This window comes from Chroicocephalus ridibundus, chromosome 1 (genome assembly GCF_963924245.1).
Source record: "Chroicocephalus ridibundus chromosome 1, bChrRid1.1, whole genome shotgun sequence".
Taxonomy (NCBI): Eukaryota; Metazoa; Chordata; class Aves; order Charadriiformes; family Laridae; genus Chroicocephalus; species Chroicocephalus ridibundus.
The window spans coordinates 212,961,020-213,083,579 of NC_086284.1; the positions used below are offsets into that span (position 1 = coordinate 212,961,020).

The 122,560-nt window shown below is 45.3% G+C and overlaps 4 protein-coding genes and 3 long non-coding RNA genes across 15 annotated transcripts; 4 read left to right on the forward strand and 3 right to left on the reverse strand.

Annotated features, from left to right (window-relative positions):
• Positions 1-1,574: 1,574 nt before the first annotated feature.
• Positions 1,575-7,010, reverse strand: LOC134510371 (uncharacterized). Of its 3 annotated transcripts, none has more exons than XR_010069583.1 (4): positions 6,864-7,010; positions 3,947-4,243; positions 2,557-2,796; positions 1,575-2,169 (listed from the first exon to the last, which is right to left on the reverse strand). It is a non-coding gene; the product is annotated as an uncharacterized LOC134510371 (long non-coding RNA). The 3 variants fall into 3 exon arrangements; XR_010069582.1 differs by having other exon boundaries at positions 2,670-2,796; positions 6,864-7,009; XR_010069581.1 differs by lacking the exon at positions 1,575-2,169 and having other exon boundaries at positions 2,176-2,796.
• Positions 6,166-32,869, forward strand: SEPHS1 (selenophosphate synthetase 1). Of its 3 annotated transcripts, none has more exons than XM_063323602.1 (9): positions 6,166-6,300; positions 9,347-9,608; positions 12,803-12,906; positions 18,165-18,272; positions 19,155-19,309; positions 20,115-20,205; positions 23,585-23,684; positions 25,210-25,422; positions 30,391-32,868. In XM_063323602.1, the coding sequence occupies exons 2-9, from the start codon at positions 9,416-9,418 to the stop codon at positions 30,603-30,605; spliced, it is 1,179 nt and encodes a 392-aa protein (XP_063179672.1). In that variant the 5' UTR covers positions 6,166-6,300; positions 9,347-9,415; the 3' UTR covers positions 30,606-32,868. The 3 variants fall into 3 exon arrangements, with proteins under 3 accessions (XP_063179672.1, XP_063179671.1, XP_063179673.1); XM_063323601.1 differs by lacking the exon at positions 6,166-6,300 and adding an exon at positions 6,687-6,801 and having other exon boundaries at positions 30,391-32,869; XM_063323603.1 differs by lacking the exon at positions 6,166-6,300 and adding an exon at positions 7,049-7,149 and having other exon boundaries at positions 30,391-32,869.
• A 7,688-nt stretch (positions 32,870-40,557) lies between these two features.
• PHYH (phytanoyl-CoA 2-hydroxylase) lies at positions 40,558-53,432 on the forward strand. Its single transcript, XM_063323604.1, has 9 exons — positions 40,558-40,806; positions 45,017-45,072; positions 45,637-45,747; positions 45,865-46,030; positions 46,784-46,865; positions 48,662-48,843; positions 49,569-49,718; positions 51,150-51,281; positions 52,389-53,432. The coding sequence occupies exons 1-9, from the start codon at positions 40,714-40,716 to the stop codon at positions 52,440-52,442; spliced, it is 1,026 nt and encodes a 341-aa protein (XP_063179674.1). The 5' UTR covers positions 40,558-40,713; the 3' UTR covers positions 52,443-53,432.
• Positions 53,433-54,557: 1,125 nt separating this feature from the next.
• On the forward strand, positions 54,558-60,672 carry LOC134510373 (uncharacterized). 2 transcript variants are annotated; one of them, XR_010069585.1, is made up of 4 exons: positions 54,558-54,748; positions 55,241-56,480; positions 56,593-56,710; positions 57,654-60,672. It is a non-coding gene; the product is annotated as an uncharacterized LOC134510373 (long non-coding RNA). The 2 variants fall into 2 exon arrangements; XR_010069584.1 differs by having other exon boundaries at positions 56,593-60,672.
• Positions 60,673-62,770: 2,098 nt separating this feature from the next.
• On the reverse strand, positions 62,771-83,179 carry MCM10 (minichromosome maintenance 10 replication initiation factor). Its single transcript, XM_063324430.1, has 20 exons — positions 83,151-83,179; positions 81,251-81,301; positions 80,143-80,463; positions 78,523-78,627; positions 77,762-77,896; positions 77,067-77,241; positions 76,088-76,253; positions 75,158-75,325; positions 73,671-73,787; positions 72,802-73,001; positions 71,660-71,760; positions 70,548-70,649; positions 70,318-70,435; positions 69,154-69,382; positions 67,470-67,595; positions 66,780-66,935; positions 65,788-65,901; positions 64,858-65,003; positions 64,604-64,646; positions 62,771-64,219 (listed from the first exon to the last, which is right to left on the reverse strand). Exons 2-20 carry the CDS (start codon positions 81,255-81,257, stop codon positions 64,136-64,138), a joined length of 2,613 nt encoding a protein of 870 aa, XP_063180500.1. The 5' UTR covers positions 81,258-81,301; positions 83,151-83,179; the 3' UTR covers positions 62,771-64,135.
• Positions 83,180-88,735: 5,556 nt separating this feature from the next.
• OPTN (optineurin) lies at positions 88,736-107,624 on the reverse strand. 4 transcript variants are annotated; one of them, XM_063323608.1, is made up of 14 exons: positions 107,472-107,624; positions 106,464-106,643; positions 104,438-104,640; positions 101,687-101,845; positions 100,211-100,287; positions 97,961-98,092; positions 96,754-96,838; positions 94,571-94,686; positions 93,761-93,910; positions 92,623-92,716; positions 91,792-91,950; positions 90,971-91,101; positions 89,928-90,007; positions 88,736-89,695 (listed from the first exon to the last, which is right to left on the reverse strand). In XM_063323608.1, exons 2-14 carry the CDS (start codon positions 106,627-106,629, stop codon positions 89,574-89,576), a joined length of 1,674 nt encoding a protein of 557 aa, XP_063179678.1. In that variant the 5' UTR covers positions 106,630-106,643; positions 107,472-107,624; the 3' UTR covers positions 88,736-89,573. The 4 variants fall into 4 exon arrangements, with proteins under 4 accessions (XP_063179678.1, XP_063179675.1, XP_063179676.1 ...); XM_063323605.1 differs by having other exon boundaries at positions 97,961-98,095; XM_063323606.1 differs by having other exon boundaries at positions 97,961-98,095; positions 106,464-106,640; positions 107,472-107,609.
• An 11-nt stretch (positions 107,625-107,635) lies between these two features.
• Positions 107,636-110,239, forward strand: LOC134510376 (uncharacterized). The gene is made up of 3 exons (XR_010069586.1): positions 107,636-107,774; positions 108,914-109,026; positions 110,135-110,239. It is a non-coding gene; the product is annotated as an uncharacterized LOC134510376 (long non-coding RNA).
• Positions 110,240-122,560: the final 12,321 nt, after the last annotated feature.

Consider the following 122,560-nt stretch of genomic DNA (forward strand, 5'->3'; position numbering starts at 1 on the left):
AACTCCTTGCCAAAGAAATTATCTGAAGCAGGTGGTTCCAGCTCAGAGGAACTCAATTTATATTCCCAAACGACGTGCCGGGAACTGCTCACAGCTCCATCAACAAGCACGACGCAGGCGAGGCAGATGTTTTGGCGAGTGCCAGCAGCTGGAATAGGATTGCTGGCTCAGCTCGGCTGCACCCGTCGCTCCAGAGGGTAATTCTGGAAGTCTGTGTTGGAGGCTCATCCCAAGGGAGCCTGTATCGGGTGGCTGCAGGTCTGGCTGGCAGGATGGCACAGCCCTTTCTGAAACAAAGCAGGGCAGCAGCATGCAAAGCTGGGCGAGAGGTGAAGCTCCTGGATTATTTATAGGCTCAAGCCTTGGAAAGGATCTTGGCTCAGAAAAGCATGGGGTGTGTGGGCTGTGCGTGGGGCCGCAACAGCCCTGTAATGGTGATAACAGGGTTGTGCCAGTGCCATCCACATTGCAGGAGTGGCACTGCCCAGGGAATGTCCCTGCCAAAGCTTTTTTGGCAAGGGGGAATGGCAAATTTTGGGAGATGCCCAGGCTCAGCGTGGTGGGATGTGGCTTGGGGAAACGAAGCCCTACGAAGAGTGAAGGACACAAGGACTGTGCAGGCGGGCAATGCAAGCACAAGGCTTGCCCACCGAAGCAGATGCTGTCGGCACAGGTGAACTTTCGGAGGGCAGGGGAAGGAGGTGGCTTGCACATAGGCTGGGCAGCAGCACTGCAGGGAGGGCAGAGGCAGCAGCACCCCCCAGCCCCGTGCGCTTGTTTAATTTTCCATGTGGTGACCAAACGGCCACTAATGAGGTGCAGCTCTGCAGTGTCAGCTCCCCCAGGCTGGCAGAAGCAGGGGGGGTGTGATGAAATATTCCCCAGGTGTGACAAGGTGAGGATGTCAAACAGATCGAGACAGCAAAGGCAGGGGTGGGAACACCAAGTCTAATGCAATTTTGGAGACGTGGGTAAAGCCAAGGGGGATTCAGCAGAAGCCACCCCTAACACTGCAAGCAGCTCTTGAATGAGGCCATGGGAGAGCAGACAGGCACATCTCAGCCACAAAGTGCCACCTTCCCAAGTTGCCCACAAGGCTTACCAGAGCCAGGCACGCTTCCACCTGAATTGCAACTCAGCCTGCTCGCCCTGGGGAGAGCCCTCACCACCCCAGCCCAGGGCTGACGGCTGTTACTACAAGCCATGTAGACACCCATGCAAATAAATAGGTAGAAATGGGGAGACGGACTTTCCCTCAAGGCTTTTGTTAGAAAATGGGGTCCAGGTGAGACCAGTCAGACCCCATTGACCGTTCGTAGGCAGCATCACCCTGTTTGACCAGTACACGGTGCTGGGGTAGCACCCAGGTCTCCAGAGCCCCATTCGGGACCCCTGCCCATGGGTGCTCCCTCCACGGCAGATGCTCACCTGGGTACAGGGGGGCTCAGCGCAGCCTGAGCCCACCGGGGCTGGGGAGAGGGCAGACAGGCAAAGGGAGCACTGGATAAACACAGCCTGCAAAAACACAGAGGAAACTGCACTTCCTTAAACTGCTGTAAAATACAATGGAAACATTTAATAAAAGCTGCTAGGCAGGTACTATTTATTTGGCTTTTGATAAAATCTCACGTCAGAGACTATTAAAGCACCTTATCAAAGGTTAAAGGGGCAAAGTCCCCATTTGGCAACAGAAAACAAAGACGGGGAACATCTGCTCCTCGAAGCAAAAAGGAGCAAACACCGAGGCACAGCAGAGGCCACTACTGGCATCATTATTATTTAATACTGCTTATGTATTAATGAGACGCAGGAAGAAGACAAAAATGAGGCAAGGAAAGCTAATGATAGCACAAACTTACTTTGCTTTGTCAAAACAGAGAGGCGGGGGAAAAGCTATGCTCTGAGATTGTTTTACAACACGAGAAATTAAATTATCACACCAAAGTTCAAGTTTTCATATCAAAAACCCCACCGCAATTGCATTTCAGACTAGGAGATTGTTTAACACATAAGGCCCTAAGTCTGTAGATGTTAAGTAAATGCATATGTTTAAGCATATGACCAGCGCCACATGCCAGTGGAAGTAGTTTCAGTGCGTTAAACCTAGTAACCATCACAAGTGGGGCTGAACTGGCTGGTCCCATTTTACCAGCCACTTCACTGGGAATTCTGCAATAAGAAAAAAATAAAATAAATAAATCACTTTTGCTGTCATTTCTTACCCTGGTTTTAATCAACAATATTTTCTCATGCTCTTGTGATGCCACAGTTTCTTGGTTACAAACATTGCAGGGGGAGGCTGCATTGTTTTATTTAAAAAAAGTTTCTGCTGACATTTAAGAAACAGAACAGGGAGAGTTCAAACGCTGATCATTTTGTAAACGAACGCCAAAGATGCAGAACCAAGTCAGAAGCCTACATGGACCAGAAATATTTCTTAAATTTAACCTGGATGTATACACAACAAAGCACTTTGGCCAAAGTAATCTGAGGCGCTAATAAACAATGCCCTGAGTCATCCAAGGAAAAAAGACTGAGGAAACTCAGGATCTGCACCTGTAAAGGTTAAGGACATCTGTCATGTCCTCGTGTCAGCACAGGAGGGAGCCGGCTTTAATGTGACTGAGTGATCGGGCAGCAGCCAGAGGCCGCAGCACGGCAGGCTCTACCTTCTTTTCTTTTTCCTTTTTGCACTTCCTAAGGTGTGCAGAGCAGACCATTCTCGTGGCATCAGACCAAATCGCTCCGGATCATGGAACTTCTGCTGGAGATTTTGCACGCAGATGGCAAAAAAGCCTTTGGGGAAAAAAAAAAAAACAACACACAAACCCATTTGATCATTTTTAACTCTAGAAAACCATTATTTAACTCCAGGAAAACGTTACATGAAGCAGGCAGTTCCAGCAGTGTGGGCTCTCCCCAGGGCTGCTGGATCCATCACTTGTCTTTTAGGGTATTGCTTGCGATCCTGCACCAAAAGCACGTTCCCCTGGATGCACAGGATTCCCTTTCTGATCCCACACATCCTCCAGCAGCTCTTTCAACCGTGGGGTCCCAGCAGAAGCATGAGGTACTTGTGTGCTGGGTGACCTGAAGCTGCAGTGGAGCTGTGGCTTGCTGCTTCCTCTTGGCTTGTTCTGCTGGCAAAGCCGCTTTCCTGCCCGCTGCTTGCCCACGCAAAGACTCACCCCAGCACAGGCAGGAGGGACTGGCACACATGTCCACTGGGACACGTGCATATCCACCTGAGGATGCTCTGCCATCCCCCATGCCAAGAGGCATGCTTTTAATTAACAAATACAGGCAATTATGCACAGTGCCCACCTCCATATCCTGGTCCTGTTTAGTTTCAGCTCTAGATGGTCACATATGTACTGGTACTAATGGGCTGCATGGATACCCCTGCATATGTTTTCCTTCCTGTAGACCCTTTCCCAAATCTCTGTCTTCAGATGGAATCATCCCACCCCCAGAAACCATGGGAAGGAACAGGGGCAGCCCTGGCACAGCACCCGTGAGGCAGGTACCTCCATCCCACTCCTCCACATAACGCAGGGCATGGGTCAGCGTCACAAGACTTCGCTACCTTGGCACGAATGTCCATCTGTTCATGTTTTCTTCTGATCATGCAACCACTTGGAAATCTCAGTTTGATTTTTTTCCCCCTGTATTAAAGAAGTAACAGTCTAGCCCTCACGGGTATGAGGAAAAAAGATGAAAATGTGATTAAATTCCCCCACTCATCCAAAGAAATGGGAAAGGTAAAAAAACTAAGTCAGGACTTAAAAATCAGCAGCGTTCATTTTTTCTTTTATCTTATGGTTCTCCTTATGTTTCATGATTCTAATTTTTTTTTTTTAATGAGGTGCTGGTAATAGAGGAGACGGCTAAAAGCTGGAGAAATGTTAGATCTGAGCATCTGATTACCACTTCTCAAGATACTTACGGATTTTTTTCCAGATTGAAATCATCTATCAAGGAGCACGCAGACGTGATATGAACCCAATGCTCAGCAAATCAGCTCGGATCAATGGCAATCAGAAGATCCTGAGATCTTCCACCCCCTCTCCCTCCTAGAGGAGAGAGGAAAACTAGTTCAAACTCCAGGTCAGGACTGTGGGTGCCGTGTCCTCAATTCATCTCTACTGTCAAAACCATCAATCAAAGGCGCCACGGCTGCTGACAGAGAAACAACTTCTGTGTGCTGAGCTTGTAATGCGTTAGGAGAGCAACATGGAGGAGCCTGAAAATCAATTAATTATACAAATAATATTAGCAACTTCCTAAAGATGCTTGGTGCAGAGAGCTCCCATGCACCTCTGGTCCTCTGCACCAGGGTCCAAAGGCGCTACATTTGCTTGGAAATAAAGAGTAATTAAAATCCAGCAAGAAAAGCAACATTTTAATTTCTTCTCTTTCTGCTTGTTTTTAGGCAGGACTTTTTCAAAGACAGTTGCACAAAAGGCTGTCTTCAAATTAACAGGCAATCACTTAGGTACTTAATTGCAAATTACAAGAAGCGAAGTGCCTTTTTTATCTATTTGTCAAAGTGAAACTGGGCCCTATGCTATCCGTAACACCTAAATCCCCTCCTTTCTGGGGAAAACCTGTCTCACGTATAAACCAAGACAACTTTTAAGTCAGAATCATTTGACTTTTATCAGTTGGGAAAAGGGGATTTAGAAGCACGCAAACCACTTCAAGGTAAAAAAGCAAACTGAGAAGATGCTGGAAATCAGACTTGTTAAAGATATGTCATATTCCAGTGATTTATATATTAAATGCATAAGAAAAAAAAGGGATGCTTTGCAAATCAGTGATGGAAAAGGGCTGACTTGGGCAAATACTTTCAGACAAGAGTATCTGTCTGGGCGCTTGCAGCTCAGAAAGCTAACTGCATCCTGGGCTGCATCCCCAGCAGCGTGGCCAGCACGGCAAGGGAGGCAATTCTGCCTCTCTATTCCACTCTGGAAGCCTCCAGCTCTGGGGCCATCAACGTAAAAAGGACAAGGACCTGTTGGAGCAAGTCCAGAGGAGTCCACAAAGGTGATCAGAGTGCTGGAGCCCCTCTGCTGTGAGGACAGGCTGAGAGAGTTGGGGTTGTTCAGCCTGGAGAAGAGAAGGCTCCAGGGACACCTTATAGCAGCTTTCCAGTATTTAAAGGGGGCCTGCAGGAAAGCTGGAGGGACTTTTTACAAGGGCATGTAGTGATAGGACAAGGGGCAACGGCTTCAGACTGGAAGAGGGGAGATTTAGATTAGAGATCAGCAAGAAATCCTTTACTGTGAGGGTGGTGAGGCACTGGCAACAGGTTGCCTGGAGAAGCTGTGGCTGCCCCACTCCTGGAGGTCAAGGCCAGGCTGGATGGGGCTTTGAGCAGCCTGGTCTAGTGGGAGGTGTCCCTGCCCATGGCAGGGGGCTGGAACTAGGTGAACTTTAAGGTCCCTTCCAACCCAAACCATTCTACAATTCTATGGTTCTAAGGAGCAATGTCCTGGCTGTACAGGTCCTTAAACACAGCACAGCTTTCCAGGGCAGCACTGAACTCATCACCACCTGCTTCAAAACAAGATTACATTTTTTTCTGAAGGGTGCTCTAACCCATATTTTTGGGTAACAAAGCCACCAGCTGACGCACCCAGCCAGGTTGCGGCACTCCTGCTGTGGTAACTGCAGCCCTCCATGAGCCACACACCGACGGAGACCCTTAGAGATGACACCCGAGGGCTCCTCCGGCCCCACGGGGCCACGGTCTTGGCTCTGCATCCAGAAAAATACTCACGTTGGCCGAACTTCGTCCACTGTCAAGTCCAATTTTGGACCTCGTTAAGCACACCTGACCTCCTCAGTGTTCTTTCTTGCCCTGCTTTTGGGTGCAACACGGACAAAACGTGACTGTTTGGGTTTTTTTGGTTTGGTTTGGGTTTTTTTTGTGTGTCCACCTTCTGGGCAAAAATTCAGCCCAGCGGGAGGACCCGACTGTGAGGAGCGTAAGGGTCTCCTCCGCACCGGCGACGTTTACCTCAGGAAATGCTCCCAAACCCAATATTTTTGGTTATTCAAGGACGATTACCTCAGAAAAAAAAAAACACCCGAATTTCAGAGCTGCCCGCCGAGGGGGAGGGGAGGGAAGAAGGGAAAGGCGGGCGGGGGGGGGGGGGGGAAGTTTAACCCCCCCGTGCCCGGCGGCGGCATTTCTATTCAGGCGGCGCTGAGGGAGCCCGTCGCGCCCGGTGCATTGTGGGACTGGGCTGGGAGTCCCGTTCGCGGGAGGAGGCGGAGGGCGAGGAGGCGAAGCCGGTAAGAGGGAGACCTGAGGAGGGAGGGAGGGAAGGGAGAGGGAGGGAGGGGGGGGTGCAAGGCGGGGAGATTTAAAGGGGAATTCGCCTCCGCCGTTTACGCCGGGCCGGGCGCGGGGGGCGGCGCGGTACCGCCGGGACGCGGGCTGCCCGCCTGGCCCCCGGGCCCCGCCGCCCTCCCTCAGCCCGGCCCCAGGGGAAGGGCGGGGGAAGAAGGGAAGCGGGGCGTGGGGGGGGTGTTTGATGGTGGTGTGTGCGCCTCACCGCGCCGCCGCCGCTTTAAAATGATCCGCCGCCGGCAACCGGCGGGTTAAATTTTTCGCCCGCCGACATTTTTTTTTTCCACCCCCCCCCTTTCCCCGCCGCCGCTGCTCCGTGAGGGAGAGGCGGCGCGGGGGGGGGGGGGGGGGGGGGGCGACGGCGGCGGCGGCCCAGTAAGGGGTTAACCCCGCCCCGGCTGACATCTTACCTGCGCCCACGTGCGCCACGGACCCGCGTGGGGGTGTGTGTTGTGTGGTTGTGGGTGTTTGTGTGTGAGAACGGGAGGGGGGGAGGTTCGCTTACCCGTGTCCAGGCCGCCACCCTGACCCGCGGGGTGTGAGGACAAGGGGGCTGCGGCTCCTCTGCCAGCCGGGCTGTGCTGCTTCTTCGTCTTAGTCCTCCCCCCGCCGCCGCTGCCGCCTCCTCTCCGGCCGCACAAAGAGCGGCAGCGAAGGCCCTGGCTCGCCTTTAAAGGCAGCGGCTGGAAATTTAAGGTGTCCCGGAGCCATGTCTCCCCGCCGCGCTCCCCGGAGAAATGGTCGCCGCGGTCCCTCACCCCCTGTGTCCTGGGCGGTTGGGTTGGTTTTGGGTAGGTGCCTGGCTGTGGTTCTTACCCCCCCCCTCCTTTTGCTCCTGTGCTCCCCCTCTCTCTGCTTTTGAGGCAGGCAAGGGTTAAACTTGTGTTTTTTAATATTTATTATGCCGTTCGTTTTAAAGTAAGAAGGTGCTTTCTGCTGCTGGGGAGGGATGCTCCAGGCTCAAACTTCATGCCTGCACAGGCTGCCAGCAGTCACACGAAACTTGGTTCTGCAAAGAAGGTTGTTCCCCTGGTAGTCTGCAAAATGCACGGCTGAGTGTAGACTTGTTGAGATCTTCATTAAAAAGTTACTGTGTTCTTGCACTGCGGATGTTTTCCGTTAAATAAAGTTTTCTTGTTGGTTCCAATATTTGTTTTCAAGCCGTGGACTGTAATTTACTGTGTCTTTGCAGTCCTCAAGGCTGCAAAAAGTTCCTGGTAGGCTGCGGCCTCTGAATCCTTTCCTATATAAGTAGGTAGGGGGTGCTAAGCATATTGCAATTACTAGTTTGATGAAGGAAAACGTTTCCCTTGTGGGACAAGCTGCTTTTTATAAATTTCTGGAATTAATTAGAATGAAGTGTTAAAAAAGAATGAAGAAAAAAAAAATAATTCCCTTCCTCGAAAAGCTTTTGTCTCCCATTTCTGTTGACAGGTTGTTTTCCAGACACTATCATTTTTTTTGGTTTGGGCTTTTTTTTTTGATTGCAAGTGCTTAGTGTCGTGCATTAGAAGACAACAGCTACGAACTGAATTCATTGCTCATCCAAGACACGTTCTTGTAACTAGAGTTTGGATTACTGCCCGAGCCTGGGCTTTGGAAGATTTGTTTTAAATAAGTGCCACGCCTCCCAGAGAAGGAGGGAAAACACCGTAAAGGGGAGTTGGGATCTACATCAGGAGTTCTCAGGGAGCTTAAAACTTAAATTCCTACAAAGTATAGTCAATAAATTAGTAGACTTAACAGTTTATGGAATGGATGTACTTGTTAATAAGTCCTGTATAAGGGAAATCGGTTGCATAGTCTGTAAATTTCTTTCTTACATTTAGTACTGTCGAACTGAGCGAATACCAGTCACTTCCATTCGTTTTTTTGCTTTTCAGCTTAACCTCCTAACGATGTGACCATCAGAATCAGACTTTGTCAGCGATGCTGGTGAACTCCATTCTTGTTGTTAGGCAGGATCGTTGATTTCTAAGAAACTACCACAGACAGGTTGTTTTTAGTAATTCCTGAAAACTTCTTCTCTGAGACAGATGAATTGCGTTTCATCACAGCCGTTCCTGTTTAGAAGTCAGTGTCTCAGTTAGGCCTCTTATTAGTTTTGGAGTGTGGTGTATGTGAGTCAGAGTGGAAAAACGTTCTAAAATTAGATGTGCATTGTTAAGAATTTTATTAAATGAGTTGCATCAGTGTCTTTTTACATTACCATTTTAATGGGCAATTCTCTGTATTCTCAGTATCGTTAGTTGACTAAAAAAGGGCTTGAGAGGCAAGAAACTTCCACACTTTTATGTCTGCAAATGTACTAAAAGGTAAAGTGGCATGTTTGTAGGTAAACCAGTCTGATTCAATAGGGCCTCTTTGTTCTTCTGTTACCTGTACTAACAGAACACCCGGCTTGCATTTTCCCCCAAGGAGAACAGGTGTATTGTGGAGTTTCAGCTTCTTACATCAGAACTGAAGCAGAGCCATTATTTGAAAAGCATCTTATTTTTGAGATTAATATGTTAATGGCTAAAATCACGACTCCGCGCTGAGCTGAGTACAAACAGATGTCTCTGCTGAACATGTTGCAGGATCAGGGCCCAGGTTGCTTTTTGGAAATCGGCCTCAGTGCTCTGGGAACTATTATTTCTTTCATTACCTCTCTGTTAAATGGGGTCGGTAAGTGTGTTAGATTCTTTTTTAAATGAAAAACTTATGCAGCATATCTGGAAAAGAAAATCATTCTCTGTTTTGGCGGGCATAGTTATAGTTTTGAATGTCGGAAGATAGGAAGAGAAGTCATTCCTTTGTATTAGAGAAATGAGTTGTGTGACATATGCCCAACTGTCTTAACAAGTGAACGATGTTGAGTGCTTTTCTCTTTTTCACTTGCTCTGTGTGGAACACTTGTTGTCTTGTAGGTCCTAGGTATTTCTAATGTTTGCAATTATTTTATTGGGTTTGTTTTGGTTTTTTGTTTGTTTGTTTGTTTTTAATTAGACTGATAAGCAGAGATTGTGATACCGTTGCTCTGGGGTGGGAAAGGCCAGCAGTCTGTGCGAGAGAACCATGTCTGTTCGGGAGTCGTTTAACCCAGAAAGTTACGAACTGGACGAGAGCTTCCGTCTGACCCGATTCACTGAACTGAAAGGTACAGGCTGCAAAGTGCCACAGGATGTCTTACAGAAACTGCTCGAATCTCTACAAGAAAACCATTTTCAGGAAGATGAACAATTCCTGGGGGCAGTTATGCCCAGGTTGGGTAAGTGGTTGCTCCTCTAGACCTAAACCTGTGATCCTTCTGTTTGGTCTGCTTAGTGACGTGATCTCATTTGTGGTTTGTTTAATCAGTCTGAAAATGGTATGTTGTGTAATGCATACACAGCATCCAGAAGTCTGAAGTATGAATCTCGTGTTGTCATTTGTTGGCATCTGGAATAGAAGAATATTATTTTAATTATTTAACATCCTGCAGTGCCAACAACTACAAAGTAAAAACAGTCAGGAATGCCAATCATGATAGGCACATGCTTAGGTGTTAGTCTCCTCCTCCCTTTCCCCAGTGGATGCTTTGCAAACTGAAGTTGTATCAATTACTTTCTGGAGTTTTATACTAATACGTTGCCTTTTGCAATGAATGCAATGAATTTTATGCCATTAGATGACTCACAGGTGACTCCCCATGACTTTCCCTCCTCTCCCCCCTGTTAACTGTGTCAGGGATAGTGAGCAAAATAAAACTTTCTCGATTCAGCTGATGCTGGGAGCAGATTTCTTCACAGTTGTAATTTTTCCTTTAAGTCCTTTCATTGTTCCCCACTCTAACTTTTTTGCTCACCTGTAGAAGCTGCCTGGGAAAGGCTGGCTTTCCAAGACCTCTGTGGTTTTGCCAGCTTCACTTTCTCTTTGGTATTTGTACAATGATGCAAGCAGTACTACCTGCACAAGCCACCTACATGGGGAACAGGGCAAACATAGGTATTTTGATACCAGCTACTGTACCTAATGTTGATATAGATAAATTAATGTAGATAATGTGTTTAATGACACTTTTAATTCTCTTTGTCTGTTTACTCAGCCCTTCATATTCAATCTCTACTTTGTAGCACAGAGTGAATTTTTTTCCTTAATTTAGGAATATCAGTGTAGCATTTATTCTGAAGTTATTTAATTATCAATTTAGTGTCCAATAACCTTATTTAGAATTATTTTAACATTGCCAATTGTCTGTTAGCAGGCAAACAGGTTGCAGCCCATTATTCTGGTAGAGATTGAATTCAGTGAGAGATTAAGGAGCCCATGTTCTTGCTTAAACAATGGCGATCTTTGTATGAAATGTCTAAGCAGCAATTGTGTGTGGAGCTGGGGTGGCACTATAATTTAATATTCCCTAATGAAGGACGCTTCCACCTTTTTTTATCCCCAAATTGCTATTTATGTGGGTTTTTTTCTGAATTAAAGAAGTTATTCACAACAGCATTTCAATGGGGCAAATTTCTAAAATCAGTAATAGTTTGTTTTAGATTTAATTATCTAGCTGTTTTTTTTTTTTTCTCTTACAAACTTACAGGCTCTAAACAGTAATGGAACTGCTAATAGATTTTTCTTCTCCAGCTATATCAAAAGGTAAAAAAGTAGACTAATGCCATCAATATGTAGGTGTGATGTTATGTAGCAGGAAATCTGTTAGTAATAGAAGGTGGAGAGTTCAGGTCTCTTAATATGCTTTTGTGGTGAGTATCCTTTTAACAAATATGTCTTTGGATAAGTTTAGGATATTTGCCTCTGATACCTTGTGCCCCAGAGGGATAGACAGGTAACTTTACAGCTGGTGCATATGCACCATACTTTTGGGATGCAGTCAAGAGGGAAATTGCCAATAGCAGACCCAGCCTCACTCCTTTTTAGTTCTGCAAATGGTGTCACCCAGAGCAATCTTAAATATGAGTATATAAATGTGAGTATACCTGTGAGTAAGAAACTGCAAGTTTGTTATTAATTCTCAAAGCTGTTCTGGACCTTGAAATCACTGTTTTCAGTCACTTCACTAAATGGATTCGCTTATTTAGTCAGTCGTTTTTTGGTGGAACCAAACCTCAGAAGGTCCATGGTGGCCCCTTGGCCTGTCTGTCAAGCAGGAGTTCCACTGAAGTTGTGGAAAACTGCATAAGTGAAATCAGTCTTGCAGGATTATGGCATGAATAGGTGAACTGAGGGCAAAACAGCTCCTATACGTGAGTCACTTCTCTGTAACTCCTTATATGCACATCCCTGGAGACACTGGACTTCGTGCACAGTAGCTTCTGCGGAGGATAAGTGACCCTAAATTACTGCTTATGATCTTTTGTCAGTATCCTTTCTCTTCTGAGACAAGATCTGCCTTTGTAGGTAGGAGAGACAAGATCCTCTCCACCTATATACCTACTGCCTGGCAGACGTGCTCTGTGTCCTCAATAGGACCTCAGATGAGAGCAGCTCGCTTTGTCCCTGTACAGGGCACTGCCAAATACTGGCTTGTAGCTCTTGCTAGGTAGTGTATTTCATTAATACATGGGGAAGAGTTACTGTGTGGCATCTCCTCCCTGAAAACTGGTTGTTTGAAGACTTGCCCTGTGAGTTATGCAGAGTAATTATCGGCGGCTTGTTGCCAGCCCAGGAAGGAGGCAAGCTACCTGCCGCTGCCACAAGGCACGAGGTTATCGACAGGGAGCACAGCTCAGCTAGAACATTGTGATTTGTCACCTGCTGCTTTTGTGCAGGCATCACAGCAAAAGCACGGAGGTTTTAATGTCACATATTCTTGTTTGAAATACCCACCGTCAGGGAACAGGCTGTACTGGGCGTTGTGGTTTTCTCAAAGGAGTTTCCCTGTCTAGCAGATCATCTTGCCACCTTTCAGCCTCACAGAAGTAAGGTCAGGTTAACACAGTTGTAGAAGCTCCAAGTGGGTGAATCATCTTTCATCAAGGGCCTAGACTGTGACTTGTGTTCTTTTTGTTTCTCCTAAGGGGAGGAAATGCCCTTTATGAGAGGCTATGTCCTTTTAAAACTGTCACTATGTTTTTACTGAGTTGGGAGTGGCAGGAAAGCCTATTTGCTTTCAACAGTATTAATTCACATAGTTCCTCTTAACTTTAAATGTATATACACACAAGCCCAGATGTTCTTAAAAGCAATGCACTATTATTATGCTGCAACAAACTGTAGAACATCGTAGTTTAGTTTTTGCTTTCAGCCATTTACGCTTCTCTGCTGTTTGTCAGGAGTTCTCATTCTTTGTTTGGTTTTCTTCTTATTTGTGCTACATGCTTTCTCTAAGGAAGGAATTTGCTATGTCTGTTTAGGCAGTATTGTGAGTTGTATTTCACAAACATGTTTTATAAATTCTCTTGTTAAGAGCAACAGGTAATTAAGGGCAAAGTTACTTATGTCACTGATGGATTCCTTTCTTTGCAGGAATTGGGATGGACACTTGTGTTATTCCATTAAGACATGGAGGTTTGTCGTTGGTCCAGACGACAGATTATATTTATCCTATTGTGGATGATCCTTATATGATGGTAAGTTGGCTAAATCTAGTTGTTAGCTGTATTGCTGATTTGATTTGTGCTTCTCACTTACCAATGTGATGGCAGTTTTGACCATTTCTTCTAGATGTGCAGTGCTAATTGTTTGATTAACTGCATTGAGAGTCTTTCCTAAATACATGTGAAGAGGGAAAGGCAGTCTGATCCTGTAGTCTTTTCCGTGTTGGCCAAGAATGCTGCAGTGCTGCTTTCTGTAGGTGAAAGTTGGGAGAACTGCCACCTTTAATTCAAATTTCCCTCCATCTGTTTTTCTGTGGGATTTGTCTTGAAAAGCCCAGAAGAGGGGTAAAAGAGCTATGTAAAGCAGCAGACAGTAAACTCCACTTACAAGCAGAACTGTGTTGTAATTGGCCTTTTTTGAGGTTCTGAAATAACCAGGTAACATGTTAGAACTGGAAATGCCTAAATGACAGTAGTTGGCAATAGCACCTGGCAACTTCAGAGTGCTTTGTGAACACCAATTTTCCCGTCATACTACCTCCACTTGCAGATGGATAAGTTAGAAATGACTTATTGGAAGTTGCGTGTGCTTGGACTTCAGTTGCTTCTTTGTCCTTATTTCATTTAGTCCGTCTCGCTAGAGATTCCTCTGGTGTTACATGTGGCGGTGATCAGTATTGACTTGAACAGAAGGTCATGGGGAAACAAATGAACTTCAAAAAAGGACTTAGTAAGCTTTAAGGACTTCTACAGGAGGTGTTAATTAGATGAAAGTTAAGAAATACTAAAATTCATGTTTCCTGTGATTTGAATATGACTCCTTTGCTTTAAGGCATGCTTTTACTGGTGTTTATATGATTGCACGCTGCTGTCGTGGTTTAACCCCAGCTGGCAGCAAGAATCAGCTTGCTCACTCCCCCCAGTTTGGATGGGGGAGAGAATCAGAAGAGTAAAAGTGAGAAAACTCATGGGTTGAGATAAAGACAGTTTAATAGATAAAGAAAAAGCCAAGTGCACAAGCAAAGCAAACCAAGGATTTCATTCACTGCTTCCCATCTGTAGTCAGGTGTTCATCTGTCTTCAGGAAAGCAGGGCTCCACCATGCGTAACAGTTACTTGGGAAGACAAGTGCCATCACTCCAGGTGTCCTCCCCTTCCTCCTTCTTCCCCCAGCTTTACATGCTGAGCAGGACATGACATGGTATGGAATATCCCTTTAGTCAGTTGAGGTCAGCTGTCCTGGCTGTGTCTCCTCCCAACTTCTTGTGCATCCCCAGCCTACTCGCTGGTGGGGCGATATGAGGAGCAGAAAAGGCCTTGACTGCCTAGCAACAACCGAAAACACCAGTGCCCTGTCAAAAGTATTTCTCATCCCAAATCCAAAACATAGCACTGTACCAGCTGCTAGTAAGAAAGTAAACTCTATCCCAACTGAAACCACAACAGTTGTTTGTTCTGTGAGTCCTGTCAAGTAGGTTTTGGACACGCAGTTTGAGATCGGGACCGACTCATTCTTTTTTAGCATGCTTGACGAGGTGTTGTGCACGTATGCAAGCATAGCTCCTTTGATTTCTGTTCCAGAAGAGCTCTCTTTCCGCAAACTGAGCAGCCAAGATCTGGGCTGGCCTCTGGAGTATAGAGTTGTTCAGCTCTCCTGAGAAATTTGGTTTGAGTGGCTTGCTTTAACATTGTGCGGGAGCTCGTCAGGGACTGGGATATAAAAAAAAAAAAAAAAAAAAAAAAAAATGTGTGTTCAACTTCGGCCAAGAAACTCTTTTCTCACCTTGTAACAAAAACTTGTGAGAGTCAGCGTGAGAAGGCTGTGGTGAAGGAGGAGGCTTGTTTTGTTTGGAGATAGAAAGAGTTTGAGATGCTGCAGGAGTGGATACATGAGTCTGTGCCCAGATGAGGTTTGGGCCAGTGTGGTAGGACTGGAATGTAAATTTGGACTTAGTCTAACTTTAGCGGTTGCATCATAGTTGCAGTCTATACTGTGATCCACCTGCACCAGCAACTGTAACCTTGGCATTTTCCAACTCTGAAGTCCTTCACTTTTCATTCCTAGTGAATGCCACTTCCTAATTTGTTTGCAGGTGTGTATGTCTTCTTAAAAGCTAACTGAGAGCAGGGCTTCTGTCACAAGCCTTTTTGCTGGTACTTGCAGCGATGATGCAGCAGGGCTAGAGCTGCTGGATCTTCTACTGGGAGCCCTATCTCTTAAGGACTAGAGTACCTGGGGGCAACAGAGGTTGTCGTTTTCTTGTGTGGATCAACATCAGCTGGAGGACAGCCAAATGCAATTTGCCTGGGGGTTTATGGAGGGTTGGTAAGAGCAGAGGAATGGTGACACTCAGGAATTTTGAGTTGGTGTCCAGGCTGCCCAAAGGAGTGTGCTCTGGACACTGTTCAAGGCAGACTGCCGCTGCCTTGCTTCTCCAACTGCTTCTTTCCTTATTTTTAGTCTAGATGCCCCCTGACCCATGCCTGTTTGTTACCACTCCCTGTTCTTGTTATCACTCACATGCAGTCCACACTGCACCTTGATCTTCTGCTCTTGTCTTCTTACCTAGTCAATTCTAGTCTGGTTTTGGGCAGATGTTCCCTAATTTAGAGTCTGTTCCTTTCTCTGTACGCAGTGTCTATCTGCAGCTCCTTATGTGATCTTTCTTCTTAGTTGGGGGGAATGGAAGCAAGGAGTGAAAGCCAGAAGTGCAAAGGGACTCCAAGCTGAGTGTGGTGACAGAAGGGATTAGAAAATGGCTGAGGAAGGCAAAACTGCATGTGGACTCAGCTGAACTTTGGATTTCTGCTTTCTCTCACTTTGTCACTGCCTATTTTAAAATGAAGTTCTAGAGTTACATGCAAAAGAACTCTTCCATCTTTTCCCCTTTCCCCTCCTCTTTGGCTTTGTTCTTGAAAACACTCAATCCATGTTGTCTGAAGTACGCCTAGGATGTACATCTGTGAAATCTGTATCCAGCATAGGACTTTTCCAATATCAAACCATTTAAGTGGAAAAGTTACAAGCAATTGAAAATAAGTTTCATAATCAGCATCAAGGGACTGGTACTGGCCTTCCTTGTCGCAGTTTGGAGATGCCTTTTTGAGTACAGGAGCTGGAAACTGGCTGGTCTGTGAATGGACTTCCTTCCCCCTCTGTTCCAGGAAGCTCTTTGGTGCTCTTTTAAGAACCTTCACTAAAGACTGGAGATGGGGGTCTGATACTTCATCCGTTACCCTTATAAATAGTTAGTAGGATTGTACATGCATTCTTGTGTTTCAGTGAGACTAAGTATACAGTCATGTAGCATGTGGGACCCAGCTAGGCTGGCCTCTGTGAATCCTGTCGTGTTTATCAGTCTTTGCAAGCCATGTATTCTTCCCTCTGCTGCTTCAGACTTGCACTCCCTGAATTTGTTTCTGTAGTGGTTTTGCCAGTTGGCAAAAGCAGTGTTAGGCCGACCTCTGACTATTTGAGTAGAGAGCTGTTGTCAGTGTGGTTTTAAAAACCTATCTGTCATGCCTAAGAGGGCATAAACCATCAGTTTGCTGGGTAAATAGTGAAGATAGTAGACAATGGTTTGATAGTCCCCTTCGAGAAAAGGAAAATGGCAGGCTTTAGTGTTCTTAAACATCTGGAAATCGAACAGCCAATATTCACCAAAACATAGAGTACACAGCTCACTCTTAATAGTTTTTTTTAAGATTATTTATAATTAAAACATGTTGCAGTTTCAAATATAAGGGATTCCCCTGATGCCATTGGAGGCTCTTGAATTTCTGAAAAACTGGATTATATTTAATTGTGATTTGGAGGTGTTATTTCATGTCATCAGTAGGTAAAGTAACTGCCTGATGATATAATTGTTGCAAAAATCCTGGATGTGTGATTAGGCTAAAGTTTTGGAGATGGTGGTTTAAATTCCTTTTCTCCCCCCGCAACTTGTGGGGGGGGTGTCTTTCTGTGGTCCAACTGTGTCAAATAAGCACGTTGTTGTTTTTACCATGGTGGTGTTGCCTCTGAACTTTATGAAAAGCACAGTTTTAAAATCATAAAACCAGATGTTGGTTACAGTTCTGCAGCTGCAAACCTAAAACAATTTTAATAAAACGCGTGGAGTTTTCCAGACTAACACAACAGCATTTGTCCTGTATTTTAAAGTTATCTTGCCATCCGTTAGGGCACATCCTGAATCTTCTGGGATCAGGGAACTTGATGCCTCACCTGTGCTGGGTCTACACCTCAACAAACCCTGACTCTGATCCATTAGTTTAGTAAAATTAGGGTAGCTAAGCTCATGTGATGGAAATGGTCCCTTCTCAGTCCTGTCAGCTTTATGACTTCTTAGAGGAATCTTCAGCAGACAACCAGGTCTCTTGGACAATTTTTTGTTAAAGGTGCTCAGACACACAAAAGTCAATTAAAATGTATGCGCTGTAGCCTTGCCTTGTCACTTGAACGAGTGTCAGAGTAGACACATCTCCCACAATGTTCAAGTGGTGGGGGACAGACATCTCTCCTCAGTAGCTGTGCGTGCTCCTAAGCGGTGACAAGACCAGCTTCTGGGAACCCTAAGCTCCTTAATCCCCTGCACATGCTGTCTTCTGCAGACAGCTTCTTATTGACATCCTGACAGAAGCAGCACCCCAATGTGGCTTTGTGCTGGCACAACTGTATCTTCTGGGTACAAGAGGACTCTTTGAAAAACTTGGGAGTGTAGACATGGTCTCCAGGGTAGTGCAGAGGAACAAACAGGTTTCTCAAGGTCCCTTTCTCCTACATATTCTGATGCAGAAGAGGTACAGCAATATATGCTTTTTGATTAGCTTCATTGCAGTTGTGAATTACATACCACCAATGGTCGTCTTTGTCAGCGTGTACAGTTTTGTGCTGGAATAAAGTTAATAGGAACGTATTGGATTAAGTAATCTGAGTTTGTTACCAAAGCTAGACTTTGTCGAGCTTAACTTCAACCTCTACGTTTAGGTATCCAGTCTAAATTCAGTGTGGGATTCCTATGTAGACAGTGAGAGAGTGGGTTGACCAAGACAGCTGGGATGAATTCTCACCTTACCTGTGGTGGAATTCTTACCTTCCCTCTTCTAGATGGGCAGGTTGCATGAAGTGGATCGTACCACGTATTTGGATGGGCTTCTTAATGCAGGAGACTGTGGAATAAACAGCTGTCCCGGAGTGTAAACTCATACTGGAAGTTTTGTTCATGGCAGGTGTTCGTCTGAGTGTTCATGAACAGTCCTGCAGATTTTATTTGTCTGTCTTTCTTTTTCAGGGACGGATAGCGTGTGCCAATGTCCTAAGTGACCTTTATGCCATGGGGGTCACAGAATGCGACAACATGTTGATGCTTCTTGGAATCAGCAATAAAATGACAGATAGGGTAAGATTTTTGGTACTTGCTTTTGAAGGAAGACCCAAACAGCAAAACATGCTTCGAATGTGTTTACCTTCAGTCTATTCTCCCTCAAAGTTTGAACCCTTTTTAAAGAAGAGATGGTTTTATTGAATGTCGCAGTTCATAGTATGGTTCTTGCCTCATAAACATTCTGAGGTCACTTCTTAAAAGCTCAGTTTTCTGTGGCATTGTAATCTTCTGCAGCTAATGCCTTCATCCCCACCAAAATGAGGTCTGCTTCTGTCAGTTCAGGACAGTATTGCTCCAACGCAACATTTGATTACCAACTGATGTATCAATCTGTATAGATACTTCTGATTTGCTTATGCCAGCTTTGTAACATCTCTCTGAAGCAGAAAAAACTGAAATAGATTACGTTTCTTTTTATCTTTTTTTTTCTTTTTTGTGGAAGTGACCAGCATGTATGTTTGTTTTGCTCTAGAGAAAAAGGGATGTTTATTCTTAGAAGGAAGTAAGTTGAAACTTTGCAGGGTAGTGGAGGCCAAATGCAGCTTGATTTAACTTTGCCTTACTGCACTGCGCTGCTGTGGCTGTACCTGATTACAACAGCAGGGTAGTTGTTCTGAATTTCCAGAACTTTGATTTCTTTAATTTTTGTATGACATTTTGAAGACTGTTTCTTCAGCATAAGTGTGTCTCCTCCCCTCTTTTACATAGAACTGTAAAACCATAGCTCTCTGGGCTAATACACAATTTTCAGGAGGCAAACCTCTTCCTAAGGCTGGCTCTTGTGTCATGAGCTATTTGCCATGAGAGCATTTGGTTTGAGTGATTAAAGCCCTGGACTAGTCTTGAAATGACTAGCACTGCTGTGTATGAAACTCTGACTTCTGTTTTGATCTCTAGGAAAGAGACAAAGTGATGCCTCTAATTATCCAGGGTTTCAAAGATGCAGCAGAAGAGGCAGGAACATCTGTTACTGGTGGCCAAACAGTGTTAAATCCCTGGATTGTTTTGGGAGGAGTGGCCACGACAGTCTGTCAGCCTAATGAATTTATAATGTAAGTTAAATCGCTAAACAATCAAAGGTACTGGTTTGAAGGGATACGGTAAAAATCCTTTAAATACCATATTGTGATCTTGTGATGAATAAAGCAGTACCTTCTCCTGCTTGCATTTGTCCTTAGCACTCAACAGATGCCACATCCCTTTTGTACATATTTGCTTTTTTTAAACAGGATGTCCTTTTACTTCTCCCCATCCCCTAGTATCTTTTGATCCTATTCTCCTTTTGACAGGAGAGATAAGCTTCTAACCTTTAAAGGTATTGAAGACTGTTTTGGGACACAAATGTATGTCATATTTATAAATACATTTTAAACCATCTCCCAATTATCCTATGAATGGCTGTAGAGAACTACAGAATTGCAGTGTTTACAGCATTCTGTCCATTTAACTGTAACTGATTTTGAATGTCCCGCTGTGGCGTGTTACACTATACAAATGAATTTGTTCGTGATCCTGGTGATGGTTATCTTATGCCCTGAAGTAACAAAGGTCAGTTTTTTTTCCCTGTCCTACCTTATGTCTCCAGTAAATTGAAAGAAAAGATGTCATTTTGTGTGTATCTGACTGCAAGCATTGTTACATTTCAAGAAAGAAGGATTAGCATTTTTAATAAGTTTGTAGCTTTTCGCTCAATAATGTCCCATGGCAATGAATCCCAAAGGGTAATTCTGCAATTAGTCAGTTTTTTAACTGTGCAGCAAGATACAGGGGTCTGTGAAAATGTAATTATCAGCACTTATTCCTAATAACGTGTGTGAATCTCACTATGTAATTAATATATGAATTGTTTGTTTTCAGGCCAGACAATGCAGTGCCAGGAGACGTGCTTGTATTAACTAAACCCTTGGGAACACAAGTGGCTGTAGCTGTCCACCAGTGGCTAGATATTGTGAGTACACTGCATAAAAAAAAAAAAAGAAATAGGGAAGAGGGGTGATTTACAGGTGACCTTCCTTATTCCCTCAAAACCTCGAAATGACAAACTCTGTGTTCTTGGGCTTTCTGCGTAAGTACACTGAGGGCTCAGTTGGGAATGATCTACCACCTCTCTCTCTCCTCTTTCCTCCTTGGTGTGTCAGCCTTACCTGCGTACGTGGAAAACTCTTTTGGAATCGAGACAGTTTACTGTTTTCTGCTTAGTGAGCCCATCTTAACTGTATCTAGTTCTTAGTTCTCAGGCATTGCTGTAATAAACAAAATTGTTTACTAACAGAACAACACCCTGGGTAAAATTATGCCCTACTCCACGTGCCAAAGTAATTGGCAAAAGCTTATCGATGGCAATTAGGCCAAGATTGCTGTCTGTGTTCTTGGGCTTTCTGCTTTTGTACATGGAAATATATCTCTGCTTCACATGTATTACCCTGTGCATTCAATAAGAATATTTCTAGCAGCATTATGTATGTAGGCATACTTCCATCTGTTACTTCAGGCAAAAATGTAACTACTGAACTGAAAAGTGACTGCAAAATTGGCATCTGCTTATGTTGTCTGGCTCCGAGAACGTGTCTTCAGAATTATAACTGCTCAGTTTACACTTTAAAAAGATGCATCTTTTCTACTTTTGGGACTACTGAGCCAATAGACTGGCAGAGGAGTGAGCTGGAGTCTACTTCGTCTTGGCTGTTGGCCACTACATTGTCGGATGAATTCTAATTACAAAGCCTGTGTTTGCAAAAGTGGGAGAGAACCAGCTTAAACCTTCATTGGAGTCTGAATCTGAATAATGAGCAACAAGAAAAAAATATTTATCTCCTTCTTCATAGGGCCTGGCCTAGCAATTTTGACCTGTGTTTTCCAAGCAGATATAAGGATCAGGGCCTCAGATAATCTTGATATGAAAATTAAGTGAAACAACAAGACACCAATTTTATAGTACGGTTTTTGGCCATAATCGTACTTCTTAATATATCTATTATTGTACTGACAAACAGACTTGCAAATTAAGGATATTTCCACATATTTCAAGTCCTTCTAATTTCCTTGACTGTCAGCCAGAAACACTTCCTGGTCTGAAAAATGAGGACAGCAAGGAAATCAATCCTCCTATTATGTGTAAACAGAATATATCTTTGCTATGGTAGGAAAATTTCTGAGTAGCTGTGCTGCCTTTTCTCTAGCTTTGTTTTGTGAAAGAGTAGGGAAAGTGAAACTGGAATTACCCAGCACAAATCCACCTGTAAATCAAGTTTTTGTAGGGAATTTGTATTAAAAAGTATGTGAGAGAAGGTACATAGCATGGCAAGTTTATGCATAGGTGGAAAAAAAAGGAAAATGAGTGTAGAGATATGAGGCTGCAAAACAAACGTAAAGAGGAAAAAAAAAACAAACAAACAAAAAGCCACCAACCTAAGAGCTCAGGTATTTAAACAGAGCAGTAGTGAATGAGTTCCTGGTGACAAGTGAAAGGAAGATCCAAATAGAGGCAAAATTTGTGCTCCTTGCTTGTTTGCTGCCAGCGTTGTTGCAGCCAAGCCCCAGCTGTGTTGTTGGCAGCAGCTGCCATGGAGTGCAAGGGAGGAGGCTGCAAAGAGTCTGGGGGGAGCTGGGGCCCCAGGGGAGCAGGTCAGGGATGTGCTAGGGGTGATGAAGCTGTTTGCTGTGGCTTTGGCTGCCAGGCTGATGATGTGGACTGAGTAGGCTGGTCCACGGCTGGGAACTGGCATCCCTTTGCCTTTTCCTCTTTCAGCTGAAAAGCACGAAAGGGGTTGCTGTGCTGTCCCCCTTCAGAAGGGGTCGTCTAGCTCTTGTTGTTGTCTACTTGACCCTTCACATTTGGAAATCTAAGCTTGTTTTTAAAAGTTGTTTGGGGATTTTTGTGAGCTTTTCTGCCTCTGTTTCCTCTCCACTAATCTAATTGCTATAGTGGAGAGGAATTTGCATCTAATTTATATCCTACCTGTGTTTGTGGCTCTTCTGTCCTCAGCCTTGAGTTCTGCTTCCACCTCATCTTTGATTTCCATTCCCATCATCTGACTGATTTCCATCCCATGATCAGCCTCAGAACTGTGTTTTTGAAAACTAAGGCAGAATGACTGCTCAGGTTTTTCAGTCATACCCACAGTAAGAAGAATCACTATTGTGTCCCCTCTCTAATAGCCTCATTTTTTTTTTAATTTGCTCTCTCTCTTACTTAATTGCTCAGACTCAGTTCAAACTAATTGCAGAAGCTCTGGTCTTACTGATATACTTCCTTGCTCTTTAACAAATTATTTGTTTTGGCTGACCAGTCTCTTCTCCTTGCCACTTCTGGGTTCCCTCTTACACCCCTCTAAGTCAGCACTCGTTTGTGAAGGATAAGAGCCTCTTTGACAAGATCCTTCCACAGTGCAGCATCATATACCAATTCTTAGTACTTTTTGCACCTTTGATTTAGTAATAAATTTGTGCTGCGCGTTTATTCCGTGGAATGGCAGTGTTAGGCACTGTGGCTTAAAAAAATCCCATTTTTTGTTTACTTTCAGTTCTCTAATTATATTTCCATTGCAAAAAAAGAAGAAAATTAAACCAGTTTGTAGTGTTGCTACTAACCGCTAAATAGTTGCTTTGTTTCGTTCTGGATCTGGAATTACTTCAGCTTTGAATGAAACAATTGCCCTTTATAAAGGTACCATTTCCTAAATTGTTCTGAGACCATTTTGGGATGAAAAGCCTTGTTTAGCATGTGATGGAGGCATGAGTCCATACAAGACACTGGAGAAGGGGTGGAAGGAGATGCTGATATTAAACTGTAAAGGAAGTTTATGAAACTGTCTTAATCCTAACTCACTAGAGTGACTACATCCTGCCGTAGCATACGTTCCTCAGACCCGGACTTGTGGATATCAGTGGCCTTTCTTGATCAAAGTGCCCAGATGTGAACTTAAGAATTGTCTCTTAAAAAAAAGAAAGCTAAGCAGCCAGAGATTACCAGTCTCAACGTCCAGCAACAAATTTAATTTGGCTGTGGAGTTAGAGCCAGAGAGTTGCCTTGAAAGAGTTCTTTGCCCAAGGATAGGTTATTCCACTCCACTCTGCTGCTGAAGCCAAGATTTGAGGTGCTTAGTGCCAAATAGATCTTTAAATGAACTTCAGTTAGGTACAGCAGAGTAAGGCACACACCTCTGACTGTTGAACTTTTTGCCCCTCTTTAACTGAGTTTAAAAAAAAAAAAAAAAAGAAAAAATACAAGTGCATTTTGAATGAAGGATTTTTTTGAAGTGGTGTGAGTGTGCTTTAAAAATATATAGCTGAAAATCTAAAAGAATCATCTTTATTTCATCCATTAGCCAGAAAAGTGGAATAAAATCAAACTAGTGGTAACGCAAGAAGATGTAGAACTAGCATACCAGGAAGCAATGATGAATATGGCACGACTGAACAGAACAGGTAAGAAGAGGTGTGTGTGTTGGGGGGGAGGCGGTAGGTTTTTCTAATTCCCTACTTAATTTCATTTCACTGCTGTGGGGAAATGTGACACAGCCGCTTTATCCCTTCCTTCTGCCCCATCTTTCTGCTGTTCAGTGCTTGTGAAGCAAGCAAATTAAAATCAAACGCCCTCTTTTAATTATACAGCAAAAACACAAATGCCGCTGGAGATGATTATGACTCATGTGAGTGCTGCGAGTAACATCCCAGTGAGTTAGAGGATGTTTTAAAGGGAAATATGTTGGATATGTTCCTTATCTTCTGTGCCTAGAGAACTCATGAGGGCCTGACTGTAAAAAGGTTAAAAAATTAGAAATAGAATAAAAAAGGAAAAGCTCCTCGTTTTTGTATGCTTCAATTTAAAATTTTATGTTTTAATTTTTTTATGTTATGTGCTTCCCAAAGTATGGAAGATGTAGCACATGTTTTCTTTTCTGTTTTTTTTTTTCCCCTGTTTTGGTGATGTTGGTTTTTTTATTTTTTTTTTCTTTTAATTTTGACAGGGGAAAGGTTCTGCTTTTACCCTAGAAATTTTAATCCAGGATTTCCATTATTTGTTCAGATTATTTTTGGAGGAGCAGAGAATTGAATTAGGTGTTTCCTTACTTCTCAGCTGAAGGAAGAGGAATAGTTAATTATCTTGTCTCCCATTTATTCAGTTTTCATTTGGTATTTGTTATGTCATCCCACTGTTTTTTCATTCTGAATTTCGCAAAGTCTTCCAGGAAAAATAAATGACCAGGATTGTTTTATGGAAAAGACATGGGTCCTGCTCTTCCACTGGGAAGCACCGAAGAAGGGCAAAGCATTCTTGGTTTTGTTTTTCTCCATTCACTCTTGTCAGGCACCTTTATATACACTTAAATATTCTTAATTGGAGCTATTGTCCTGCATGCAGAGGTGCCCTTCTCCCACCCAGGGCTCTGTAGTTGCAAGTGCCCAAGAATTTCATGAATGCATAGGTGGGGAGGCTGGGGCCCTTCCCCCGCAACCTGCAGGCTTTGTTCTTAAGCTCTTAAAGTGTCCAGAACTTAAGTTCTGATGTGATCGTTTTATCGAGGGGCAGGGAAGGAGATGTGAGAAACCTAATGCAGGATGAGTCTGGTCCTTGTCCTTATTGAAGCAAATTTGAGCTCAGAACCTTTGGCCCTCAACTTTGGGAAGTTTGAATCTGGAGCAAGCCCCTGTTTCTTAGAGCGCTAATATAAATTAGTAGCACATGTCTAATAGAGCATGCTCATAAATATAAATTCGGTGCTGGTTTTTCAGCATGATTTAATACCTTAAATACAAGTTGAAGTTTTTAAGGGTTACATACAGTGTTGGTGAATTCCCGTTCCCTTCAAGCATGATTTTTTTTATTATTAATTTAAGCAGTAAAACAACCTGATTCCAATTAAAGGTATGCAACTTAATTCAAACTGTGCACAATATTGTTGAATAATTTTTTTCCTGATTTTTCCCCTCCCCACCCCCTCTCTTGTAGCTGCTGGACTCATGCACACTTTCAATGCACATGCAGCTACAGACATCACAGGATTTGGAATCCTGGGGCATGCACAAAACCTTGCCAAGCAGCAGCGAAATGAGGTGTCCTTTGTTATTCATAACCTCCCTGTTCTTGCTAAGATGGCAGCTGTCAGTAAGGCTTGTGGCAATATGTTTGGCCTCATGCACGGGACTTGTCCGGAGACTTCAGGTAGGTGACAGTTGTGCCACCCTCTTCCTTCCCTACACCTCCGCGTTAGAATTTAATAACATTTCAAATGTACGAATCATGTGCATTCAAAATCACAGTTGGTTTGGTGTGTAGCCAAGCTAATGAGCATTAGCCACAGAACTGTTCACAATTAACACTTTCAGCCTAACTTCCAAACTACCATCCCATCCTGAATGCCTTCTACTCCCTTATGAAACACTATCATAGAAACCCTTGCTGTATCTAGAACGTTTTGCAGTTAGAAGTTAGTGATGACTCTAAATTCTTGTGAAACCTATTTTTCTCTTAGCTGTTAACTCCAGAACAGTGACTATCTGAAAATCCCAGCACAGCTGACACAGTTTTCTCAAAGGTAAAGCCACCTGCAGTAGGTTTGCCAGTCAAATGAGTGGTGTTTTGTTTCTGATTATGAATATGTGTGAAGTTTAGCACTGAATGGGCCAGTCTTGGCAACTGAGGCCTTCTCTATCCACAGCACACAGACATCCAAGAACGTAGATTTTTTTTCCCTTATATTTATGAAAACTGACTTTAAGGGACTGTGACAAGCAGCAAAATAAAAAGTTTCCAACCCATTCATTACTTGAGTTCTGTATTCAATAAAGCTGCCAGTTGCAGTGGCAATGAATACAACAGACATCTACTGAGAATCGGGCTACAGACACCAAGTTCCATTTCAGATAAGCATTTAAACAATCATCAGGTGATAAGAACTTCTGAGGTTTGAAAGTTGCCTTATTGTTAAGTGTAGACCACTTTGACTAACATGATCACTGTCTTCTGCTGGAAGTCTCTCTACTTCACATTCCCCTTGAATCTTCTGTACTGTTCCATTTTGTTTTCTTCAATCTGACTTTTCTTTCTCTTTGGGAAGTGGAGAAGATGTAGCTACAAATCTGCCTTTTCTCTTATCTCATTTCCCCACCCTCTTCCTGCTCTCCAAAAGTATTATCCAAGTTCTCTGCAGTTCACAACAGAGGGGGCCCCTTGAAGCAAAACAGTCCAAAGATCTGGAAAGAAGCATCACAGTGAGAGCCATAAACTTTTCCCCTTGCGAATATACAGCTTACCGTGATCTGCTGAATTGTTCCTTAGCCATCTGTGTTTAAGCAGACGCTCTGTCCTACAGAGGCTGTATAAGATGATGTGTAATAGGATACGGGACGTGAACCCTTTCAAGAGTTCAAATCCAGCATCGGTTAGCAGAGACCAGAAATATCTGGTGGCAGTTTGGCAAACTCTGTCAATAAGATTGGTAGCACCAGACAGATTCTTATTACCCAGGAGTCCACATAACCAGAGTGCTAGTAGCATTTGTTACCGATTGGAAAGAGTCCAAAAAATAGCATGGACGCAGAGCTGGAGTTGCAGGATGCTCTTTCAGGTGGGTGGCTGTGGCAGAGGTTTGTAGAGCAGTTGGCACGGGAATGGTTTAGCCGCAAACAGAGCGCTTGAGTCTTCAGTTCCGAGCTGCCCGTCCTGCACCCTGGGGATATCCAATTCTGCCTTTTCACTGAAGGAATGTAAAACTGTGCGGATGTGTGTGCTGTTGTGAGAGTACTTGGAAGCAGAAAACAGTTGACTTCAGAATCTCTTTTGGGACTGAGCAAGAGGTGTCCGAAATGCTGAACGGCTTATGTTTCAACATAGATAGATGATGATGGAAAAAACAGCAAGACGTAAGTGGTTATTTGTGAACTTTGGGTGCCTCAAAACACATATATTTGATTTCATCGCAGCGTTGCATTTCTCGCGTTAGAGGTGGCTACAGGGATTTGTTACAGGGCGGTGTCTGCCAAATATTGGAAAGATCCGTAGCCATGTGGCTTTAGCTCTGAGCTGAAAGCTGTATAACTGCGGTCCCATAGGCTTTAGGCTTACGCTGGATAGCCTGACACATCGCAGCAGTGTGGATTAGCGTGGGCATGGTGTGTGTGCTGGGATGGCTCCGTAGCATTCAGACCCAGGCTGTTTGCCCACTTTCATGTCCTGGTGTTGATTTATATGAAGGCGAGTGTCGGCCTTGCCGCACCTCTGTATCCAGTTGTGAGGATGCCTTTGGTAGGGCTGCTCAGGGCTGTTCATACCGTAATGCAGAGATGCTCTTTCTCTGTTGTCTTAAACTTCCAGAAATGCTCTGTCTGTAGCTTCTTCCTTTGTGAACAGATGTTTACAGCAGAGTGGGCAGGCAATGAGAAATTTACTGGGAAACGATTTTAATGGATTTTAAGACTGTTGGTTTTTTTCCAGTGCGCATTTGTTGGGCACCTGTTGACAGAAGTCAGTGTTGGAAAGATTTATTATGTCATCTGTTCCATCCTACACAGGCACCCTTGCTTAGGGTGTATTTTCTTAAAATTGCAGTTTTACGTTATTTTGGGCTCTCTTTTACGTAATTCTTTGGTTAAGGATTAAAGGTGCAGTCGGGCAGTTAGTTTCAAAAAACTTAATTCTGTTTATTAGGCTGGCTGTTTGCAGAAATGAGTTACAAAGTTACTCCTTGTGGGCTATTCATGCATGGGTGTATTTTTGCCAGTCCTCTTGTAATAAACTGTTGTCTGGTGTCAGCCAACTTTTTTAGTGTAGTAGAGGTATGTCAACAACAGGGTGCTGGCGCAAATTTTGTAGAAATAGGCAGATGGGTAGAAAACTAGGGCTGCGTTAGTGCCTGGCAAGAGGCATGGCTAATGATCTCATCCTTTTGTTAGTCATTGTGGTACAAAACCATTAGCAGGAGCAGGGACACTGGGTTTCAATTCACAAACTGTATCTCTGCTCTTAATTGCAAAGCTTTGTCTAGTTTGCTTTTGAAGTTTTCTGTCCAGTTCCCTGCTTGCACTAGAACAGTTAAAAGCAACAGTGTTCAAAACCTCTTACCAAAAAAAACCCTTACATTTTTTAAAAGGTAAGCCAGGACAGACACCAAGTGTCTACATCTTCGGTGGTGGCTGACACAGACCTCAGACTCGGTACACCATGAAATGCTGCCTGTTTCGGTGCAAATAGCACTGCTGCTTCCTTTTCCACAGGCATGTTGCAACAACTTAAACTTGTGGTGGCCGTGACCTTGCACAGATGAAGACATCTTGTCCATGGGACAAAAAACAGCAGCTGGGGAGGGGAAGACCAATAACATAAAATAGAATAGAATTCATAGTGGAAGACCTTAAGGACTTACCCAAAGCATTAAAGACACTGGTCAATCTACTATAGAAATAATTATAATCCCTGCAGATGGGAATCCTACTACTGATCAAGATATAGCCTCTATTAAGGCTTATCGATCAAACTGTGGGATGCAGCCAGCAGGTGGGAGGTTATTTTTTGATTGGAAACTGGGATTTCATCCACTTTTTCTGATCTTGCCAAAGAACATTAACAGGATATGCATACAAGTGATACAAAATTGCAGAAAGAGAGTGTGTAGGGAAAAGATAATTGAGTGAAGGTTATTCTTGTGCTCTTTCTTATTTCCTTTTTCACCATACTTCTCCCTTCTGGCTAGTTAGCATGTTCTCTGCACTTAAAACCCTCTTCCCTGACTCGCATCATGACGTAAGTTTCTCTTCAATTTGATCTAGAGCCTTCCATGGGAATGACACATAATCCCTGTGCCATTGATGTGTCTCGTTACACCTAGAGTAGTTTAAACACTGTCTTTCAAGCGTTTTGAGTGTGGTTTTTTTTGTTGTTTTGAAATGTTTGAGGGAGGTAGGTGTTTTTCTGGATGGCACGCTCATTTGCTTCATATAGAACCTAAAAAATAACTTTCACAAATCCACATATCCTTATAAATAATTCCTCCTGTTCAGTAGCTGCTTATTCCTCATGGCCTAAACTAAGTGTCTTTAGTTACTACTGAGAGAACTGTTTGCTTGGAAAAGCAAACATAAAGGTTCCCAAGGTGCTAAAAAGCTGCTCAAGGGCCATGGAGGAGGAGGTGGGCCAGGGTGGCTGGCTCAGCAGGAGGCCCTTCACCCCCAGGGTTGGCTCAGAGCTGGTGGCACGACTTGTGCTGCTGGTTTATGCCCTTCGCCCAGATGAGAAGACTTTGGGTCAAATAACTCTTTAGGAGTAAGCAAGCCTAAGCAGGTGCCCAAAATCTTGTTTGCATGAATATATTCTCTTGCCTGTCTTCTCCAGATATTTTCCAGTGGAGCTGATATTTTAACATCCCTTAGAAGAGGCTGCTGTGTCAGAACGCGACACGGCGTACAGACAGGAGCTGCGCAAACGGCATGTAGCGTGCAGTGCTTTGAGGTTTAATTAGGCATCTGCAGATGAGTTTGCTGCTCTGTGTTGCAGCACGGCAAGCTTGCTAGTTTGTTACTGTGCTGCTTCTGAAAAGCATTAATTAGTACATATTTTTCAGCTTTCTCTGAGAAAAATATCTTACGGGAAAGGCTAAAAGAGGTTAGAAAATTCCCTAACAAAGGGGTCAGAAGGATTGTCGCAGGAAGCACTGGATGAAGCCTAAGCTTAATTTTCTGCCTGTTGCATTCTCTGGTAACAGTCCCTACTTTGATGACTGATGTCATTGCAGGAAATGGGATTACTTGCAGAATCAGCTGCTACCAATATGCGGTTGTAGGTACCTGAATATGACCTTTATCCAAAACGTTTCTGTGTAGAGGCACTTTGCAGTACTTTGTGGGAAGTTTACAATGCTGGTGTTGTTTCAGTATGTCATTTGTTGGCAGCAGTAGGATGTCCTTTTGCCAACATCTTTTGTGTGTATTTGGCTTGATTTACATACCCTCTAAACACTGAATTTAGGCACAAATTTCTTTCTGTAAAGCCAGAGCTCAGACTTCCACCTTGTCTTCTCTTGGAGTTCGACAGAATCCGCTGAAGTCACCAAGTGCCTGTCTAAATAAGGATTTGGCAGATCAAGGTTGGAATGCTTTGCAATCAGCTGTTTTAATGCTCTGCTTTTTTTCTTTGCAGGAGGCCTCCTCATCTGTTTACCACGAGAACAGGCAGCACGTTTTTGTGCCGAGATCAAGTCTCCAAAATACGGCGAAGGTCACCAAGCATGGATTATCGGCATCGTAGAGAAGGGCAACCGCACAGCCAGAATTATAGACAAACCACGAATCATTGAAGTCGCACCACAGGTGGCCACTCAGAACGTGAACCCGACGCCCGGTGCCACCTCTTAATATAGATGAAATAGCTGTTTGTTTTTAAATAGATCTATTCCTTTATCATCCTACAATTTAAAAGAACTGTAAAAAGAAAAGAAAACTTGTTGTGTCTGCACATCTGGTGGCCTTAGGTCAGTTTATGAGTGGATACAATTAATAAAATAAAATCCATTGCCTTTTTTTCCTGTTACATTAACTGAAGATGCACCTAATCTTGAGGCAGCTTCTGAGTTGAGAATTATATTGTTATCCAATACTGTTGATTCATTTTGAATCTTTAGACACTTATCTCTTGCCGCATAGGCTCTTTTTAAAGGTGCTTTCACGTAGCACAGACATTACCAGTAGTAGTGTCGAATAGCAGTTTGTGTCCTTTCATTATATGTATATTTATCATAAGTCTAATTTTGATGCCTTGAGTGATATTCCAGAAAGGCAATAAATCGATAAGCGACACAGTGGGTATACCCAGTAGTAAGAGGGTTGCATGATTACATTCAATCTTTGATTATTTTTTTTTATTATTTTAATTTTACGGTAAGGTTTAGTCTTGCCAAGAGCATCTACGACCCTGGACATTGCTTGGTAGTGCACTCTGTTTAAACGAGCAAGTGCTGACTTTGCATGGAAAGCGCTTCAGAGTCGAAGGAGTCATTTTTAATTTCATTATTTGTAGACCTGACAATATTTACTGTATTATCAATGATTGTTTTCTTTATTGATAGTAAGGAAAAATAATTCTTTTTTTGCAATGTGATTGGATGTGCTATAGTGCAACAAAGGTTTTGCAGACCAAAAGGAGGTTACTGTATAATATTCATTTACAATTCACTATATAAATAACTACACAAATAATTTTTAAATATAATCAAACTAAAATAAACCTCTGTTCTGTGGATGGTAGTGTTTAATACATTTTATATTTTGTATAGTGATTACAGGCCTTTTTTTGTTTCTTTAAAATCAGCAGCTGTTTAGTATAATTCTTAGTATTATTTTGTTCTTTGCTCAAATACATTTTTGTGCACGCTTTTGTGATCTGTGTTTAAAATCTACATTGCCAACATTGCAGCTTGAACTGAAGCTTGTTATTCAAAATAAATATTTAATTTTTTTTATTGCTCTTGTATAAGTGCATGAACTTTTGATTCCTAGCTGAATGAATTACAAACTGCAAAGAGAAGAGACCTTCGGTTTTTTAATTTTATTACAAGTGTAATTATATCGATAGTTGTTATTACTCCTTTGCTCGATTCTGCAAACTGTGATGTCCAGTGGTAATCTAGAATATCTCCGCCTGCATGCCCAAGTTGGGGGCAAGTAGGTTATCTCCAAGTATATTATCCACTCTATTTTGTTTATTTTACTTATCAGCACAAAGTATGCAACAGTTTTGAATTGTTTCCTCTGCAAGTCCTCCTGGCTGTGCCTGCTGTAAGCTAGAGGAGGATTCCTGAGCAGCCCTGTCAGTGGAACGGATGCTGAAACCCATCTTCTCCCTGCCGGCAGGGTAAGCCGGCTCACTGCTAACTCTGCCTCGCTCTCTTCTGCCGAGACACACCGTGCGGTTCTTCTGCTGAACGGGACCGAGTGTGCTTCGCTCTTGTTAAACTCTTCCCAGATTGTGGAATTTGCTCCTTGATATTCGGACCAGGAAGAAGAAAATCTCGGATAATTGTTACTGCTGGCAGCACGAATTACAAGGGCTTCGGTCTATGAAAAATGAGTTGCTAGAGATGAACCCGTCTTCTGCATCATGCAAGGTTTAAATTTCCAGTCTTGCTCCTAGTGAAGACTGTGGCAAAGCTTGTCTCTTCTTTTTTCCACTTGGTAGTGTTCTCAACAGACAGTTTTTGCAAAGCTAGAATTTTTTTTCCTTTTTTTCTCCCTTGTGAGTAGACTAAACGACACGGAACCTCCTGCTTCTTTTCCTGGAGAAGAAGTCTGCGAGTTGCATGTTCACCACAAAACCTCCAAGCGCAGTAACTGCATTTTTGACTTTGCTTTGGAAAAAAAAAAATAGTCAATTGTTAGGTTTTTCACAGCAGTTCTGAAAATAAAGCATCAAAAAACAGTTGTCTGGCCAAAAAATGCTGATTCCAATCCTTTTTTTTCCTGGCCATTTAGTGAAGTTTCTTCTGTATCCTGAAACAAAACTGTGGAGCTGGCTTCTGTTCATTTTCTTTATGGTCATGGACAAGACTGTCACTATTAGACTAAAAAATCCCTAACCGCATCAAATGCGTGCGAAGCAGTTGAATGTTTCCATGTGAAAATACTTGTTATCTGTTGTGTTTTTAACTGGTGCTAGATGTGTGTAAGCTCACCCTGAGCAGAAAAATTACTAGTTGGTAGATACTGAGGTGTGTTGGGGGGATTTTTTAATCACTTGTTATGTTGATTAGTCCATCAGACAGGTGTGAAACCAACACTTTTCCGACCCTAGACCTAGACATGCCTTGAATGGTAGAAGGTTCATCTTCAAGGGGAAGGGTGTGCGGAGGAAGGTTTCCTGGCCTGCCGGGTGAGTGAAAATTCGCAACCATCGAGCCAACTATTCGTGGCAAGTCTGGACTTTCAGAGGAAAACTTCCCTTTGCAGCTGCTGAAGGCAGCTACAAGCAAAAGCCCTCTCCCGTGAAGGATGGTCGAGGCCTCCCCTGATGTTTCCTGATGGCTGGAATTTACATCCCAAAGTGCTTCCTGGCTTGGCCGGCTGAAATGTGCCGCTGAGTGGGTGATTATTGAGTTGGGAAGTCCTCTGTTAGCAGCACCTAATCAGTTAAGGAGTGCGGGGATTTGTTAAAGATGTTTTATGACTTGTTTTGCTAAATAAGAGGTTGCAGCTCAAGCATAAGCTGTAGGAGGGTATATTGTACTGGGCTAGCACGTCCAAAGACGAGTAGCTTTAAGTAAGGCACTCGAAGATCTTTAAATGAAGTTTTTTGAGATGCTGGCATCAAAAAAGCTCTGAGAAAGCAATAGCAGTTGTTTTTATTGGCTGTTTCCAGTCGTTTCCACAAATGTAATGTACTTCTCGTTTGCATACACAGGTACCTCTGCATGCACCAACTCCCACCCCTCAGTCGCTCTGAGAAGGCTGCTGGTAACGCTCCCTCGAAGTTGCGAGAAGAGCGGAGATGGAGAAGGAAGAATCTAATAATTGGAATATTTGCTAGCCTGAGCAATGCATTTGATAAGTAACGTGCTCTTGGAAAGCTAGGATCTGTTCTCTCTCTTTAATGTGTTGATTTCCTCAGCCTTTTGCTTTTCCTCCTGCATCAGGGAAAAATAACACTCTTAAAACTGTGGCAGTATATAAAGTCAGAATAGTTTTGGCCCTTTTTTTTTTTTTTTTAGGTATTATTTTGATTTCACGTTTTGCTAGAAATTCAGGACTGACCCTTTTCTAATTTAGGAGACAGGAAAACTGGTGTGAATGCTGCAGTGAGAGGGCAGCACACCTGAGGGACTGTGGGAGGGAACGGATGGGCACGATGGCCAATGCTTACTCTTTTACTGATTTTTCTTCACTGAACACCTGGCAGACAGTTAGGAAATCACCTTCTGGGTGTACATCTGCATTCTGACCCCAAGATGTGGTGGTAACCTCTGTGGCTGGTGCTTGAAGAGGGAGAAGGTAATTAAATCTCCCCTTGTTTAGCCTATTGGTAGGCATTTTTCCCCGGCTGGGTGGTCATGAGGGAGAAGGGGATCCCCTTGTGGAGCTGTAGGACCTCAATAGGAGCAACATCTCTGTGAAGGAGACTTCTGCTTATCAGCTCGCTAGCTGCTGAGGTCAGCTGGCATGGCAAGAGCCAACCACGAAGGAAGAGCGTTGGGTTTTTTAAGTTCTTTCTGCTCAGAGCTGGCTGTGATGGATCCAGCTGTCTCTGTTACGTCTGAAGGCATCTGTGTCTTGAGTGGGTGGGCACCCACAGCTCACAAGCTCCTTAGTCCCTGTTTCTCACACTGGAGAGAGAAGCCCGCCTGCGGTGCCTCGGTAGGTGGCTAGGGGTTGCCCAAAGCTTGAAATTCAGCAGAGGCCAGGAGCTAGAGACAGGACTTTGCTTTTGTGCAAGGCAACACCGTTCAACCTGGTGGCAGCCTGTCTCTCAACAAACTCGAATTGCAGCACAACCATCTGTCCTCCACATGGAGGATTTCCTGCACGTGTGTCTAAACCAGCTTTAGTCTGACTTGCTCTGCTTCCAGCAGCACCAGTTTAGACTTCAGCACGGGTGTTGCTGCTCCAGACTCTGATTCTGGGTACCTACCTCATCGCTTGCCCATCTCCAGACCACGACGCTATGTCTTTCCTTCTGTCACCCAAGACGTATTTAAGCTAATGCTGATATTCCAACTGGTGCTGTTTTGTGCTTTTGCCCACAATGTTAACGTATTTTCTGATGTAATTTTTCAAGGCATGAAAAAACTGTTGCCCCACATCTCCAGCCTTCAGAGATGGGGAAATAGTGACAACAGAAAAACGGTCCTGATATTTCTAAGGTCAAAAGAGATTTGTGTATAGATGTATATTCATTATTGTAGTAGGCCAGTTAGGTGATGCTTCTGCCTCCATACCTGAACTGAGAATAATGTGGTTTGGAACAGCTGTCTTGCAGTCTCCTGGTCCAAAGCAGTGACAACCTCAAGGTCACATTAGGTTGCTCAGGCCTGTGTGCAGTCCGGCTTTGAATATCTCCAAGGATGGAAATTTCACAGTCTCTCTGTTTTGGCCATCCCCGTTCTGCAGAATTTTCTCTTTACATCTAGCAGAATTTTTTTCTTGCTGTGGTTTGTGCCTGTTGTCTCTTAATTTTGCCGTAAACTTTCAAGAAGAATTTGGCTGTCTTCTCTATCTCCCCCCATTAGGTACTCGCAGACAACTGTAGGATCTCCCTGGAGCCCTCTCTTCTTCAAGCTGAGCTGTTTTCTCAGCCTTTCCTCGTGCATCCTGTGCTTCAGCCCCCTCATTTTGGTGGCTCTCCACTGAACTCGCTCCAGGATGTCAGTGTCTTGTGCTGGGGAGCCCAAAACTAGACGCGGTGTCCAGATGTAATCTCAAAAACTGTCTCATAGAGGGGAAGAACCAATTCCCTTCGCTCTCTGGCCGCACTCTTGCCCCTGCAGCCCTGCCACGCAGTCATCCCTTTTCATTGCAGGCGCACGCTGCTCGCGCATATTCAACTCATCCGTAAAGTCCTTTCCTGCAAAGCTGCTTTTCAGGCAGGCAGGACCCAGCTCGTCCTGCAGCATGGGGTTACTCCATGCTGGGTATGGCACTCTGCCTTTGCCGAACTTCCAGGGGGTTCCTGCCAACCTGCTGAGGTCCCGCTGCTTCCCCAGCTCGGTGTCATCAGCCAGCGTCCTGGGGATTCATTCTTGCCCGGGTCAGTAACGCAGAGATAAACCAGCATTGATTCCGCTATTGAATGTTGAGGGATGCCACTAGTAACCAACCGCCCTTCGTACTGCTCATCGCAGCCCTTTGAGCCCGTCGGTTTAGCCCACTTTCCACCCACATCACAATCTGCCTGGCCCAAGAAGGCAAGGTCAGGATGCCCGTTGCCCTACCCTAGTCCGCAGAGCTCTTCCGTTGCAGAAGATGAAGAGGTTGGCCAGGCCCATTTTGCTTTTGGGAAATCTGTGCTGACTGTTCCAAATCATCTTGTCCTTGGCGTATGTGGGCGCAGCAAATCCAGGAGAGTTTACTCCATCATCTTTTTGGAGACTGAGGTCCCCAGATCCTTTTTCTTGCCCTTTGTGAAAACAGGTACGACATTTACATCTCTCCTGGCGCAGAAGAGCAGCTTTGCAGTCACATTGGCTCCCACAGATCAATCCCACGTGGTCCCATGGAGTTGAAAATGCCCAGTTTGCTTCAATGGTCTCCAGTTCAGACTTCTGCAGTGTGGGTGATGCTCTGCGGCCCCAGACCCTGCTGCTCCGCACAGGGAAGTCGAGAACAGACCATGCCAGCAAAGCCCAAGGCAGAGAAGACATCATGTCCTTTCTCACTAGGTCCCCCTACTTTGTTCTCCATTGCATCCACGTTTTCCTTTGCTTCCCTTTTGCTGCTGATGTATCTGTAGAAGCCCTTCTTGAATCTTCTGGTGATGAGAAATGAGCCTGGTTGTTGGTGGTGGATTTTGTTGTTGTTCTTGTTATCGTGTCATCTACATCTGTTTTCCCTGGCATCTAAGTTAGAAAAGCTAATTTTGCTGAGTTGGAGCAGCTGCCACTTCCCACCACAGTAAATTAAGCGTTTGGAAGACCTCATCTTTGGAATTACAGTTCTGCTCATGATGTGGATTTTAATAGTCAATTGAGGTGCTTATTAAATTATAACACTGTGCATTAGGACTGTTTCTGTACTGCTGGAGAAATCTCAATCATTTAGTTTTTATTAGTTTTGTGATTTAATGAACAGAAAACATTAAAACTAAAAGCCAAATGCAAAACAGCTGTATAAAAATGTTCTATAATGTTTGGGAAACTGACAGACGTAGCTGTAAAAATACTTCGCAAAGACATAGCCCCTCTTAAATGCCATTCATTTTAATAAAAAGATGAACGCCACCATCAGTTTTCTTAATGAAAAAAAATCTCTCCTTCATTTCTTTCCCTAGGTTCATGAGATTCAGTCTGATTTTTATTTTTATTTTTATTTTTTTTTGGATAAAAATCAGAATAAGGCGCAAAGGGCAGGGTTTTTCATGTGTGCCCACATGCTTCTCCTGTTTCTGGAGAGCATGGCTACACCACAACCAGCAGTCACACCGTCAATGTCACCACGTGGTTCTCAGCGCTGCAGCCCGGAGAGGTGCCAGCAACGCCCGAGATCAATCTTTTGTTGAACTGAAGATCAATCATGGACTGTGTCAGTGTGTGTTAGTCATCTTATCAACGCTTATAAATTCTGAAAGGGGGGGTGTCAGGAGGATGGGGCCAGGCTCTTTTCAGTGGTGCCCAGGGACAGGACAAGAGGTGATGGGCACAAACTTGAGCATAGGAAGTTCCATCTAAACATGAGGAGGAACTTCTTTACCCTGAGGGTGGCAGAGCCCTGGCACAGGCTGCCCAGAGAGGTGGTGGAGTCTCCGTCGCTGGAGACATTCAAACCCTGCCTGGACGCGTTCCTGTGCAACCTGCTCTGGGTGACCCTGCTCTGGCAGGGGGTTGGGCTAGATGGTCTCCAGAGGTCCCTTCCAACCTCCACCATTCTGTGATTGTGTGAGGGTACAACTGAAGGGCAGTCATCTCCACCACCCGCCCCTCCGTGCCCAGGAGCGTGAGGCATCCTGAGTCATTTGGGGGTGAGATGTAACAGGGTGGCCTAGTGACACGGGAGTTACTGCCCAGGCCAGTATTACCAGTTGTATTATCAAGATTAACAGAGAAGCATTGAGTAAAAAGGAATAACAGTATTCAGTGCACAGGGAGATTAGTTTTTGAGGTGGCTCTTCTCTAAACATGCATGTGTATATGTATGGAAGCATGTATTATATGTATTTTAGTTCTCAAGCTCCTAAATCAGGACAGCAAAATCACTAACTACGTATTCTTTTTGTTTATTTTTTTTTTCCAGGTATGAAAGACACCTTTGCATAAGATGCTGTCGAACAGATACAGCGGAAGAAAGACCTACATTGCAAACAGGTCCGTGCCAGATTGACATGTGTTTTATTGAGTATTGTTCTGCTTTATCTTTTCAATGGGATTCTTACCTGAAGTTTGAAACAGATGAGGATTTATTGGGGTTCCTGTTTCAGTTTGGGCTGTGAAGGCCATTGCAGCATGTATCTGAGATGTAAATAGACCTTTCGGTGCGGTTATAATTAGGACTTCAATAATAAAACTGCTACTCTAGTTGCCTTTTTTTTTTTTTCTTCCTTTCTTTCTCTTCCCCCTCACTTGAATTTGATTTAGGGAACTCTTACTAACTTTCTGTTTACCTATGACTAAGGGTTTTCCTATAGCTCAGGAGTCAAAGGTCTGATTTTGTTGGCAGTGAAGGGCTGGGTGCCGTCACTGCTGCTGCTAGTTGTCCCTTCACGGTGCCCGTATGCTTGCCTCTGACTACACAAAATAGTTTAGTCATATGAGACGGTTTTTTGTGTTCCTTTTTTGTGAACAGCCTGTGTTTTGTTGTAGCCCCGAAAGGGAGTGACTAACTACACCGAGCGTACGTGGAGTCACTGACCGTGAGAACCACAAACAGGAATGCGCTCCCGTCCAGGCAGCTGCCACACATGGAGTACGCAAACCTGCTCTGGTACTGAAATCATTGGGAGTTTTGCCACTGAGTTTTAAAGGGAATCAGCTTTTAGGATAGAGGTTAAGTTCGGAAGCACTTCCTCTCCGTGCCTTGGCTTCTGTTTATCTGTAGCACTGACATGAAGCTTAGTATAATTGACAGCTGAGTTTCCGATCCACCAACGTGTCACCTCGGATTCCAGCAAAACCTGTTGCAAAATGGAGCGAAGCTTCTTAAAGCAGCTGTGATGGAGGGTTGTGGTGCGCACCCCGTCGTCATGAGACCGCCTGGAGCAACAGGGGACTTACTCTTGATGGTGCATCTTTGGGAGCAGGGCCTGGCTGGATTGCTCGTGAGCAAAGGGTTTATAAACAAACTGACAGGTGTGAAGATCTATTTGCATATGTTAGGGTGGGAAAATAACGCAAATTCTTGGCATAATTCCCTTCCAGTCCTGATGCTGCTGTCCAACTTGTATTACGTTACTGGGTATTTTGTTACGGGGTTTGCTGCCCTCAGTTTACCACTCCTCCGTGCTCTCCTGTCTCTCTCGTATCTGGATCCTGGGACCCTTCTCCATCTCCTGGGAGAGTAGGTGGGAGAGCAGCCTGCAAGGCTGGAGCTGGAGCAAGGCCCTCCCACCTTCATCCTCCTCAGAGCTCTTCCTTCTCTCCCCACCTCCCTGCTCTGTCCTGGTCAGAGCCGAGTTCCTCCAGGGAAAGATGATGGACAGCAAATTCCAGCAGGAGACACCCCACCGTAGGGCTTGAAGGATGACCTGACTGTCACACCAATGGCACGAGCTAGCCTGAACTGTGACACGGGGGGCCTGAAGTCCGCTTTGCAGAAGTGGTGAGGCTCCACGGCGTGGTGGCAACAGGGACATGTGCAAAGATGATGAGAGTCATCTTCTGAACTGTGCTGCAGGTCTTAGTGATGGGGCTGTTCTCAGTCCCTTAATGTTCTTCTCCTCGAATGTGTCAGTTGATGCACTCACGGTGTTAATTAAGGCAGATAAGAGTGTGCTAAGGACGGCGGATATTGAAGATGCCACTTTTAAGTGGGTCCCAGCTTCAGAGGAATACCAAGCCTCTATAGCTTATTTTTTGCAGCTGCCCATTTTTTACCTTTCTTCCCCCTCTCCCTACCCCAGGTTTCCCCTCCAGGTGGTTTTTTCCTCCCCTCCCACCTCCTCAGGTGCTGCACTGTGACTCCTTTTGCTCTTCCCCTCTTTTCTTACTCAAAAGCACCAGAGCTGTCCCAGAAGGTGGGACAGAAAGGCCACCCAGCACAACGCCCCGTCTCGGTGCGGATTGCATGCATTCTGCCGGCATCCCAGACCTCTATCGGTGCAAAGGAGGCACTTGGGAAACATGCTCCGCCACCACGCCGGGGTGGCAGTGGGGCCATAAAAGTCTATCCAGACTGATACATGGAGGGACGAGGCAAGCTCTGGCAGTCTCCTTAGAGACAGGAGGTAAGGGAATATCCGTGCCGGCCTCGGCTGTGGTCTGTGCCTGAGTGCGCCAAGCGTTTCTCTCCGCGCAGGGCTGATGAAATCCTTGCAGCTCGGTAACTGCTGGCAGAGAAGGGGAAAAATACAGGAAGGGAGGCGGGGGGAATGTGCAAAAGCATGCGCTGAGCTTTCCCCGCCAACGTCCCAGGCGCCGGCAGGCCCTCCCATCCGCAAACCCTGCCAGCCCGTGGCTGCCGGCAGCGTTTCTGGGGCCTTTCTGAGCATGCACGGCTGCTGGCGCATGTGCGGCCGAGGCAAAGGCTGCAGACGCCAACGGGGCCCTGCTCCTCCTCGGCTGCGTTTGTAAGGGCAGGCTGGGGACCGAGCGCTCCGGCTTCCTCAGCCACCATGGAGCAGCTCGGGAAGCGGTCCGGGCCGGCGGCTCGGCTGGACGCCATCCTCCGGCACCTCTCCCCGCGGCTGGGAGCAGCCCCTGCTCCCGTATCCTTTCTGATGTGGGGTGGGAAGAGAGGGCGGGGAGCGGGACTTTGGCCTCCGTCAGGGTCAGGGCTCTGCTTTGAGCTTTGCCCGTGGCTCCCCGCGCCCTGCGTGCTTTGTGCGTGGGCACCCAGGAGGGGTTCGGCGGTGGTTTGCCCCACAAGGACACCCTGCCCGGGAAGGACACCCAGGCAATGTCCCTGTGCCTGGGCAATGTCCCTGTGCCTTGCTCGTGGGATGGTGATGTGCAGGGGGGCCGTGCCCCGTGCAGCCCCTCGGCGAGCGGGGATGCACCAGGGCAGCGCTTCCCCGGGCAGCCCCCACTGGTGTTTTGGGGCCAGCACCCATCCCACCCCAAAAGCCTCTTGCTGCCCCGGTGCTTCCTCCCTGAGCTTCATCCCTGAGACCTGGGATGTGCGTCTGTTGAGCCATCCGCCTCTCGTCGCCCCCGCCATGGCACATAACCCCCCTGCTCAGTGCTGGGGGAGACCTGCGGCGAATTTTCCTCCTCGAGATTCGTGGGTTTGGGGGGAGATAAACTCTGCAAGGCTCAGCAATTGCACAGTGAGTCTCAGGCTTTGTGGCGAGGTACAGGCTTGGCTGGTAAAGCAGCAGCAGGAAAAACATCGAGGTCTGGTTTGTGAGTGGGAAACGAGGTGGAAATGTTGGAGGCTGCCAGCTTTATAATAGATCCGAGAAAGGAAAACAGGGCAGAAAGAAGTTTTCACGTTGGTCTGTCCTGTGTTTCCAAAAGTCAAATGAAGACTGCTTGCTGATAGTATTTTTAAAGCAGCTGCCATAAATCTTGCTTTAAAAAAAAAAAAAAAATAAAATTAAATATTGCTGATTCTCAGTGAGAGCTGAAGGCTGACAAGTTACCTCTGAATTATAATAAATTGGTGAAGAGGATGTGATCAAACAGCATGTAGGAGTCTTCAAATAAATTAAAAACATGAAGATAGATGGAGAGTAGTTGACTCAGACTGCCATAATATAAAGGTGCAAGTAGGAACACAAAATTGGAAATAAATGCTAGGGAAAGCACCCTGATTGTACAGGGGGAGACAGTGAGTAAGGAGAGGCGCTGCACAAGCTGTTTCGTTCTTAAATCCAGCTACAGCGGCCCTGATGTAAAGAGCTTTGGATGAAAATATGACTTAATTAAGCTGGGCTAAGAAAGGTGGGTGGATAAAATAAATGACAGAATCTAGTAAGAATAGATGTATTTGATATACGTTACCTCAGTGCAGTGGGTTTGTTGCAATCTCTGGCTTGGTGCGCTAGGTAGGACAGTTCGTTTTCCTTCTAGAACATGCCTCTTCTTCGAAGGGAGAGATGTCTTCATAGAAATGTCTTGATGGAGATGTAAACCGTGAAAACCTGGAGAAGAGAAGGCTCTGAGGAGACCTTATAGTGGCCTTCCAGTACCTAAAGGGGGCCTACAGGAGAGATGGGGAGGGACTCTTTGTCAGGGAGGGTAATGATAGGACATGGGGTAGCGGCCTCAAATTGAAAGAGGGGAGATTTAGATGAGATATCAGGGAAAAAATTCTTTACTGTGAGGGTGGTGAGACACTGGCCCAGGTTGCCCAGAGAAGCTGTGGCTGCCCCATCCCTGGAGGTGTTCAAGGCCAGGCTGGATGGGGCTTTGAGCAGCCTGGTCTAGTGGGAGGTGTCCCTGCCCATGGCAGGGGGGTGGAACTAGGTGATCTTTAAGGTCCCTTCCAACCCAAACCAGTCTGTGATTCTGTGAAAACCCCGCAAAGCGCACCCACCTCTCGCTGCTTCGTGAGCCCTGCAGTGGGGGCCAGCTGCCTTCTACCGGCTCACCCCAGCCCCCGACCTTCCCAGCCTGGAGAAGGTGGCATCCTCATCCTCTCCTTTTATTTAAAATTAAACCTGCATAATAGAGAGTTTAATACCATCTCATACCTACCTAGTGTTCTCCTGTAGTTGCTTTTAGGGATTGGTATATTAGAGATTGGTGTGTGTTGGTTGTACTTGTTGGAAGAGGAGTTATTTCTACACAACAGTGAAAGAACTCTGCCTTCACAAAGTCCTCCTGTGTGGCCTCGGGAAGGAGAGGAAGCAGCAAAAGGTGAAATGCGACAGGTTTTTCTTGAGAGCTTGGTGTAGGAGCCAGAAGGAGGTGCTGCATCGGTAACACCAGCACTTGCCTCCTTACGGGAAGGCAGCCGAGAAAAAGCCTGGTTCACAAGTGCCTGTAGAAGACCTTCACTCCTACAGCTGTGAATTCACCTTGGGTGCTGCCTGGCTTGGGACACGGTGGAGGAAAACCAGCACGGCAGCTGTAGAACTGAAGGTTTCCTCAAAATGCAGGCAAAGAGAAAGCAACTGCTCCACTTGAGTGATTTGGGTGTTTGGGTGATTCCAGTCGAACGCCAGTGGTGCTGGCAGAGTGGTGGCTGTCAGGCCAGGACCATCTCACCAAGTGTCCACGAGATGGTTTCTGAGACAAGTACACAAGTTTATTGTGCTCGTCTTAGATATGCAGGACTTTGCACCATCCCTTGAGACTCTGCAGGGAGAAGCTTTGGAAAAGCTTCTGGGGATCTTGAACTTCGCTGTGCTCCAGTTTGTCCAAAAGTATTATGTTGCCTGCTCTGTTGGCTAACATTATTCCTAAGAGGGTGTGTGTGAGGGGAAGAGAAATGTTTAAAGACTCTGTGTCACCCCCAAAATGGGCTGCTGGAAGCGGCAGCTCCTTCCCAACCTGTGTGCCTCTTGTTTTCAGTTGTCCAAGCAACTCAGACTTGTCCTTTGTTGCAAGGTGGCAAGAGCAAAACCAGCAAGAGGAAGAGCTGCTGTAAAGCTTGGGAGGAAAATGTTCAAATGGGGTCCAGCTGTCGGTGGACTTGTCTGCTGACCCCCACTTCTGGGAGGTGGAGGTGTGCTGAGGAGGGCACCACAGCTGGGGTTCCACCAGAGCCTGTGTCTCCATCAGCTCTCTGTGGACATTTAGGAGCCTGAATGGCCAGGAGTCCTCTTTTCACTGGAATTGGACCTGAAATGTGATGTGTGGAGCAGTAATGCCCTCAGCTGGGGAATCCCTTGCTCTGGGACCCGCTGTGGTGGATTCCACCTGGTCTCCCCATGTCCTCTTCCTTCCCTCTCTCTTCCACCCAGTTCTCAGCACCTTTTCCTCCCCCTGGCTCATCATTTTTGGTACACGTTTTTGCATGTGTCGTGTTTCTTCTTGCACTGTATGTGACTCTTGACCAGCTAATTTTTAAGTTTCCTGGAGTAGGGACCATAACATAACTGTTGTGATGAAACCTATTTCTTATTCCAGAAGCACGCACGCTTTCATGGCACATTTAAAAGGTGGTGGTGAGCAGCAGAGGAAAGCCTTCGGTTTACATAAAACCCTGAAGCACAGGGGTCTCCAAACATGCGTGTGCAGACCCAGAGATCTGCATGAAAGTGTTCTTTTTTTGTCCTTGGCCCTGGGTGATGCTTCGATTCCATGCACAAAGTTCTTGTGAGGCTTCATTAGCAAGTGGGGTTTAATTGCTCTGTGGATGAGCGTGCCTCTCTGCATAGGAGAACACAACTGTGTTTATTTAAACCTGTTGAAATGAGTTGAGGTGGAGGACAAGCCCATAGCTGTCCTCTCTTCGTGCTCTCGCTGTCAAGTTTGGGAGGGACCTAATCTCTGCAGTAACTGGAGAGAAGGTGAGGGTTTGCACCACCCCATGGGAATGTGAAGTCCCAGGTTCGCTCCATATGACTTCTTGCTCTGAATTTGGCGCACCCCTTTGCTAGGAGAGGAGAGATGGAGAAGCACCTCCAGGAGGCAACGCAGGTTTTGGGTAGGTCTGGCTGCTCCCTGGGAGAAAAGGGAGGGAAATTGGGCAAGTAAACATCTTCACTGAGCATCTCATTGAGTGTCTTGGTGTTCTGGGAGATGAACTGAGGCCCGTGGACTGCTCTGGCATCTCAGGCATTTTGTACTGACTTTTCTGGTAAGCTTGGACAAGGCTGTACTATGCTGTTATTTTATACTTCTCTACCAGACGTGCTACTCTGAAGGTGGCAAAGACTTTTTTAGAACCAAAATAAACACGGACGTGAATGTCCAGCCTGGCCCTTAGCTATAAGATAAACTGCATCGTAGGATTCAGGACGCGTATGTATAGATGTTCTTCTACTCTATTGCGCTTGAGTGTATATGCCTTAATCTCCATCCCAGATGAGCGTTCCTACTTCAGCCCAAGTTAGTGCTGTTCCTCAACCAGGGCGGTTTCGGTAAGCTGTATCTTCCTTTCTAGAGATAAAAAAAAAATAGCCTGCAAGAACTTCATTCTTTTTTCCACCCTAGTGCGCATGTTGATCACCAGATATTGTGTAGCCTTTCATTTTGCAAGCGTATATTCTCCTTTGTTTAGCTGTAGTTTAATAAAAAAGCTTAACCGTGCATCTTGAAAATGTCCGAGTGGATAATCTGACTGCAGAGACTATTCCCATGTGCTTCAGTATCTCTGGTGAGAGTAAAGCTGCTGAGGACCAATCCCAGCTTTCCTGCTCGCTTCTCCACTTTGGGAGGGCACGAGGGGGTTGCTTTGAATTCTGCCCCAGAAGCAGTGGGTGGCTGTGGGCAGAGCTGCTGCACAGCCACGGACACACTGTGGGCATGGGAAACGCTGCACGCCTGGAGAGCCCAGGTGGACGTGCAAGTGGGGATGGTTTCTCACCAATTCTCCCCAGCAGCCACCGATACCCAATGTGTCACCGTCTTCCTACCTGGTCTTGCCGACACTGCCCTCGTTGCTCTGCCCGACCCTACTGACATGTTTCTCCTCTGTGTCTCAGCTACACCCTGGACAACGACGTCCTCACCACAGAACAAAGGCAGTTCTATGAAGACAATGGGTATCTGCTCATTAAGAAGCTCGTTTCTGATGAAGACATTGAGCGCTTCAGGTACGGGGCACTTGCCTGAGGTGCTGGGGGGTCCTGTGTGCAGCAGCATCCCGAGGGAGCTCTGGGAACTGGGTGAAGTGGGATTCTCCCAACATGGATGTTCCCTTTGCTCTGCAGGAAGGAGTTTGTGCGGATCTGTAGAAGAGAGGTGAATCCACCGGGAGCTATGATTATGAAAGACGAGTCCCTGCGATCCCAGTATGGTCAGTCTGAAAAAGTAGTTAATAAAGTGCAGGACTTCCAGGAAGACAAAGAGTTGTTCCGATACTGTACACTACCAGAGGTAAAATAATTAAAATTAAAAAAAAAAAAACCCAGCAAAAAGGGTGGTGGAAGAGCCTGTATGAATGTATCTATGTTTTACTGCCTGTGTGAAGAAGATTTTTGATTCCGCTAAAGCTATATCCTTTATCTAAGAGCTCTGGGCTCTTAGCTCTGAGCTCTACAATATCTCTGTATGTCACTCCCATAAGTATATATGAGGAAGGAATATCAAGCCATCTTTTAAGAGTGTTCTGCATGAACACGGGGTGGATGGTGGGCAGAAGTAGTCCTCTTCTGAGGACTGAGGGGAAGAAGAAGTCCCCAGAGGACCACAGTAGTCCTCTGCTCCTGTGGTGCGGAGCCGGTCGGGAATGCGACCAGCCCAAACTGTGTGGAGCTAGTAGGACAGGTCAGCAACGTGTTCCCAATGTCTTTTATCCAGGCAAAGCATCTGCTCTCTGGGCAGGCCCAGCGTTGTAGCCAATATTCATGTTGTGGTGGAAAGCCTTAGCTTTGTGGAACTGTGACCCTCCCCATCTTTTCAACTCCGCCCAGCAGCCTGCTGCACCATCTTCTGCCTTGGCCTCCTACCGCCATGCCCATTTGTGTGCCAGGCCAGATCCTGCCTCCTGTCCTGCACCCCTCCATCCCAACCTCCTCCTCCTGTACCCCAGTCCTCAGCCAAACGCCCAGGTCCCAGTGCTTCCTCAGCAATCTTTCCTCTTGTCTTTCGTGTTTCTAATGTTGTTTTCTAATGTTTTCTGCCCTGTAGGTCCTCAAATATGTCGAGTGCTTCACAGGGCCAAACATCATGGCAATGCACACCATGCTGATAAATAAACTTCCAGATTCCGGTAAGGGAAAACTTGGATAAGAGAAAAATTGAGAAAAATCGTTGCGTGTATGCTGTCTATCTGGCCAAAATTGAGCTTAGAAAAGCTATTTGAATAAAGTGAGACAAATTAAAACCAAGTAATTTTGAAAATTTACAAGGCCACTTTGGTAATAGAGGCCTTTGTTTTTAAATAATTTTTTTTTTTTTTTTTTTTTAACTTTGGCTTACCCAGATTACATTTCTTGTCTTTCGATGTGTGGGTGTTTGTTTGCTGAAGCTGGTGATTGTCTTGGCTGCACCACTCCCGTGTTCAGAGTGGGCAAGCGAGTTCCCTCTTCAGCCAGCTGCACTTGCCTAAAGGCCCGGGGTTTAAAGCACGAGGTGCTTTTTAAGCTCGACTTTTCAAACGTGTTGAAAACAAGTGCTTCTGTGGACCTCGGTAAAAGGGGATAAATACAGAGATCCCCCTCAGCTCGGAGTTCATACACTCCTGACCTCAGTGACAGCTGTTGCACGCTCGGCGCTTTGATATGAAGATACTTGAATAGGTGCCGAAAGATGGATTTTGCAACTGGCTTTGGCTACTGCTGGAAATTGAGATCAAGGGTGATGGGCAGGGAGAGAGGAAAAGAACAGAATTAACCTTATTACAGTTTTCCAAAGCAGCTTTGACTCTGCATAAGCTGTTTCGGTTTAGGGAAGTTGAGACCTGAGCCGTGTTTTTCTCAGGTGTGCAGCTTCTGAGCAGATACATACCATACGCTGAGCTACTAAAATACTGAGTTTGTTCAAGGCGTCGCCACTTGTCACCTTAAATGCTCCACAGAAAGCTGTGCCGTTTTGGTTTGGAGATTCAACAGGAGACACTGCATTTTTAAAGTAGAACCAAAACAATAACGGGCAAGAAATGGGAAGCTGCTCCGTATGTGCAAGGTCTCCACGCAGTATCTTTGAGGAGCGCTTTAGGAGAGGTGCAGGTCTCAGGAGAGTTTTTGAGGATGCCCAAAGTCTAAATGATATGGCAAATGGCACAAGTGGAAGCATCCTGACTATATCTATTTGAGGAGCAAAATCAATGGCAAAATAAATATATAAATACTATATAAAAGGCTGTTTTGCTGTGGACAATATGCTTCAATTTCCATAGTGGGAAATGAAGTAACAAACTTCGGAAATATTTATTTTTGTTTAGACTTCATGAAAAGAAGTCTCCAGGACGAAGGCTAATAGGGTGCTGGGTAGACTGTCTGGGGAGGCTGCCGTCCATAAATAGAGATTTTTTTTTTTTAATTACTTTTTTTTTTTAAAGAAGGCTAAATAAACATGTGTTGGGTGCAGCACAGACAGGGTTGATTCCACTTGCAACACAGCGATAGGTCAAGTGACTACAGACAGCACGGCTGTTTGAAAGCCTTTGTCCTAGGAAAGGTTTGTGCAACGCCGTGCTGGTTAAAGTTCACAGAACTGGAGAGCGGCCCAAGCGAATGGTGAAAACTCGGCAGGGGGTTGTTGGTGGTGAAGGCCAGCAAAAGGAGCCTTCTGAGGGACACACAGCCAGGGAGCCTCCCGGCATTCACTGACCCGAGTGCCACTGCTGACCCAAGAGCCACCACGGAGCTCTTGGTCCATCTTGGGATGGGGTGTGAGGAACCCATTTGGTTTCCAAGTCAGCGATGGGCTGGAGCAGACACCGAGTCCACGGAGTGTCTCCAGCAGCAGCTCCTTAGGACTTTTAGAACAAGTGCAGTGGTTTAACGGGAAGGAAAAGGCTGTGTCACATTTGATGAGGTTGAAGGTTTTGAACCTGTGTTGCAGATACGCAGACTTTTCTCCACCCCATGCATCAGGACTTGCACTATTTCCCCTTCCGGCCTGCGGCCCGCATCGTCTGCTCCTGGACCGCCATGGAGAGAGCCGACCAGGACAACGGGTGCCTGGTCGTGCAGCCAGGGACACACAAGCAGCCCCTGAAACCTCACGGCTACCCAGAGTGGGAGGTAGAGTGTCGCGGGGGGGTTGGGGAAGGCATGCGTGAGGGGACATGCATTTTGGCTGGAGAGAGCTCACCATGGCCAAAACTGAGATTTTCAGCAATGTTTTTTCTGTTTAAGCAAACACTGACTCGTTGCTTGGTTGGCCTCGCTCCCTGTAACCTGGGTAGATTTGCCTCTGTTCCCACCTTCACCTAGAAACTGTCCAGCACGTCCTGGCATAACGGCATAAACATGCAACTGTTTTCCACTGCCCTTGCCAAGTCAGAGGACTCTCCTCCTGGGAATTTGTTCCTGCCTGGTGACCACGTGTACTGCCCCAAAGAGGAGAATTTGGGTAGTAAACAACTGGATGCAATTAAATATCAAGCGGTATCTTCCTCTTAAGAATGGGTATTTCCTGACCTGGCCTGGCATTGGTGATGGTTATACTGGGAGCAGAAGGCTGGACCCCAGTGGTGTCATCAGGCCACACTTGTGGAATTCCCTGGTGTCCTTCTCTGTTCCCTCCAGCTGAGAAATGCTCTTAATTGTCTGAATCCAGCTCCAGAAAACGGAAAAAGTTTGAAGTATGAAGACTTGTAGGCAAGTGGGCAGGCTCTTAGTTGGGCATACCCAACACGCTGCCCAGAGGCCAGCAGATCAGTAGTTGTCCCTGCTGTCCCTCACGCTGACAATCAGCACTTGCTCTACTTTGAAACAAGTGATTTCGACTCAGCCTTTTTTCCTAGGGTAAAACCAACAAACTCTTCCATGGCCTGCTTGATGAGGATGAGAAGCTTCCCAAGGTTCACCTTGTCATGGAGAAGGGGGACACGGTGTTCTTCCATCCCCTGCTCATTCATGGCTCTGGGATAAACAAGACATCAGGGTTCCGAAAGGTAGGAAACCACCTCTTGAAACAGCTTTTGATATTTTTGATTTTTTTAAAACTGATCGAACAAACCCCCACCCACCCTGTATTCCAAGCTCATGAATATGTGGATGAACTTTTTAAGGAGTTTTTAGCTTCCTAATATACTCTTACAGTCTCTTTTTTTACTTCTTATTTTTAAACTTCTCTGCCCTTTGGGTGAAGAGCAAGCTGTGGGTCTGCTTGAGAAAAAGCGAGCAGGGGTAGAAATTAGATGCTGAATCTATGTTTGAAGGCTGGCTGGCTGTACTTGCTTTTCCAACAGTTCCCTTTCGTCTGTCCCAAATATCAGGAGCTTCTCTAACTTTCTTCCCCCTGCCGCCATAGCATCTCATTGTCTGGACAGCAGGAGCCTCTATCATCCAATAAGTAATATTTATTTATATGCTAACGTGACCCATTTTTCTATTAAAGATTTGATTATGCATCATCCGTTTGGTTTGCATGACGATTATTTAGCTGGAACAGGCAAAAGTGCCCTCCTTTGGAGGCCTGATCCTTTCTCAGAAGTGGATTCATCCAGGCACGGAAGGGAACTGTAGCCACTAGTAGCAAAGCAGATATTTCCCCTCAGGCACTACAACACACGCTGCTCTATTTTTATTTTATTTTGCCTGCATCTGCTAGTATATGGCCCATGCTTTCAGCCCCAGTAGCAGTTTACTGGTGTGGAGTTCCTTCCTCCTGCAATCCTGAAAGCAGAGAGGACGTCAGGTACTGAGAGTCTCGTCTGCTGGCTCTTTCCTGGCTGGTGGAGCAATAGTCCGCTTTAGCATCCCAGAGAAACACAAGATCTTCCTCATACTGTACCAAATCCCAACATTTTGGGGTAAATCAGTGAGCATCCTGGAGCTCTGCAAGCCAGGTTATGGTCCAGCACCCTTTGAGATCTGGCGCGATCTTGCTTGCAGCGGGCATAGCTCGCGGAATGAGAGAACGGCTTTTTCCAGTGGGGCATTTCTATTTGTTTCCTCCAGACTCTGCTTAAGCAACAACTAATTACAGAACGGGTGGGTTGATGCGACTGTCTGGGTGCAGAGAGTAAGAACCCTGAGTGAGCCCACGGGTCTGCTCCGGCCCCGACTTTCCCTGTTCCCACTCCTGTTGCTGATATTCTGAGATCAAGTAGCACAGTTCGTGCTGGGGGTGGGGGGGAGTGTTTGGGAGAGGAGGGAAGGAAGAAGAGCACGTCAGCAAGCAGGAGTATTTCTCCAGCAAGGGTATTTCTCCAAGGGGACACTCGGGAGAGCAGGAGTGCTCAGAAGGGAGGAAGGAATTTGCTGACATGGTCTGTAAGGAAGGGGTGGGGTGTCCACGATCCGGGATGCACAGGATTTTTTTTTCCACCGGCCATTTGTAATCGATGTGGTAGTGAGCGATGCCCGATTTCCTCACGCAGAGCATAAGCTGTCACTTCGCCAGCTCAGAGTGCTACTACATTGACGTCAAGAACACGAGCCAAGAGCACCTGGAGAAAGAACTGGTAGAAATGGTTCGCAAGAAATACAACGCGACTTCTGTGGAACTCAGGGTAAGACTTGGCTGTAAGCCCTTTGCTACAATCCAGGTCAGTTCCCTTTCCTAAGTCTCTCTCGTGGGACAGATTTGTGCTTTTTGCTGTGCCCAGTTGGGCAGATCAAGTTGTGCCAAGCAGAGGTGCTTGGCAGAATAAAAGACCTGACGTTCAGAGGATGACCGGTGGGGTTTTTTGGGGCCTTTTTGCTCATAAAGCTGCCTCTTGCTATGCTGGAGAAGTGGCCTTGCTCCCTGGGCAGTCCCTTCGCATCCCTTGAGCTCTAGAAGTTCCTCCTCCAGTTGTGCTGGTCAAAATGGGGTTTTGTGAGCGCGCCTTGATCCCTCCCAGTGCCGGCTGAGCTGGTGCAGATTGGATGAGCCCTTCGTTACGCGACTGCGACTGATGTTGTAGCATAAGTGCGGAGGAGTGATGGACTGTGCTGTCCTCGTGGCTCGGCTCTGGGGCTGCTCACATGCACTTCTTGCACCATTCGAGGGGGTCTAGACTTCACCCCACTGGGGAGCAGCAGGGAGGGCTAATGTGGCCAGGCAGGAATAGTCGGAAGTCTATCCAAGCTCTGCCCTTCGCTGCATCTCCTGGTCCAAGGTTTGTTGTGGGGAGCGCGTCGGAACCAGAGCTCTTTGCAGTTACATTTGGACTGCGCAATGTAAATAGGAAGAGTTGAATTGCCCTGAATTCGCAAGTAGAAGAAGGTGCAATAAATTCAGTCAGTTGGTGAGCTGCTTTGGTCACCCAAAGGTGCACACGGGAGGCACCGCGTGCACAAGCCGGCGAGGAGGGTGACTTCTGCAAGGGTAATACTCGCTGTGCTGCTCGTTTCCTCTTCTGCTGCCTTCCAGAATTGAACTGTGGGCATCTTGTCACAACCTCCACACAACCCGTCTCCGGGGGGTAGGGGCTGCACCTCTTCTTTCGTTTGGGCTGTATTTTTGTTCTTGATATTTAGGATTTGAAACGATATTTGTTAAGTGTTTTGGTATGTTTCCATGGGTAGCGAAGCTGAGAATGCTTCATCTGTTTCCATCTCCATAAACCGGAGTCCTGGTCACTGTTTTTGCTGGCTCTTAAGGCTTTTCCTTTGTCTCCTTTTTTGTTTTGAAGGATATTTGGAACTTCCGCGCACGGCTTGTGCAAGGGGAAAGGATTAACCTGTAGAACAACCTCTGAAGAACAGGGTGGAAAACACGTGCCTGAGAATGTGCTTCTCTGACCGGGGAGTGCAGACCCTGCCTCGGCAGCCAGAATCATGTGTCTTTGTTGACCTCTGCATTGGTAACTTACACAAATGCTGCATCCCAAAATCATTTTATGCTGATACGAAATAATTGCACTGAGGTTGAATAGCTGATGTACGTCAAAGAAAACCTAGCCTAGGAAAACCGAGATTTGCTGTGGTTATCTTAGACGATTGAAGAATTAAGGTCTTGAAAGAACACCTTGATTTTCTTGATGTTTTCCCTCTTGTTTTTTAAAAGTTTCTGACATGACGTACCTTTGGAATGATGCTATACTAACATAAGATTTTGTGCAAGAATTTATGCAAGGGTGTGTTTTTTAACATTTCCAACTTCAAACTTTTCTATGTAAAAGACATGGAATGAATCGGAGTTTCATGCAAGCCCTCAGTATGAGCTCACATGGGAAGTTATTAGTGCAGCTGATGAAGATGAGGGTATTGGTACCAGCAGAATCAACAGTGTGAAGAACTGGATGAGGTGGAAGCAGTAGCTGCTCACATAGGAAAAGGGGATTGATGGGCTGGAACATGATCGCTAGTAGAAGTTCCTCAAACATGACCTGCCGTGGCTTCCTATCTTATGAGCAGTGCTGGCACAAGGGAAATACGTGGCTGACGGTGTTGGAAGCTACTGGGCCAGCAAACCAGCCTCCCGTTGGCCTTGCACGACCGAGCCAAGGCTGTGTGATATGAGGGAAGTCCTCCTTCGAGTTTGGTGGGCCTGGGAAAAGGTGCCAGGGCAGGGAGGTGGTTGGATGCTCCCCAGGATGCGCTGGTGACAGGGTGGAACGTCGTGCACTGAAATGGCCCTCTTGCCTTTCGCAATGTCTTTCCTTGCTTTCTGAAAGATTCCTTTGTTTTCAGAATCTATTTTTTCGAAATACAGATTTAATCAGAGCAAAAGTGCATCCAAGGGCTGTGGTGTATTATTTCTGCCGCTCGGAAATTGTGGTGGTGGGTGCGTCGCTGAATACCCCAGAGCAAAACATCCATCCTCAGCGCTTTGCCACTCCCCCCTTTCACCTGAAGAAGGTGCCAAAGCAGCACCAAAGGCTGCACTGATGGGCTCTCGTGGCTCCTTCTGCTCTGTTATCCTGCCGCTCGGGAGGTCACAGGAGATCAGGTGCAGTCCTGTCCTCAACCAACAAGACTCAAAACCTTCTCCCCGGGGACTGCCTAGACAAGCGGCTGCAGGCCAGAGCTGCTGCAGTCATTTCATGGGTGGCAACTGAACGCAGAGGAGGGTTTTGCACTTCTTCCTCTTCCTGCAGCGTCTATAGGTTTTCTTGTTCGTTTTCATGCTTTTGAAACAAGGTGAGGTTTGAGCACGGTTATTTTGTTGGTGGTGGGGTGAGGTGTCTGGGCTGTGGTTCCCACCTGGAGACAGACATATCCTCTCCGTAGCCTCCCGTGTGACCACAGCACGAAGAGGTCTGAGGAGGGGGAGACTTTAGGACAGACCCGCAGCCCTGCTTGGTGGGTGATTTTGAGTATCCTGGTTCCTGTCTCTCTTCCAATGTCCTCTATATAACGCCGGCACTGATCGTGCTCTTGGGGAGATGTTCCGTGATGCCTCTCCAGACTTGGACCTTCTCAGCCTGGCCCTTGCTTGCTTCATGGGCCCAAGTGAATGATATCCAGGGAGTTGAAGGCTCCTGCGTTGACTTTGCTGAGCTCACAGCCTAGCTGCTGCTCTCCTTGGGGTTTTTGTGAGGACTTGATCCTGTATCCTGTCTGGTTCACAGCACAGGATTTGTGGAGAGACTTCCCTGTCCCTGTCCCTGTCCCCGTTATTGGTGCAGCTGAGTTGACTGCAGAGGGAGCTGTGACCACAGAGAAGAGCTACAGGTGTCCATCAGGTTCCCAGAATTCCCAGGCTCTGAATTTCTCTCACTACAGTTGGAAGAGAGAAGGAAAGGAAGAACATTAGCTTTGTTTTTGAAAAATTTGCACATCTCTGCCTACAGATTTTGGCTTAAATTTCTCTTTCAGAAAAACAAACCCATCAAAGACCTCCTCTGGAGTATCTGGAGGATACTGGAGGATACTCCGGAGCCTGGGGAGGACTAAGTTTAGGCAAGCTCCCCTCGACTGAGTGCCAGGCCAGCTCAGCTGCTTCCTAGCAATGCCAAGGAGTCCAATCCCTGGGCAGAGCCAGATCCAGCGGGGCTTCTAGGCTCCTTCCCGGCAAAGCTCATGGGTGCAGGACCATTATCCTGGGAGGGTAAGCACTACAAGCACTTCCTCACAGGATATTTGAGCAAGGGCTGGAGTCCAAAGGATGCTTCATGAAAATGTGAGCTTCTGTGCGAGGGTTCTACCTGGTAAATGCTTTCTTGTTGCTGTTCCCAGCCATCCCAGCCAGCAGGGACTCTGCAATCATGGGTTTCCAAAGTACGCGCCCCACCAGTGGCAATTCATGGCTAGAAATTCATTTCGGTCTCCAGCATGTCAATGTCTGGGTTAAAAACAAAACCACAACCATGTATCTCGTAGGGTCTGGTTTCCTGAGAGGTCAGTGCAGCTGAGGGGGCCATGTCAGGCGGGTGACTGCAGAGGGAGCTGCGGCCACAGGACAGCTGCAAGGTCTTACCAGCTTTCGGGTCCAAACTCACTCTTCTTTGAATTACCACTGCGGCAGCAGGAAGGGCAGGGGGAGAGGAAAAGCAATAATTAACCAACTCATCTGCTGCCCCAAGCTTCATTTTTTTTCCAGGAGGAAACCTGCCCAGTGTGCTGCGGCCCCCGTGAAGAACAAGTGCAGGAACCCAAGCGCCGTTCCCAAACACACTGCCCATCCCTCAATGACTTTTGCAATCCCAAAGTATCAAGCTATTTCCATCAGAAAGGGGATTTTTTTTTTTTTTTTTTTTTTGCTATCCTGTGAAAAGCTCATGTGAAAAAAAGGAAGAGCCCTGGTAAAAGCAGGACCGTGTTCAGCCTGTGGCCTCCACCTTTTTTGGAGTCAGAAGAGACTGAAGGAATCATAGAATGGTTCGGGTTGGAAGGGACCTTAAAGATCACCTAGTTCCCACCCCTCTGCCATGGGCAGGGACACCTCCCACTAGACCAGGCTGCTCAAAGCCCCATCCAGCCTGGCCTTGAACACCTCCAGGGATGGGGCAGCCACAGCTTCTCTGGGCAACCTGGGCCAGTGTCTCACCACCCTCACAGTAAAGAATTTCTTCCTGATATCCAATCTAAATCTCCCCTCTTCCAGCTTAAAGCCACTACCCCTTGTCCTGTCACTATGCTCCCTGATCAAGAGTCCCTCCCCATCTCTCCTGGAGCCCCTTTAGGTACTGGAAGGGGCTCTGAGGTCTTCCTGGAGCCTTCTCTTCTCCAGGTTGAACAACCCCAACTCTCTCAGCCTGTCCTCACAGCAGAGGGGCTCCAGCCCTCTGAGCATCTTCGTGGCCCTGAAAGCTGAGCCCAGTTCGTAATGAGGACATGCTGCGTTCAGCCCACTCCTGGTCCTTGCAGCAAGAGCTGTATGTCCACCTTCCCTCCTGCAGCAAGTGCCTTGACCCGCAGGGTGTAAAGCAGGTCCAGGGAGAGGGGGAAAGATGAAGGGACAACAAATTCCAGCAGGGGAAACCCCACCTTTCAGCAGTGTCTGTTTCACAGTGTAGAGATTGAGGGAAACACTTATGTGCAACTGACCAACTGACAAAGCTGAAGGGGTAGAAATGTCAACCAAATGCAATGTAGAAGTTGGCCTTGCTTTGGGGGGAGTGCTCACTCAGGTGACTCGCAGGGCTTTCTTCCAACGTAGACTACTCTACATCTCTAAAGCCAGGCTTGCTTCCCTTCCTGGCTCCAAATCTCTTGGATTTCTGACGCTTCCACCCCAGGTGCAGCAAAGAGACCCATGCAATGTTCTGAGGAATTCAAGGAACTGCTGGCACAGCCAACCTTTGGAGCAAGAAACCTCTGCAAACGCTGGACCAAAGCAGGTATTGTCCTTTTGCCTGAAGGAAAACCCACTCCTGAAAACACTCAGTCTCCTCCTGAGCAAACATTAGTGGCTTTTTATTTTGGTTTGGTTTGTTTTGGTTTTTTTCCCAGATGCTGAAAAGAAGCAAGGGGCCAATTTCCAGTCTATCTCTGCTTCAGCACTGCTCAAGCAACAGAAACAAAAATTGCTGGAGGCCAGAAAGAAGCGACCTGAAGAGATTCAGCGGAGGTAATACACACTGACTTTCACGGGAAGGGTTCTGCTGTTGTGGCCCTAAGTATAAATGTGGAGGTGTTTTGCTGATAAGGACAGTGTACATTGAATAGATAATTTCTAAGCATGTCCTAATTTGAGAGGAACACAAGGCCTTTGCAACCTCTGTTTGCAGCTCCCCGTTTTTACGCTAGCTTCACTTTCCCTTCTCTCCCTGCTCCAGGGTTTCCTCTCCAGGCTTTTTCTTTCCCAACAGGGCAGGGAGGACAGGAGCCATCTCTCTGTTTAACTTAGCAAACCTCCCGTGCCAGCACAGATGCGGTGCGTGACTCAGCGTGCCAGGGCTGGGTTCCGCACGCTTGTTGGCTGTGTCCTCGCAGCCCTCAAGGCAGCTGGTGGCAGCTGCCAACGAGCAGAGTACAGGAAAGGGCGCATGTAGAAGCATGCTTGAACTTTCCCCCGCTACTTCCCAGCCTCTAGCAACAAGCCCCTCCTGTTCCCAAACCTTCCTGTTCCTTCACTCTTGCCCCTCACCCAGCCAGGGTGGTGAGACTCACAGCTTCTTGAGAGGCCCCAGGGCATGCACAGGTGCCAGCAATGCGCAGGGCAGGTGGAGAAGAGCAAACGGCACCCAGGGACTGTCACCCTGATGCTGCCCATGCTGCGGTTGAGCTCCACCCCGAGCGCTGTGCAGACCTTGTAAGTGCTGGGGAGTGAGCTGGGCTCTTGGTGATGTCTCCTCATCGTCAAAGTCATCACGGAAAAGCCAAACCCAACTGCTCAGCTGGACGCTGTCCTACGGCACTTATCCCCACGTGTGGGTGCAGCCCCTGCTCCGGTATCCTTTCTGGTCTGGGGCTGGGGTGGAAAGGGAGGAGGGGGGTGAGTGGAAAGCAACAGTGGTCTCCACATCAGCTGTGTCGTGCCCTGGATAGAGCGAGGCATGGTCTTCTTCCAGAGCCTGAAGTGGGGCACAGAGGATCCTGGAGATGTTTCTTGGATGCTTGACGTAAGAAAGCAAAGAGTGCTGAACTTGGCACCCCCAGCCTCCTTTCTCACCATCTGAAAAGTATCAATGGAGAAAAAGCCACATCCACAGTTGCCTTGGCAGGAGCTTTGCTCTTACCCCTGTGAATTCATCTGCAGCCCTGGACTGAGCCGGGAGGAAAAGCAGCCTTTGAACGTGGTGTTTTGCCTCAAACTGCAAGCGCACGAGGCAGCTCACCTCTGCGTTATTTGGGTTTGACGTCTTTCTTTTTCTTGGGTGGCTGGGGTGAGGAGGTTGTGTGGAGAACTCTGGATTTCCTGGCTCCTTTACAGGTTTGCGTTGAAGGAGTTTCTCCTGAAGGGTGCAGGAACCAGAGGGAGAGAGATGGATTTTGAAAACTGAAAATGGTTTGTTAGAACAAAGGATTTTTATTTTTATTTTTTAAATATGACAATGATGTTCCCCAGCGTCCTGCAAACAACAAATTGAGTTAGTTGAATCTTGAACTTTTCTGTACCAGTGTCTCCACAAGCGTTTGCTTGCTTCTGCACGTACCCAGGTATTGTATTGACTGTGCAGTTGACTAATATACTAATATGCCTGTGAATACGTTATTCCCACCAGGGGGTGTGTGAAGGGAAATGTTTAAAGACTCCGTGTCACCCCCAAAATGGGCTGCTGGAGGTGGCAGCTCCTTCCCAGCCTGTGTGCCTCTTGTTTTCAGTTGTCCAAGCAACTCAAACTTGTCCTTTGAGTGTTGCAAGGTGGCAAGAGCAAAACCAGCGAGAGGAAGAGCTGCTGTAAAGCCTGGGAGGAAGGTGTTCAACAAGAGTCCAGCTCTCGGTGGACTTGTCTGCTGTCCCCTACTTCTGGGACAACCTAACAACCAACCATCAACCTAACACTGACAAAACCCATCACTAAACCATGTCCCTCAGCACTACACCTACCCATCTTTAAAATACCTCCAGGGACGCTGACTCCACCACTTCCCTGGGCAGCCTGTTCCAATGCTTGATAACGCTTTCGGTGAAGAACTTTGTCCTAATATCCCTCCTAGACCTCCCCTGGTGCAACTTGGGGTGGTTTCCCCTTGTCCTGCCACCTGTTACTTGGGAGAAGAGATCGACCCCCACCTCACTACCCCCTCCTTTCAGGGAGTTGTAGAGAGCGAGAAGCTCTCCCCTCAGCCGCCTCTTCTCCAGGCTGAACAACCCCAGCTCCCTCAGATGCTTGTTCTGGCTGTTCTAAGATTTGTTCTCTAGACCCCTCTCCTGGTGTTTAGCTGCTAAATGCCATCAAAGTCTTCTTAATTAAGAACTGATTACAAAACAAGTGGGTTGATGCGACTCTCTGGGTGCAGAGTGAGAACCCTGACTGCCCACGCAGTCTGCTCTGACCCTGACTTCTCTCCTTGCCGCCCTGGTTGCTTGTGAGCTGAGCTCAAGGAGGTGAAGTATTGCTTTAGGTCGCGTGGGTCCATGATCTGGGATGCACGAGCTTTTTTTTCCACCAGCTGATGGAAAACAGTAATCGATCTGGTAGTGAGTGGTGCCCAGTAATTTTTTACATCAGTAATCAATGTGGTGATGAGTGATGTCCAATTTCCTCAGGCAGAGCATAAGCTGTCACTTCGCCAGCTCAGAGTGCTACTACATTGAGGTCAAGAACACGAGCCAAGTGCACTTGGAGAAAGAAGTGATTGACTTTGGACATGCCAAATATAAAGTGACTTCTGCCTCAGACCTTGCGGTAATCTTAAATCATGACCTTACCTTGTAACTAGCAAGAATTGTTGGCCTTTTAGCTGGTGTCTTCTTGCTGCCTGGTTGCCTCTGCTGGAGAAGTGCTCTTGCTCTCCAGGCAGCCCCTTCACGCCTCTGGGAAGCAGCGGAGGAGCTCTGCAAGCTCCTCCTCCAGCTCTGCTCATCGCCATTCCCAACTCTGAGCTGCCAAAATTGATTTAACCCACGCGCCTTGGTATTTTTCAGTGCAAATCAGCCCAGCTAGGGCAAAGTGAAGCCAGCAGCTGGTTAGGTGACCCTAACTGAATACGCAGGACTAGGAGGGGACAGCTTATTCAGTACCCAGCTGTGGTGTCTTCTCTGCAAACATCATCAATCCAAGGAGCCTTTTGGCTTATTTCAAGTGCGGCTGTGTGCAGTGGGATTTGCAGCTTTTAGTTTCATTTCGTGTTGTCTGCACTTTTCTACTGGAGACTTTGAAAAGACAATGAATAAGTCAGTGGGTATTTTTACGAATACGTGGCCAAGCAGATACGCTCGCGCCAGGAATAAGCAGGAAACACGGTACCCAAAGATGGTGGCTTCTAAGTAGGTTTTATTTGTTTGGTTGGTTTTGTTTTTTCGTTGTTGTGTTTCTCTCTTTTTTTAATGCAGGGTGTTTGGAAGAAGTGAGCAAAGGTTGTGCGAGGAAAAAGAATTTATCTTTAAAGTGGCCTCTAAAGACCAGGAGGGAAAACGTGTGCCTGAGCATCAGCTTCTGAGTAGCCAGATTCACGGGCTTTTGGCCCTCTCTGCTGGAAGCTTACCCAAATCCTGCATTATAACATCATTTTAGGCTGATACAAAATCGTTGCGCTGAGGTTGAACAGCTGGTGCACTTCAAAGCAAACCTGACCTATAAAACCAGATCTGCTGCAGTTAGTTTAGGTAATCAAAGACAGGTGATGATGGGAGATGTGCTTCACTTCTTGATTAGCTTCTTCTAACCTCTCTCTTGATATACGTCTGGGTGATGCTCTATTAATGTAAGGGTATTGATAATCTTAATAGAATTAGAATAATTGTTATGGTTAGATGACATTAGTATTATTAATATAAGATTCTATGCATTATTATGTTTTAAAGGTTTCCGACATCCTTTTTTTCACGCAAGGTTCAGTATGCGCTCACATGGGAAGGCATTAGCACAGCTGATGAAGGTGTGGAGTGGCTTTTATTTTTTTTTTTCCAAAATAAAGATTAAATTAGAGCAAAATCGTGTTTGGTGGCTGCTTTGTGCGGTTCAGAAATTTGGGTGGTTGAATAACCAAATAAAATTGTCGGAAGAAGTGAACCCCGGGAAGGGAGGTGTTTGACCAGAGACAAACAGCGGGATGCTGGAACCGAGAGTCACCCAAATCCCAGGTACCAGCTGCCTGCGTCCTGCGGGATGCTTCAGGGAACGCAATTCCAGGCAGAAGCCGGGCAGCTGAGAGCCGTCCCTGCGCTCACGCCGCTGAGCCCTCCCGGCATGGTTTGCAGGACAGGGTAGCAGTTTGGGGCTGGCTCTTCTATGTTACTTTCTCAAAAAAAAATCCTCGGGACGTGTTAATGATTCCGTGCTTCTGTGGCACCATAAGTCAGTGCTGTTACAAGTCTTTTGGCTACCATTGAGCTCAATCTCCTTGTTATGAGCGAAGGCCTTTTTCTACTTTTAAATCCTAGCAGATATTTCATGACTGTTTATTACAGCTTTTGCTCGTAGATATGGCAATGCCAAAACCATTTTGGAGGCAACTTTGGGCAAATCACCCACCAGTTACTCTTCAGTTCCTTACTGTGTGACCATCCTGGTCCCAGCCCATGTCCCGCCTTTCACGCCATTATTGCTAAATTTTGGGATATCGGTGTGAGTGTGGAGTGCAGCAGTAGCTGAGTTACGCTGTGTCAGTGAGTAAAAGCCGACTGTCCTACAGAATTATTACGTGAAATATAAACGAAGCTGCAGCCGAAGGCCTAAGGACAGCTGCTTGTTTATGGAAAGGGTTTGCTTATTTTTAACTTTTGCTGAGCAACAGGCATGAAGCAAGGTTTCATGCAATGGGTTTACCCACGTGCAGAGGGAGCAGGGGGACAGCTTGTCCATAGGGTGTGAGGCGACCTGCGTTTTCTTTTTTTTTTAAATAAAGAAATTAAGTCTTTCCATTATATATTCCATCTTTCCATTACACATTCCGCAGCCTCTAGTGTTTCAAGACTCATTAAGTTTGTGCATCTCCAGAACACCAAAGCTGCATTTCTCCTGCGGGAGGGACAGACACCCCAATGCCTGCAGGGACGCATGCGCTTAATGAAGCCCCGGTTCTGCACCACGGGGGGGTCACAGCCATTTTTGTTGCAGCAGGTGCCCTCCTTCCTCCGCTCGCCCCACATCTGCAGCCCCAGAGATCTCGGTGCCCTTCTACCTGCAGCATCACCGGCCAACCCAAGGGCTAGCGGAGGGTGACCAGAGCACAGCACAGTTTTAATTTCTCCAACACTTCCCGCAGGCCAATTTCTGGGCTTGTCAGGTCATGCCTGAGCTGCCTCTTGGGGGTTTCTGCCTCTGCTCTTGCTCCCAAGTATGGGAAATGTATCGGCTTGGTATGGACCAGGGACCTCAGAGGCTGCCCTGGCTCTGTGCTGAGGTTGTGCGGTCACGGGGCCGTTCCTCTCCTGCCTGCTTCTGCTGAGCTGGAGCCATCTCTGGCACAAGAAAAGCATTGCCAGAAACAGACTGAGGCACATAAAATCCATTACCTCAATCTTCCCCATCCCTCCTTCATTGCTGGGGTTGAAGCAGAGCAATGGGCCTTGGTTTCTTCATCCTATTTTTGCATACAAGGACGAATTGAGAGCACGGCTTTTGTTCCTTGGCTCCCAAGGAGGCACATCCCTTTCTTACCTGTAGCAGTCCTGGGGGCATTTATGAAGATAAAGCATTACCCCTGCTTTGACAGTTTAATTTCTGCAGAAATCTCCTTTCTATTGGCCAAAGAGACGGGAACTGGAAAAACCGTGAAGCTTTCACCGTGATGGCTGAAGGCTGATACTGATGTGGACTTTCATGCTGGTTTTGCGGCCTCCAGGTGAGAAACTCCTGCTGGTCTGACTGAGAAAAATGCGTGCAGACAGAGTTACGAACCACAAACCAATTCCTTTTGGTGATTCAGCACCAAGCTCTCTGGCAAATGAGTATGTTGAGGCAAGCAACTCATCCTCTTCCTCAGAGAAACGATACCATACAAACCCAGGGAGCATTTGATTGCGCGCTATTTATTCTGAATGAGGAATCAATGGGAGACATTGCCAAGCAATGTCAGTTACATATTTACAGTCACCTACCAGTGACACTCCACCCAACAAACGGTATCAACCTGAGACTGAAATGTATGTAATGTCCTGAGCAGAGTTGCCCAGATAAAGCACCAGTAGATAAGGGCTGCAGAATCCGTCTGAGGCAAATCCGTCCCACTGCTTCAAATGAAGTAACTTATTTCTCTTCCAGCCCTTGTGCAAACAAGAAGAGGTATCAAGGCCACTGGGACATGGGAGACTGTTGGTGGCAGTTTCACGTAATCACGGAGGTACGAGTGGTTTCAGGCACTTAAAAATACCTGGTGATCCTACGGGGCATGAGCTAGGGGCAGCAGAAGGATCAGGTCCAGGAAAAGCTGACCAAATACCACAGGCATGCCGACGGATATGCGCTTTCAGAAAAACACCTGTATGAAGACAGCCCTTGGAGACTTCGTCCTGCTTGGTCTGAGAGCTACTGTCCCCACACAGCTGTGCCAGCAGCCTAGATTGACACGGTGATGACTAGGAAAGATTTCAGGAAAATTTAAAATGCCAGAAAAAGGGTAAAAGGTATTAAATGTAAGCACTCAGCTCTTTAAAACCACTTACAAAATAAAATGCATTTCCAAGTGGGAGCTGCAGGTCTGCAGCCAAAAAGGTGCTGTAGTGTGGATGGTGCTGGGAACTCTCCCGACAGTCCGGAGTGTAAACACCGCTGGCTTGCAACGCCAAAGCCACTGAAGGTTTTTCTTAACACATAAGCCAAGGTGACAACTCAGGAACTGTCTCACATCTGTTCTTAAGGGTTCAAAGCAAGTAATTTTTGGAGCCAGTGCTCCAAATGATGCCAATGATGCCAAAGACTGCTCTGTGGCTACAACCCTCTCACACCCCTCTTCGGCCAACAGCTGAAAAACTTTGACAGGTTGGCACTTAGGCACCACAGCATTAACTTCACAAGCGCTTAGGGAGTTTACAGTCCTCCCGGTTCATGATGATTTGTCACTTAAAATTCTGGTGAGGTCACTCTGCACCAGCCATTCAACAAAAATTGCGGGATCCCTAGGGACTTCTTCATACAAGTTCCTTTCTAGCTGTCTCTTTTCTAGGTTAAATCTTGTAAACAAGTTGTTAGTAAGGAAGAACAGGCATGAACGTGTATTTCACATGCAGCCTTATTCAGTCAATTTTAAAAAGATCAAAGCCAAATATCATGTAGTGGCCTGGTGGAGACTTCGTGGTTGTCCTTCTCATCAGGAATTGACTTCCCTGCTCATTCATCCATACAACCAGACTCCTCTCAGAATTCCAGTACAGAAATGTGTGGTTTAAACACAGAAATCCATTCTTATGTTGTGAAGAAAAACCAAAAAAATTATCAACTCCAGGTCACTTCAGACTATTGAGAAATTTTGGTTGTTCCTCGCCTCTTGGTAAAAGTGTTTCCCCACCAATCTTCGGACCCTTTTTCTCCTAGAAACATGAACCATGGAGAAAAGAAGTTAAATGCGTGGTAAGATGTCTCCCAAACATTTCTTTGACAGAAGTTGTCGCAGGGCTAAATTATCTGATTAAATATTGAGAGTCATTCTAGGAACCTTGACATTCTGAATTCTTATAACTTCAGTCAAAAGCAAATTCCTCACAGTTAAATAAAACAAAGCTTCAAGAACAGAAAGCAAGAAGAGAAAGTCCACTAAAACACAGCTGGCAGGTACCTGCTTGCACCTGACAAAACGCAGAGCTGCTTGGTTTTGCTGGGAGCTCCTAAGGGCACTGAAGCAAAGTGTGGGACAAAAGTACCAAGAGAAGCAGACAGAGTGCCGAGGTGCTCAGAATCTGCTGGCTCCCGCTTACCTTTAGCATCCCGTCTCGCTCCCACTTGAAGAGGCCACAGGTGCTGAAAGATGAAGATTGCAGGTGAGGACCACTGTGGTGTGTTTGCTGCATAGTATGAGGGGGTCCAAAACTAGCCCCACACCTTTCCCACACTGCTCAGCACAAGGACTAACATTCCCGTTTGAGGACATGGTTACGTGATTCCCAACACGTTACTTGTAAATGGACAGTACAAAAGCCCCACTCGCTATTTCACAAAGCTCATTTCTTACCTGCAGGGCTTTTTTGGGAGCCTGTCAAGGGAAATAGCTCGGTTTCCACAAGGACATTTGAAAAATCGCTTGATGGCATCATGCCAGTGGTAGTCGTGGTTATCCTGCACACACGTCTCCAGAGGCTTGAAATAGGTGTAATTACACTGTCAGGGAGGAGAAAGAGAGCTGTGAGCGCTTCACCAGCATGTGAGACTGGCGACAGCTGAACGTCTAGAGGAAAGCATCTCTGTCTTCTCCCATCCCGAGGAGCCCACCCGTCTGAGATCATAGCTCCAGGCTTTGTCCCTGCTCCTTCTAATGCCATCCTCCCCTCTTTGCCACCACTCTTAGCCCTGCTCCCAGCACCTCACGGAGCACACAGGGGCCCTCTGTGGAGCCCCAAAACAGCCAGGAAAGGCAGCAAGAGGGAAAGTGCAGCAGGGGCTGAAAGTCTGGGAATGGCAAGTAACTCCTCCCTTCCCCTCATTTGGGATAGTAACAAAGCTCCATTGCTCTTCCTGATAGCAAAATCCCTGGAAACACAGATAAAGGAATCCTACCCAGTGTTATGTTTTCAAGGCATTTGGCTTCTTTTGCCATGTAATATGGGGAACTGAGGGTCCTGGTACAAATGACTTCAGGCAAGAAACTGGTAAATGTTTTGATAAATGTTTTCAGGACATCAACACCCAAGGAACCCACGCTCAAACATCAAGTTGTGATGTTCAGCACAGCACTAAAGCCTGCCTTGCCAGTGTCTTCCACGTCGCAGTCACTCCGTGCATGAGCTGCTCTCAGCAACAGGCATAAGGAACAAAACTGTCTCCATTTGATCCCTGTACTGGACTATGGCCAAGAGAGCGACAGATGGGAGTCTACAGGGTGGTCCAGCAACCGTTTTGTACCATCCGTGTTCCACTCCCCTGCTGTTGCCCTGGCTCCACTCACCGTTTTACACGTCACAACTCGACATTTCACTTCTTTGATGCTCCTCATCTTCTCTTCCATTTCTTCCTTTTTCACCAGTGGCTGGAAGTATTGCTCCTGCAGTTCAGCCTCAGCCTGTGGGGGCACAAAAAAGGGTTATGTGGAGGCAAAGATGGGAAAAGCCCCTACATAAATGGCCTTAGGGCAAATTACTACCGGGCCTGCTTGAAGTAGACTGCAGTCTGGGAGCCAAAGAAACACCAAATATCTCTTGCTTCAAAAAAAATCCATATAGTGCACGTGCTGTGCTTCATCAACACTGAAATGAGCCACATCCGAGATGTACGAACATGTGTTTAACAACAGCATGTACTACCGAAATAAGCACATACCTACAAGGACAGTGCAGGGAGATGTCAGATAGGCAGATGCAATAAATGGAATTGGTTCTTAGCCAAATCTTACTCCTCAGAAGACCTTGAAACAACTAGGACTTCATACCAATACAATGTGTCCAAGACAAAAGCCCTGTGCCACTGGAGGTGCTGTATCCCTGGGAACATGCTCAGCTAAGACCCTGATGGGAGAAACCCAACCTCTTAGCTCTTTAGGGCAACTGCTGGCATTTCACAGGCTGCACAACTTACTCAAGTCCCAGATGAAGGTGGCAGCTGTCTCTACATGGCCAAGATGTCAAGAAATGAACACCAAAATAGGTATGTGGCTAATTTGGTTTTAAGGTAAAAGGATTTCTTTGATCATCTACTAACCAGGAAACTTCACTGATTCTTCCAAACACAGTAAAATAAGACAATGGCAACTTGACCTTACCATGCCTACGACAATAATGCTGACTTGCAGGCCCTGTGCACTAGAGACACCTGACCCTACTCATCAGGAAGATTTGGTGCCTATGACGTGTTTGGGTGCCTACTTCTTGCTGAAATCATTATGAGGAGTCCAGACAGCTCCCTAGTTCTGAGCCCTCAGCCATAGCTGGATTGAGGCCATACCTCTTTCAGGACATCTGTGTGCTTGGACTTGGCATTCAGGATTTTCTGGAATTCTTCTGACTCCAGATAGGCCAGCTGCTCACGACGTTTCTTTTGGACAGGCTCCAGTTTGTCCATATCTAGGGAGACAAAAAGGCTCAGTCCTACAGAGACCAACTTTGAAAGAAGGTTGTAAACTCTAAGCATGACCACTGCAGGAGATTTTGAAAGTCTCGGGTCTCTCAGGCAGATGTTCAGGTCAAACAGCAGCCTTTAATAGCTCAGGAGAACAAGAAGCCAAGTTCAAATATGGCTTCAAAAAAATAAAATCTTTTTTTTTTAAATAATGTTGCATCTTCTCTCAAAGCACTGTACTAGGAATTTCCACACCACTCCCAGGGGAGCAAGCAGTGTTGCTTCTCTGACTGATGGAGAAGCTTTAAAAGGAATTAAACAATTCATCCAAGATCACACAGTAAATCACCAGCAGGCAAACTCAAGTTCCCACAGAAAATTCAGATATCTTCCTAGGCGGGACTATTTCTTGGTTTCCCTTGGTTAAGTCAGCCATGCATTGCAGATGCTCAAGTGCCAGAAGAAAGGGAACAGAGATGTGGACAGGGAGCTATCAGAGCGTCTCACGCTCTCTCCACAGGGTCAGAGATTGTTTTACATACCATTCTCTGCTTCGGTACCTTGTGGCCGAGCAACATTTTTCTCAACCCTTTCAACAATTTCTAGGACATTGTCAACATCATCTCTTTTCCTCTTGACGTTGTTTGGGTCAGTTTTAGCAAGAATCTGGCCTTTTGCTCGTAGTCGGTGTATTGCAGCCAGCTAGAAGACAGGAAAGAGCAGGAAATGTATTGGTGACCAGTCTGGCTCCCATGTTTCTACTTCCAGAAGTAGCAGAAGTCTGTCAAATGGAGGAGACAAGACCCACTGGCCTAAGCACGGAGCTGGATGAAGAGAGACTCAACAAAATTCCCAGCTCTGCTGTACAGCTAATTCACCACATCACTCAACCTCTCGGGACTTCCCAAACCATAAAATCACTCCTCCAGGGGTGTTACCACATTTGATATCTCTGCAGCTATACTTTAACTGCTTCACAAATCAGTAAGTTTTCCAGAGGAATCAAATCACTTGATATTTCCACATAAATTAGTAATAATTGGGAACTAATAGAAAATTAGTACAACTATTCCTTTCCATACTCCCAGAATGCTAAGACTCCCTCTTCCTTGCTGAAAGAGAAAAGTTTATTTGACGAACATGTGAACAGATTTGTGTCAAGGAAAGATGCAGTCTGTTCTGACTAGAAACCAAAATTATCCAAACTCATGGCACAACATAGCTAAACTAGTTTAGTTGACTGTTGCTTACCTGGCAAATGGAAAACATCCACAATATACTCCACTAGAAAAGCCCAAGAACGAACATGCATAGTTTAGCACTCTAGGGATTTTCAGCACAAATCCCCTGCCCCTTCCCAGCACTTAAGGGTTTTCATGCTTGTAAAACAAAGTAACAGGCCTTGCTCTCCTTTCTTCTGTAAAAATCACTTCAGCACCTCCCATCCTGGTCCAGGAACTATACGCAACCTGATGCTTTAAGGTGTCCCAAACCCCCAAAACACAAGAGCGAAAAAGCAGCCACTGGTGGACAGCGAATTTCTTCGCATCTGCATGAAGAACAGGGTACAAGGACAGCCACACAGCTACTCCAAACTGCTCTCCAAAAAAGTAATTTGCCCAAGGAGTGATAGACAATCTCAGGTCAAGAACAATGGAGACAGTTCTACTCAGAGAAGCTGCTGGTGTGCATAAAGAGGTGTTTCTTCAGCAAAAAGCTTAGCATCAGGCTCATGACTTATATGAAATTCACTTTCTCCCCATCTCCTTTTCCCCGGTCCCATCCCAAGAGGCTGCTTTTTCCCCTATCCTACTTGGCATTTGCTGAAATTGTCAGTTATGTCAGTGGCTTCGGTGATGCTTGCCTTCAGAGACCAAGAGCAAGATCACGAGCATCACACATGAGACAGATCATAACAACTCGCTCCTGACCAGTTCAGGTGGATTTTGATTTAGCAAGAGACACCAGCTCCAGTGGCCAAACATCACACACACAGGCCTCTCTTCAGCAGCAATGGAACCATTGCTCTGGATGTTGACTACAGACAAGGTGGTACCACAGACTTTGGCACTAACAGCTATCGGGAAATACGGGTTTCTTGTGCACTGTAACACAGCCCAGTCTGATCCCACAAATCAGAAACTTCAACAATGTCAGCACTGAGCTGTCATATATTTGATCGAAGACTCCTCTACTACCACAAACCAAACTTCCCTTAGCCTCCCCTCCTTAACACTCAAAAGATTCAAAGAGCTGTTACCTTTTTGGCTTCTGCCAAGCTGTCTAGCTTTGGTGTTGGAGGTGGAGACCCATCAAAGAAAAGGATATCTTCTCCTTCTGAGAAGCCTGTGCCCAGCCTGGGCCTTTGAGGAGTTGACATTTTTGCAGCTTTGGGAAACTCTGCCCCAGGAACTGGGGAAGGGAGCGAGGACTGTCTGGAGGAGGATGGGATAGCAGGGCTGCCAGCTTTACTTGTGTTCTGGAGAAACCTTGCAAGACAAGAGTAATCCATTGAAATATGGACACAAGTCAAAGAGACAGAGAGGTCTGAGAAACAGATAGGAGCAGAAGGGATGCAGAGTGATTTTTCACTAATTGGCCTTTTATTCGGGCATTCAGGAGAAGAAAACAAGACTGGTAAGGAATTTAATGGGTGGCTGAAATCAGGAGTGACTTAAAGAAGTCACCAGAAGGAGTGAATGACCGATTGCTTTCCGAAGCAAAAAAAAAAAAAAAAAAAAAAAAAAAAAAAAAAAGGAGAAGCATCAAATGAAGCTGGGAAGTGAGAGCTGAAAGCACAAAAATGGGCTTCTTTGCAGAACAGGTAGTTAAGCAGTGAGACTCCTTGTCACAGGAGTCACACAAATGCTTAGGTTTACATAGGTCATGGTTAAGACGTTGGACAGGTTCATGGGGAAAAAAACCCAAAAAACCCTTCAGAGATATTGTGACAGATGCCACCTCCAGCTTGAAAAGTCCCTGAAAATACATAGTGTTGTAGGCTGGGAAAGTTTTTTCGAGAAATATCATCATGATTGTGCCTAGTCTTATTACTCTCCTTCAGGTTCTGTTTTGGCTACTTAGCTACATCAATCTCAGTCTCACCCAGGCTGGCTCTTCTGAGGTGGTTCTTAAGTTTGTTAACAAGATAGGCACAAAACACGTGGCAAATCTTAAGGTCCAGAAGACCCTTGCAAGCCAGCAATGAACATAACCAGGCATCCCGACCCATTTCCTACTCTAATCAGCCCCTTCCCATCATGCTTCCCCATTACCAGGCACGGTGCTAGAGCATTTGGTTCTCCACTGAGTACTAGGGTATTTCTATTTAAATTAAGTTTTTCTAAAAACAACAAAACACCTCCACATTTATACTTAGGGCCACAACAGCAGAACCCTTCCCGTGAAAGTCAGTGTGTATTACCTCCGCTGAATCTCTTCAGATCGCTTCTTTCTGGCCTCCAGCAATTTTTGTTTCTGTTGCTTGAGCAGTGCTGAAGCAGAGATAGACTGGAAATTGGCCCCTTGCTTCTTTTCAGCATCTGGGAAAAAAAACAAAACAAACCAAACCAAAATAAAAGGCCACTAATGTGTGCTCAGGAGGAGACTGAGTGTTTTCAGGAGTGGGTTTTCCTTCAGGCAAAAGGACAATACCTGCTTTGGTCCAGTGTTTGCAGAGGTTTCTTGCTCCAAAGGTTGGCTGTGCCAGCAGTTCCTTGAATTCCTCAGAACATTGCATGGGTCTCCTTGCTGCACCTGGGGTGGAAGCGTCAGAAATCCAAGAGATTTGGAGCCAGGAAGGGAAGCAAGCCTGGCTTTAGAGATGTAGAGTAGTCTACGTTGGAAGAAAGCCCTGCGAGTGACCTGAGTGAGCACTCCCCCCAAAGCAAGGCCAACTTCTACATTGCATTTGGTTGACGTTTCTACCCCTTCAGCTTTCAATTTTGTCAGTCGGTCAGTTCCCCATCAGCCTTGGCCATCTGTGGTGCTCCCACCATTCCCACTTTTAGAATGCTTGAAAGCCCTGAACCCACCACATCTTATCCCTGGAGAATTATGAGCAGCTGGAGACAGGACACACACTATGCTGTCTGAAATGAAGGCAACTGAGGGAAATGAAAGATGTGAGTAAGACATCTAAGTGGCATCTAGAGCACATAGTTTGAATAATCTGTGATCTGCTCTCCGCCAAGCATAAAGAGGGTGTAACATCAGGTGCTTTACAGAAACAAATGGTGGCAGAGAAGATTGGTGACATCCCAAAGGCTATGGAAGGAACACACTTTGACGATCACAAAGGAAAAGCACTAGAAACAGGGTGGGTACTCAGGAGGTCCCCTGCATTGCAGACCTGATTCTGATTTATACTTAGTATTCCTTGGAAGCTTTCAAGATCGACAGAAGTCATTTATTTTAATCAAATTAAATAAATTCTCTGGGTCAAAGTTCTTAAAACTTCCAATTCCCATTAATCTGGCAAAGATCTTCTGTCACTGTCCAAAGACAGAAGAGGAGACTTAACTCAGGGGCACTGATGAAAAAAAGATGCATGGAGCTACACAGTTGCTTAGTTACATTTGCCTGGCAGCTGTGCTCTCAAGAGGGAAGAGGACTGTTGATCAATTGAGAAAGCAGCCTGCAAACGGCTATCTCTGTAGCAAACCAATTGCCAGATTCATTCAGTGAGTAGCAGGGTCCTGGGACACATCTACACATCAAGATGGCAATATCTGGAGGGTGAAGAGACTACATGGGTAGTTACGTACCAATTTTCTGCCTGGTTTCCTGGACAATTGCATCAGCTCCTCTCACGACCAGATTGGAGAGAGTGGTTTGAATCTTCCTTTTTGGCACTGCAGCTGCTGCACTAGAAAGAGGAAACAAAACCAGAACATCAGAGTTTTTCCATGCTTACAGCAAGGACAGGAGCTTGAACACTAGTCCAGTGCTTCAGCAAAACTCCAGCCACCCTTCTTTTAATGCAGATTGGTGCCTCTCTGCTGTCATCTGTCTGTCTTTGGGAAGGACATGGATCTAAATTTTAATTCTAGCACAATGTTTAGGATCTCCCATTTGACTCTGGGTTGAGATATGTACTTCCTATGCATTGTGAGATGCTAAACATAGGTCATGGCTAAGCCTTGCTCACAGTTAATTCCAGGGATGGAGAGGAGGCTGGAATTGCTTCGTTATTGTGGAATCACACCAGTTATCAGAGGGCAATGGTGAGGGAATGAAAGCTGTGTGCAAGCACAAGGCTCAATCCAGCTGTGACTCAAGTATTCCCACAGCTGTCTTCATTGGGATTTGGATGAAGGACCTGGCCCCTCCATGCTAGTTCTGAGATGCATACTGATCTACTGGCCTCGGTCACTTAATAATATGCAGGGTGTACTACTATCTCTTCATTAACACATAGTGATACTGTGTCATTTCAGTCAAGGAAGAGAGGAGGAGGAAATACAGAATACACTGTCACTGAGCCTGGGATTAAATGCAATGAGCTGGAACAAAATACGGTAAGGGAATGGCACTGAAAAATACTCATCTCGGAGACTGAAATGCTTGGGACCTCATGATAAAGTTCATTTCATCTACTGAGACACGATGCTGCCTGGCTTCACAACACAGCATTAATTTAGAGGTAAAAACACCCTGTACCACATCTTAGAGCTGATTGTTAAAATTTTCCCATCAAATAGCAGTTCTGTTATCCCATGGCACCAGGAGGATTACACCAAACACGGGGCATTTATTTCTATTTGGTGAATGTAGTTAAGTCAAAGGGAGCTCTAACTAAATAGATCCCCTTAGAGATAGCTTCAAGCTCATCGTATATGGCAGGTAAATTCTGTTTAAAAGCAGTGAACTGTGCTCTACCCCAAGGGAAATAAGTGGTTTATCTTACACTGAGGCTGCATATGCTGCTGAAGAGACGCCTCCATAGTAAAACCCATCCTGACACAGCCTCTCCTTCAAACTGGGATTTTTCCGACCAATTTTTTTGGGAATGCGGCCACCAGAGAAGGTCGACTGCAGATCTGCCCGCTTTGAGCTGAGCTTCTTGTACTGGGATTGTATGTGATACTGACAATATTCACAGTCGTTCTGAAAAGAAATGGGAGAAGCCAGTTGCAGAACATTAGCAATTACAATTCACTTCGTTTCTCTCATCCACATGCATCCTTCTATGGCTAAACGGAAGTAATGCCTCTAGTGTAGTACTACAGCATTTGACCAACTCAGCAAACACAGGCCCACACTCCAGCAATGAAAAACAAAACTAAAATTGCCCATGCTAATCACTGGAAAAAACCCCCATGTGTCAAGGGCTTCTTCCATCCCAGGAATAAATATTCTGGCAGCTTACAGGCACGCTGGACCAGGGAACTCATCGGGTTAAAACCATCACTGAAAAACAGAACCATTCCCAAGAAAAACCTCCTTTTATTTTACCTTGGATGAGTTCTCTAGTGCAGTGTGTGGAAGCTTGCAGCAGCACAGAGAGTGAAAGGGTGTGGAGATGGTGACAGTCATGAGTCAAGACCATCTCTTTTCACTGCAGCACCAGCTTTGCATTTAGGGAACTACCGTGCTGCTGCTACAGTGCCATCACAGAAGCAGCTCCTCTAGGTTTCATTTCTCAGTTTCTCCGCTCACTTTAGTTAGTTACAAGTCAAGATCCAGAAACAAGTCAGAGTTGGAGCATTAGTACAAAAATCAGCAGCCAGATTTTTACCAACAGCTTAAGGATGTCCTAACTACTGAGATACAAACCAGGTTCACAATCTGTGCACAAGGATCACCATTCTTCTTCCTGGCTTTGCAGGTGCCCATGTCCAGAGCCTCACCCATGAGGAGGATCTTCTGGGGATGATCAACAGACAAACACACCTAGAAAGAAATCAGAACACGCCTTCAGGAGGACTGTATGGACTTCTGTCTAGATGTCACTGGTTTGGCTCTGGCCCAGTTTGGTACATCAGGTATTAACAATGCAGTTTTAAAATGCAGGCCTAGTTTAAGAAAGCCACATGTCCTGTTCAAATTGAGAAAACGCTCAGTTAAAAAGACAAAAAAGTGTATTTCTTTCTCACAAAGAGATGAAAAATGTTGCATTTCTATGTTCAGAACCTCAAGAAACCAAAGACCAGCAAAGGCAGATGTAGCTGTGCTATAAATGATGGTCTTGTACAACCACTTGGCTCTGACGCCACCATGGCAACAACATTCGGCAGTGGATGGGAAGAAAAGATGGACTAAGAGCTCTCTGTCCCTCTCCATATGTTTAGGCACAATCAAAACTGACTCCTGTGGTACAAGAACAGTGTCTACTTCACACAACCAAAGATACTAGGAATTGTGTCTGTAGGTAAGAAACACTTTGAGAAGCCAGTTTTAATGTAGTTCTAAATGTGTACATTTTAGCTAAGAAGAGCCATTCTTAACAGTTAAATACAGCCCTTATGTTAAATCTGGTATGCTTTTTGACTCACCGATAGGACTTTCTACTGCTTATTTATGTTAATTTAATCAATTATATATCTTAATAGACAATTAATGAGATTCTTAGTTTTTCCATTTGGAGAATTTAAAATGCAAAACACTACATCGCCAGCAACTAGATTGAAATTCCCCTTGAAAGAAGTCAGTAAAAATGGTTTCCATTACAGTGCAATTAAAAAGATTTTTGATACATAAAGAAAAGTAATTCATCGTGTTCTACATTTATAAGTAATTGATTAAACAAACAAAGTACTATGTATCAACTTACTATAACATAACACATCATTTGTTTAATAAATCAAATATTGCTTCTTCTCAGCCATGATTTTGGAACCAGAAAACATTTTACAATCACATCTCATGCTTAAATTAGAAGCAAGAAATGAGCTTCCACACCTTTTTCAGCTTTTAGAGACCTCTTGGCTGAAACAGGCTTTGTACTGGGGTAGCTGAATAAACTGAAATGAAAAAACACACCCTACGTGTGTGGAAGAGCTGACTGCTACTGAGAGCAGATTAAACACTTGAATAAACTCTGGTTTTAGATCTTAATAGGACTTCTCGAAGTTCAGTATTCCAGAAGGCCAGGAGCAAATACACACCACGCAAATATCTGAATGCAATTCAAACTGTTTAGGCAGACTGCTGTAATTTCAGCCTTAACATGTGTTATAAAGCTAAATCTCAAGTAGATATGAAAAAGTTCAGCTATGGTTTTTTTTATCTACAGCTGATGGGCAAGTGAAAAATCCTCTCACCTCATCTGAGCCTTCTTTAGGTTTCATAGGATTAGCATTGAGCAGCCCAATGACTGTGCCTTGCTCTGTCTTCCAGTGCTCTTTGTGGACGTCACCAAACAAGAAGAGTGAGACACATTGATTGAGATCCCGTAGGTCATTCAGACGCCAAATACTGAAGGTTCTGCCCTGGAACAGACATTTGCTTTCCTTTCAGCTCTCAGCATGGGGACATTGACTGCATCCCCTCTTGCTGTTGCTTTTAAAGAGTTATTCTGATTTTTTTTCCCCCTGGGTTTTCCTCATCCAGAAAAGCACAATTTGTAACCTTAACAGAGGTTAGATAAAATACCTCCAGCCATACCACACAGCCATTTCTGGGATTCTTAAAGGCCAAAATAGCACAACAATAACTGCTGTCACCAGTCTCCCTGATATTAAAGCTGGACAGCACTCTTGCTTGCTGAATAAAGAGGTTTTTACCCACCTCAAAAAATAAACCCAAAGCATAACCAGATCTCTGTTTCATCAATGACTTTGGGCATGTACACCATATAGAACAGAATGACCTCTAGGAAATGACAGAAGTGGAACGTGGTGGCACATTTAAAAGAAGAGGGCTGACTAAAAGACTGAAATTACAGTTCTTTTTTCCGCACTAGCGCTTAACATGTAACAGTGGACGAACAGATTTAGACAGATTTATGCCATGGCTACATTTCTCACATTAGTGTCTGGGACAGTTGCACCAGATAAACTAAGGACTTACTTACCCTGAGGACTAAAAGCAGCACTTCTGCATGAAACCAGACGAGCCAACATCTTTAACATAGTCGCTTTCCATTAACTGCATGGAGTTGACTGATTAAGTCGAAGACCCTAACTAGTTTCTCAGGAAAGAAGACCAGCATTTCACTTGGACTGAGCAAGGGATGTAACAAAGTTACTCACATTATTTGCGCTCTGAGGAGTGACCTTCTTCACGATGACTCCAAATGTTACCCAGTCTATTTCCTCCAGATTTTCTATAGCAAGTTTGCTTTTCAGCTGGGACAGTCGGATGAGCTTCCGATTAGCCATTTTCCTGTCCATTTCAGCCGACGAAACCCGGGGTTTTCTAGATCAAGCAAAAGCATGTAAAAGAGAACACACCCATTGGCATAAACGGACAGAGACAAGCAAAACCACCCAGCATTCTCCTGGGGAGGCTACATCTCATAGCAAAATGTCTCTGTGCCTTATTTTACCCTGAGGTCCCTTGAAAAAAAAACCCTGTCCCTCAGTTCAAGACACTGTACAAATATCATAAAGCTACTGATCATGCAGGTTTTTGTCCAAATAGCTGTACTGCAACCTAGCCTCAAGCTTGCATTAACTCTGCTCATTTCAGGAATCACCGAGTACGAATGACTGAGCTTGGTTTGGAAATCCAGCATGGTTTCTGGTGAGGAAAGACACCGTGAGTATTCAGAGACCTCTTGTGGCCACATCGAGTATGGGGATCCTGAACGGTTCCCGAGGTTTCTAAGTGCGGAGCAAAATCTGCTCAACTGGAGCACCATCGGGCTTTGAACATGCTCACTGCCTTCCTCCTCCACCACTGAGGACATCCCAGGGAAACAGCGCTAATAAAATTATAGCTTTTTTTGTTAGAAAAGAGTAAAGGTGAAAATAGAAACATGGTACTAAGCCAAAAGTCAGTGTTACCTATTTACTGATCAACCAGACAATGCTGTGGCTTTCTATTACATTCCCTAATGACAATGACTAATCTGACATGGGTAAACGATGTAGATACGGCAAATCAGAAATCCAGTCCTCTGCTCACCACTTGCATGACTAGCATCACAAGATACTGGACTGATTGCGTTTTCTCTCCCATTACTGGAGGGTCATGTCCCCAGACAGAGCTCAGTGCTGGGCTGCTGACCTTAATCTCAGTCCTGAGAAGGTTTCCACAGACACTGGCTGAGTTGTTGCACTGGAGCACGTAGGCATGTGAGGATTCTTCTCTCTGGTCACCTTACTGGGTGTGTTCCCTGCAGCAGACTTGAGAGGCTGGAACGCCAGACTGAGGACTTGTCGTGGAGGAGGAGTCTTGTTCTCTTTAGTGGGAAAAAAACCCAAGAAAAACAATCTTGATAATGAAAGAAAACTTCTAAATAAAAATAACAGTAACTTACACCTCACCAGAGGCAGGAGTCTAATATAATGCACTTAAAAAGGTGTAAACTGTCCTATTTGTACTGAACTGGTCTCCCAGTCAGCTGGGAACTGACAGCTCCAGTTCAGTCACATATAGCTCAAGCAATGAGTTCTACCTGGTAGAGGAGCTTCCCAGAGCAGCTCTCATTTTCCAGGCAAGCTAACCTGTAGGATACACAGATGCAGGCTAGACTGCTGTCAGAATCCAGAGTTAACCGTAGCAGTACAGAGTATGGCACCCATTGTAAAGAACACAATAATTAACTCTGTAGTGAGCTCTGTTTCACTGTGACCAGACTGCTACTGGGGCACCGCCTAGCATAAAACTATCCTGGATGTGTCTACACCGCTGCTGTGAACTAGACAGGCTTTTGACAAAAGCACAGTGCGTTTCAGTAAAAGGCAGACTGAGAACAGTACCTGCTGAAGATGCCTTTGATTTCTGGATTCCTCGTTTGGCTGGTGGCAAAGGATTGCCCAGCTGGGCTGAGAAACTTGGTGACTCTTGCAGCTTCTGAACTTTCCTTTCCTTTAAGGGTGGACAGGGAGATTTACCTGGACAAGAAAACAAAAAAAAAAATATTTAAGAGATCTCAGGATCTCCTAAAGTAAAGAGCAGGTCTCTTAAGAACTGCTCCAAACTAAGTAATTCTCTGAATAACAGGCCCAAGTCAGGGTCCCACACAGAAACCCTTCAGCTAAGTTGCCAGCATCTGAAATGCAACAGCTGGAAAAGCCCCATTGATTCTTCCCCATAAGGACCTAAAATTCTGGAAGCCACAAAACTGTGGAAAGTAGGAACAAACCCCTGCTCTTCAATTTTCCCATATAACTTTATTACTGCACCCGATGTGCTACGGCAACAAACATAACTATATTTTCTAAGTGTACCAACATCTGCCAGTAAGAGGGGACACGTCCAGCAGAAGACCCTGGAGCACTTCAGTCATGAAAGCTGCCCCATGTAGAATTAACCCATGATGCAGATACCAAAACTGTAGCTCACAGTAGCTAAACTGTAGCTTAGTCTGTAGCTGCAGGAAACAACTTGCGAGGCAATACACTAGACCACCATTCCTCCTTGCTACTCAGTGCCCACTTTAGGGTTATCTGGAGTCTTGCCTATAAGTTGCACGTTGGTAGGCCAACAAATCATAAACCCATTTAATTAGTCTCATTACCAGGGGCTCTCTTCTCAGGGCTTGAACTGGATTGCTGCCCAATAGCAGTCTTCTGCAACTGCTCCTGTAATGTCTTCATCTGTTCTTGCAATTTTCTCAGCTCAGCTAGGAAAGAGAAGAAAAAGGATAATAATGAAAACAGCAGGAAGCCTTCGCAAACAGGGATTTATGATATCCCTGGAAGTCTGGCAGTTTTACTACATCACAGGAACTTAGAAAACAAAGAATTGAGCCACAATACAGATTTACTTGATTCTATATAGCTCACAGTGGAGGGCCACTTTTCCATACAGCCTGGAGCTGATTTCTCTCTTATAAAGACCGTGGTATGTTCCCTGCCATGGTGCATATATCTTTCCTACTGAAGTTCAACAAGGCCAAGTGCAGGGTCCTGCACCTGGCTCAGGGCAACTCCCAGTATCAATACAGGCTGGGGGATGATGTGATGGAGAGCAGTTCTGCCTAGAACTTGTGGGTGAAAAGCAGGACATGAGCCAGCAACGTGCGCTCAAAGCCCAGAAAGCCAACCACGTTTTGGGCTGCATCACAAGAAGTGTGGCCAGCAGGCCCCTGTACTCTGCTCTCGTGAGATACCACCTGGAATACTGCGTCCAGCTCTGGAGCCCCCAACATATGGACATGGACCTGTTGGAGCAAGTCCAGAGGAGGGCCACAAAGATGATCAGAGGGCTGGAGCGCCTCTGCTATGAAGACAGGCGGAGAGAGTTGGGGTTGTTCAGCCTGGAGAAGAGAAGGCTCCAGGAAGACCTTATAGCAGCCTTCCAGTACCTAAAGGGGGCTTTTTAAGAAGCTGGAGAGGGATTTTTTTCAAGGGCATCTAGTGATAGGACAAGGGGCAGCAACTTTAAACTGAAAGAGGGGTGATTTAGATATTAGGAAGAAATTGTTTACTGGGAGGGTGCTGAGGAAATGAAACAGGTTGGCCAGAGCAGCTGCGGATGCCCCATTCCTGGAAGCATTCAAGACTAGGCTGGATGGGGCTTTGAGCAACCTGGTCTAGCGGGAGGTGTCCCTGCCCAGGGCAGGGGAGTTAGAACTAGACGATCTTTAAGGTCCCTTTCAACGCAAACCATTCTATGATACTGAACATACGGCAATTTAAATGGCTGACGATTGCACTCTTTACTATAAAGAAATGCTTCCAATATAATCGAATATGTGGCCTGGACACAGGAAGGCTCTGTGGCTAGCTCTGCTTCCACAGTGTGGCAGAACCGCCTGACGATAAGTCCTGAGGGGAAAGAGAGAGCTGTGCTGGTGAAAGATGCCAGGATAACAGCCCTGAAGACTGAAGCAGCATTGCTCTTCATCAGACAAGGCACAGGTACACAGGCAACCTTCTCTATCCTGCTCAGCAGAGTTAGTTTAGTTTCCCTGGCTTACTTCAGTCCACTGTCTTTTTTTTTTTGGAAAACAAGTTTGGTGAGTTTGGCCGTTGAGCACTGAAAACTGGACTTACAAACTTTCACAAGGACTTTCTGTATTCCCTATCTGGGCACCATTCTAAACTGAGAAGCAGCAGACCCTACCTCCTACCCGTTAGATCTGTAGGAACAAGATATATACAATAAAACAGATAAAAGGGGCTGTAACAGAAACCTTGCAGTTCTTCGTTGGTCTTCTCTTTTGCCTGACTGGGAGCTGAAGTGGGGATAGTTTCTTCTGCTTCCTCCTCTTCCAGCAGGTCATCCACATCTCCAAACAGCGCAGCCAGGTTCTCCTTCTGTTCATCAATCATGTTGTCTTCAGCATCGACCTCCTCAGTGTAGGATGCATCATCTTCTGCATCAAAGAGCTCATCATATTCATCTGGTTCTCCCCCATCATCCTCTGGGGCATCTTCCTCCTCAGGAGAATTCCCCTCCTCAGTTGCCTCGCTTTCTTCCAGGAGGGAGGCCAACAGATCCAAGTCATCTTCAGCTACGGCAAAAATGAAACTCAGTGTTATTTCTTTCCAGGTAGAGGAAAGCTGCCATGGAATAAGATATCCATACTACTCTAATCACAAGCTAATGTCAACCAAAAGTAAATCAGAACAGCAAGTGGCATTCTTAAAAAACTACTTCAACTTTGGTTAAAGGAAGAAAAAGCAGCTTCCTGCCACCTGATTGGATGGAAATGTAGTTGCAGACACCCTCAGTTTATGATCCAGGCTGTCTGGGCAGCAGAAAATTTCCAGGCTACTTAGTGCTGGCTTTTCCTCCTATGCAGCTGCTTGTACAATAGCTGCCGTTACAAAGAAAAGCCTTATAAAGGCTACAGTGACACCCACATGGCTTTTGACAATAGAAGCTGAAGGGAAAGATGCAAGGCAGGCCAGAAAGCATATCCTCGGATACGCTTTGCTCAAGGAAGAGAACAGAAAACAAAGAAAAAAGCAAAGGGACAAAAAATGGAAAAAAGAAAACCAAGTAGAGAGAGGAATGGGACAGGCAGAGCAGAACTGAAATTCAGAACAAAACAAGAAAGTTATTTAACCTTTGTTGCTGAAGAAAACAAAATCAGGGAAGGGACAGAGCAGCCTCACAGAGAGGTGACAACAATGAAAGTAAGGAGCAACCTCAAAGGCCTCGGTAAGTAAAGTCAGTGCAACAACATTTCCTTTGCTAAAACATTTACCAAGTTTTCTGAACACTTGAACTTACTAACTAATGTATTGGTCAGAAGACAACTTTCCCACTGAAAGTAAGAGTGCTTTCCCCCTTACCGTCCATGATTTCACCAGGATTTCTTCAAGAGCCCCTCAAGGAAAAATATTCTGTGTTATGGGGAGAACAACAGTGAAATTGTTAGTGTTACAGCTCAACTAGAAATACGTAGTGTTCAGGCTTCTTATTTGACGATTTGCAAACTACCAGCTTGTTTTTGTTTACAGCTGCAGATGAGGACTCCACTAAATTTAAATCTCTCACATACATTTTCTGCATTTAAAGTCTGACCTACGCTGAACTCACTGCAGTGTAAGGGCATTACTTTTAGAAAAAAGCCTGTAACAGACACAAATTTTATGAAATGTATAGCCTATTCTCCCAGTAATAACCATTTCCACCTCAGCAGTCCTGTGTTATAATCATAATTGGCATTTAACTAAAGCAAATCTTTTGAAATTGGTTCAGTCTTCATTTGAAAATGGAAGAAAGTAGCAGGGTTTCACTCTCTCCTCACAACACATTTCTTATTCTTAAAAACATACATTCTACATTCCCCACACCTCCTCCATTTCATGGACACACATCCATGAAAAACAGTCAGTGCAGGCAGACATAAATGGACAAGGTAAGACTGTATAACAGAAGAAAAATCCACTGGGGATGGATTACTCACAAACCCAAACTCTAACTCTATGCTTACAAAACTTTCCTGCTGCAAGGTCTTTAGCTTCATCTATAAACTCCACTTTTAATAGTTCTCTCCTTTCTCTTGCCCCAGAAAATTAATTTTCAGCAACGAACGAAACAAAATGTGAGAGCATACAAGAGCAGGCGTGGCTTGTGACCCCCAAACAGCTCCCGCTGTCCTGCTGGTGACACTGGCCCCAGGACCCACTCTGCTAGGGAGTGGGTCCTGCGGGGGCTCACCCTGGGATCTCCCCCTGCCTCTCTCCTGACGGCCACAGCCCCCGGTACCGTGCCTGCCATCTCCCCTCTCCCCAGGGACCACAGCAGCTGTGGGATCCCCATCCCTCAAGCAGATCCCCGATTCTCCTCCAGCACTGCCCAGGATCCAACCCCCCCTTATAAGGGGATCCTCATTCACAGAATCACAGAATGGTTTAGGTTGGAAGGGACCTTAAAGATCACCTAGTTCCCACCCCCCTGCCATGGGCAGGGACACCTCCCACTAGACCAGGCTGCTCAAAGCCCCACCCAGCCTGGCCTTGAACACCTCCAGGGATGGGGCAGCCACAGCTTCTCTAGGCAACCTGGGCCAGTGCCTCACCACCCTCACAGTAAAGAATTTCTTCCTGATATCTCATCTAAATCTCCCCTCCTTCAGTGTAAAACCACTACCCCTTGTCCTGTCACTATGCTCCCTGATCAAGAGTCCCTCCCCATCTCTCCTGGAGCCCCTTTAGGTACTGGAAGGGGCTCTAAGGTCTCCCTGGAGCCTTCTCTTCTCCAGGCTGAACAACCCCAACTCTCTCAGCCTGTCCTCACAGCAGAGGGGCTCCAGCCCTCTGAGCATCTTCGTGGCCTCTTCTGGACTTGCTCCAAGTCCATGTCCTCATATTGGGGGCCCCAGAGCTGGACACAGTACTCCAGGTGGGGGTCTCACCAGAGCAGAGTGGCAGAATCCCTCCCCTCGCCCTGCTGGCCACGGTACTGAGGATGCAGCCCAGGATGCGGCTGGCTTTCTGGTCTACTAGCGCACATTCCCCTAATGGCTGCACCCCGCTTCCGACCGCCCCCCCCCCTCCCCCGCCATCTAAGGGAACCCCGACCCCCTCCAAGGCTTTCCCGCAGATCCCCAATCCCGATCCCGATCCCGATCCCCGATCCCGATCCCGATCCCCGACCTTCCCCCCAACACCAGGGATCGCTCTCGGGGCTCCCGGCCCCGCCGCACCCCGCTCCCCCCGGCCTTTCCCCTCACACTGCCCCGCTCACCGCCGGCCGCGCGCTCCCCGGCACCCGCCAAAACTCCAACGCAGCTCCGCCCCCTCCGGCGCATGCGCAGGCGCAGCTCGGGGGCGGTGCCCCCCCCCCCCGCCATCCTTAGTCCTGGCAGTTTCGGGGTGGGGTGAGGCCGCCCGGCGCCATCTTGGTTGTGGGCAGGCGGCGGGAGGATGGGGATGGCAGCTGGGGTTTGGGCCGAGGGAGAGGGGCAGTGGTGGCGTCGGGATGAGCTGCTGTGCTGAGTGAGGTCAGAAGTGCGAGGGTGGTGACATCATGTTGTTAGAAGCCTCGGTGGAGCTGTGTGAAGTGTCATGGCATGCCCTCTGTGGTACCCCCATGGCGTGAGGCCTGTCTTCGTGCAGCGCTGTTGCGAGCCTGCCTCAGCTGCGAAGATCTGGCAGTGTCTGCTCAGAGTGGCCCCTGAGAGTTCTTACAGCAGGCACCATAGCTGTCTGAATAGCCTAAATAATCTTGGCACTTGTGTTAAGCCAGCAATTTCAAACCCAGGTGTTGTCCAGTTGTCAGTATTTTGTAGCCCGGTTCAGTATTTCTTCAGTACAAGCAACTATGATTCTGTGAAAAATAATATTTCAGAATATGTACCAGCTCATTGCTCTGGTCACTTTTCCCCTTGCATCAATTATATGCAGAAAAAAACCCACAAAACTGCCCAAAACCTGGAAGGATTTGAGCTTGGATCCCAAGGCTTTTGCACTAAATCCACCCTGCAAGATGATACACAATGAAAGAGAGGAAGTCTCTGGTATTTAAAGGCCAGTGTTACCAGCACCTGGTTAGAAATGATAAATTAAGGACAGAATTTCTGTGATAGCTGAAGGAATCAAGAAGTTGTTCGAGCCGACGGCAGGAAAAAACTCAGAGAGAAATGCTCCACTGTGAGTTGAAATGCTCTGCTGAACAGTTGCCAACCAAGCTGTTCAGCGTGTGCCATGTTAGACTCTCTTGTTTTCAGGTTTTTTCCCCAAAACCACCTGCTTAGCACAGGCATGCTGGCCTAACTTGGTCTGGGTGCATCTGCCTGCACGATGCTCGTGCAAAGGTGTTTGAGGGGAGCCAGAGCAATGAACAACGACAGGCGCTGGGGAGGAGCGGGTGGGCGCTGAGGGCCCGAGGGGGCTCCTCCATGCTGCTGCTGACCCACAATGGAAGAGGGGAAACCCCTCGTGTCCCGTCTTGGCATGGGTGCGAATCTGTGGTTTTTCGTGTTTTTCCTCCCTCTGGCTGCTGATTGCCTGCGTGACCCCAGCTAATCACAGAGCGTCACCACATGCCCCCACTCTCCATCTAACTGGAGTAGTGATGGCTTGCCCCCTCCTGTGACTTGAGGTCTGCAGATCCACAGATACCTTCCTGCTAACGAATCTCAAGCCACCCCACAGGGCTGTGCTGGCCCCTTCCCATCTGGATTTTAAATCTGAAGCGGAATGAAACGCTTCTGTCCCCTGTTCATGTTGAATCAGGGTACTGATCACAGGACCTGTTTGCTACACCAGGAATGTCCTTTGTTAAAAACAGAGATATGTGGACAAGTAATAATTGATGGACACATAGCATCTAGTCACTTTAAAACACAAATACATTTAATCTTATTTTTCATCTAAGAGAAAACGGGATGTACTCCTAAACCTGTGCTAATGAGCACGTGTTGGCAGCGGCCACCTGTCATGATAACTCGTCTGCCCTCTGGAGAGTTAATGTCACCATTAACAGGGTTAATGATGACAACAGAAAAATAATCCTCCCTGTTGCACCAACACGTTTCAGAGTATTGTAGTTTTATTCTTTGCAGTCCCTTGTCCCTCCTAATTTGCACTATTAGGCCTACTATCTTACCTTTCTATGAAGGCCTACTTCAGCTAATGCCCATGTCTTCCTGTTAGTATTCCTGTGCTAAGATCCCCTCTCTTTCAGAAGCCTCTTAAAATGATTAATTTTGACTCAGTGGATGCGTAAGTAATTCCTCCTTTGGCCTTTCACATTGATTTTCTGTGTTTTCATTAAGGTTAATGCTCCTCAGATGAAATCAGCTCTATTATCATTCTATTAGTTTGATTTTGGCCTAGTAGCGTTTCCATCAGATTTTGATCATGGCAGAATCCATAACTATCACAAAGCTCCCCTAATAAAATTGGATTCAGGGGAAAAAGCCCATAAATCCTACTGTCACAAGGAACCAATTAAAAGGCAGCAAGAGATTGCATGTGCTGGGAGTACTTGTAATTGATGAAGAAGGTTGCAACCAAGCTGCTGCATACCTCTTCACAACAGATTTCAGTCAGCTCTTGTATTACCTGAAATTATGGATGAAGCTGCCTGAGAACATGAGATACAGCTAAGAGAAAACAATAATCCAGAGTCTACAAGAGATAATTAGAACAACAGTGACAACCAGCAAAATAAAAACAACTCATCACTCTAATTACAAGGGCAAAAAAAGAACTGTTTCTCCTGAGATTGGTAGCTGACAATTCACTCATGGCACGACATGAAAAACACACTGAAGGAAGATTTTTTTGTGACCCAAGAAAGATCTGCAGGTATTTTTCTTGTGTACATTTTAAGAATATTCATCTGCTGAGAGTGAAGCATAAATCTTACACTATATGGAGGCCTTTGGTTTGAATTAATCAGCTCTAGAATAGTTTCTGTTTCAGGTTTGAAGCAAAATATTGAGTAAAATATTGAGTCACCAAACTTTTTATTTCTAAATTTCACTATTAATCTGTTCAACGTGTTTTCTTCTCTGATTTGGATTTTCATCCACAGGACAATTTGGAGAAGCACTTGTTTATGGGAGTAGGCTAGCAGGAGAATTTGTCGTGTGCAAATACATGCTGCCTGCTAGAACTCTGCCCATCCAGTTGTGGTATCCAGCATCTTTAAGGCTTTCTCCTGCAGAGTTGTTCCACTCTCCTTAGCTCAACATCACAAGATGACAAGCTATATACGTATAAATTTCACACATCTGCACAAGCGTCTCTGTCACAGGTTGTACCATCCTTTTAATGTTCAGAAGTGTGTTGATCAGCCACGCGTCACCTGATCTTTTTCTTCATTTGGAAGAAAAGCATTCCTGCCTCCATACCTGAAAAGCTGCTCTCCATTAGCCATCACTGATGGACAGCCACGGTCTTTGCACCACAGCTTGACTTTTTTCCTTGGAGAATGGTCTCCATGACCTTGTCTGAAGCTGGAGGCCCGGTGGAGCTTTCCACGTACCCTGTTATGGTAGAACAGCCATCCCCGCACAAGAACCCCTCTTCCAGGTGCATGACTATGCCCTTTCTCCTCACCAGTCAAAGCACTGATCTAGCATCTACTGAAAGACCCCATGAGCACAGTGGAGAGAAGACAAGCAATGACAAAAACGGATGCTTCTTTTAGCTAATCTCTCTTTAAAATTGCAATCCAGTGCAAACCACTCCATGAAAAAAGTCAGCAGTGAAGGCCGTGGACCAGTTGCTGTTGGTCATGGAGCAATCTCCTATTTCTTACAGGCAGATGACACAGCTCTTAAGCCACGGAGTGTGAGCACATGACTCCATCACACATGCAACACTCCCGTGGGGGTGTCAGATGTGTGAGGAGATGTGTCTGAGCACTGGGTCTGACCTCCCCTTGTGAGGAACAGACTGTCCTTTTGTAGCGCAACAGTGACAATTGCTTTCTCCATTTCCGGCATACGTGGAAACTGAGAAACCCCAGATTTTAGGGCTAAAACCATTGCTAACTGTAGTCATACCATAATTTGTCCTGACATTTAAGACCTCTCAATATATATTCTGTCTGAATTGTATTATGTGATTATCTGCATAACAGGTATGGAAGTAGCTGTACTTTTCAAATGAGGAAAAGATGGCATTGATGGAGATCTGTTAAGTCCTGAACTCACCTTACTCTGTCCCACCTCCTTTGTCCCTCATCTGATTTACTAAATCTGTTATTTCCCCATAACTCCTGCAATGGGGCACAGTAAGTACTGTCATCATAGCTGTCAGTTTTATGTTCAGAAATTCCCGCTTTGGACTACTTGAAACCTGCCTGGTGAATAATTAATGTTACGATGATCTTTTACCCTGATTTGCTATGTTCTGAGTAGAATTCACGTCCCTTTTAATAAATAGAATTTTTTCCTCTTTTATTAGACTAATGCTGAAAAGCTAGCATTTTGATCAGGCTGCACAATAGTAGCAGTTTCTGACAGGGCACTTTCCTAATGAAGTTGGATACATAAAGTCAATCACTTTCACTCACACTAGTTCTGTGGGAAGTTTATGATCCACACAGTCCTTCAGGGGGAGTTTAGGTGACCATCTCCACAAAAGACATTTCCCTCACCTTTTCCTTTCTGCTCATTTCTTTCTGCATTAGGAATATGCAATTGCCTAAAATCCAGAAATACAAATTCCTGCTTGCTTGCCTTTATTCTGAACAGCTTTTTAACTGATGAGTCCCTCAGATAAGCACACCCCACGGTAAGAGTAAGGTTTTGGGATCAGAGCACCCTGTCTTTTGTTAAAGCCATTACAACTGTACACGCAAAAACTAATTACAATTGCATTTTGTTCCAGTTTTGCCCGTTACGTAAACCTACTGCAGTGGAGGTGCTTTAGTTACGAATGCAGTTTCTTTTGCATTTTATCTTCCAGAGATCCACGTATTTCTACAGATCATGTTGTGCCTATATATGAAGGATTCAGGCTTCCCAACTCTGGCAACCCAACGCCTCTGACAGCAGTGCACTGTAATGACAAATCAGGAAACATTCAGGCTTGTTATAATGTGAACTTTGAAGTGGAAGGGTAAGCCAAGAAGTAATAAAGCGGTATTAAAAATAAAATGTTGAACTTCCGTATTCAGGTATAGTGATCATCCCACTCTGTTCCTTCTGAACACAGCTCCCAGTTCTGGCAATCAGAAAGAAGTGGACTGGCCACCAACGGACCTTGCTGGTGCCTCTCGGTGAGCCAAACAGACCTACCACAGAACAAGATGGCACAGATTTAACTACTGGGTCGTAGCAAGTCCTGGCATATTTGCTTCCAGAGATTATGGCTTGAACAGTGAAAATGAAAAATAAAAAATCTTTCCCTACACCAAGGTTGGCAGATCGGTCCAAAACCGCATGAAGGCTTCCTTCCAACTGCGTGGTGCCAAAGTGACCAACACTTTCTTTTCTTCAGCAGGAAGATGATGCCATAAGGAGACACCATTTGGCTGCTCAGAGGTTTTCATGCATCTCTTATTCCCTTCCCTGCCAGTTTCCAACAGTGCAAATGTTAGTTATTTGCAAAAGACATTCAACTCCTCATGTGCATAGATCCCAGCAATTTGCTTGAGTTGTTTCCTGCCATTCAAGCTGGTTCATATTTTGTTAAGAGTTGTGTATTTTCCTCTTTTATGAAATGGCACGTTAAGAACTGGGTTTTTTTTGAGATGAAAACACCAGGGAAGGCAAGAACAGGACTAATATACTACAGTTCTTTGTACAAGAGCTTTTCAGCCACAGGTATTTGCAATCCTCTTTCAGCCTCCAAAATATCCACAGGCATAGATAATTTTATACTTACAATAGATTTATTTTGAGATGTGAAAATCCATTATACTCTTCTCTTTAAATTAGGTTACATCCATCTCAGCGCTTTCTAGCACAATACTGTACAGGTTCAAATCAATTCATTATAATAAAGAAGAATCAACACAACACCTTAAAAATCAACAGTTCTATAAAACCAAGTGACTTGGGTACACCAGGAGCTACATATATCAGACCTCAATGATCTATTTTAAACCTTACCCACATCTGGCTAAAGCAAGAAGTTACATAAGCCATCAAAAATTTAACATCAGATTAGTACGGTCACAAGGGCAGCAATAAAACTGCCATCTGGAGAAAGAGCAGGGTTCATTTCAAATGCTCGATGAATACAGCACTACTGCATTTTGTTGAAAGCTCTCAAACAGCTTTTGTAATGCGTTAGTTTCCTGATCTATAGTATAGGAGAGATGAAGTATTTACAGGCTCACAGTACTTCAATTGATCAGCATGTATCTCATCTCCGTTCTGACTTCAGTGATTGAGCCCTGTTTTGCAGGCTAGCCATAAGAGCACATCAGGGGAATGTTCCTTAAAGATTTTATAGCAGCAGACACACTGGGAGTTCTTTAACGCATCCATGTTGCTTAACCTATAAAAATTATTTTCCTAAAGCAGATTAAAATAAGATTAGTGAGTACAGGGCAGGGTAGGAGTTTTACCCTTTTCCCATTGAATTAACGAGAAAAACCCTGAAAACCTCCTTCACTGGATGTGGAAGTTGAGCATTACTCGAGCAGGAAGAAGAAAAAAAAAAAAAGTGAAATTCCAGAAGATGAAGAATTGGAGGGCATCACTCAATTAATGCAGTCCATAACGTGAATCTGCAGTGTGTCCAAATCAGGGAGAATTTCTTCACATTTGGGACATGAATACATTGAGATATTCTGCTGCTCTCGCCAGTCTTGACCACCAGTTCCTGCAAGCAGAGAAGATAACTGATTACCTGTTATTTTATTTGGTTTTTTGTACTCTTTTTGTGGAGCAGTTGAAAGAAGATTGGTGGCTTGGTCCTAATGGCCAGAGAATCATACTCTCTGCAGCTACCCAGTTGCCAGAATAACCACAGGGGAGCCGGGGAGCTGCTTGCAGCCAAGCAAAGCTGTTTTAAACTGCACACAGCAGGGCCTGGCCCCATGAGCTTACAGTACCTCTTTGGACAAGGCGAGGTGAGCGTTCCTGATCTGGTGCCCTGGCTCCGTGGCGATTCTGCATCTCCGCCAAAGAATTTCTGAGAATAAAAAAAAGAAAAAAAAAAAAAAAAAGTCAAGGGCTCCAAAAAAAGACTGAACAAAAGGTTATCTCCCCTTTGTCTCCAGAAAATGTACAAGGTTTCAAAATAAATCAAAGGATTTGTAAGTAAATCATGTCAACTGGTCATGCATTTAGTTCACAACTGCTGCTCAGAAACAGGACCTAGAAACGCTGCTGCTTTGTGAGATTGTGCCAGAGTCCTGCTGAAATCGGGGTCACAAAACTGACACCATCAGGATTTCGGCAGCTACACACCTAGGGATCTGGGGCACACTCCTCTGGAAAACTCCAAGGGCTTTCAGCTATTCAGGGCAAACTGCAAATTTGATTAAAGCAGAAAAGCAAGTTATACCAGAAAAAGGGTTCGGTGCACAGTTAACGTGACACGTAACTTGATTCTAATTCTGGGCACTCTTCTTGTACTCATGGCTTCCACGAGATGAGTGGAGGACACATGGTTAACGTTTCTTTTTTCTTTTTTACAGCTAGGAGTGTTAAAATGATGCAATTCCACAGTATCACAGTACTTGAAACTATGCGTAATCACTTACCACTACCACCTGGAGAAGCAGCAGATATCCCTGGCACACATGCAGCAAACTTAGCTGCAGATTCACCACTAAAATTGAGGCCAGAACCCAAAGAAACTCAAATGAATCAGCAGGGAAAATTTATCAAGTATGAATCATCCAAAGTGAAAGCCTGTTAAGGCACCCAAGTAAGAACTAAGACGCCTTACAGAGATTCTACTGCAAAATTAAAATGAGAAGTCAGCCAACTAATTTTTTTTTCCTCTTTTAAAATTCAAATTAGCCAATAAATAAATGTCTACAGAGCTGTTTGCCTTTCTACTGAGGTGCTAGCAAGACAATGTTGGTCAACTCCAGCACACAGGGTAACAAAACAGTCCAAAGGCAGCTCAACCAAAGTCTGTTCTCACCGGCCAAGATCTTCAAGGTTTTGCTGCTCTTTTAGCAGATATGCCAGCTGGACAGCCAACTGCTCCTTCTCCTCATGGATCTTCTCTCTTGCTGCCCGCTCAGCATGGAAGTCAGAACAATAGACCTCCATCTGATGAAAGAAATGAAATCATGCTGAGAATTTGTAACTTGGACTGAGCCATAGTCATATATCAAAATAGCAAGTCTCTATCATAGCCTGCATCTACTCAAAACACTCCTACAGCACCTATACACTGCAAAGTGAAGATCTGCACTACTTACAGGGTGAAGAAGACTCAGTAGTTTCTAGATTCTGTGTAAGATACTTAAAGTATCTTATCTGGGACAGTGCTATTGCCCTCTGCTGTATAGGAGCAGAAACGAGGCATAGACAAGTCACTTGACCCATGACACAGACAAATCTGTGTCACAGACAGTGGAACCAGGCCAAGATGCCAGTTCTGTGCCGTAGATGGGAGGCATACCCTTTTTAGTCACTGTTTACGCACACTGGTTTGAGTAAAGTCATGCCTAAAACATATGCAGTGATTCTTCAGACAGTGGTTTCAAACACACAAACACATCTGTTCCCAGCTTTTGTTTGTTGTGCCAGACTCCAGCATACACAGTTCGTCCTACAGAACCATAGGATATGGTGGTAAAGGCTCTGCAGGGATCTGCAAGGCAGGCCGTGTAAGAGAATTATGCTTTGGAATTGAGGAAATGTATTCAGTATTCCAGAGTGAGCTATTAAACACCTCCTTCTGGTTTCTGAATATTGGGTGGGGGAACTAGCCAATTTTGTAAGAAGAACTGATACCTGAGCACGGAGCACAGTCATGGTTTCCAGGTCCTCCTCTTGCTTAGCAATAATCTGCTTCATTTCATCTATCTGGAGCTGCTTTGCAGCAAGGGCTTGTTCTGCCAACTCCACCTTTGCATTCAGTTGTTCCACCACAACTTTATCCACTCTGTCCAGCTGAAAGAAAGAACTATCGTTACAAGAGGAACTCAGAATATGACCCTGCTTGAAGTGAAAATTTGCTTCTTACTCCTCCTGCCCTTGGAAAAGCTTCCAATTTTGGTCATCAAAGGAACTTGGACTAAGACAGCAGTGGTGATTGATATTTTAATTTAAAGATTAGTTTTTGAGCTTTCAAATACACTGTATCAAGTTAAAAGAGAACTCCCCAGTGGACTCTACAAAGGATGTTCTCCCACTTTCCAAAATTATACAGAAGAATCTGGCACTTCCGTGGAGCCTCAGTTATGAGCAGGCCCTCACAGTGGCAGGCACTTTATTTAAGATTACGAAAATGTTTAGAGGTCTGCCTTCCCATATTTACAAATTATGCTGCAGGAACACTAATATGCCTTTGCATATCACTGATCTCTAAGGACTGGACTCCACACTGCACTGCAGACTAGACCACACCTAAAAAGCACTATGGAAGTACTGATGTGTGGATAATGTTTTCTATAATTGACAGCACAGGATCTACGTTTACCAGAGCAACGCTGCTATGTTGCATGCTATATTATGTGGAAGGGACCACAATTGTTTCCTGCCCAAATTTGTTTCTAAATACGTTCTCCTATCCCTTCCCACTCCCCCCTAATTAACTATGAATTCTTCTTGTTTAAAATTTACCTCTTTGAGTTTCATTTCATCGATTGTTTTCGTTGCCTCAGTGAGTTCAGAAAGGAGTTTGCTATACGCATCCTGCAGGCTACTACATCTTGCCCTGTTTATGACAAAAAAAGAGATGAAAGTTTGAAACACTTAGAAATTCTTTGAAATCTAAATAATCTGTTAGAATTTAGAAAGAAGCCACTACCAGCTCCTTGCAAATGAATCTGCACTTCCAATGAGAAAAAATCATGCTCCATTTCTCAACTTCTCTCTTCCAGTGAGTTGTGTGCTGCTCCATCCATGGACTGAGTCCAAACAAATATCTTTACTGATTGTCTGCATTTCAGATTGAAGAATCCATCACCCAATATTTTTATATCAAGTTCACAAATTCTGTTCAAAATTTAACACCTCTCTTAAGAAGACATCCAAGTCTTGAGACTTCAAGTGAAAGAGAATTCACCAGGAGAAGAACCAGGCACAGACTTCAAGATAATGAGCAGCTTCTGAAGCAACTGAAGACAGGTCCTTCAGGCGGTTCAGCCTCTCTGTACAGTTTGGATGGACATTTTCACACTCCTTACATGGGCTGCATGTGGAAGGCCGCAAGGAGCCAGAGCAAACAGTGAGTCTCTCTACTTCAGCTTCACTGCATACTTACCTCTCCTAGTGACAAACGTATTGTAGCGACCGTAGAACTCTTCATTAATGTCACTTTCCCATCTTTGTCACCATCTGCCTTGTGCCTACTCTCCAAGCTGTGGACACATTTACCCCTGCTAGTCAGTGGGACAGCTGTTTTCACTTTTCCGTTTCCTGTGCTTGTTTATTATACCTGATCCTATTCTATCGTTGACTTTGTGACAAAAGGAAGATAAAAGTCAGAGCTTACAGCTCAGATTTTCCTAAGTAAGTGAGGTGTTCACTAGATGAAAGGGTACAGTTTGGGCCTAATGTGGAGACTCCAGATTCAAAGTGACAGACATAGAGGTGAACGCAGGTGTCTAGTTCAGACTCTACAAACATAACATGATTTCAAAGGGTGCAGAACACAAAACTCGTATTTCAGATTAAATTCCTCTTTGACCAGGTTCCCTTGGACTTCCCTTCCTCACAGACTATACCTTTCTGGAATATAAAACCAAGTCATACTCACTTTTCTTCATGTGTCTTGGCTTGTTCCAGCTTGACCTCTGCCTGCATGCTCTCCACCTGAAGTTCCAGCTTCTTGATGGTGTATATTAGCTGCTGCTTCTCCTCCAATTCTGACGCAGCCCCCAAGCTTTTTCTTTCCAGTACTTGGCATCTGACAGAACAAAGAAAAAAGGTTGCTCTCTCCTGTTCACCTTTTCCTGATGGATTTGGCACCCTATGCACAATACAAAAATAATCTTTGTGTGGTTCACTTTAGCTTATTTTGATGAGAGCAAGGAAAAACAAAAGTGAACCTATACACAACCATCAGAAAGCAAAGCTACTGAAACCAACACTTTCTTACTATTATGAATCTCAAAGAACTGGAATTTGACACAAAACTAAGTGAGGGTCGTGTAACCACTTTTATAACCTATACAGTTGGTCTTCAAAGTACAGACAGTTCATGTAAAAAGGGTCAGAACGCAGCCCCTTGGCTTCTTCCCCTAAGACGAGAACAGGGATTGATTATGTGAAGCAGCAAACAGGAAAGATTTGCCTTTACATCCAAAAGGGTTAAAACCCAAATCTTAAAATTCAAGGCACTGGGGTTCTATTTGTAGAACTAGGTTGGCAGCTCAGATTTTCTGACAATGACTGTATTTTTGTACTTTCATCTCCACTTAAAAAGAAGGACCAATCTTTTACAGCATTTCCCTGAAACAGATATTTAAGTTGGTATTTGTAGACCTGGTGAGTTTCCCAAGGTGGGAGTTGCTACACGAATATATACTGGATGTCGCAGCAGAACTTTTATTCTTCCGAAACTTACTTTTCTTGAAGCTTCTTCTGAATCAATTCTGCTTCTTTTAACTTCTCATGGGCTTCCTGAAGCTCTTTAAACAGAGCACAAACTTGCAAATTCAGGGTTTCTACTTCACTGCCAACCTTTTAGGAAAAAACAAAAGGAAAACGACATATGGACAATTCAAGATCGGAAAGTCACAGGCTAACTAACAGATCTAACCAGGAAGTATCATTCTTTCTCTAGATAAAACAGTGTAATTCAGTATGCACCGTTACACTCTATACTCAGTAATAAGGCCTCGTTCCACAAGGCTTCACAATTACCAATTATTCCTAAATATGGCAGAACCCCATTTTGACTTAACATTTTCATAGAATCCAGGCGACTCAAAGACAACACTATTTCTGACTTCCCAGCATTGGCTAGAAGACACCTCACGCAGATCTGCATTTTCTTCCTCAGAGTTCACAATTTTAAACACTCATGAGCAAAGCAGGCAGCCTTAGTGATTACCACCATTCCCCTACGCAGCAGTTACAGTCTGTCAAAGAAATATAAATAAACAAATGATCCATCCCTAGGTAGGCTTCCACTGGCAAAAGTCTGACTTCTAATAAAACTGCACTGGGAATTCTTGTTCCCTGGTCTTCTTGTTCCATCATAATTCAAGATGTTTTACCTAGTTGGAACACAATCTATCCATGCTTCTGGAAAGCAAATCTGGCAGCCTCACTGAAAGAAAAGGCTAACCCGACTCAAAAAATCCCACCACACCGTACAGACTGTCTCTCCCCAACACCCATTTCTTAGCCTGCCCAGGAAAGGAGCAACACCTAAATCACAACCTCCTAGATCTCTGCTTCTGGGAAGCTTGCAAGCAGTCTCCCAGGGAAGGCAGAGCAGTAACTGCAGTGGTGGTGCTTTAAGATGACAATTGTCCTGAGACAATCAGGAGACCTGGCTGAGATTAGCATCCAGCTGTGGTTTGGCAGAGGATGTGCTCTATCCTCTTCCTCTTCTCCCCCAGCCGCTCCTCACTCTCCAAACAGAGACAAAGCAGCATTCCTTCTCTCCCAGGATGTCTTCAAATGCAGAGCCCTCAAATGGTCCGCAGTGCACCCTCACATTGTTTCATTAAAGATCTGCATTGTACAACAGGAGGAGATAACATGAGCTCCTCTGACAAGAGCCCTCTAAAGAAACCCGACAGCGTATAAATGGAAATAACAAGTGCCATCACAATGATCTCCCTATGCTTACCTCAATATCAGTACTTAGATGAGAAGCATCTGGCTCAAGCTGTAACTCAGGCAAAGTTGAGATAAAATACTGGAAAGAATTAACTGAGACAACATCTGCTTTCCTTAGAAAGGACATCTCTTGGCCTGACCACAGACTAGTCTTGTTTAATTAAGCCAGCCCTGCCCTAAAATACTTGTCCTGGCCTTCAGAAGGGTACAGGTCTCCTGTAGATCCCACAGCAGACTCGTTAGCCCCATGCAGCACCTCAGATAACTCACGCTACCTCATAGACAGACATGCTTAGTTGCCTCTATTATGCAGCTGCACTGAACCTGAATGGATCTCCACTGCTACAGGAGCTTACATGCTTACCTCACATAGACACACCCATAAATTTAGGTGTCTGTATCTGAAGCTGAATCCCAACCCCAGCATCCATTCAAACCCTCAACTGAAAACAACAGGACTGAATTTGCCTGGGACTGCGTCTCAATCCAAGATAGTTATGTCCCACCATTGTAATACACCTCATCAAAAACATGAAAAAACCCAAATCAGGTGCCATATGTGCTCCACATTTAAAATCTGTTTTACAGTATGCTGTCACTGGATTCTGATCCAAAAGCTCACCTAGCTAGCAGTAAGGAAACTCACCCAGACTTTCTGGAGCTAGAAACGACTACATCTCTCTCTTGAGTGGACGTGGACGGAGCAATGAGATACACTTGCAGTTATGCCATGCTTCCCTCATTCTTGGCCACCAATCTCATCCCTTTTTGGTGGCTAGCGTAATTTGGCACTACCTCTAACGTGGACTGGAGAGTTCAAAATTCACTTCCATACCCTGTGCAGGATATTTGCCCCTTGCTCCCTGAGTGTGAGTGGAAATCTAGGCCCTCAGGTTGTTGGCCTCAACAAGTAAGCTGCATGTTGTTAAATCTCAGCTCAGGAGGACAGGTACTTACAGCCTCTGAACCTTCCTCTTCTTCCTGTTCAGTTTGTGTGCCACTCTCCAGACAGTTGCTGTTTTCCTTCTCCAGCTTTGACAGCCTGGAAAACAGGAGGAGACAATAATGATGGATTTGGCCTATATTTAGAGTGGGATTGTGACTACTCAAGTGATGTACTCTCTTTCTAACATCATAGCCTCACATGAGAGGCAGAATTGAAAGCACAGACATGCAGGAGAGCCTGCACAGTCATGGGGGTTCCTGAAGAACACAGGACACCCAGCATGTATATTTAATTAAGACGGGTGTATAAGTCTGCAGGTGTGGGGAAGGACAGTGACATTAATTCCACAGCGATTGATCTTTGGTACAGTCCAAAACTGCTAATCCTTTGGAAATGGGTCAGTCTGTTAACTGAATCCAGTAATTAATATTGCCTCTATTTTTTTCTGGTATTTTCAGAGGCTGAGGTTTCTAAGAATCATTTGGCTATGGCTCATTACCTCTTCTAGGAAGACCAGGTAGAAACAATTACCGTGACACCAACCCTCTCATAACAAATAATGTCCAGGAAGTCCTAATCTGTATCGGTGAAGTGGGGATTTCGAACAGCTACTGCTTAAGCAATTTTCCATGCCTGAACAGTCACACCAATTTATACCAATATAACCGAGATGAGACGCAGGTCTCAGTGAAAAAACTCTCTCTTAGAGAAGTTTGGAATTAAACTTATTTTAGACATTTCTAAGGAGCTTTTGCAAGCTCACACATTGCTAAATGTAGCCTGCCAATATCACGAAGAGGACTGTGATCCCTGTTTTATACATAGTAATTTGCTTAAGGCCCCACACACAGGTGATTCATGCAAAAGCATGTAACTGTGGAGGAGTGAGTGGAGAGAACATCCTCAACTAATCATCATACCATCCTGACATAACCTGGGGAAAGTTTGAACCCAAGAGGAAAGGGGTAGTTTGTCTTGATCTGTGATCCTACAGGAAATAATAATAAAACATGGAAACTCTTTTGCCCACGGAAGAGAACCTGTGGTTTATCCCTTTAAGGACTACCACAAAAATAAGTCATTGCTACTGAGTGCTTGGGAAATTCCCCGTCCAGGTCACACTGATATTTCAGCTTGTCTCTGATCAGTCACAGCCTTGGTAACCGTAGCAGCCCGAAAGAGAACAGCTCCAAATGTTACAGTGCACCTACTTCATACCTCTCTTTGTGATCCTGCAGCTCCTTCTCCAGTTTTTCCCTCTTCTGAGTTTCATTTCTAAGGCAGCAGAGCAGCTGGCTCACAGTTAGCTCCTCAGACTCCAAATTCTTCGAGTCATCTACAGCTTTGCTCCTGCTTCAAACCAAACCAGATATAAATGACAACAGCTAGATTGTACTAGAGCACTCCCTTATTCCTAATTCTGGGACCAGTCTGAGAGGCCACCATTTCACACAGTGCTGAAAACCAACTTTCTGGGCAAAGGGCTCATTCCCAAGAATCAAGACCTGCCCACAAGCCACTAGCCAAAGTCCCCGTCCATGCAAATGCAGTCCTTGCTTTGCGCTGTGCTGAGACAGTCCCCCTCAAAGCTGCAGGAACAATTTCGTACTTAAGCAAGGAAAACAATAGCAGTCAAGACAATACAAAACCCAGTGCATTTATTCGAACCTACTTTGCAGCCCTTTCTACAAAGTGCTGCTGTCTGTTCCCAAAATAACATTTTTTTCCAATGACACATGCAACATTTCTTATCTCTGTCTCATTCCTTTCCAGGAAAAGAAGGCATGTTCCACTAAAAATGGTCACCATAAATTGCTTGCTTTTTCAGAAAGAAAGTCTCTTCAATATTTCCACCTCCCTTGTATTCTATAGCTCTTTTCAAAAATGCATTATGCTACTGTAGAAGTGAACCAAAGCAAATAAAAAACTACCCAAAAAATAAGGTAAGTTAATTTCCTCATGATAAAATACTGTATTCCATTCTCTCCATTTTTATGTCCATCTAGACACAAAGTCAAAATCCCCTATGTGGTAAAATAGGCAGGTTATATACACTGTATGTTTCAGAAGCTCAGCTGTAAAACAGCATGCGTTTAAAACTTTCCTGTTGTAGTTCAGAACAGAAAGTAAAGCATAGTTGTCTCTGTGCTTCCGAGAGCTAAAAATCTTTGGTTAGCAAAATTCAATACCCCAAAGACAGTGTTCAGCCAGGATATTTTAAGTAAATAACTTTTACCAGGGGATTTTTAGTGCACTGTTCTACTCTTACAGAAATAAACGCGTCCTGAGCGGATCACATTTCTCTGAACCTGTTAACAGCACCAGTCTAAAGTTTCAATGCTGGACAAAGACACGTGGTGACACAGAAAATATTTCAAGAGGTACATATCCCCCCTGTTCTTGTAGGTACTGTTCAGTTACTCATCAAAAGGTAACCAAGTCCACAGAGAATGTCTTCTTGTCATCAGAGAGTTCTCACACACCACCGCTAATGACAAGCTTAATGCTTGCAGCCCAGTCTGTGGTCAAGAGACTCTCTCAGTTTCATCCATAACTGTAACTTTTTTTTCCCCCCTCCAACTTCTTAACCACATACTGAGAGACTACGTGATTACATAAAACGCTGTTCGCCCTTGCCGTGATGCAGGGAGTGACAACCTGTACCTGGAGCACAGCTTTCTGGCCTGCTATGCCCTTAGCATTTTCTATATCCTTTCCTTCCAAAAGGAAAACCCACAAAGTAAATAAGAGAGTTCAGCCACAACCATCTAGCTGCTAAATTGGACAGTATCCAAAACGGAAAGTTTAATAGTATCAGCTGTCTATGTCCATGAAGAGTAAAGGTTCAGCTAGGGGCAAGAAAGTCCCTTGTGCCCTGGAGCTGATGTAAAGATCAAATTTTGAGAAGTAACCTAAACAGAATTCTGGTATCTTAAGCCTAGTAACCCGAAAAATAAGGACTACGTTACTGCATGTGTGTCTGCTCCACTGTGATATACTTTATACCAACCACACACAAACAGAACAGGCAGGTTCAGATCAGAAAGACTACAAGACCTCTGATTCTCACCAACATCACTATAATTGGGTAGAGGAAGGATACTCTATTAGATGGTCTCCAATGACTAGAAGGGAGGGAGTCCCTGCAGCATCTATCTTTATCTTTTCTGTTTGGCCTCCCTTAAAAGCCTGAAAAGTTGGCAAGTCAGCAGGTACATAAATGCCTGGCCAACTGGCCAGAATATGCACTCCCTCTTGTCAGCTACTGAAAATCAGACAGAAAAATGCCAGAGAGCTGAGGGTCTTTATGACATGGTAAAAAAGTAGAGCTACTGCAATGGTGGGATGCAAGGCCACAGAAAAACAGGATTTTCTAGTGCATTCCTCATAGAAAAATGTTCCCTCACATTGAAAACAAAACACATTGCAGAAGTCTGAATCACACACATCACACAAGAACCTACATACATGTAGACAGCAACGTTACTGGTCATTTCACCACTAGGCTCTTGATGTTCCTTTGCAGTTCTACTTATTTCTTCTTCCTAGGAAAGAAAAAACACAATTAGCTTGGTATTTGGACTAAGCAGGACACAGTTCTATTTACTTGAGTTAAGGAAGAAAAACAGGGAAAACTACTATCACAGCAATAAAAATAAATAAAAACACAAAACTCCCACAGACCAGTTTCATATTTGGAAATTCTTAACTTAAATACTTCACATGCCTTTCCCTGTATCTCTTCTGGACTGATAAAGAGGAACAACAACGAGATTTGGCCTTCTTTTATCAGCACCTTCCATGGCCACTCTCCCCTATAAAGATGACTGGGCACAATATAGCAACAGCCAACATCGCTGCAGGTGGCTTTAAATATAAGCCTAAGAACCACGCTCCTGCCTCCCAAAACAACCACTCCTCTTTCCCACTACAAAACTCACTCCTTAATCTTTGTAACCCAAAGGAGAATCTTTGTAGCAAAAAAAAAGGAGAATGCATCCTTGAAGGTTTCCTGCAGTCTGAAGTTTTTTCAACAACTCCAAACAAGTTTTAATAAATTCTCTTAATTTCCTGTTGCACTTGTACTTTCCGGAGAGGGATCTGCTATTATGGGTATATTGGAGACCCACATTTTCACATTTCAAATTTTGCCTGAAAATTTTTCAGATACAAAACCAGTAGAAAAAGTAGATTTTTACGTCTTTGGGGAACACTCTACAGCTTTGCAATTAGTTTTGTTTGCCTGCATCTCTACATATCTGTCAGTAGAAAGTGAGCCCCATTCTCAAAAGAAAATACCTCCTTCTATGCATAAGTGTTGCCCTTAATAAAACAGGAATTCCCCCAAGAATTCCAAACAAGGTAAGACTCTTAACATTTTGCGTTAGTCCAAAGTCATCTGCTGGACCATGTTGGTTTTACCAGAGAATATTTTTAGTGCAATGAAGGCTACCTATGAAATTAATTTACTTTGAGCATGAAAGTGGAAGGACAAAAATAAATTCCAAGTCCTTTACCACTACATCTTGTAACACACAAGCACTCCATGTCAGGTAATCTAAGAGACTATACAATCATTTATGTTGGAAAACACCTTTAAGAACATCGAGTCCAACCATGCAGCTCTCCTCCCAAATCCACTGTGCCTGCATCTTGTGTCACTGCTGTTGCTGTCAGTTTGCTGTTCCCTCCCAAAGAGGCATAAAGATTTTTCATTGACATGGGAATAGATTCACCCTTTCCACTAAAGGAAGACAGGATGCCAAATACCTCGCTGTAGAATGTCACAAGTAAGCATTGTCACCATAATTACGCTCAGACCTGTCTTCCTCATCATTTAGCCTGGTACAAGAAGAAAATTAAGTTTGCAAAAAAAGGAGGACTGAGCTGGAACCAAAGTTTCTGGCCACAGGTCACCGTGTTCTTTTTATTCCCCTCACTTACACTCATCCCGATCTCCACAAAGGAATCCTCTGCTGAAGAGATGTTCAGCTTGACCTGCAGTTCTGAAATGATGGCTAGCAGATCTGCCTTCTCAGCCTGGAGCCGCTGCACCTGGGATTTCAGTTGCCTCACTTCCTTCTCAGGAGCCATACCTCCCTCCTGGGATAAACAAACCCTGCATTAGCCAACCAAAAGGAAACACCAGCCAAGGAGCACAGAGCCTGAACATAACAATGGTGTCCCGCATCCCTTCTTCTCTGGTTAGGTTTGCCTGGAAAAACCCAGTGTACAGATCCCTAAACTAAGCTTTGGTCCCCTAGACAGCAAGAAGTCTAAACTGTGAAACCAAGTTAATCAAATGATGAGCATCATGCTTCTGGTTCTCTCTGAATGTATAGATAATTAGGATGTAAATTCCGCCTGAATCTGTGTCTCTCACTACCATGTAGGGTCTCAGCCAACCTACAGAATTATCATCCAGAATTATTGTTTTTCCCCCCATATCCTTATTCCTCTTGTCCCAAATCTACCTAAGATTCTAGGGAGAAAAGGCCAGTGGGCAGAGAGCTTTTGCACGCACACCACTTTCAGCCTTTCCCCACCATACAACTTCTCTGTATCCCATCTCCATGTATAAATCTCTCCCTGTATCCCTGACCTTCACACAAAGTCCTGTATCCCTTCCACAAAGCCCCTGTCCCTCAGAGACTCTCCCCAAACTTAAACTCTCCTTCCAGTCATGACTGTCTCCTTTACCTTCTGCCTCTTCTCTTTCCCCAGGATCCTCAAAACCCCCTCTTAAGCCTCTACATAACCAGGAAGCCTCATTGTTTTCTTGCCTTTAAATGCATCTCCCCATTATGAAACTTTCCCTGTGAGTTTGTTTCTTCCTTATTTTGTAATCCGAGTCTTCTGCCTCCTGGAAATGCCTTTATTACACCACATACCACCAATGTAAATTCTGGACAATTCCTGGAGTCTGGATTACATTCTAATCTACCATTCATGCCAAATCTCCAAACTCTTGCTTTGCTGACAATGTCTCCCATCCCTCAGTACCATCCCACCCACCTGACTTGCTGCTGTCTTTGATTTTGTGCTTACGCTGTAAGAGGATGCAATTAGAGCCAGATCCAGTGAAGGAGAGCTTTACAGCAACCTGTGCTAACAGAGGTATAGTTTTGAGAGAAACCCTCCCATGAGTGCTGGTTTATCACTAAGGAAGGCAACACAATAAATCTGTGATTTTGAGTGAACCACAGATGCCACTTAACAGCGGCAACAGACCATAGCTTATCTCAGTTAATAGTAAAACACAGAGGTGTGACAAATTAGACTAATTTTAGATTAGTCTTTCTGTTAGAGGCAATTTTTTCACACTCTTTCTAAACAATAAAAAAAAAAAAAAGAACTAAAGTAGAAATAAAGCATTCAAGAGAGAACATAATTTTGGCTTAAACAACACTATCAGCCTGAAAATCAGAAATGAAAATGTTGCTGTTTAAATTACATTACCATTGGCTGAAAAAATTGCAAAGAAACATGGAAGAAGCAGGGCTTACTCTATGAAGCTCTTGAAATAAGATAATTAAAAAAGATTTTTTTTTACTTTTTATTTTTCTGGATGTTGGATTACTTAAGCAGGTTGGATCACTCTGTCAATAACCTACTTTAAGTATTCAAAGTACAAGAAGTTCTAAAACAGGTAGAAGCAGAATAAGTCCTCTACTTCCCCTGAGTTTCCTTGAGAATCCTGAAATGCAACTTTTACCCTGTAAAGTAAAGATTGTGTAAGTAGTACTTACACAATCACACTATTTATATGTGACTTTCTTTCCCCTTGTAACTTCTGAACTCATTGGCCAATTTTGATTTACATGCTGAAAAATTTCTTACAGGGTTCCATAAAATAGTCCATCAGGGGAGGAAAGGAGAGTCTACTAGTGTCTCCATTGAGAAAAAGGCTAACATACTCATACTTCATCAGGTAACAGAGAATCCACATGGGTCCTGGAGGTACGAGATACACAGATGCATCAGTTTGGCTCTGCATGAAACTTCTCGTTAAACACCCCTTCACGTGACCATGTGGGACACAAAGCAGGTTTTGTTTTAAGAGGCTTTTTCCATAGGTGCTTTCAGTACTACCTGCAAAATGTTGCCTGGCTATTAAGCAATCACCTGCAACATTAGAAATGACGTGTTACGGAGGGACAGAGGAAGAAAGCTCAGTCAGACTCAAATGGGGCTGCAGAAGTACAGATCTGATCTGACCTCAGCAAAAAAGCTTTCATGAGAGGGCAATGATACAATAAAAATAGATGGCAGGTGATTTTTTTTTTTGCTTACATGTCAACTTCTCCCTAGAAACACAAATACAAAAGCAATTAAACAATCATGAGACAGATAATATAACAAGCAAAAGGAAGAATAAAGTCAAGAAATACCCAACAGTAAACAAAATAAAGAATGAAAAGTTAGCAAGAAATGTTAATTTCTAATGTCAAGAATGTTAATTATTAGTGTTAATTAGATGTTAATTAAAATGTAAATTATCTCAGGTGGGGCACAATTACTACACTCTGAGAAGACTCACTTTATAAAATAAGTCAGGCCAAGACCTCTTGTTAAAGCATAAGGATAAAAATGGAGATGTTAACAAATCTCCAAACCTCCCAGTGGGCTGAAGGGACACGAATACTCCAGGCTTTCAATTTAAAATCATGTCAATCCAACCAATTCCTTATTTACCGTTTCAGCTCCTTCTTCTCTTTCCTTTAAGCTCTGAAGTTGTTGCTGTAGCTGTTCATTTTCAATGCACTTGGCTAGCAAGCACTGCTTAGCCTCCTTAAACTTTAGCTCGTAGAATTCTCGCTCTTCTTTCTGCTTCTCTCGCCAGATGGAAAGTTCCTCGTATCGGTCCTTCATAGCTTGGTTATGCACCTTCATGGCTTCTAAACGACAGCCAGAGACAAGACATTGATTCGCATTAATACTCTGTCGATGAAACAGCAGATTTCCACTACATTGAGCTCAGGATTCTTCAGTATCAAATGGGGTAGCAATAATTAGCTACGAAATGTGAACCTCCTCCTTGTGTACCTTAAATACCAAACCAAAACTAAACTTATTATAGTCTGTTAGCGCTATAATAAATCGCATTAAATCCACTGCTGAAGTCACATGCCCACACTCTCTCACTTCTTGACTTATTCCTAAACAAAGGAGGAAAAGCAAGAAGTATTGTTCACAAGAGGTACCTTGCTGCATGTGTTATTTACATGATCAACCCAAATGAAACTACTGCATTGAGATTCTGAAACTACTGAGATTTGGTAGGGAAAACAGACATCCTAGATCGGTAAATTACTGCATGAAACGGATGCTATGAAATCGAAAGTCTCAAATACGCCCAACAATGCTCTACTTGAACATTTGGTTAAGACTTGATCAAAAGCATTGAAAAAATACACCCGACAACTTACAGCAAAGTCAATCCTCCCTGGCTGGGAAGCCATGCACATGTAACAAAGTCAGCATGTAACAACATCAGTCTCACTATTGCAAAATGCTTACAAGATTTTTAGGAATAGTCAACGAAAGTATTTCAGACTTGCTTTTTTTAAAGCGACAAACTCAAAGCCAGTTGCTTGAAAATCTTTTGCACATTGTATTTTCCAGTAACTTCCATTACGTCCTGATGTCATACTATAAACCGCCAACAAATCCTTCAGGTTATGTAAATAAATGTAGCTCTGGGGAATGATTCTGCAAGGTATGAGTTACAGCAGCTGTAAATATGGTCCCAAAACATTATCTTGTATAATAAAGGACCTTTTAGCAAAATACCAGAGGCTCTTCTAGAAACAACTTTCCTACTAGATACCCATGAGACTCAAGGCAGAGAACTTGGACCAGATCCAAAAATGACTCAGGCAGAATTTAAACACTAGTGTAAAATCACAGCACACAAGATACGCGACTCTCTGCTCTGCTGCCACATAAACAGTGAGGTACCTCTGTCTTCTACACAGAAAATTCCAAATTCTTTGGGCTTTTGCTTTACCAATTTTCAAAAAAATACATATCCGACACCTAAACTCCTGGGATCCAGAAGCAAAGCTCTCTCACCTGAAAGGCTCAACTCATCAGGCATTTTCAGGGAAACGTCTTGGTTTCTCCCAGATAGACCCTGCCATGGCCACCGCTTCCTTTTGAAGTACAGAAGGTACTGCCACATCTAAATGTTCATAGTTGTTACCACACACAGGGTAGGACTACCTGCTCTGTTTCCCCTCTCTCTGCCCAAGAGGATGCAGCTCCTTTCAGACAGCATCCTAACCCGAGCTGTTCTGTGTGCTGCAGAACCCACCCCTCTTGATGCAGCTATAGTATAATGGTAGTTTATCTGTAATGGAGCTGCCCAACTATCCTAAAATACAAAACAAAAAAGCTTTTAGAGGTTGATAAGCAAAGAGCATATCATAGTACAAGATTTTTCACCTCGTCTCCTAAAATATACAATGCTATATTGCTTATACATGTAACTCTGAAGCAAGTAAGTCACCCATAAATTGGGCTGTTCTCCCCCTAATCTTCCATACTGGTTCAATTTGATGTGCTCTGTCAAACTGGCCTTGCCACTTGCAGAGTCATTTATACAGCAATTGCTACCCAAGTATAAAATGTTAGCCAGCAAGGGCAAACGAGCACTGAGTTCATACTCATAGGACAAAAAAATCCCACAGAAGACTCCGCAGTTCATGTGCGCATTCACCTTTTAACTCATTGTTCTCAGTGATCAGTTCTTTCATCTGTTGTACCATCTCTTCTGGGGTGTAGGTACTAAGGGCAGGAGCAGCCATGCTGTCTGTTCCGTTTTCCATTTTACTCCTGGCACGCTCTCCATTTTCAGCAGGACGGCTCTTCAACTTGCTGGACATCTCTGAAGCATCTACTACAAGGTTTGCAAAGAGAAAACTCTCCATTTCTTGACCAGTGAATGTTTATAAAGAAAACATAAATGTACCTTCATTTTATTCAGACAAGCAAGCCGCATGTCTTGTCACAACACGCAGGCACCTCCTAATCCCTCTGACCCCGCTACACCAGAGTATCCCTGAGTCCCCATATTCCATTAACCCCTCACGGGACTCCATGAATAAAGCAACCGATACACGAAACGTCTCCTCCTCGGGAGCCCCCTCCTCTGGGGACGAAACACCCAGAACCCCTGTCTCACCTGCTCTCCCCTTTTCCCTCACCAGACCCGGGGGGTCGCGGCCTGGCAGTATTTTGGGAACTCGGCAGCAGCTCCCGTCCCCGAAGAGAGCGGGCTCCCACACCCGCCCGGCCCTGACAGGGCCCGGGCCGCCGCCCCCTTCCGCCGCCCCGCTCGGCCCCCGCGCGCGCTGACGCTCCGTTTCACGCCGAGAATCCTTTTCTGCTGATTTTTAACTTTCATTTTCGCTTTCTTGTCCCTATTTTTGCCTCCTCCATCGCACACCCGACACCCCGCCGCACTACCGTGGGGGGGAAGGAAGGCTGATGCGCCCGCGCCCGCCTCTGCCCGGTCACGGCCACTCCGTCCCGCCGCACCCCCACCCCCACCGCCGGGTCGGGAGGCGGCCTCCGGGAGCCGCAAACCGGCGTTTCCCCAGCTTGCCCTTCCCCGGCCCGGCCCGGCCTCCCCGCAGGCCCACACCGGATCCGCTGAGTCATCGGGCGAGCCCACCCACGGCGACGGCGAGGGAAACCGACCACCGTCCCCCCGCGCCGGGCTTACCTCAGGGGCGGCCACCCGCCCCGCTCACCCTCCTCACGGCGCGCCCATGGCGGCGGCGGCCCGGCTCAGCTGACTGTCCTTCCCCGCCTCCGCCTCCTCCTCCTCCGCGGGGATTTCCCGAGCTCCGCGCTGCCCGCCCACCGCCGGCTCGGCGGCAGGGCTGGCTGCAGGCCGCCCTCCGCTGCCAGGCCTCCCGTCCCACCTTCCCTCACAGACCGTCCTCCGCCACGGTCCCCGCCGGGCTGGTAGGCCCTGGGCTCCTCAGGGCGAGAACCGAAGGAAAATCCCCCGAGGAGAAACGAGGTCGTGTGGGGAATCGTGGGTCTCCACAGGAGAAGAAATGAAGACTAGGGGATATGGTGGAGCAGAGAGCTGTGTCAGGAGGGGCGATTGGGAAGGGCTTCTTGGTGCACGAGGCCTAAACGCCGGGATCAGGCAGAGGGTGTGAGATGAACAAAAAGGAGTGCTTTTTGCTCAAGGCGTAATCATAGAATGGTTTGGGTTGGAAGGGACCTTAAAGATCATCTAGTTGCAACCCCCCTGCCATGGGCAGGGACACCTCCCACTAGACCAGGCTGCTCAAAGCCCCATCCAGCCTGGCCTTGAACACTTCCAGGGATGGGGCATCCACAGCTTCCCTGGGCAACCTGTTCCAGTGCCCCACCACCCTCAGAGTAAAGATTTTCTTCCTGATATCTAAACTAAATCTCCCTCTTTCAGTTTAAAACCATTCCCCCTCATCTTATCACTACACTTCCTGATCAAGAGTCCCTCCCCATCTCTCCTGGAGCCCCTTCAGGTACTGGAAGGGGCTCTAAGGTCTCCCTGGAGCCTTCTCTTCTCCAGGCTGAACAACCCCAACTCTCACAGCGGAGGTGCTCCAGCACTCTGAGCATCTTTGTGGCCTGCCCTGGACCCGCTCCAACAGGTCCATGTCCTTCCTGTACTGAGGGCCCTAGAACTGGAAGCAGCACTGCAGGTGGGGTCTCACCAGTGCGGAGAAGAGGGGCAGAATCCCCTCCCTCGCCCTGCTGGCCACACTGCCCTGGATGCAGTTGGCTGCGGTAATGATGTTTTAGCGATATGGGGATGTAGGCCATTAATGGCTGTCAAACATCGTGGCTGGATGCAGTGCCTGTTCCGGGAAGTCTTTACAAGCCTGATTCCTGGGAATGGAGTTAGCTGGTGCAGTTTATGCCGCACAGTCCCAGTGCTTAGTGACTGTCCTTAGCAGGATACTGGGCTGGAAGGACCCCACAGGGCTTGTTCTTAGGTAATAGGGCCAGCTATGATATTTCTGTTCCTTTGTTTTCAATGGAAAGAAAGTCATTTTAGCTAAAATGTCAGCTTTCTATGTAGAAAATACCAATCTTTCATTAAATAACTGCATGGCTTGAAAATAAGCTCTTTTGATTTGAAAATGCTGCTTTGATATCTCCTAGGAGCTATGAATTGTCTGCTGTTTAATGAAGTCGTGCCTTTCTGCGGATGGCCTCCCCAGCTGCCCTCCAAGTGCTGCAGCCAGGGACTCCCCAGCACGAGGGGAAGAAGAGAGGTATACGGTGGATGGTGGACACTGGCAGGGAGTGATCCTTTTACAGCTGAGGAACTTCAGCATTCAAACTGAGGGTGCAGGTTACGAATCTCGCTAGAAATAAAACCAGAAAACATTTGGAACCACCTGTGTAGTAAAGATAGCAGGTCTGATAGCAGGTTTATGCATGCTGAGCCCATAATCAATGTATTTTCTGCTTACACTGCTAACAAGTGGAATCCGGCTCCTTGCAGGTACACTGAGGCCTTCTCTGCTTGCAGGAGTGAGATCTCTGAATTACCGTCGTCTCCTATCACTGCATCCATAGCTGGTACATTAGATGGGAATGTATGGGAGTTAGAGGGGCCATAAAGGTAGCTTCTGTGACAATGAGGAGCAAAAATACTAGCAGCTCATCACAGCTCTTTTATTTGAGCTCTGGCCTAAGTTCTTGCAAACTGCAGGACCTAACTGCGTGTGCAGCAAAAGCGAAGGAAGAGCAACAAAGATCAACAGTTTTACTTGTCAGTGCAATTTAAAGAAGTGTTTCCTATTTTATTACACTTCTGATAGCTGTTTGTTCCCACAGTAATCCCAGATCTGGTTTTAGTACCCAGAATTCATTTTTGGGAACAGATTTTATTTAGACAGCAACTATCCAAGTTTTGGGGGAGCAATTTAGCATTTTGATGTGTGCTTCACTGCCAATAAGATCTATGTATCTCACAGTTCTTCAAAGAGATCAAAATGCAAGAACAGTCCTTGCTTGCAGTTGTAAAATGGAGGGGGTTTGCTTGGGAATCAGAAGTGATATATCTGATTCTAATTGCAGTGAAACATTTTGCTTTTTAAGAGTGAAAGAAAAATGAAAGTCCTTGTAGATAGGGGAGGGAGAAAAATAACCAAAGAGGCCTTGTGAAAAATGAAAAAAATGAGACAATTCAAGTTTTTTACGTAAAAGGAAAAATTGCTTCTATATAAGGAAAATTGTTTGCACAAAACTCTTGTTACACATCAGGATTGTGGGAATACAATGGAGAAAACAGTTGTTTGGGCCCACCTGTTTTATTCAGATGATTTTTTTCACCACAGTCTCTCATGTGATGAATTTGTTTTGTCTGTTCTGCAGGTGATGGGTAACACACAGGAGCGGAGCATCTTGACTCCATGAAGGAAAGAAACTTTTGCACTAACTCTGCCAGTGAGTGGTCTGAGCTGCTGGGCTGAGTTATCAGTAGCTCATCTATCTATGCGGTATTGTACAGACGGTAAATATTTTGAGGCAAGACTTACAAAAGCATCTCTCTCCCCAAGCCACTGCATAACATTTGCTTGCAAAAACAGACATCGGTCAGCTCTGGGTCTGATGGCTCAGATTCAGTCAAGTTACTTAAGAAGTTCCCTTGCAGCAGCTGAGCCATGGAAACAGACTTTGTGTACACTCTTACTCCCCAGCAAATGTGAGATAATGCAGCTTAGCTTAGTCTGAAATGAGGGAGGGTTGTTCTGAATTATCTTCACATCATCCTGGGCTAACAGCTTGGATACTGTTTTGCAGTTGTCCAGGAACTGAACCCTGAGAATCTAACAAAGCTGGGACTTGAACTTCAGAAAGCTTTGATACAAAGAGCGTGTCTCTATGTATATATCTACGTATATACACATAGGGCTTAAGTTTTATCTGTCTGTCTGTCTGTCTTATATTATGTGGAACTCATGCTGCCTTTGACTCTTATGTTGGCTCTGCTCTTCCTGTCTTTCTAGTTTCAGTGTTGCCTTTTTACTTCTGGCTGTTGCTGTGGTAGCTGCTGGAAACTCCTGATTTTGGCCAGGATCCCACAGATACTGTACAGACGTAGCTGAAAGACTGATTTCTCTCTCAGGACACTATGAATATACACTACACCAGTCTGGATTTCTTCCTCTGAACAGCTCAGGTTCCTAAAGAGGCTTTGCTTTGTGCTGTCCACAGAGGTATCTACTGGTCTGTGGAAGGGCTACTACCCTTGATTAATACCTGGGCTTCTTGCCAACGTAAATGCTGGAGTGTTTGCTGTGACTTTAGATCTGCTGATTAAGCTTAATTTCCAATTGACAGATAATTTGAAAACACCATAAAGATACATTCTTTGCAGGCTTTGAGCAGATTAAGTCGGGGAGAGGGGATGTTATGAAGCGCATCCAACTTCTGCAGTCAGCAGTGCTGTGTGATGAATGTCACCATAACCTAGAGAGAAGTAAGATAATGAAATGCATTCATTTCTTCCAACAATTAAATGCTACCATGGCCTGGAGAGGGCTGAGAGCCAGCTGGGAAAATTTACATTAAACAGTGTCAGGCCTTAGATTATCATCTACAGTAGAACAACTGCAAAGAGCGTGAAAGTCAGATGTATGATCTGAATGTGTATCTGCCATTAGCAGATGGTATGGTATGTTCAGTCTGGGGTCATCATGGATTTTTGGTTATCAGTCCACTATTGAACCTATTGCTACTGATACTGTTATTATCTTCAAAGGGAGAATCATCAAATGATTCCAGGGAATCATCAAATGATTTCCAGGAAGCCAAGAGATGACAGAAAGAAAATAGTAGAAAAAAAGTGTCCCAAAATCATGTTTTCAGTCTGATAACCCTGTTGCGTGCAGGATGTGGAAGATATGTGAAGCAAAGGTAGTGCCAAAGAATGTATCTAACTAATTGGTTTTGGCCCATTCTGCACACTTTGATGCAGTGTGTCACGTACCACTTTCCCTCCCACATACAGCTGAATGGATAACTTTTTTTACAACTGCAATTATATAGCATCCCTATGCAATGACATAGAAGAGTTAAAATAGCACCTCTAGTGCAGCTTTTAGATAATCTAATTTGGAGCTTGCTGGTATGTAAAGAAATTAAAACGTAACCCTTTTCAGCTTTTTTTCTTCCTCAAATGAGTTGCAGTTTGATTGTGCCGAGTTGCTGGAACTGCTCGCCAGCAGCTCTCCTTTCTTTCTTGAAACAAACTCATTCCGTCACCAGTCAAAAATATTATTTGTAATTTTTTTTTCTAATAAATTTAGTGATTGGAGTCAAACTGGCAAAAATGTCCCCACTTATTTTCAGCCTAGCAAGAGCAGCAGCCGTGAAAAGTACTCCATACTATTTCCTCCAGGTACACGGCCCTGCATTAGGAGCCCTGATGACTCCTAATGTAATTTTCTGCTTGTCGGTAAGATGTTTTAGACTTTTTGCTGACAAGAAGAGCAAAGTGTTAACCACAAGTCTGGTGGTTTTGTGATTCTGTCTCTGGCAGTTCAAAAGAGATAAACTGACTTGTGACAGTGGAATAACTGCCATTGACAATACTATAGGATCCTTGTTTGGGCTGTCTTCTCCTTTCTTCACCACTCAACAGATACTGGTGTCCACTCAGAGAACAGCACATTTCACTCAACAGCTACCATGCCAGCAGGAGCTGCTCTTTCTGTCCTTACACCCTTGATGATAAAGGGGAAGGAAAAAATAAAACGGATAAATGTGAAGAAAAGCTAAAAGCCAAACTGACAACTGTCCTTGTTTTCTCTTTCCAATAGATGGCACCAATTCTCTTTCCAGATCATCGTGGGTTGAATAAGTCAGGAACTCCAGAATACTACAAGTGTCTAAAAACACAGGCATCTTTGCCCTTTTATTTTGCTCTTTCTGAGTGTGAAATTTGTACCAAGAAGGCAGCAGACTGAGAAAATGTCAGAAGCCCTTGGAATGTGGCACTGCTGCCAAGTACAGCCATGCCAGGAAAACACAGGCAGATCAACGAGCAAACGTGACCCAGGGCTAGGAGATGGGGGAGGGTGGCTTACTTTTTCCTAAGGATGGTCAAAAGTAAAAGTGGGACTATTTTAGGGAATTATCGTGAAGGAATTGGAGAGCCATGGAGAGAGGAGAATGAAACATGAGGTTCTGGGTCAGATGGAGAAGTCTTGGACAGCCAAGGAGCAACAACAGTGCACCTTGTGAAGGGAGAGCAGTGGTCTGTCCAGTACGGCATGCTCCCCTTGGAAGAAGTGACTCCTCAATGTTTCCATGTAGGGGAGATCTGCAGTGCTTCTATAAAGCTGCAAGAGGAAATTGAGCCAGAACGGGGCAGAGGAAGCTTCTATTCTGAAAGCACTGTGGAAAAAATCTCCTGCAGATAATACTTTTTTCTTTATCCTGAAATGAATCCGTCATTAAAAGAGAACTGTGTCTGCAGCTCTGTACCACCATATGGGCCATGGGGAGAGATGAGCCAGGCTCCCATCATGTGTTCTAACATAAAGGAAACATTGCTTCCTGGCTGCAGAGATGGTCAAAACCATAATATTTGGATGGAAGCATAACATTATTTTAAAAGGCATAACTCCCAACTAACGTCTGGAGGCAAATGGATCCTTCACTCATTTCACCGCTTAAATCCTTTTGAAAATCCCCTTCTAATAATTTGAGTCATACATGCCCCTTATTTTGTTTTTACCTCAAATGTCTTGCTATGATTTTTGATTGAAGGGCTTTTTGACTCCACAAGCTGCTTTCCTGCTAAGTGTGGGAACTATCACTGCTGGTGGGTTGTGTAAGTGCACTCATCCCTGTTTCTCTTTTTACACAATCTGGAGGAGGGAAATACCGCTGTCATAGTGAATTGGGCTGCACTGGCATTTTCGATAGGATGCAAAGACCATGTCAGGTATTACCAACCACTGAGAGAACAATCACAGCATCATAATGGACATTGTGACGGTACGGAGTTTCCCAGAGAGACCCCAGATCGCACCCGTGGTAGGAGCTCGCTGGGGTTTTTCCTGGGGCATCTTCCAGCTGTGGGAGCCACGTACTCAGCAGTATTCCAGAGGGCTGTGTACCAGCATGGAACCACATTCTCCGCCTGCTCTTGAGATATTGTGGCTGCTACTGAGTGGAAATTAGATTTCCAAGACTATCTCACAAATTGCCGTACTTTTCTGATCACTAAGGGGACCTTCTGATGTTACAGCCTTGGCTTATCACTATGATGACTGTGGGAACACCCCGGTATACCTGGGAATGCACCTCCCGCAAGGAGGCTTGGAGTAAAAAGTTTGTATAGCGTTTAAGCCTAAGATATTTAAGTATAAGACAGCACTGCCTTTGAAAGAAGTGCAGGTGGAGACATGTGACAGCCAGATCAGAGTGAACCACACCAGAGGTTTTAACTAAACTGGATCAGTTTAGCTCACCACATGCTCACGCAACTTTGGTGGAAGACTGTGACGAAGTGGTAATTAACCTGTTGGAGCAGGTCCAGAGGAGGGCCACAAAAATTGTCGGAGGGCTGTAACGCCTCTCCTACGAAGAAAGACTGAGAGAGTTGGGATTGTTCAGCCTGGAGAAGAGAAGGCTCCGGGGAGAACTTATTGTGGCCTTTCACTTCTTAAAGAGGGCTTATAAGAAAGATGGAAAGAGACTTTTTACCAGGTGACAGGACAAGGGGCAGCAGTTTTAAACTGAAAGAGGGTGGGTTTAGATTGGACATAAGGAAAAAATTCTTTATGGTGAGAGTGGTGAGACACTGTCACAGGTTGCCCAGAGAGGTGGTAGATGTCCCATCCCTGCAAACATTCAAGGTCAGGTTGGATGGGGCTTTGAGCAACCTGATGCAGTGCAAGATGCCCATGTCAGTGGGGGTTGGACTAGATGGTCTTCAAAGGTCCCTTCCAACCCAACCCATTCTGTGATTCTATGATAAAGGGGAAGAAGGGCTGATTCTTTCCGCAGCTGTGCTGTTTTATGCTGGCATAAACCCTGCATGAAACTACAATGTGTTTGAAAACCTTGAATCCCATGGCAGAGAGAACTCGTGGGATCAAGAAAGAATGTTATAAACACGGCGCTGCAGACCACAGAGGGGTACCCCAGCTCTCAGTGATGCCTAGATCCCAGAGGGATGCCAGCTCCGGCCGCTCAGCACTTCTGCTCTGCCTCCCGAGCTCAGCGGGGGCATCTGCCCTGCCTCATGGCAAACATGCAGCACCCGTCCTCCGCAAAACAGGCCAGAAATCCAGAGGCTACACCGGGAGAGTGGTGAATCCTGGGAATAATTTGGTTTTCAAGAAAAAGAAAAGGAGGAGAATTTTTCTGAGGCTATTCAAGGTGGTAAACAGACTTGACATCTTGTCAGAAAACAAACTGCTTTTCAGACAGCTGAGGGCGCTCAGCACTTCTTAAGTGAAGCTGGCGTTTTGCAGGTTTGAGCCTTAAGATGCAACGCTAAAAGGCACTGATGCTTGAATCAAAGATAGTGCTGCTGGCGAGCAAAGCCTGGGCAGGAGCTTAGGCTCTAACATTGCCAACAGCTGAAAAATAAAAGGCCCAGAGCTGGTTAAGTAGCTGCTTATGTGCTTCAGTACAAGCATAAATTTAATGCCTTGCTTTTAATGGCACCTTGAAAGAACTCTTTGATCACAGATTTCCCCTTCTGAAGCAACAGGGGTTTATTTATTTATTATGATTTCAAGTACCTCCATAAAAATAGAACTGGAGAAAGATGTTAGGAAAATACAGGGATATTTATGTTCTGACCATCTCCTCGCAGTTTTTCCTCATCCTGGCTTTATCCTTGTCTCTGGGATCTGCTTCTTGGCATGACATGCCTTTGCCAGAATCACCATCTATATCTGTCCCGAATTCCTGCAGAAAAGGTCCTCGGTTGCGGTGGGTTCTGCATTGTGGTCACATCTGTTCAGTTCTGGAAAGAGACAGACTGACCTCATTTCACCCAGACCATGTTACATTATTGTTTTTAGGGATTTTTAATATAAACCAGATTTCTCTGGGTTCTCATTTATCTTCAATTGATTTCTGTAGCTTATTCATAGTTCCTAAAATCCTTCTATGATTTTTGTTTATTCACCACTCTTTATTAGCAAATCCTTAATTCCTTAGTGCTTCTAAAGCTCCTTAGAACATGAAACAATGCTTCTGATTTGTTAACCATTATTATTACCACCAGTGGTATGAATAAAAATTAGTGCATTTTGCTGAAATACACTTAGTACATACACTTATTTTATTTAAGTCAAGTAATTACTGCCACTAAAGTCTTGCTTAGTTGGATACCTCAAGTCCTCAAGAAGAAAAATTAATCTAGTTATCATGGCAATGATTTCTGTATTTGTTCCAGCTCTAAAGGGACATCTCGGCTTAGAAAGTTAAGGATTTTTACGTCAGTCAATTGCTGTGTTTTTCATCCACAGAGACTTTGATTTGGGTTTTCAAGCACTGGTAATTAAATTAAAGCACCTGTTACTCGCAAGGCCAGTTGACATTGGGCTCCTGGCTCATCCTTCTTAGGTACGCGTGTGCATGGTGAATTCCCCCCATGCGGAAATAAATTGTCTTAATTTAGGGTTTGTGTATGACAACGTGGCTGTACTAGTGCTTCCTAACTCGAGCTGTGCAGAGCCTCGTGGCATGGCAAGGGCCGGCTCATTTGCTTTGTTTAGGTGCCTTGGCACCTAGGGCTCTACATTGTGCCATGGAACAAATGTCTTCCCCTCTTTGTCTTGCGTGACGGGTCCAACTACCCAGCCAGGTTGCAGCTGGCACGGGGCCTTCGGGTGGGATTTGCCTTTCACCCCTGAGGATGGGACTTGGCTCCCGAGTTACCCGGCTCCATGTACCCTGCTGAGGGCTGAAGCACAGCGCTGCAGAGAAATGGCAAAGAACTTCTTTCTTTGAAGGTGCTTCCTTCACTGAGAAAACGTGATTTCTCAGTACTCATAATCTGGAATTCCCAACCCGTTTCAGCATTTCCAATGAGATAAAAAATGGCTGTGGCAATGCGTAAGTTCCTCACGGCACAGCCGGGCAGCACAGTAACCATTTGTTTTCTCCATAGAAGGATGTGTCTGGGTATTAAAGGGTGAGACACTGGTGCATGCAGAAATCAGGTCCAGCTTCCTGATGAGATGCAGACTGATATCCAGATGTCAAACCCTTTGTTGAATCCTCTTTCTGCCTGTCAACTCTAGTGGGGCTGATTCAGACTGGATTTCTCCAGGGACAGCCTATGGAAGTCCCCAGAAGCAAGTGATCCCTCTCAGCTATCTCCTACTTAATATATTGTCTGTCTTTGGCCTTCAGGTGCCCTGTGCAGCATCGTAACTATCAAATCCAGAGGGCTGTTTGAAGGGCATCCACTTCTGTGCAGTTCAGTGTCTCACAAGTGTGACCCATGAGGACTGCAGGATGCTGGAATACAATACAGAGGCATTTCATCCCTTCTGCCAGCCTTTCTGACTCCTTCCACCACTTTGATATTCTCTTTTCAGCTAGGACCAGATCCAGGTGGGGTTAATGGCTGGAGGCTCTATATCCAGACATCCTCAGCAGCTCCACGGGAGCCAGACTGTGCTATCCGAACCAGGCAGCGTAAATGGCAAGCCAGGGAGGGGATGGATGCTGCAGACAGCCACCACTCTAAATCCTTGCTGCTTTCAAAAGCGAGAGCCAACCAAGAAACAAAGCAGATGAGGGACCAGACTTTATAATCAGGTTTACAAGTTGATCAATTATTATCATAGCTGCAATAAGCTAGTTACAGAGATGAGAACAAGCTGATGTTATAGGAAACCAGCTATAAAAAATGTGTTTCTAGACATGCTGAATTCTGTGAGGACAGAGAAACAACCTATTAAGAGATCTTATTAACCCATAGGTTGTAGCCTCAAAGATGATGCTTGCTTTATATGTGTTTTGTTCCTGGCCCCGCTTCTCTTACTTGTTCCCTTGATTTCTTGTTTAAAGAAATATTGTTTTCTTTGAGTAGATTATTGGGGAATGTAGTGTACAGGAGGTAAACACATGTGGTTATTTCTTTTTGCTAAGTTCCCCCAAGGTGGACAGAGCTGCGCAGGACATGGTGGAGACCCGAATGGGACCCCAGGCAGCTTCTTTGCAGTCATTCCTACGGTGCTCACCGTTTCACTGGCAGTCATTTCTTCTAATCTCTTTCCTTTCTCCCTGGCTCCCTGATCCTTCTGGCTGGCCTTTGGGTTAGAGGGTACAAAGGAGAAGGGGTACCTGGTCTCAACTGCATGCACCACAGAGGAAGAGAAGTCTGGCTTATGTTTGATTGCATTACCTCATAGCTTCTGTCTATTAAAAGGGGGTTATTTATGCAAAAGACACTGAAAAGGGAAGGAAATTTAATGATTTTTAGGGATCTGCTCTTGACGATGGGTTTGGATACTCATTTAAGGTGTTAGTTTGGCATATTTATTTTTACCTTATGTGTTTATATCATTGCGATGTCAGAGTCCGGCTCAAATGACAGAGTCCCTGTCCAAGCCTCATTGCTTTGGTTTAGCCTATTCTTCCCCAGGAAAGGGACCTGTGACAAAAGCTGAACCAAGCGCAGGGTCAGATATCACTAAGACCTGGCACCGTTCCCAACAGCGTTTCCATTTGAGGGATTCCTTCTACTTGCAGTTTTTTCTGTAGTGCATCACTATAGGAACGGGGCATGCCCTGATATCGTGGTAAAACCTTATTGATCTATACATGGCCAGTTCTGATTTCCACAAAGATTTTTCCTTGACCTGATAGCTTCCCATCTGAAACCACCCCTTCTGTTTATAGGCTGTGATCTGGGAGGGGATTTAGTACAAATCTCTTTAAAAGCTCCAGTAGTTCCTCCTCGAGGCCAAAGCTGTGCTCTAACACAGCCGCTGCTGGAGTTCCAGCTGGACACGGTGGGTTTTGGCAGCAGCAGCGTGCCCCAGAGCGGAGAGACCATGTGGAGGGTGCTTTAGGGTCCTGGAGGATTTTTGTGTAGGATTTGTGAACTATGGGGTAGCTTAAGGCTGGGGCGGGGAGAGCTCATGAAGGTAAACTTCTTAAGAGGCATTTTCTCTGCTTTATTGTTTGAAAGTAAGGCGTCATCTAAGATTTTGGACTGCCTGAGACTGTAGCCAGTACATTTTGTGATTGAGGGGGGAAGATACTGTTTGAGAGTGAGAGCTGGGCTACTATATCCCTTCGGTTTTGTGAGTTGTTTTGCCTGTAAGCATTTCAGTGCGATATCTACATACCAAATCTCAAAGAGCTTCCTAGATTGCAGCCAGCTCACGTGAAGTTATCATTTGCCCAGAGCCATTACCCCAAAACACCTCATCCTTGAACCTGGGAAACGAAGAATATGTTGAGTGAAAGTAACTAGAGGAATTTGAGAAGGAAAAAATAACCCCTGAAGGAATGACTTTTCACAGGTTAACGTAATTCATGGACCACTTGGATTTCAGGTGACTGAACTACGTTGGAAGCAAGTGCTATTTTCGCCTTGTTCTTTTGCTTGCCACTTCCATTTTTCAGCACTTGTTCACCACTGAGCTCAGGGAGGTAAAATCAATAGTTCTCCAACATTAATAATTGAGCAAAGCAGGCAGCCAGCTGAGTAAACCCCATCTCACTTGAAATCCGAGCAGTTACTTCCTAGCTTGAACTAACGTATCTGAGAATTAGGTGCAGAGTGAGGTGGAAAATGGGATAAAACCACCAAAAAATAATAAAAAAAAGCCAAACAGCCTGCTCCCCCCTGTGCTGTGCTGTCATGGTTCTCACCAAAAGAGCAGCAAAAGTGAATAAGGATTGCTCTCTTGAATCATTCAGTATCGGGATGCAATCAGGCAGAATGGTCTGAAAGCATCTTTAGTTTGTAGGAATGAACTCTCCAGGGGTCTGAGTGCTATTTCCAGGTTTCATCCTGAAGCTTAAATGATGCACTTATTGAGAGCTGATCATATAAAGTACATGAAGAAGAAAAGACCCTGACAAAGAACAGCTTTTAACGTGGGGAGCGGAAAAGAAAAAGGCAATAAACATATCTGGCAAATGCTAGGCACACTGCTGGAGGCGTTTCTGAAGGGCGTTTGGATACTCTCGCAATGCAGGTTGAGAACCCCGCTAGAATATGATGCTCCACAGCATCCCCTCACTGAAATACGGTCATCTCTGGAAAAGACCGCAGTAAACTTCTAACACCCTTGGTAAAATTACACAGTGTTTAAGGGACAGGGTATTTTAATCCCAGTAAACCACTGGGAAGGGGTGCAGTAGGATGGCAAGTCAGATTGTCATACCACCCTGGTGGCTTTTGCAGCTGACAGATGGAAGTTGCTTGCATGGTGTGTTCTTTGAAAGTACTGGGTTTGAGAATCTCTAGATCAGACTCACTTATAAATATTGAGAACTATCCCTCTGAGGGGTAGTCTTGTTTCAGTGGGGTAGACTGTCTATTGATGGACTTGTCAGTAAAGGCGTAAATCATATCTGAGTCATCAAGATATAGCCAGCAAAGAAATCCAATGAGAACTAATGCCAAGTTGTCAGCAATCCAGGAGATACACGATAGCATCACTGCGGAGCCAACAAACACAAAATACAACGTAAAGATTTCCTTTCTTTCATGGGATCTCCAGGGATCCTTCTGCAGGGTGTCCAGGAAAAGTGCTCTGAATCCGAAGTAGTGAGAGGAGGCAGACGGCCTGATTTAAAGGTGCTTAAATATTGCTGAGGGATGGGAGCATCCACCAGGACAGTGCTCTGGGATGATGCTGAACATTCACTGTGTCAGGGGTTCTGGGTGCCCAGTTGAGAACCAGCCATGTGATAACACCGAAGCAATTGTTCCGTAAAGAATTGCATGCCATTTCTATAAGGGATACGAATTGCATGCCACTTCTATAAGGGATAAGAATCAAGAAAACCTTCTGCCCTGGTGTGTGCAGGGATCCCGCTGCTGTGTATCAAAGCTGTCTTTAAAGGGCTAACACAAGCTGCGGCTGGGGACCCAGGTTGCAGTTTGGATGAAGCCCGTCAGAGCGAGTTTCTGAGAAGCTCAGCTACTGCTGCCTTTCAGCAGGGCGGAGTTTGCAGCCTTTCCCCCAAACAGCAGAGCGAGATCAAAGCCTCATTTTCATGGCTTGCAATGTGTTTTGGTTTTTTTTTTTTTTTATTATTATTTCTTTTCAATGGCCTGCAGCGCAACAAGAGCTGCAGCACGGAGAGATCGTGATGTTCAGAAGCCAACGAAACCAAAGCTTTGCTAGATAGGGCCCATCTGTGTCTCCTCTCCCAGCCCTATCTTTCCCCACTGGCTTTCTGTGCAGCAGCTGGCAGTATGTGTGAGTCCAGGAAAAGCCTTGCAGAGCCAGGGGAAACCCAGGAGGCAATTAATTCATCTTGAAACACCGCTGCTTTAAACAGCCACCGGTGACCCGGAGTTTCTATAGGGTTCAGGGAATTGTGCTGCCAACTTGCCGTTGGGGCTGGGGTTTTATAAATAATTTTTTGTAATGAGCAGCAGTTTGACAAACATTGCCCTTAAATATGTCAGTGAAGGAGCAATTGCATGGCGCCCTATTGCTGCAAGCACTTCTGGTCTTGTGGGCTCTGCCCACCACCCTTTGAGACCAAGGAAGCTTCAGCAGAAGCTGCTAACATTGGAAAGGGAGCTCCACCCGTGAACACGAGGGCCTGAGGAAAGAAAGGAAGAGCAGAGGCTTGTTTGTCCCTGCGAATCCACTCGGATGTGTGCAGGCTGGAGGTGTACAGCTGGAGGGAAAAATAAGACCATATAACATGATTCAGCTGATCCCAAAGAAAGGTTAGGGGTGAGGAATTCCTACCTGAGCAGAGGGAAGCTTCTCAGGGAATTTCCCCTGGCTGCCTTTCAAAGCTCTGGCTGCTGCGTCGTGACCTGTGAGGCATTTGTTTTGTTTGGCTTTTATTATCTCTTTCTCTCCCCACCCCCTGCCTTTTTTTTTCTTCTTTTTTTTTTTTTTTCTTTTTTCCCCTTTCGGTTCTTGCCTGTTTTGTTTCTGAAAGAATGACATCCCAGCCCCTAACATTTCTGGAGGCAACGCACACATTCCTTGCAGCTCCGCGTTACCAAGAAGACTGAAAATGTTCCTCATAATTACGCATGATTTGATCATTCCAGCATTTACACCTCTTCCCAGAAGTTTTATTATCATAATTAATTTCTCTGGCACCTACTCGCAGCTCCAGGCATTTTCCCAAACCTTTAAACACACAGTTAGCAGTTCTGAACATTTCACTGCTGTATTTCTTTTCCTCGCCTTGTTAGTTGTAGGTTCTTTGGCAGTAGTCTTCCCTGCAACAAACCAGATGAGCTTTATTCATGTAGTCCCCCTTACTGTAGTATTGTCGTACCCCAGGGAGGGGGCTGATACACATGGGATGGTGTTATCCCGAGTTTACAAATGGGAATTTGGGATACAAAGGGACTAGGACTCCTATTTTTAAGTACTTGGTCTTTGGTGACTCGCCCAAGGTGTCACAGGAAGCCAGTGGCAGAAAAGGGAATTACACCCCGATGTTCCAAGTCCAAGTCCCTACCTGCTGGCCCAGCTTCGTTTTCCTGTCTTTCAGTGTATTTCTGTTGCCTTTCAGAAAACGTTCTGCAATTTCCAATCCATGCAGGACTCATTGCTTCCTCAAATGCCATAAAGGAAAGATGAGTCAAGAGGGAAG

What these genes read in the sequence shown, in the direction of transcription:
- SEPHS1 (XM_063323602.1), top strand. Translation starts at nt 9,416, where the DNA reads ATGTCTGTTCGGGAGTCGTTTAACCCAGAAAGTTACGAACTGGACGAG. An exon ending in GGCACGACTGAACAGAACAG is followed by an intron (nt 23,685 to 25,209) that starts GTAAGAAGAGGT and finishes CCTCTCTTGTAG; the next exon opens with CTGCTGGACTCATGCACACT. An exon ending in GACTTGTCCGGAGACTTCAG is followed by an intron (nt 25,423 to 30,390) that starts GTAGGTGACAGT and finishes TTTTCTTTGCAG; the next exon opens with GAGGCCTCCTCATCTGTTTA.
- PHYH (XM_063323604.1), top strand. Translation starts at nt 40,714, where the DNA reads ATGGAGCAGCTCGGGAAGCGGTCCGGGCCGGCGGCTCGGCTGGACGCC. An exon ending in GAAGACATTGAGCGCTTCAG is followed by an intron (nt 45,748 to 45,864) that starts GTACGGGGCACT and finishes TTTGCTCTGCAG; the next exon opens with GAAGGAGTTTGTGCGGATCT. An exon ending in ACGGCTACCCAGAGTGGGAG is followed by an intron (nt 48,844 to 49,568) that starts GTAGAGTGTCGC and finishes CTTTTTTCCTAG; the next exon opens with GGTAAAACCAACAAACTCTT.
- MCM10 (XM_063324430.1), bottom strand. An exon ending in ACACAGATGTCCTGAAAGAG is followed by an intron (nt 65,902 to 66,779) that starts GTATGGCCTCAA and finishes GTGCCCCCACAG; the next exon opens with GCTGAGGCTGAACTGCAGGA. An exon ending in GAGTTGTGACGTGTAAAACG is followed by an intron (nt 65,004 to 65,787) that starts GTGAGTGGAGCC and finishes CCTCCCTGACAG; the next exon opens with TGTAATTACACCTATTTCAA.
- OPTN (XM_063323605.1), bottom strand. Translation starts at nt 106,629, where the DNA reads ATGTCCAGCAAGTTGAAGAGCCGTCCTGCTGAAAATGGAGAGCGTGCC. An exon ending in AAGAGGAAGGTTCAGAGGCT is followed by an intron (nt 94,687 to 96,753) that starts GTAAGTACCTGT and finishes TTTTCCTAAAAG; the next exon opens with GTTGGCAGTGAAGTAGAAAC. An exon ending in ATGAAATGAAACTCAAAGAG is followed by an intron (nt 91,951 to 92,622) that starts GTAAATTTTAAA and finishes TCTTTCTTTCAG; the next exon opens with CTGGACAGAGTGGATAAAGT.